Source organism: Hyperoodon ampullatus (assembly GCF_949752795.1).
Source record: "Hyperoodon ampullatus genome assembly, chromosome: 1".
Classification (NCBI taxonomy): domain Eukaryota; kingdom Metazoa; phylum Chordata; class Mammalia; order Artiodactyla; family Ziphiidae; genus Hyperoodon; species Hyperoodon ampullatus.
Window position 1 is genome coordinate 35,240,025 of NC_136914.1, and position 121,896 is coordinate 35,361,920.

Genomic DNA, 121,896 nt, shown 5'->3' on the forward strand with positions numbered 1-121,896 from the left:
CCTGGGCATATCTGACACAGTGATGGAGATGGAGATGGAGAGAGAGATACTTCCTGTGTCAGGAGCACAGAGCTGGACCCAGAGCACCATCTCCCAGTTTGTCACCAGCTGCAGCACGCAGTCTGTCACCTCCCTGCCTTGCCCTTTCCCTTCATTATAGCACCAGTTTTCACTGATTCCTCTCCCTCTAAAGCTGCTACACCAGACTCTGGGCTTCTTTACATCCCTGAGATCCCCTCTGTGAGGGGTGTGTGGTGGACGGAGTGTGTCTAAGGACTTGACTGCTTGTCTTTGCTCAGGAAGTCAACCTTACCGACACTTAGGAGCCATAACTTTTTTATGGCCAGATTTTATTGGCCCTTACAAAGCTATGTCTGAGCCGTTGTACATTTTAACCAAAACATAATACCACAACCTAAAGATTTTAGTGTGCCTTCCATTTTTACCTTCCCTTACAGTCTATAGAGAATTTCCTATCTGCAGGCTTATGGGATTATCAGGAAAAGAACTTTAATAAATATCTTAATAACAACTATACTGTCTTCTAGTTAATATGAGGAGACTGAGCTTCCGGAAAGTGCCAAGCCCACTCCAACTATCATTCAGTGAGGTCTCCTGAGCAGAGCCCAGGGCTCTCTCTCCCCACCACGATGCCTCATCTTTTGAGCTCATTTTTCCCAATGTTAAGTTAGTCAGGTTGCAATCTCTCATATTTGTCAATAGCGAAGGAAGCAACTTAATTCTCCACTAAATTTCTGTTTCACTCAGGGACCTGATTGCAGATAAGCCAGGCATATTCCAGAATTAGGATCTGGGCTCCCAGGGTCAGGGCTGGGGTTGCTGGGGTTAGAGGTTGTGAGAAGATCCATGGGGTCCTCTGGAGGGCGAGCTGCCAGAAAAAGGCTGAGACTGAGGATGGCCCCTCCCAGAGGGAGGGCCTCTGGGAAGGAGGAGGAAGGAGACACCTAGGCTGCTTGACCTCAGCCCTTTCTTGGCTAAATGCAGTCGTGACCCAGAGAGGTCCAGAGGGGCAGAGGGGGAGAGTGCAGGGGGGTAAGGATAGAGGCGGCAGAAGAGACAGAAAGACACGGGCGAAGGGACGTTATGGAGACTCATGACAGATGAAATGTGCCTGAGACACAAGATCAGGAAAACAGAAAAGAAGAAATGCGAAAGAAATGGGTGCATGTTTTATGTTGCAAAAACTCAAAAATAATTATACCAGGTTTGAAAGTGACTCCTAAGTGGGGAAAAAATAACTTTCTGCTTTTGCATTTCTTTGTTTAGGTATAATCCCAAAGAATCTGTCCATGTAGGCCACATACAGTTTTTGGAGGCTCACAGCTGCCCCAGATACGAAGGTAGAGTTTATGTTATCTCGAGCTCTGATTGCCAGGGGGTCGCTTTCTCATTTCTGTGTGGGTGAATAAAAGGAAGAAGAGATACCATGACCAAGTTTGTGCGGGCAGGAGCCTGCATGACCACTTACTTGATGAAGGACTCAGCCCAAACTCCAGCACCTAATCCCTTTTCCACATCTGCCTGTCAGCCCTGCCTGTCTGTCGGTCCCTCCTGCAGACTGAAAGAGCACATGTGGCCGGAACTTGAGGTGGACACACACAGCTGGCGCTTTCTTACTTTAATCACACACACACTTGGCTTTGAAATACCTCTGTGTATTTAGTGCACAGGGAAGTATATTGAGGTTTAAAGTGAAGAATGCTGCACCACCGCCGCTTTAATCTTCTCTGACCAGACTCCAAATCCCACAGCTGTGTTTCACGTGACCAGACGAGCCAGGGCTCCAATAACGGCACAGAGCCCTGGTCAGGCTCAATATGTTTTCCTCACCATCTTGCTCTTCAAACTTAAAGTTTAAAATAAACACAAAGGAAAATCTGCAGGGAAGTTTCTGGAGGGTAGCTGTGGGCAAATGACTGTGGCCAGCTGCTTGTAGACTGTTTCATTGCAAGGGCAGGGATGGAAGTGGGCCTGATGGTGTCAGAGCTGATTTTTCAGGAATTTCTAGAATAAATATTAGTGTAAAATGTGAGAAGAAACAGCAGTTTTAGCCAGAATGTTCACTGGAAAATCGTAAGTCATCTAATCAAGACAAGGAGAATGCATTATTATGATGTTCAAACTTGTGAAATTTGACTAACTCATCCACTGATTAAGCTATTCAAAAAGTCATTGTATCATTGTTTACATATTTTGTACATGTGTTATGCTTTGTTTTATTGTAATCGATTAGTGATTTCTTAGAAATTCATTATTCACTAGTCAGTTTTTTTAAGTCCATGAATAGGTTTTCAGCCAGATCAATTTTAAGACACAGAGCCAGTTACAGTTTAATTCTGAAAAATCATATAGGAAAGAAATATGAGAAAAAGACTGTATTTCTTCCAGTTCTACAGCAATTGCAGTAGGTACATCTTAAGTGTTTATATAGTAAAAAGGGCAGGTTTATTTGTGTCTATTATTTCATCAGTGTTTTCTTCCCCATAAGTTTTCTAAATGTGTCAGATGGGTTGCTTGCTGTTGATCAGGCTCTGATTGTATTTGTGGGTCAATGTTGGGACACCTTTGTTCAAGGGGAGGCTGCTCACCCGACACCATGCACCTTCCTCTCTCACATCATCATCCTGAGGATAGACACCCATGCCCAGTAACCCCGTGTCCCACCATCTTCTACCACTGTACTCGCCACATGGATGTTTAGCTGATGACATTTCAGAAACACCGAGTTTTCACAGTGGAGTTTGGACACTAACCTCACAAATCTTGAAGTATAAATTCATTATGGTTTTATTGCTCTTTTTCATTGTATCATTCTGGCCTTAATATTAAATGGTTGCTGATTAAACACAGAAATGAGTAGAAAAAATACGAATAATTATTTTAGATCATTTTAAGTTATTCAAATACTGCTATAGTTGACACTAAAAATATTACTAAAGAAGACCCTTTTGTTACAGACTGCGGCGGGGCGGCGGGGCCGGGGCCGGCAGGAGGCCCGGCGCCCGCGGTGTACGTGCCGCCGTGCTGAGGGGCGCCGCGCAGCCGGGGCCCGGGTCTGCTGCCGCTGCTGGCAGTTGTGCATCATGAAAGATGAGCCAGCAGAGGCAGAGCTAATTTTGCATGATGCTCTTCATCTTGCTTATAACAGTGATAACAAGAAGGCCATCACTTACACTTACGATTGGGCGGAAAAACTTTTTAAACCAATAATGAGTTACCTGCTTGGAAGGGCCATGGAACAGGAAAATGCAATAATAGAAATCTCTCTGAAGCTGGCCACTATTTATGCTGCTCAGAATAGACAGGAATTGACTTTTGCTGGTTATGAATTCTGCATTTCAACTCTAGAGGAAAAAATTGAAAGAGAAAAGTAATTATCAGAAGACACTTTGTCAGTGGAAGAGAAAGCCAACACCCACCTCCTCTTGGGCATGTGCCTAGACACCTATGCCCGCTACCTTCTGTTCTGCAAGCAGCCATCACAGGCACAAAGGATGTATGAAGAAGCTTTGCAGATTTCTGAAGAAATACGAGGAGAAAGACACCCACAGACCATCGTGCTGCTGAGTGACCTGGCCACCACCCTGGATGCGCAGGGCCGCTCCGACGAGGCCTGTGTTCACGTGCAGAGGGCATCAGACCTGGCGAGACAGGTGGAGCACCCTGAGCTCCACGTGCTGCTCAGTAATCTGTCTGCGATCCTGATGCACAGAGAACAATATGCACAAGCAGAAGTGATCCACCAGGAAGCACTGAAGCGAGCAAAGCTGAAAAGAGATGAGGTTCCTCTGCAACACATCAGGGAAGCACTGGCTGAGATGTCAAGAAAAAGCAGACCTTTGTCATAACCTTACCAAGCTCTAGACCCCTTTTTGTTGTAGGGAATTTATAGTAACACCTCTTATTCCAGTCCCAGTGGCACCCTGATCAATGGCTTAAATTCTTTGTCCTTGATACTCAGTCCCCTCAACTTAGCCTTGCTGGAGGATAAGCTGTATACACTGTATACACGGCCACGTTTGTTTTGCAAAGAAAACTTTCGCCCCCACCTGATTTTGCTTCTAAGGATGGGAGTCAGTTAATGCTTTCCATTGTAGCAGACGGTTGGTTAGGTGCTGTCCATGCTGGTCCGACAATAACTTTAGATTAAGAGGGGCCAGTTTCCCTCTGGGGTGGGGTCTGGCATTTCAGCCAGGCATCTCTCCCACAAGAGTTTTGTCCACCGATTTGCTGCCTTCTCTTATCAATACCTGGCAGACCAGAGCTACCGGTCTCATGGCAAAGGGGGATGACGGTGAGTTATTTTCTCTTATAGTCTATCTCCTGAAGCCCAGTGTGGGATTTAATGCATAAAAAAGTAGTATCTTGGCTTACCACCAGCATCCAGCATGAAGTTTTAAAGTGGGAATTAAGCACTTGAAAGCATAGCGCCCATTTGATTATAAATAAAAGTGAACTGTATGTTTTTGTATGTATCTGGTTATATACAACTGTGAAAAAAGGAGGGCAAGGAATGACGACCCCCTGCGTCCCTGCTCTCTGAGCATTCTCTCCTCTGCACCTGGTCACGGCGTCTCCAAACCCTCTGACTCCGAGTGGGGCCCTGTAGGTGTAGTGTTGAAAGCTTCCCAGTCGTTCTGATGTGTCCCGCTCGTGCTGTAGAAGAACCAGTGCCCTGGACCCTAGCTCTGGCTTTTGGAGTTTGGGTCTCAGTATCCTCGTGTGTAGTGAGAGTCTCTCTTAGCTCTGGAAGAATGCATCTGGTGGATGACCTTACCTGGATAGGCCGCTGTGTTGACAGCCTTATCACACTGCCTCAGAGTGTGTAAAGTATACAACACAGGGTACTTTAAAAACACTTTAAACATTGCATCTGTTTCACAGGTACTTTAAAACATCGATGATGTTTTCACCCCAGCAGTTCTGCGGTTCTTCTAGGTACCACGAAGGAACCCTGTTGTTGCTGGTATGCCGGTGGGGGTGGGGTGGGCAGGATAAACTGATAGTTGGGTTCCTGTGTACATACTGGGAGAACCCTTTCATAATAAACTAGACACTCTACAATAAAATAAAGCAAAAGGAAGAAGACCCTTTTGCATGAGGCCCCCACCTTTTTCCCTTTGCTGCCCACTGGTACCACCGTCAGGCTCAAGTCAACTTCAGCTTCCTGGACTGATCCTGATCTAACAGAGGGATATTTAAACAGCTCCAAGAGTCTTATCTCCGTCTCAATATTATACCATTGCAGTTCTGATAACTAGGTTTTCACCTCATTTCCAAGCACTGGTCCCACCTGTGGGTCTTTTACCCGGGTTTCTTCCATGGTCCCAGTGTTTCAATACCAAATCTCATAACCTACCTTGCAATAACAGCAGTAGTAATAAAAATAATAACACATCTTTGAGTAATAATAACACATTGTTGAATAATAATAGCAATAATTACATTCTTGAGCGCTTGCTACATGCCAGGCAGTTTTCAAAATACATTACACACATTAATTCATTTAATATGTGCATCGGAGGTGCCCCCCTTGCCAGCCTTCCTCCTAGATTGTAAACCGACTGGGCAGTTTGTCCACGAGCAGAAGCCTCTCTCTGCGTGGAGAGTAGCCTTAACACTAAGGGTCTTGATCCCGTCATCCCACTATTGAAGTGTTGTCTACATCAATTTCTACCAGATTTTAGGGCCCTTAGCATTTCATTTTATACCCTCCCATCCACTTCTGCTGTAGCTTGTCCTGACTACAACCTCAAGACAGACAACTTCTGCAACCAGAGCCTGCAGTTGGTCAGCTGCCCAGGAATCCCTGCCTCCCCAGAGGAAGGGGGCAATAGTGGTGCCGAGCTCTCCTTTCCTCACGGGCCCGGCTTTGCTGTCAGTTACTCACATGTCCTGGTAAATCCTGAAACGCATCTCTCTACGGCATTCATGTCAAGGCCAAACATCACCATGTCCACAGGGTACTTGATGGAACAAACTGATTCACACTAATTCCATGTAGAAAGAAACTATAAAACAGGAGCTTATTGTATTTATTTGCAAAATGTTTTAAAATTATCTTTAAAGGGTTTCTTTCAGAGTAGGTAATAAATACTCCCCAGAAACCCTAAGCATAGCAATCAGCATGTGTGAAGTAATCAAAAGAATAAAACAATATGTTTAATCAAGAAGAATACAACTCTTTCTGGGTCATGCTAGAGAAATGAGGTTAACAGGACAGGCTCAGGGTCAAGCAATTAGGAGTTTTAATGTTGGTCTGCCATTTACCAGCTGCACGAGGTAAGGAATTTAAGTTCTGCATCTGTTTCTTCATCTGTTAAATAGTAATGCTGTGACACTTCTTACAGTGCTGCAGTGGGGTTTCAAAATATGGCATTTCAAAGTGCCTGGCACAGAGTGTGGCACAAATACATGTGCAGTAGTGGTGAGGACGCTAGTGATGAAATGATGATGACTACGATGACCATGGTCATGGCCACGGACCATGGAGATGTGCTATTTGGCTCTCTGGGAGAGACCACAGGATGAGCATTTGGTAACTGATGAATGAAACATCAAAAGAGAAGAATGGAGGGGCTTCCCTGCTGGTGCAGTGGTTGAGAGTCCGCCTGCCGATGCAGGGGACACCGGTTCGTGCCCCGGTCCGGGAAGATCCCACATGCCACGGAGTGGCTGGGCCCATTAGACATGGCTGCTGAGCCTGCGCATCCGGAGCCTGTGCTCCGCAATAGAAGAGGCCCCAACAGTGAGAGGCCCGTGTACCGCAAAAAAAAAAAAAAAAGAGAAGAATGGAAAAAGGAAAAGGAAGGGAAAGGGGAGAAAGAGCTAAGATAATTTAAAAACTAGAAGAGGCAGAAAAAAGTAAAGCAATACAAAACCAGCCTTGTGGCCCCTGGCATCATAAACATTTCCTAGAAGCTTCATCAAGCTGATTTTTCTTTTCTCAGCCATTGCAGACTATTTCAATATCTGCCTGGGTTGCCCTGAGGACCCTTAACCCAACTAAGATTTACTCTGCTTTTAAAAACACTGATTCTCAGGGAACTTGCAATGATTTAAATTAATCACATGAAACTAAAGTTATGTACTACACTACGCTACAAACTCACGTTATAACTGAGTTGGCTTTCTAGTAGAAAGAAATAAAGGATAAAGAATCAGAACATTCATAAGTACCTAGAATGATATTTACCTAAGAACAGCAAAAGCAAGAAGTGGTGCAGACATAAAGTGAGACCTGAAAGTCAGCATTATTCTTTCGGACTTTCCTGAGGCAGACACCCCAAATGCCATCCAATCCCAACTACAGAAGACAATCCTCGTGAGAATTTTGAAAAGACAAGTTGAGTCGTATGTTGGAACAAATGATGGGTTTTTACTCTCCCACAACACCAAATTGTTGAAAGATTTCAGAGGTTGTATAAATAAAATATGAATATCGAAGTTCATAGTTCCCCTTCCACAAGTTTATCTTTGTTTATGTGAAGAACAGAAAATCAAAATGTGAGTTGAGATTAGCTATTCCTTCCATAGTAATGTCTGATTTTGTCAATGAGGGAAAAAAAAGTTCAAATATGTTCATTATTTCATTAAAATCAACTGCCCAGTCCTCTCCCTTTCTGACTTTCGTTACCTAAAAAAATTTGGTCTTGTTGTTCACAGTCCGATCTGCTTAACGCCCAGCTCTCATATCCCCCATGTTCTTGTCTGCTCTAACCTGTAGTTTCAAACCAAATCAAAAACTTTAGTTCAGAGTTTACATTTATGCTAAGTATGTGAGGCAACAATGTAACATGTCCTCCAAAAAACGTAAGTATCATCCTAGAGATAAGAGAAGTACAGTATTCAGAATGCAAGAGGTGCTGGTTCCATTCACTTTTGAAAAAAAAAAAAAGCACTACACCTAACATATTATTTATATCTCTTAAAGGTTTTAGGGATTCTTCCATTCCTGAGCTCAGAACCAGCCAAAAAATAAGACACAGGAGATCAACAGGTTAAACTGTCAGCTTTATTACTGATAAACTGATTGGAGAAAGTGACCTTAGATCTGTGGACAAAAGAGCCTATTAATACTGTACTACTACAAGCCATTCCTGCATCCCAGCACACACACACACAAAGCCTCCCTCAGTGCCTGGGGGAGAGTCTGGAGCTGCCTCTGCCTGGGGCAGGGAAGGGAGAGTAAGGAAAGATCACTGTCCTTTTATATTAATAGATTTGTTCCAGCCAATTAGCTCACCAGTCATCACCTAACAAGTGAGTGGCCGGCTTCTCTGTAGGAAGGAGTGAGTGAGGGATGGACTAGAGGCCAAGAGTCTCATTCCAGTAGGGGTCCTTCAACATAGAAACATTAACCAAATGAAAGGAGAGTCCTTCTCAACAACACTCAATTCTAGACTCCTCATCAGATAAAATCTGAGTATGTTGAGACCATGACCAGGATAGTTCATACCTTTGAAACCCTGTATCATAATCACAAATTGCTGTAAGGGTAGGACTATGTGAAATTAACACCTTCTTTCCACCTGCTAAATGAGTGGTGGATTTGTCTGCATGGCCCTGTGGCAGAGGCCAACATTCTACTTGCCCCCCAGTATTTCCTGCATCCTGTTCAGTTAGGCAAGGTCATGTGCCTAGTCCTGCCCAGTGAATTGTAAGCAGGGCTGACGTGTCACCTGCAGCCTAAGGCAAGTCTGTTCTTGGTTCTTGGGTCTCTCTTACCCTCTGCTGCAGTGACCTGGGGCCTCTGTCAACCTAGGTCTTGAGTGAATGAGAGAGACGATCAAGAAGGCAAGGCCGTGGCCACGGGGAACAATGAGGAAGGAAGTGCTTCCCAGAGCGTAGAATCAATTCTGAATCCAGGAACATTCTTCATCCCCTGAAGAGGAGGCCTATAAAATATCAGTTCAGCAAGATTTCAGAATTGCTGCAGATCAGTGAATGCTGGGCACCTCTTACTCCTTACCATTCTGAATGGAGTGTTGACTCTGTTCTGTCATTGTATGTTGGGTGTGAGGGATGCAAAGAACCTCTCTTTTTAGTTCACAAGTTTCTGGAGCAAGAGTGACCATATGCAGACCTCATACAGAGGCTATCAAGGGACTCCTCAAAAATCCCAAACCTGAAGCTCAAAGCCTTGATTTGCTGTGACTTTAAGCTGCCTCCCCTGTGGAGGAGCTAGGTGAAATCTATATTTGGAAAAAGAAGAGCAAAGGTATGTTGGTGGCCAGAAGGAAAGACTAAGGTGGTGACAGTGCTGCTCACCAAATGCTCTGGTTCAACGAGGCTAAGCGCCGAGGTCTTGTCAATAAGCTGTGGACGGAAGTGACTCCAGGTATCTGTCCCTGCATCCAAGACAAGAGACTAAGGAAACTTTATGTTGAGACAGCAGAGCCACAGCAGAGCCTGAAACATTCCTGTTGCGTCACTACATGCTGCAGGACAGCTTTCCTGGAGAGTTACAGGGACCTATAGGCATTTCATGAAATTACTAAGTTAAACCACTAAGATTTAGGGTTTTGCTTCTTACTGCAGCATAGCCTAGCTTATCCTGTCTGAGATGAACCACAGGGAGCAGAATTCTGAAGTTCCTCAGAGATCAATCCAGATCCTATTTTCCTTCTAACTCTATAGGCTCTTCCTAGAGGATCTTATACATTCTCATGACTTTAAATACCATCTATAGGTAGGTAAGCCTACTCCCAAGTTGCCCCGGCAGTTCTGAATTGTACTTGCCATCCTAGCAAAATTAGTTGTGCCCCTTTCATTCTCAAAACTGCCCTGGTTTGGATAATTAAATAATATAGCACCTTATTTATATGTCAGCTACTGCCAAATCTCTATTTCCAATCCCAGGCCTCTTTTAGAGCTTCACACATAGACTATGCAGCCATACACGCAACACCTCCATTTGTATATATCACAAGCATAGGCATCTCAAGCTTAACATTTCCTATACAGAAATTTTTTCTTCTCACCTTTGCAATCTGCTGCTTCTCCAATATGCCACATGCCATGTACCCATTTGGTCAAGTTAGAAACATGATGTCATCTGTGACACCTGCCTCCTCATCACCCACATCCAGTGTCTCACCAAGGCCTGTCAATTCCACCTCTGAAATACATCACAAACCACGCACATCTTCTCATCTCTACTGCCACAACCTGATCCAAGTCGCCACTATTCTGGGCCCTGCAATAGCTTCCTGACTAGTCTCTACTCTTGCTTCCACTCTGGACACAGCGGCAAGAACGACCTTTAAAACTTAAATTAGATCATGTCCTTTCCTAGCTTCAGACCATTCAGTGATTCTAAAAACAGAATCCTCAATTCTGGTGCATAAGGTCCTGCATGATTTTGTACCTGTCAACTTTCCTGGCCTTTACTTCCCACCTCCCACATTTCTGCTCCAGTCATTCTGTCCTTTTTCTAGTCCTCCAGCAAGCCATGTTCTTTCCTACCCTAATGCATCTTCACCTACTCTTCCTTCTATCTGGCAGAGGTGGTTAGATGCTCACCAAAGATCATATTCTCTTCACCTACCTAGGTGTGCTGCTAGACTACATTTCCCAGACTCCACTGCAGTCATTATAGCCAAAGGATACAATTCTAGACAATATGATGTGATCATAAGTCACATATACCTCTTCCAGGCCTGGCCCATACAGACATCCCCCACATGCTCCTCCATGCTCTTTCCCCTTTCCCATTGACTGCAATGGAGATGACCACCAGGCAACTCTGGCAGCCACATGTAGAAGATGGAAGATCATCTGTCAGAATGAGACCCAGAATGACTGGGTGGAGAAAAGCTATCTCATCTTTCTGTCTTCTGCCCAGTACAGGTACCTGAGTAAGAAAAACACTTCTATTGTGTTTAAGCCAGTATATATTTGGGGGTCTATTATTACAATGGTTAGCACTATTTAATCAAAAACCTGAACCTGGAGCATTGCTCAACCATACCACCACCACCATGCACACACACATGCACCCCTACACTCAGTAACTCTGCATTGCTCACGCCTACTCATAGCCTAGGTCTGGGCTTACATGCATTGAGAGGCCATCCCTGAATCCCCTCATCCACTCTAAATTAAGTTGTGCTGACATTCTCTTTCTCCACACACTAGTCGTTCCTGTCACTTTACTCATCACAGTGCTTAATTACATATTCATTTGTGTGTATATTTATTTAAAGTCTATGTCTACAACTGGTCCATAAGATCCATGGAATCAGAACCTTTTGTCCACCAAAATAGTATACACAGAGCTTGCACTGTGCTTGGCATACAACAGTCACTTAATAAATTTAAAAATTTACAGGATGAACAAATGAGAGGCCACTCTCAAGGGAATACATATGTTTTCTTATCACAAGACCACAACTCTAGACCAAAAATCATAGAGAATTAAAATATAGATCATAGGGATTTTTTAATCTTTATTCATTCAGAATGCAATTCTGGGACAATCAACAACCAAGAGAAACCCTACACTGTGAAGTAGTGTTAGCCAGCTGAAAAATATAACAGTATTGCCCCGATATGTACAAGCAAGAAGTCAATTTCCATTCCTGTCATAAAACCTCTTGCTAAAAGTTTACATTTTCTTCCCATCAAGAATGCATTAACAAGATCATGCTTATATAGCTAGTCAGCACAAGAGACAATGACAATTTACACAGGTCTGGTTTAAGTCTTGCAGTAGAGTGCTCACAACTCAAGCTATAGCTGTTGACCTTTCCGATGGCATTCATTATGTGACGTTGTCACCAATTACATTAAAAGGACTCACTAACTTTTAAAAGCTAGAATTACTCAAAAAGTTCTGTATTGCAAATAACACATGGACTATTGCATCTACACCTAAAATGGCAAAATCACTTAAATCTCTTCTATGGTCTTCCGTGTCTTATATGTAGGGAAATGAACATTATAGACCAAGTTCTTATATTTTTACTTGAGTCTATTTTAAGTAATGCCTATTAATATTTAAATGATTAAAAAATAAATCAATGTTAAATATTAACTGCACAAAATCTAAAAGAAAATAGCCGTATTATATCATACTATATTATATAGATTAAAAGCAATTAGAAGGCTTTTTAAAAATTTAAAGTTTCTGACATCATCTTCCACCATTCCATTAATTCTTCCTTCTCTTCTTCTTTCCTTTCAGAAAATGACTCCAGTTCAAAATCAACCTAAAGGAGAAAATAAGGATATACTGTTATCAAACTGATTACGTACTTTTAAAAACTGAGAAAAGAACAGCAGGTTTAGAGTTTATTAAAATAAGCTCAATCCAGCCACCTGAATTAAAGTATATCCTAAAAAAACTCTCATGATAAGCAACAAGATACTTTTAGGGAAAAAAAATACCAAAAGCCATTATGTTTCAAATGTGCTTTGATCTAATAGCTTTCTAGAATTATTGGAAAGCAGATTATTTAGAGGCAGATTGTTTAAAGGCAGTTTTTCCCCCATAAAAAGATGTAACTTATAATTAGTTTTCTGCCTTTGACTATTCAGTGAGCTTCTCCTGCCAACCTTGAATTTTCTCCTAAAAGCTGGGGGAATACGGAAGAATGCAGTTCGGTGTCCTGGTGTTCCAAACCACAGGGTTCTGCTTTCTAGAACCTTGAATCTGCTAAAGAAACTGATGGAAATACACACATCTCCAAACCACCACGAAGGTCAATAGTCCAGGAACTCAACTCTCCTATGAACTGGACATCCTCATCAGGTCTATGGAGAATTCATACACTTCTGCACAAAGGATTATTCAAAATATGCAGCTCCAAACCCCAGTCCTCCCCAGGCCCAGGAGATAGCCATGCCCCATTCCACATGGATCTAAGAGTTCTTTGATCTGGCCACTTGAGCCTGTGGTTATTTAAGAAAGTGACTACTCAATACCTCCTTGAACTCACATGGGCTAGAAAGGCTAAGGGTCAAAATAGTTGAACCTTTTACAACCTGGCTCTGGAGCTACTTTTTTCCAGGTTTTATTTGCCCAAATTTACCTCCTGATTTTAATACATATCCAGCCTAATACATACATACACACATTGAAACCAAAGCAACAGTTAAAAACTCAGGATATTTAGTTTGCAAAACCAAGCATTTATACTCCAAACTTGGGGACATAAACAAAAACACAATAAATTCTTTTCAAGCTTTTTAATTGGAAACTCTGTAAGCCATTCCATAGTAATGTAATACAAGGACAATAGTAAAATCCTTCTCTAAAAGAGTTTTGGTCTTATCACCACCACCTTCCTAGTAAAATAAATGGTATTTACTTAAATAGGAATCATTCTTGATAGTTCTTAGCATAGAGAGCCTTGCTCATAGTGTGTGCTTAATAAATGTTTAGTTAATGCCTAAATTTACCTTGCAGGCCTAATTTATTTTTCCAAATACTTATTGAGTAAGGTATACTAGGTGCTAGGGATAAAAAGATAAATTGAACAGAATATTATTGAGATTGAAATCAAGGTCAGCAAATAAAAGCTTCATTTTTTAAAGGTTTTATTTGATTTTCTGGTGGATCTCTTCAAAAACTGAGAAATGGTAAAAGAGCTTCACACTGAGTGGTATTAAATCAGTCACTGAGCCCTTGGGCAAGTCACTTAACTTTGCTAGGCCTCAGTTTTCTCATCTTTTTTTTTTTTTTTTTTTTTGCAGTATGCGGGCCTCTCACTGCTGTGGCCTCTCCCATTGCGGAGCACAGGCTCCAGACGCGCAGGCTCAGCGGCCATGGCTCACAGGCCCAGCTGCTCCGCGGCATGTGGGGTCTTCCCGGACCAGAGCACGAGCCCGTGTCCCCTGCATCGGCAGGCGGACTCTCAACCACTGCGCCACCAGGGAAGCCCAGGTTTCTCATCTTTTAACAGATGGATAACAGGATAATAATGGCTTCTATCTCACAGAATTATTATGAAAGCTAAATATAATCACTTAAGCATGCCTGACCCATGGTAAGTGCTTAACACAATTTAGCTATTATCACGATCACTTACCCTGACAGCGGGGCTATAAGGAACTGCCACTTTCTTTGTTATCGCCAGATAGCCTGGTGCTGAGGCTGTAACTTTATAGTTTCCAGGTACAAGCAATCTCCAGTAATCACCATCCTTTGCTGCAGGGCAACAAAATTTCAAGTCACAGGCACATATCATAGTTATGCCATCTAAGTTCAATTTTGATTCCCTGTTTTAAAAGTAGATGTTTATTGAATTTAATGAAATTCCATTGAAAAGAGCATGACACTCTCTAGAGGGCATCATTACTTACAGCAATTTTACAGACATTAATGTTAAATTGTCTAATAAATCTTCTAATATGATGAATCATCATAATCATGTCAGGAGTAACACAGGTTAACAGATATATCAAGTCCCCAAGCAGTGGGGTCCCACCATCTGGCACCATGTTTTGATTCTTGCCGAGCATCTGGCTGTGAAGACCCAGCGGTCTGAGTCTAGGTCAGTGTCTCAGAAAGTGTGGCTGAAGTTACCTCATCAGAAACCCTCAGGGACTTGTTAGAAATTTAGATTTCTAAAGACTCAGAATAGTTGGCCTGGCTGCTTTCTAGGAACTGCATTTTCAATCAGCCCTCCAGAGGATTTCTGTTCCCATTCCTCCCCTCACACCCCCGTCCTCTCCTTGAGCAGCTTAGGTTCCTGGGCACCCCAGTCAACGACACATATCCTTCAACCTATGTGCTGTTCCCCACCTGCTTATAGGCCTGGCAAACCACCAGCGCTGGGTAACACCCAACCCTTCTACTCTCTGCCTGCCCCTGTGGCTGCGAGGGGCTGGGAAAAACACACACCCAAGCTGAGCTGTCTCCTGTCCACAAACACCAGCCTTCCACAGGCCCTGGTCCTGCCCTGTCTTCCTCCCAAGCCCTTTCACTCTCCCATTTCCTAGATTAGTGTGCATCAATCACCTGGGAAACAGTAAAGTACAAATCCTAATTCACTAGCTCTGGGATGAGGCCTGAGCTCCCGCATTTCTGACCAGCTCCAGGTGATGCTGAATTCAGCTGCTGGTAGGGGTCATACTCTGAATACCAAGGACCTAGTGGACAGTCTCCCTTTTCCTAACACCTGTAAAGCATCCTTTTCATCCTCACTCTCTGTAGATGCTTCACATTGTATTTCATTGTGAATATGGAAACCATCAGAAAAAAATAAACCCCCATCACCATCTCTTCCATTCTACCTCTGGACTCTACAGCTCATTTCAGCTAGTGCCTCGTTTATCTTCTTCGCTTTACAGCAAAATCTCTGGAAAGACTTGTCTACTCTTCATTTCAAATGTGTCTCCTCCTCTGTCCTTAGACCCTCCCCAATCAGCCTCTGCTGGTCCACTGAAATAGACTCATCAAGACTCTCTACTCTGCCTTATCCACAAGATGCTCAACGCTGCCTCACTTTTCACTTTTTTTTTCACTTTTTTTCACTTTTCATGTGACACTTTTCACACTCTCTCCCTCCTGAAACATTCCAGCCTTCCTGAACAAGGCACTGGGTTTTCTCTCCACCTTAGACCCCGTTGCTCATCCCTCCCTACTACCTCACCCTGCCCCAGAAAAGCTGCAGTGTCCCAGAGCTCACTCCCCAGATTTCATTCCTTTCTACCTATAATTATTCCCAACGTCCAGATTTTTCTAAATTTTTCACATCTGGAATGCAGAGAAAATAATGTTTGTATGTTATGCTAGAGTTAACAGAAGCAGTTACTTGTGGCCACAGGGGACATGGCCTGGGTCCTTCAGGAGCCTCTCCCTGGAGGTGAAGGGAGCAATAACTTGACACAGGTTCTGGCATATTGGTCTGGAAGCTGGGCTGGCACTTCATGGGGTGTTGATAAGCATTGTTTAATGAATAAATAAATGGAGTTTTAGAGAACAAATATTCAGGATTAAAAAAATACACATTATAAATGTGGAGGTTAAGAAACAGGTAATGGTATAGGATGTTTGGGCACTAAAGGTTAATTAATGCTAAGGTCTACAAACATGTAGAGTTTATAGCTAAAAAGATATTGTTGTTGTTGAAAAGATCCCAACAAATGAGAGTTACACTAAAATGTAAATATCTAAAAATATCTAAACATCTAAAAATATCTAAAAAAAATATCTAAAAAGATATTTATTAACAGGAGTAGGTAGTTTTGCCAGTAAAATACATCATTTTCCCCAAAGTAGGAAAATGGAAATGGGGCTTTAAGCTTAGAAATAACTAACATCAACCTCAATCCTGTAATATCCTGTTCAGCCTTGAATACATCTGGATTTATGATACAGATTAAACGAAGAAATGGATGGGAAATCCTAGACACACAATACACTGGCAGTTACCGTCCTTCCTACTCTTCTGTTCCCTCCTGATGTTCACCAATTAACAGCTCATTAGTACTTCTTCTTAGGAGAGATCAGTATTTTAATTCCAGCTGGTTCATCTTCCTTTGCCTCCACAACTGCAAAGACTCCCACAGAGGGCCCCGCCTCACAGCTCTGGGGTGAGACAGCTGAGGGAAGGGCGCCACCTGCTGCACCCTAATTTCTAAGCGCAGCAGCCACCCTGAGTAATTGCCTGAGCTGCTCCCCAGAAAAAATTTAACTAGGTCAAAGCTGGGGGGAGAGACGGGGTAAAGAGACATGAGGCATTTAATTGCTTTGCTTAGAACAGTGTAAGAAGTATAACTATGCTAAGAAGTAACCACGCTCTCGTGTGCAATACTAGAGCCTCCGATCACAGCAGAGAACACCCACCAGATGTGACATCATGGTCTATTCCTTCCACGGAGATGGTTGCATTGGCAATTGGGTTACCCTGAAGGTCTCGGACAAATCCTTTAACTCCTCGGTGTATCTGTGATGGTCGAGAACAACCAAAAAATCTGTATTAGAAACGACCTAAAAACATGCTTCAATCAAACATCTCCGTATTTTCTAGCAAAATACTGCAGATCCCCACTGTTTAAGAATCAGAACAAGCTAAAAAAAGCCACTGAATTTTCTGTGTACTCTTTACTCTGCTTTTCCGCAAGTAGACAAATGAGAAATAACTCCCTGAAAACTGATATCTTGTTCTGAGTCAAAGAAGACTTTGAAGTACCTTCCAAACCACCAAAACAAAAACAAAACAAAAAGATCTGTCAATGTGTAAAACAGTTCTGGTCTTAGCACATTTCATTGCTTTCTCTCTATTTTAAATTTGGTCACTTGCTTATACTTTATATGGCAGCTGTCAGTTAAAAAGATAACCACATTACAGCCCTTCAATACTTTTTACTTCTAGATAAAAGGATATACACTGTGAATACTTTTGCATTAAACCCATTAATAATATCATTTTGGTTGATAATCAGTGCATGAAAGGTCAGTGAACTTACTAACTGAAAACTGGGTTTAGAAATAAAATGGAAGAGTTTTTATTGAAACAAGCCCGTGAATTAAGTTGCTGTCATCAACTAACTACTGCAATGCAAACTACAGAAACAGCTTTATTTATTTATTTATTTATTTATTTATTTATTTATTTATTTAGCGGTACACGGGCCTCTCACTGTCGTGGTCTCTCCCATCGTGGAGCACAGGCTCCGGACACACAGGCCCAGCGGCCATGGCTCACGGGCCCAGCTGCTCCGCGGCATGTGGGATCTTCCCGGACCGGGGCACGAACCCGCGTCCCCTGCATCGGCAGGCGGACTCTTAACCACTGCGCCACCAGGGAAGCCCCAGAAACAGCTTTATTTTTAAATGATAATTCAACTAAGTCAACATGTATTTGAAGTGACGGAGAGCCACTTAAGGTCTCTGAGAAGGTACTGCTTCTGAAATATCAAATGATAATCTATTAAGCTTGATTACCTAACAAAACGTCCCCCTCCCCAATGCTCCAGTTGCTCCTCACTCATCTGGCCCCAGAACATGAATTTTCTTTTGCTACTGATGATATTTGAATATTTCCCTACAGAAAGTAGAATAAGTCTCATGTGTCCCTTTGTCACTGGAGAATAAGTTTGGCAGTGGTACAGTGTTTTATCAAAGAGATAGCCCTGGATATCAGCAATTTCTTCTTTCATTTGCTATTTTTTTAAAAAAAGCAAAACCTCTGAAACTCTGTAAAAGTAACAAACAATTCTTTTCTCTAAAGGCAATTTACCAATGGTAAAAAGCTATACATGTTGTCAGTAATAATAAATAATATTTTAATGGCAACCAGTATAGTGAGAAGAGAGTAAACACTTTTTTAAAACAAAAAGACATTCTTAGACTTTTCCCCAAGACTTACCTATGGATTAGCTAACCAAAATTGTAAGAGACTGAAATTTAGCCACTGGAAACAAGAAAAGTTAGCTTTCTGAATGAGATTCACATGGTAGAAGTCATTGGGATCAGAAAAATTGTGGAGATGAATTTATTCATCTTGAGGCACTATAATCCTGATATATTATAAACCTTAAAGAAATGAAAGTTTGAAACTTCCTCATCTTTGGAAAATAAATCAATAATTTCAAAAACATATAATGCACCTACATTAGGCACAAATAGACCCAGTTAATATTCATAACTTTACTTTTTTCTGCCTCTGCAACCCAAGACTTAAATTACAGTATGTGATTAACAAGTAGTTAAATAAGTAAATGTCTATCTCTGATATGCCAATTGTGGAGCACAATATTTCTGTTTGAAATTTTCCACTGTAAATCTCAACTGAAGTATTATAGGCTGTCACGACTCCACAGGAATGCAGACTAGAAAATATTGTCACTTTATGACTTTTGCAAAAGAAATTCCAGAAGTTCAAATTTCACTCATACCTGGGGAAGCTATTTTACTACACTTGTCCTTCCTATAATTCTCTCTCCCCAGATTCCAAGACGTTTCAATCAACCAAGGCTTAAAAAAAAAATCCAGAATATTCTTCATTGTTACTAGAATTGTTTATGTCAATAGCCCTTAAATCCTCAAATACTTAAATGCCCCCCAGAGAGCTTGCTGAAATGGAGACTCTGGGGTCCTGCCATGCTAGGAGTGTGATTCAGTGTTGGGACAGGAAACTCGTTTTTAACAAGAATCTAGATGATTCTGATGCAGGTGCTCATGAACCATTCTTGAAAAATTCTTTGGAAATTTTGAGAACTAGATGGTTCCAAAGCTATTGTGTGGGAGCTCTTCTTAGCAAACTATTTACCCTAATTAACTTTGCAGTTCCAGTTCCTGCAAACATTCCTTTAAAACTCTGCAAGAGATTTCCTCTCAACCAATTACTGAATTGGATCTCCTAACCACCTACTTTCCATGAGTTGTAAAATTAGTCCACACTTAGATTTTAGGCCCAGGTGTTCAATCATTAATCACCACCAGATTGTTCCATTGTCGAAAAAATTTCAACACAGAACTTCTGGCAGTCTTCACTGATCTTCCGCCAGCCTTTGATTCCCTAGAGTGTCCTCCGAGGCAAGCTGTGTGAGCTCACTGCAAATACCACTCTTACTGCTTCTATATAGTCTGCATCATAACACTGATGTCATGCCAGGGTGGGTCACAGGTATCTGTGGACAGATCAAATTCTCATTCTAAGTGGCATAAAACGGGACTGTATGACCTGGTCCCTCTTCTTTTCAGCTTATTCTTATATAAATTGTAACAGCTTTTAGATGAATTAATGCACCTGCCACCATAAATATGACAAGCATTCTCCTCTTTCCAACGGCACACATTTGGGTTTTGTTTTATATTGCATTTTTTCTCAAGAACTAAGAGAGAACTTAAGTAGCAGCTGAACTAGTTTTTTAATTGTTGACAGGGTAATAATCTTATTGACATGGGCTATAGGGAATCCTATAGCATAGCTCCAAGAAGCCTTTTCTGAACTGGCAGGACTGGGTTAGGGACCCTTCTGTGTACTGCCATTGCTCTTTATTTTAGCATTTATCATCCTCTCTTGTAATTAGGTATTGATATCTGAACCTCACTAATACAAAGCCTTCTTGAGGGCAGTCACTCTCCCCAGTACCTCACAGGGTACCTAGGATATGAAAATAGCTTAATTTTTGTTGAAAAAATATGTACATAAAATGAAAAGCACTGTATTAAGGAGGCATTCTTTGATACCTAGGCAAAGAACACACCAAATCAGCCCATCTTACTTCCTCTGCCTAAAACTATATGTTTAAATTTTGCTCTTAAAATGTCCATCCAAATATAGCTCTCCTCATAGGACATTCTACAGGGGTACCCACTAAGGTTGTTCCAGGGTCTACATTGCTAATTATCCTTAGTTTTGTCGTTGAAAAATGCCTTTTTATGTTAACATGCAGCAGGATCCCACTGACTTAAAAAATCCTGTGTAATGGGTGTTTTTTAATCACTGTCTGTCATTAGTGGATCTATTCCATGATAATCCCTTTTGGTAAGGTATTATATGTATACTTGACATGTGTAAAAGAATTCTTAAGCTGATTTTACATTTTTTAATGCATTGGGTTCATGTGTATATGTTTATATGTACCTATATATGCAAACAGCATTTGTTTATGTTAAATTACCTTAAACATTAGTCTGGACTACCTGCTAGCATGTGAAACTAACATCACTCTCCCTGACTTTGGGTGTAAATGGCCGCATACAGAATGGAATGTGAAATTGTCAAGGCACTGCAGGCAAAGAACAGAGTCCTTAGGTCTTTCCCACCAGCACTGCCCCTGGTGCCAGTGTCTACCCGGTACAGAGGGCTAAGGCTATCAGGGCACTGGCCTGGGCTAAGTCGGAGTAGGTAGGTATTTTATTCTGACACATTGTGAGATTCGCCCAAATTCTGTACAGTGACTCTCTGGTAAAGGTCTAAGCTTATGTCATGAGAGGCAACATGGCATGGTGATTCTGGAACTAGACATCCTGGCTGTTTAACTTCTCTGTGCCTCTGATTCCTCATTTTTAATTCGGGGATGATGATGATGAGGGAGTAGATAATAATGGATCCAGCTGAGTCTAGGGTGAGACAAGTGATGCATGTGGGGCACAGAATTTAAGGAGATACTCACACCCTAAACCTGCATGACCCTGAGAGTGAACGGCTCCTTAAATTTGCATCCCAGGTACCTCACTTACCTCATTCTAGTTCTGGTCCTGCCTCAGATGCCTGAGAGACCCAAGGTGATAAGGGTGGAGGAGGATCCTAGGATTGCCCTTGCTTAGTGCAATATGAAAGAAAGTAGGGTGTCACCTCACTTCTCCACAACTCTCCAGTTTAATCAGTTCTCAGTGAATATTCATGAACCACAAAACCTATGACAAATGAAAGCCTATTTGAATCACTACTGACACATTTTCCAAACGCAGCATCCTCATTCTGGGTCAGATGGGAGTCCCGTAGGCTGGGATCCTCTTAGGAAACTATTGTACTCCAGGTTTAAATGTTCTTAAATCTCCCATTTTATGCTAGAGACTGTGTTTACCTGCTGAATGTAGCTAATGAGGGAGTTTTTGTTATCTTCCCAGTAGCTCTTCAAAGTCTCTTCAGGTGGAAACTTTTCACAGCTAAGCTCCACGGTAATCTCAAAGCAGTTGCTGCTGAGGTAATTGAAATCTTGCATTCCTGCCAAAGAAAACAAATGAAAAGTCAAAATATGCATGTGGTGACTAAGACCCTACACAGGCTGCTCTGCTGAGGGCCAAGTAAAAGATGTACCAACCAGTGCATCTTGGGGAGACTGTGGGAAATCGCAAGTGAAATCACCTACCATAAGTGATGGAACAACATACTTGGGAAATAGTTACCACCTCACAAGCACAAACTCTCTCAGGTTCTTAAGCAGTCATTTAGTGTAATGCATTGCTGTTTTACAGTGCTAAAGCAAGTATCAGCCACATTCCACAATGCTGGAGTTAGCTTTGAAGACTGAGAGTGACGTCATCAAAATGGTGAAACAGGAGTTTTCTACTGTCTTCCCTCCCCAAAGAACACCAATTTTGACAATTACCCATGAATAGAGTGCCTTTGTGGAAGTTCAGGAATCTAATGGAAAAGTTAAAGCGCATCGTTGGAGAAAAAAAAAATCCAAGCTTGGACACATTGAAGGGAGTAAGAGGAACAGTTTCACTTTACCTGCATCACCCCCTTCTCTAAGGTGGCACAGCTCAGTGCCAAAGAGACCTAATTTAGTGATATGAAAACATATAAAAATATACAACACACTGGTAAAGGTAAGTATATAGTCAGATTCAGAATATTCTGATACTTTAATATGGTAGTATATTAATCACTTAACTCTAGTATAAAGGTTTAAAAATATTAAAAATAACAATAGCTACAATAATTTGTTCATAGATACACAAAATGGTAGGATGTAAATTGTGACATCAAAACATAAAATGTGGTGGGAAGGAGGTAAAAGGGTAAAGTTTTTGTTTGCAATCAAAGTTAGGTTGTTGACAGCTTAAAATGGACTGTTATGCTATAAGATGTTTTATGTAAGCCTCATGGTAACCATAAAGCAAAAACCTATGGTAGATTCAAAAAAAGCTAAAGAGAAAGGAATCAAAGCATACCATTGCAGAAAATCATCAGTTCACAAAGGAAGAGAGCAAGAGGGGAAGAAAGGAACAAGGGAACAAGGGAACTGCAAAACAGAAAACAATAAAATGGGAAGTCCTCATCAATATTTTAAATGTAAATAGATTAAATTCTCCAACCAAAAGGTATAGAGTAGCTGAATAAATAAAAAAATAAGACCCAACTATATGGCACCTACAAGAAACTCACTTCAGCTTTAAGAACACATGTAGGCTCAAACTGAAGGGATGACAAAAAATATTCCATGCTTATGGAAACCAAAAGAGAGGAGAGGTAGCGATACTTATCTCAGACAAAATACAGTTTAAGCCAAAAACTGAAACAAGAGACAAAGAAGGTCATTATATTTTGATAAAGTGGTCAATTCGTCAAAGGATATAACTATCAAAAATATATAAACACTCAACATTGGAGCATCTAAATATATTAGGCAAATACTAACAGGTCTGAAGGGAGAAATGACAATAGTACAATAATAGTAGGGGACTTCAGTACCCCACTTCCAATAATGGATAAATAGATCATCCAGACAGAGTATCAGTAAGGAAACACTGGCCCTGAACTATAGTTTATACCATATGAACCTAACAGACATACAGAACATACCATCTAACAGCTGCAGAATAAACATTCTTCTCAAGCATACATGGAACATTCTCCAGGGTAGATCATATGATAGGTCACAAAACAAATCTCAGCAGACTTAAGTAGACTGAAATCATACCAAGTATCTTTTCCAACCACAGTGGTACAAAACTAGAAATCATAACAAGAGTAAAACTGAAAAATTCACAAACATGTAGAAAAGTAAACAACACACTCTTGAACAACCAGTGGATCAAATGGAAGCCAAAATATCTTGAACAAATGAAAACAGAAACACAACCTGCCAAAACTTATGAGATGCAGCAAAAACAGTCCTAAGAAAAAAGTTTATTATGAGAAATGCCTACATTTAAAAGAAAAAAGATATATGTAAAATAAATAATTTATTCCTACACTTCAAAAAACTAGAAAATGAACAAATCAAGCACAAAGTTGGCAGAAGGAAGGAAATAATAAGGATCAAAGCAGAAATAAATGAAATAGAGGCCAGGAAAACAATAGAAAAGATAAACAAATCTAAGGGCTGGTTTTTGAAAAGATAAACAAAATAGACAAACCTTTAGTTAGACTTAACAAGAAAAAAAAGAGAGGGGACTCAAAAAAATCCGAAAATAAAGAGGAGACATTTCAACTAATACCATAGAAATACAAAGGATCATAAAAGACTACTGTGAACAATTATAAGCTAACAACTGGATAATCTACAAGAAATGGATAAATTCACAGAAACATACAACCTACCCAGACTGAACCATGAAGAAATAGAAAATCAAAACAGACCAATTACTGGTAAGGAGATTGGATCAGTAATCAAAAACTTCCTAAAAAGAAAAGCCCAGGGTCAGATGGTTTCACTGGTGAATTCTACCAAACATTTAAAGAAGAATTAACACCAATCCTTATCAAACTCTTCCAAAAAACTGAAGAGGAGGGAACACTCCCAAACTCTTTTTTACAAGTCCAGCATTATGCTGATTCTAAAGCCAGATAAGGACACTACAGGAAAAGAAATTACAGGCTAATTATCATGATGAATACAGATGCAAAATTTCTCAACAAAACACTAGCAAACTGAATTCAACAGTACATAAAAAAAAGTCATATACCATGATCAAGTGAAATTTATCCCTAGGATGCAAGGATGGTTCAACATACACAAATCAACAAAGTAATATACTGCATTAACAGAATGAAAGATAAAAATGATATCATCATCTCAAAATATGCAGAAAAAGCATTTGAAAACATTAAGCATTTTTTCATGATAAAAACCCTCAACAGATTGGGTATAAAAGGAACATATCTTAACATAATAAAGTCCATATATGACAACACCACAGCTAACATCATACTCAATGGTGAAAGATTTAAAGCTTTTCCTCTAAGATCAAGAACAAGACAAGGGTGCCTACTCTCACCATTCCTATTCAACATAGTGTTAGAAGTTCTAGCCAGAGAAATGAGGCAAGAAAAATAAATAAAAGACATCTAAGTTGGAAAGGAAGAAGTAAAATTATCTGTCTGTAATGATATGATCTTATGTATAGAAAACCCTAGAGACTCAACAAACACACACACAAAAAGGAAAAAAAAAACTGTTGGGACTAATAAAATATTTCATAAAAGTTGAAGGATACCAGATCACCATACAAAGATAAGTTGCATTTCTATATGTTAATAACAAGCTATCCAAAAAACATATAAAGAAATCAATGTCATTTACAATAGCATCAAAAACAATAAAATACTTAGGAATAAATTGAAACAAGGAGATGAAAGAGCTGTACACTGAAAACTATAAGACATTGATAAAAGAAATTGAAGAAGATACAAAGATAATGGAAAGATAGCCAATGTTCATAAATTTAATATTGTTAAAACATCCATACCACTCAAAGCTATCTATAGATTCAATATAATCCCTATCAAAATTCCAATGGAATTTTTCACAGAGATGGGGGGAAAAAAACAATCCTAAGATTCATATAGAGCCACAAAAGACAATGACTAGCCAAAGCAATCTTGAAAAAGAACAAAGCTGGAGGCATCACACTTCCTGATTTCAAACTATACTACAAAGCTAAAATAATGAAAACAGTAATGGTACTGGCATAAAAACAGACACACAGACCACTGTAATAGAATCAAGAGCCCAGAAATAAACCCTGATATATACACTCAACTAATACTTGACAATAGAGCCAAGAATACTAAATGGGAATAAGACACAGTCTCTTTAATAAAAAGTTTTGGGAAAACTGGATACACATGTGCAAAAGAATGAAACTGGACTTTTATGCTATACACCAATATTAATTCAAAATGGATTAAAGGCTTAAATGCAAGACCTGAACTGTAAAGCTCCTAGAAGAAAACAGAGACAAAGCTCCCAATACTGGTCTTAGTAAAGTTTTTTGGGTATGACACCAAAAGCACAAGCAACAAAAGCAAAAATTAATAAATGGGACTGCATCAAACTGAAAGCTTCTGCACAGCAAAGGATATGGTCAACAAAGTGAAAAGGCAACTTAAGGAATGGGAGAAAGTATTTGTAAATCATATATTGCATAAGGAGTTGATATCCAAAATACATAAGGAACTTATACAACTCAACATGAAAAAAAAAAAAAAAAAAAACAACCTGATTAAATAATGGGCAGAAGACCTGAATAGACATTTTTCCAAAGAAGACACACAGGTGGCCTACAGGCACATGAAAAGATGCTCAACATCGTTAGTCATCAGAGAAATGCAAATCAAAACCAAACTTAGATATCACCTCACACCTGTCAGAATGGCTATCATCAAAAATAACACAAATAACAAAGGTTGACAACGATACAGAGAAAAAGGAACCCTCCAACACTGTTGTTGGGAATTTAAATTGGTGCAGCCACTGTGAAAAACAAGGTTTCTGAAAAAACTAAAAATAGAACTACCATACAGCCCAGCAATTCCACTCCTGAGTATATATCCGAAAAAAACAAAAACACTAATTCAAAAAGTTACATGCACCCCAATGTTCATAGCAGCATTATTTACAATTGACAAGATATGGAAGCAACCTAAGTGTCCATCAACAGATCAATGGATGAAGATGTGGTATATTTACACAATGGAATATGACTTAGCCATAAAACAGAATGAAATTTTGCCATTTATAGCAACATGGATGGAGTTGGAGGGTATTATGCCCAGTGAAATAAGACACACAGAGAGATAAATACTGTATGATATCACTTATATGTGGAATCCAACAAATAAAGCTGTGAATATAACAATAACAACAACAAAATAGACTCACAGACCTAGAGAACAAACTAGTGGTTACCAGTGGGGAGAGGGAAGCGGGGGACAAGATAGGGGTAGGTGATTAAGAGGTACAATTACTATATATAAAATAAGCTACAAGGATATATTGTACAGCACAGGGAATACAGCCAATACTTTATAATAACTATAAATAGAGTACAACCTTTAAAAATTGTGAATCACTATGTTGTACATCTGTAACTTATATAATATTGTACATCAGTTATACCTCAATTTTTTTAAAAAACAGAATAAACATATATCAGAAAGAAAAAATCTGGAAGAATATTTTTCTCAGGGCATAATTCAACCAAAAAAAAAAAAGCATAATGAAACAAACCAAAATCCTATAATTAGCCACTGCTGCTACTGTCCTAAATTCTCTTTTCACTTCCAGGTAGGCCACAGAAAATTGTTCTTAGGCAGAGGAAAAGAAAATCAGTATCTTTACATTTCACTCTTCATCCTTGGTAGAGGCAATATTACACAACTATGAGTGATCCACGTAGCCTGAAAAATGAGAGCTCTTCAAAGTCCATACTAGAACAGATTGCCACATGAGCTGCCTTGGTGTCTAGAGATGCTTCCTCCAGCTGTGCTGAGGTGGGCTTTTCCCTTTTCAGACCCAATAAAAGGTGAAGTGCTTCCTGATCTAATAATAGCGTTTACTGCAGCAGTAAATACAAAATAAACATTCCACATGAAGTGAAATTTTTTAAATAAAAACAAATGGTATGTGGACCAAGATATACTAAAGGCCAAAGCCAGCCTTCTAAAATATACATTTACCTACAATCGAAGCATGACTAACATATAACCGGGATGGTATCTTATTCCCTAAGGCCAGAATTTGAAAAGTAGGGTAATTAACAATATTCAATCTATATTTTCCCAGCGGATGTCTTCAGTTCGTTTACTACAGCTCTTCAATTAGCATCTTGATTCTTAAAAATCAACAAGAAACTATACATAGCAATCATTCATGCAGAAAGCGGACTAATTTTAATGGATGAACTATAGATTCAGTCTATTTCTTAACGATTGAAGATTGAAGTTTCCCTAAATGTAAACGGTAATTAGTTTTTAAAAGCCACTAATCACATAAAGAGCGAAAGGGAAACTCACCTCCAGGCACGCTGTACCACGCTGCGCCGTTGGTCGTTCCTTCTACGAAGCTGCTGTCGTCATCATTCTTGCGACACGGGGGCCGATCCGGGTCCGACATGGGAGGGTTGAAGGACGAGTACGCCCGAGCCAAGCTTTGGAAGATGTCATCATCTGGGCAGGAGCTGTATTCATGAGCACTACCTGGAAAATAAACCCACAAGACTAAAGAAACTGACACAGGCTGAGGAGCACTGCGTGTTTTCTGAAGAGTGATTTGTTGTTGATCTCTTACTGACGTACTTTTTAGCTACATCACTATGGGAAAGGACTGAAGGTTTACGTACTCAACAATTACACCTTAGTTTTTAGGTTGTATGACGTCCATTCCTAATACCACAAAGCAGAAACTGGGTAGAATGTACATTCTGCTTATGAATTGAAAGCTTCACAAGAAAAGGTGACAAGTTCATAGTAAATTGGACTTGGGAAGACAGCAAGGAGATTTCCATTGTTAACTCCACAGACACTATGAACCACTCTCACACATATTTTTAAGTATCTAAATTTACAGTTTTAAAAAATTTCCTATGTGTATTACTGAAATAAATAATATCTATTTTAGTACACAGTATTCTTATTCTGTATTATCAACTATGCCAGTCCTTTAAATTTCCAGCTATTGACAAACCACAAAATCTCCAAATTTTAAGGATGTTTTACCAAAGACTCTTCAAAACTCGGTTTCCAATACCTATAGTTATCCTGTGTTTACAAAGACCTAACTTTGCAAAGCCTCCTGAGAATCCATTCAAAGAAGGAAATTTCCTGGAACAACAAAAATTAAGCTGATAATATCTATCTGGCTAAAGTTTGCTGCGCTTAACTAAAACTAGTTAAAGCTTAACTAAAACTAGTTAAAGGAAACCAAAGCATCACTTCCCCTCCCTGACACCACCAAGAAACAGTTCCAAATGCAGAAGTGTGAGTGCACAAAAAGACACATGCAGAGATGTATATGGGCCCTGATGGAGCGCCAAAAGGCTGCCTCCATTTTTAAGCTATCTTGTACATAAACCTACATAAATTCCAATATTCCTCCATTTTACCAGAGTCCAAGAGTGACCCAAGTTCATGACTTCTGTTTTCTCCCTTTCTCTTCTCTAAGTATTCAGTCAAGATCATGTTTCTCTTCACCTAAACTTTTTTTTTTAATTTATAGTCTTTTTCTGCCAGATATATATGCCAATACCACATGAAATAGGGGATATTCCAGTTCAGTAGATGTATTTCTACAGGCAAAATCAATGAATGACCAGTCCCTTAAAAGAATATTACAGAAATCATCCAATACACTCTTGTAAATGAATTGTAAACCTTGAACCAATTAGAGAAGCAGGAAGGACACCTACCGCTCCGTGTCTCATCATATGGGTAATTAGCCACAAGGTCTCCTCCATGAAGATTGGCCGAAAGCACAAAAGGAATATCCATAATCCAATGAATGACAGCCTTGGTCTCAGGAGCAAGCTGTATTAAAGATTAGAGATTAAAAGTATTCTAAATGTGGCAGTCATTGGTGGGATCACTTGACAGAAAAGACATAGAAAATGTAAAAACAACAATAAAACCCAAAAACAACAACTGAAAGCTGGTCATATTCCAAGCACTCTGTGATCGTTTTCATAGAAAGAAAGAAAGGAGCAGCATTCCCCATCTCTATCTTTCTCAGACTTATAAAAAATATTTTGATTTCCTTGAAAGTTCTACTTAAAAGCTGCCAGCTTTTCTTTCTTTGTAACTTGAAAAACAGCATACAAATCACTTACAAATTTGGGCACAACTCCATCTGATCTTTGTTAATAATAACTAAGGATAAGACAAGGAGAAAAGAAAATAGCTGACCCGCAGAACAGGGTTCTTTCTCTGTGGTGGTGCAACTGAAGAAACATATGGTAGATTGTCCTTCCAATTTTTGCTTACTATTTTTCCAATTCCCTTCAACTACTTTATTTTTCATAAGAAAAAAATTAAATTGGGTCTGTTCCAGATTTCACCATCATATAGTTTACTTTGGGATGATCGTCTTAAATTTTAAAACAAAGGCAAAAGTTTCAGGAATTCATGTTGTCTTTTGAATGATTCACAGCCCCTCGTACCTTGGAAGCAAAACAAAGGAGGAAAGAAATGTATACCAAAGAATTAAACTGAGCCAAAAGCTTGATACTTTTATGTGATGAGTTTTTAATAGCAACTAGGAAGACTCTCAAACTACCAAGTACCTCTCTGATTTAAAAAAAAGAAAGCTTTTTACTGGAGATATGATTCATATTGTTCTTTGGGACAGAATAACTAAAAGCATCAGTAGGTTTTGATGGTTATAATTAGATCTTATATTTGTATGTCTCAGTTCAGTTTATGAATAGCTCTCACATACACTATTTTATTGAGCTTCACAACACCCCCATTTGATAGGGGATATACATGCCCATTTTGCAGGGGAGAATCTGAGAGTTGGGAGTGTTAATGACGTGTCCAAGTTCAGACATTTAAGATTCAAATCCAGTATATAAACTATAAATCCCACATTATTTTCAGTATGTCAGCTTTAATGTATCAAAACTATCCTATTTTTCATGTAGGCTACTCCTAATTGTGATTGTGATTTAGAATAGGATATTGTCTTTATTATTTGTTTGGTTTATCTTATTCTCACTATAAAAAATATGTTCATTGTAAAAAATGTAGAGGAGATAAACACAAAGGAAATTAATATCATTTATATACCATTTTGTATGCCACCTATTTTGCTCAACAGATAACACTTGTTCATGTCACTGAATATCCTGAATTATTATTTTAATGGCTGAGTAGTATCCAATGTATGGACATATTCTTAAACATGGAACAAATAACAACTAATACTTATTAAACACTTTTGTGTGACACACTGGATTTTCACATCCACCCTATTAGATAGGGACTGCACATACCCCATTTTACTGATGCGTAAAATGAGACACAGAGAAGTCGGGGAATAGCATGAGGCCACCTCATTGGGAGTGGTAGGACTGGACTCAAACCCAGCAGTCTGGCTCAGAGCTACTACACGAGCACTAGGGATCTCCACTTGGTGGAAGAGGAGGAGAAAATAGGAAGATGTTGGTCAAAGGGTACAAACTTTCAGTTACAGAACGAATTAGCTCTGGGAATCTAATGTATCCCCAGATGACTTAATAATACTGTATTGTGTACTTGAAATTTGCTAAGAGAGTAGGTCACAAGCGTTCTCACCACAAAAGAAAAAAGAAAGATAACTATGTGAGGTGATGGATGTGTTAATTAGCTTGGTTGTGGGGACCATTTCACAGCATATACATATATCAAATCATCACACTGTACATCTTAAATCTATACAATTTTTATGTGTCAATTATACTTCAATAAAGCTGTGGGGGGTGGATTGCCAATTGCTGGGTATTGACTTGTTTAATGTGAAAAAAATGCTGTGAACACACTTGTAGCTGCACTCTTTGTGCAGATCCATATTTTTTTAAGGGAAATTTCCCTAGAAATGGAAAGAATTGACCAAAAACTAAGCACATTTAGAAAAAATTTTTAAATGTATTCCAAACTGCACCCCTGAAAGATACAACAATGTACCCAGCAACAGTATAATAAACCTGTCATTTGTAATTACTCTTACCAACATGGGATATGTGATTTTTAAGTCTGTCACTTTGATACATGACAAATAGAATTTTTTAAATTTTCATTCTTTGATTAATAAAACTAGAGCAGTTTTTTATATGTTTAGTGACCGTTTAGGTTTATTCTTTGGTGACATGTTTATACATGGTTTAACTGATTTTTCTATTGAAATGTATATTTTCTTATTAATTTGCAAGAGTTGTTTATTTATTAAAAACATTAACCTTCTATCTACTACATATTATAGATATTTTCCAAGTTTCTTTGCCTTTCAAATTTAAGAATAATAATAATTAAACTATAAAACATTAAGATATTTATATTGTCAAATCTACTGATCTTTTTTTATGGTCTTGTCCTTTGCTATTATATTTCATTCCTTTAGTCAATAACTATTAAGTGGCCACCATACACCAGTTTTCTGTACTGGGATTTGGAAAGTTCTATCCCACTCCAAAAATGACAAATTTACCAAAGTTTTCTTTTACTAGGTTCATACTTTTTATATTTAAGTCATAATATATCTAGATTTTATTTTGATCTATGCTAATATTTGTGAGACGGATTCATCTCAATTCCATTTATTGAATAATCTATTCTTTCCATAATAATCTGAAACACTCCCTTATCATAAACTAAATTCTTATACACACTTAAATTTGTTTCTAAAGTTTAAATTAATTTAAATCAAATCCAGAAAAAATAAATAAATAAATAAATAAATAAAATCCAGTTTAAATTTTAATTTAAATCAACTTTAAAATAACTAATATAGGACAATTTAATCAAAAAATCTATAACGTTTATGCTTTTTTGCAACAAATTTACGGTTTATTAGGCTCGATTGCTCAAGAATGGCATTAATATTATATGATATGGGTTTATCACACATTCTTCTATAATATTCTGTTCAGAAGGTTTTCTTTTACTGCTGAATTTCTTGTCAGTCCTCTTGTTTGTACATCTGCCCCATCTTCCCTATTTATTCAAAACCCAGTGATTGGCTCTGACAAATATTTCACTGAGTTCAGACGAGACAGAAATCTCTGTGGTTTGGAGAATCACTGAGGATTTCAGGAAGGAGGTGGAACTTCCCAATGTCTCGGGGGAAAAATAAAGTAGATTTGGATAGGGAAGCAAGCAAATACTCCCTAGAGCGAAGGATAGGTTTGAATGTGAGCTCAGGAGGCAATGCCATTCTGCAGCAGACTGTACTCTTAGATTTATTATTCACCTGAAAGGGTTCAAAATGGCATGTTTCCATATATTTATATGTTGATTCATGTGTAAGATATAATTTTGAAGGACACATACCAAAATGTGAATGGTGGTCATTTAAGAATGTTAGGCAATGGGTTATTTTTCTGCTTATTTATATTTGCTTTTTTTGTTTATAATAAAATATTAATTTTTTAATAAAAAAGTTTTTAAAGAAAATGTTTTTTGAAACAAATTTAAAGAAACAGTCCTGAAATGAAACACTGACACAGACTACAACATAAATGATCCTTGAAAACATGCTCAGTGAAACAAGCCAGGCATAAAAGACCACATATTATACGATTCCACTCATATGAAGTGGCCAGAACAAGGAAAATCATAGAAACAGAAAGCAGAGTAGTGGTTTAAGGCTGGAGTGGGGGTGGAGGGATAGTGGGGTGATAGCTAAAGGGTATGGGGTTTCCTTCTGAGATGATAAAAATATTCCGAAACTGTGTGGTATTGGTTGCTCATTATCTGTGAATGTACTAAAAACCACTGAATTGTACACTTCACATGGGTGAGTTCTATGGTATGTAAATCATATCTCAACAAAGCTGTTTTTTTAAAAGAGAAAAAGAACAAAAAAGATACAGTCCTGAATACACAAAGTCGTATGTGGCTATTAGGTTTAGCCTATTGTTAGTTCCTATACATACACTATTGCTAATGTTCATGTTACTAGATGTTCAAAAGCAAGCAAGCAAACTCCACAATTTGATAAGTTGAACTCCATTTCTCTTTGACTATTAATAGAGTCTTTTAGGCTCACAAAATGCTGAAATCTCCTGTATTGTAATGTAATCACATATTTAACTAATCCATAGGGAAGGCTTTGGAGCACCTCTTAGATGGAGCCCTTAACAGAATCCAGAGCCAATTATGACCTATCTTTAAAATTTCCATTTAAAGACTGTAAATATAGCTCAAATGTTATGCTCTATAAGTAGATGGCTTTGGCTCTTAAAATATATCAAAGCTATATTTATTCCATTTTCTTCACCACTCTAGCCATTAAAGACAAGTATTTAATATAATTATTTGATTTAATCACTCTGTTTCCATGAAGTCCAAGCCAAGGCTTATGTACCGAGCCCAGATAATGGTGGAAGTGACCAGGCTGAAGAGCTTGAGAGCAGATGAGAAATGACTTAGCAGGAAGAACTCCAGGGAGCAGGAGAGACCTTGTATTCAGAGAGGTTTGGAAGAGCAAGGAGAGCCTCTGGAGGACTTGGTAAAAATGTAAATTCCTCTCTATCACTCATTCCCATAGCATATACACCCCAGACTTCTTGATTCAGCAATCACAGGAATCTACAGTTTTTAAAGTTGACTTATAGTTGATGTGCAATATTATATGTTTCAGTGTACAACATAGTGACTCACAATTTTTAAAGGTTATACTCCATTTTAGTTATTATAAAATATTGGCTATATTGCCTGTGCTGTACAATATATCCTTGTAGTTTACTTATTTATACATAGTAGTTTGTACCTCTTAATCCACGACCCTTATCTTGCCCCTCCCCCTTCCCTGTAACCACCAGTTTGTTCTCTATATCTGTGAGTCTGCTTTTTTGTTATATTCATTAGCCTGTTCTTTTTTTAGATTTCACCTATATGTGATATCATACAGTATTTATCTTTCTCTTGTCTGACTTATTTCACTTAGCCTAATGCCCTCCAAGTCTATCCATGTTGTTGCAAATGGCAAGCAAAATTTCATTCTCTTTTATGGCTGAGTAATATTCCATTGTATAGATGTACCACATCTTCTTTATCCATTCCTCTGTTGATGGACACTTAGGTTGCTTCCATATCTTGGCTGTTGTAAATAAGGAATCTGTATATTTAACCCCTGATTCCTACAACCATAGAGATTTTAAAACCACTCTAAGGAAACAGGGAACAGATTGGTGGGTGCCAGAGGCAGGAGGCTGGGGGTGGATGAAATAGGTGAAGGGAGTCAAAAGTACAGACTTCCAGTTAAACAATAAATAAGTCCTAGGCATGCCATGTACAGCATGGAGAAGATAGTTAATAATACCGTAATGTATATTTGAAAGTTGCTAAGAGAGAAGATCTTAAAAGTTCTCCTGGCAAGAAAAAAAATGTGTAACTGTGTATGGTGATGGATGTTAACTAGACTTATTATGGTGATAATTTCACAATATATAAAATATCAAATCATTATGTTGTATACCTCATATTAAATAATGCTATACATTAATTATATCTCAGTAAATACATACACACACACACACAAACACACACACACACACATAGCTACATACACACACACCACTACAAGGCCAAGAAGGGGAAGTGAGAAAGGGGTGATGTGTAATAACATTAATGAAATGCCTACTATGTATCTTGTACTGGGCTCGTCCAAACACTGTCTCTGTCTAATTGACAAAGATGGAAAAAGGAGATGAGCCAGACATGGGCGATATCATCCTGTGATTTAAGCAGGTTTACTGAAGATTTAGTAAAATGTAAACAAATCTTGCTTCTGTTCCAGAAAGGAGACTAAAATTTAATTTTTATGCATTTTTCTTTATTTTACCTTTACCCAGAAAAAGTATTGGCATTGAGACTTTTTAAAATAAATGCCCTAGTTTTTTTTAAAGTGCCTTGAACAAGCATCTTTTTAAAAAAGTATTGCTCAAACTAGAAATATGAAAACATCTAATATAAATATTATACAAGTCCCATTGAGGAAGAGGAAGGCAGTGCTGGCTGAAAATGAAGGCACTTACATGAAGACTGCTAATCTCATATCCTGTCACCATGAGTTTATTTCACAATTCTTCTATGATAGGTGAGAGGAATTCTTTCTCTCATTTCTTAGTTTTAACAGACAGCATGGGCAAAAGTTTGGGCTGATACACACACTGGGCTTCCAGAACAGTTTTTCATTTCTGTCTTAGGCCTCACAGGTCATCACACAAGACTACTCTCTTTTCCCCTCTAATTACCCCTGCCCTTTGTTTTTCTAGCTCTCCCTTCTCCAGGGAAAGATGGTTTAGGGGCTGAGAAACTGCAAATCTGTGACTCAGAAACAGGAGTGTTGGGGCTTCCCTGGTGGCACAGTGGTTGAGAATCTGCCTGCCAATGCAGGGGACACGGGTTCGAGCCCTGGTCTGGGAAGATTCCACATGCTGCAGAGCAACTAGGCCCGTGAGCCACAACTACTGAGCCTGCGCCCTGCAACAAGAGAGGCCGCGACAGTGAGAGGTCCGCGCACTGCGATGAAGAGTGGCCCCCGCTCGCCGCAACTAGAGAAAGCCCTCGCACAGAAACGAAGACCCAACACAGCCAAAAATAAATAAATAAATTTAAAAAAAAAAAAGAAAGAAACAGGAGTGTTTACGTGAGTCACTTATCAAGTTCTGCCAAAATCCTCAGCCCCTGGCAGCCCTTTTCACAGACCAGTCCCCACTTGTAGGCTCAGCCCAGGTTTCTGGGATGAACTCTAAATACAGGCAGGAGAATTTGAAGAATTTTAGACCAATAAGCTGAGACTCCCTCTCTCCTGGATCCTCTACCCAGTGTCCCAGCCACGTGCTGACTGCATGTCTGGAACTCCAGCAGCTGGTGTTGCGATCTGCTTGCCAGGCTGGACTGCACTCATTCATGATAGGCTTCAAGCCTACTATGAGTCAGACACAAATAGGAATTCTAATTCCTGTAATCAAGGGATTGAAATCCAGAATCACAAAGAAAAACAGCTGTGTAAACAAATAATAATATAACATCTATAAAGTTCTATATAACTATAAGCACCAGACTAGAAATATATATAAAGAACATAAAGGCAGGCTCAACAGGATCTGTCTGGAGGAGGAGAGGAAGGCTTCACAGAGGAGGTGACATGGAAGGAAAGGGAAGACAGTATGCTTAGGGAGTACATGGCATATCAAAGCCAGACTAAAGAGTGGCTGAGCTGGCAGCTGCCAGGGGCCAAGGGAAACTTGAATGGCCCTGGAGCTGTAATAAAATGGAGACACTGTCTTTTCCAAGCTCTCACTTAGGAAAGATACTAGAAGAAGCTGATAAGCCAGAGTTGAATTGCCTGGAAAGACACAAGACGCAGTGGGAGCTGCCCCCAGCTGTCCTTGCCGTTCCTCTGTGATGGGCTCGCCTCCCCTCTGTGGAACTGAAAATAGTGTTCAAACGTTATGAGCTTCAAACCCAGTGTTTAGTGGGTGTGTGCGTCCATCTGACCTTGTGGTCCGTAACAGAGCACTGAGCAATGACGCTGACACAGCAGTAACAATTCCAGGTCCTGGCCTCCAACACTTCACATGTACTGGTTCATCCAATCCTCATAACCTCACTATGGGCTGGACGCTACAGTCACGTCCACACTTCGGATGATGGGGAGGAAGCACACAGTGGCTACAGAACTTTGCAAAACTCACACAGCAAGGACGGAACCAGAATTTGAAGCAAGGTGGCTGCCTCCAGAGCCTCCACAATAAACCATCACACTATTCTGACATTTTGAGTCTTTTCCTTTATCCTCTAGGCGGTGGAGACCCAGCAAGGTTAGGGTTTTTCAGCAATAGAGCAATAATTTGTGTATGAAGATCACTCTGGACGAATTTGAGAAGACTGAATGGAGCTGGGAGAGGCTGAACCCAAAACAGGAATGGGGGCTCCCTTCCTCGTCAGAGCAAACCACAGGGCCTGAGTTGGCAGAGGAAGGAGAGGCTGAAGGGTGTCAGGAGGCCAAATCGCCAAGATCTGGTTACATGGGTGGTGAGTGGTGACAGAGATGGAAAAATCAAGGCTTTGATGATCAAGTAAATGAGAGAATAGTGTTTTCTTAGGGAATGATTTATTTCTGGTCATGCTGAGCTTGAGGCCCCAGGTGTCACCAGATAAAGGGACTCAGTGAGCAAGCAAAAGAGATCTGGGAGAATTTGTATAATGGACAACACTGAAGGTCCAGGAGAGGATGGAAACCCAAGGAGAGACAGGAGGGGAGCAGATGGGACCCTGAAGGCCAGCGTTTAGGCCAAGGCAGAAGAAGCAGGGAAAGAAACTGAGGAGTGGTTTGAAAGGTACTAGAAGAGGTAGGAGAAAGTGCAGTTGTGCAAGGCAGAAGAGGAGAAAGTTCTGGAAAATAAGAAAAAGGTCAACAAGTGTGGAATGCTGTAGGAGTTGCTAATCAGATGTGCTGATAAAGGGCCTCTGAAGAGGCCAAAAAGACTTTCTAGACAACTGGTTTCTCCCTCCTATCCCTGTCCCTACCTCCCACTCCCTAAACCCCTGACCACTTCTAGGGGCAGGACTAGTTTCCAGGCCCCAGGCGTCCCAGCCTTGACTTTCACAGCCATAGTGAACTATCCCATGCAAGCTTTCACAACACTCCTGCATCCCTCATTGTGATGAAGATAATAGACATCTTTCTTTAGGCTGGAGGACAGAACCCAGGAAAACCATACATGTTCTCTACCTTTGTGTTTTGATCCACAATTTTCTTCAGATTTTTCAACAGATGATTATTTGGACCACCTTCTTTCTCATTAACATAAACTATTCTGTCCAGGTCAGGAAAGTTCCGGTTCAGATCTATTCCCTGGGCATTGCTTCGACCCACAAACCAGTCCTTCAGCTCACCAGGCTGAAAAAACAAAAAAATCAGAGGAAAATCATCAGTTATTTATTATTATTGTTACCATCTATTTAAGGTCTTCATTAATGGTTTTTAAAATAATTTATTAAGATTATTCGGTTCAACAATATCCTCCTACAATGGCATTTTCACTATCTTACTGATATACACATGAAAGTATCAGGTTTAAAGTATATATTATGGATGTTTTGAAAATATTCTCAATGAACAATATTTTAAATGTCAATAATAATTTTATTTAAAAGATATTCAACATCAAACTGCAAAAAAAGGGCTTCCCTGGTGGCGCAGTGGTTGAGAGTCCGCCTACCAATGCAGGGGACGCGGGTTCGTGCCCCGGTCCGGGAGGATCCCGCATGCCACGGAGCGGCTCAGCCCGTGGGCCATGGCCGCTGGGCCTGCGCGTCTGGAGCCTGTGCTCTGCGACGGGAGAGGCCACAGCAGTGAGAGGCCCGCGTACCGCAAAAAAAAAAAAAAAAAAACTGCAAAAAAAGTCCATGTGTGTTAGTAGTAGATGGCATGTCTCACAGCATGCCACTCTGTACTTGGTTTAAGTAAAATGCTCACTGCCTCTGAAAACCACAGCAACTACTTTTAAATATTCAAAAGAATAAATTACTAAAGAAGGTTAGATGCTTAAAATGAATTTAACGTAAATTGTTTACATATTAATAATATACCTCTCTCTTACCGTCTTCATGAAAAAATATGAGCTCTAGAACTTTTGCTTCAACTTTGTAAGTTGAAAAATTTTTGTTCAATTTTAAACCTTTCATTTCACTAATGATATAATCTGGAAATTTAATAAATTTCCAGAATATTCAGTTATATTCCATAATGTAGATTTTCTTGTTTTACTGTTAAATTATACTAGATCTCTAATATAGAGATAATGCCCATATTCTTAAAGTCATGTAAACTCAGATACCTTAGACTGTGAGGAATAAAAACCTATAAGACAGAAAATAGCAATGACAGTTTTTTGTCTATCCTGTCTTACAGTTCTGAATATCACCTTAAAATAGTCAATAATTTAATTATCTATGTTACTAGAACTTTTCTCTCATAACTTTAGAAATTATATATTATACTTACAGAAATTCACTGTCTGGGTTTCTTACAAAGTCAAACTATCAGGTCACTTGATCTTTTATTTTTAAGGTACAAAACAACTTCTTCACTATAGATTAACATGCTAAATACATGCTTTAATATGTTCCCGTAAAATAAGAAAATTATTTCAAACTGTAGAAAATAAAATGTCCTCCACCCCTGTCTAAACAAAAAGGGAGCACACTTAACTGAGAAAACATAATTACTTCCCAGCTTCTCTAACAGTTAAAATGTATTAAATTAATTTTGATTTGTAGGTAGGAGGGTTTTGTTTTTATTTGTTTGTTTGTTTTTTACTTTACACATCACATATAGATAAGGATTAAACATCAGCGAAACACTGGCCAAAAAGCTTCATTCCTTGATTTCAATAGAGGGCGCTATGATATAGCCTCATTCAGAGACAGCAATGGCCTCACTCTTCAATACATGGCAGTAGATAGTTTTCAAACTTCTAGATTTTTAGGAAGAAATTTACCTAGTCACACACATGAATGAATAAATATGATTCATTTAACAACGAAAACAAAACATTAATTTAATATTGACTAACAAAATTTCTCATTCGCAATCTCTGCTGAAGAAACCCTCGCCCACCATCCCTTACCTTCTGCACTTTTTCCTTATCAGCAAATTAAACACCATATCACTTATACCCACCCCTGCACTATCTGTAAGCTTCATGTGAGCGTATATTCCTTATATATGAGCATATATGTACAAACCATAAAAAAAAAAAAAAAAAAGCAAGCATGCCCTGTTGTGAGCTGGCCCACACCCACCTGAGATGCTGCCTTCTCAAAGCCATCAGGGTTGAGGGAGGGCATGATGTGGATCCGGGTGTTGTGGATCAGCTGGACGATTGTCTCATTCCCCTTTTGGTATTCGTTGCACAGGTACTGGGCCAGGAAAACCAGCAGTTCCCGTCCAACAGCCTCATTGCCATGCATATTCCCAATGTATTTAAATTCAGGCTCACCTAAAAGCACAAAAATAGATAGTATGGAGACTTTTTCTATCGCACCAAAGAGAAGGCAAGTGACATATAGTGTAAAAAATATTGTATAGTTACTAATTTATTACACGCAGCTGATAACTTATTTGCCCTCCACAGTTGACGCCTAAGAAACCTGCCCTAAAAATATAATACTCCAAATGCCCCTCTGTCCTTCTAGTTCTCTCTCCCTAGCTTCCCATTTGTTATGTGGTGAATTGTACCCCCCAAAATCATAGGTTGAAGCCCTAAGTACCAATGTGACTGTATTTGGAGATAAGACCTTTAAGGAGGTAATTAAGGTTAAATGAGGTCATAATCCAGAAGGATTGTTTTCCTTATAAGAAGAGGAAGAGACACCAAAGATTCTCTCTCTCTCTCCACATGCATGAATAAAAGGCCATATGAGGACGCCTCAGGCAGGCAGCCGCCTGCAAGTCAGGAAGAGAGGCCTCATCAGAAACTAACACTGCAGGTGCCTTGACCTTGGACTTCCAGCTTCCAGAACTGTGAGAAAATAAGCGTCTGTTGTGGTATTTTGTTATGGCAGCCAGAGCAGACAAATATACACCCCCCCCATAACTAATAATAGTACATCGTGTGCGTCCTACCATTAAACAGTCAATTTTCATGTTTTCTTATTTAGTCCCCACCAAACAGCTAAAAATAGGTGTTATTACCCATCTCTATTTTAAGGTGAGCAAACTAAAGTTCAGACTGCTTGAGAGGCCTGACTTCAGTTACACAGCCCATGAACCCAGGATTCAAATGCTGGTCTTCTCATTTATTAAAAATCTACTTTTTAAAAAATTCTTTTTTAAACCATAGTGACTAAAAGCATTAACTTCTAGAGCCAGACTAGGTAGTTTCAAATCCTGGCACCAATTCTTACTGGCTGGCCTCAAGTAGTTACTTCAGCTCTCTGTGTCTCTGTTTCCCCATTTATAAATGAGATCCTAGATTCTACCTCATAAGGTTATTATAAAGTTAAATAATGAGTGTCAGTGCTTACAACAGTGCCTGGCAAAAAACAAGTACTATTTTTTTTAATATTGTTATTATTATATCACATTGTCTTGTCATTGTAAAGTGCTTTACCATACATAATCTCGTTTTCTCTTTATAACAGCCCACTAAAATACAGAAGACAGATAGTTTTATTATCATTATTGTAGAAATGCAGCCAAAGAGGATAAATTTTGCTGAAGGCCCCAGAATACAAACATAAATCATGCTGCCTATTCCATTGCATTTTAGGAGGAGTAATAAAATGGCAGAGCATGGCAGCAAAATAATCTTTTTTTTTAATTTACAGAGACGTTTAATTAGCTTTATTTACAGAGCAGAGACTATTTTGTCTCCAATGGTGCCTAGATAACATCATTAGGCAAGAATGCCAGTTTAAAAGAACTCTACACAGAATCCTAAAAATAGCAGATGTTGATGCTCCTCAAGAAGGAGCAAGCTTGACTATATCAGCAGCTCTATGTCTGTTACTCAGAAGCAATTCTGTTGCAGTCTCTACATCCCAAGATTTTGAAGACAACGCCACTATTACTGCATTCCTATGAAAGCCCATAGCACATAGGTTTTCTATTTTTTTGGTGTATTCTGGACTAGAAACTGGTACTCCAGCATACACATGTGCCCGAAGTCGAGCTGTCTGTTTGAACATTTCGGGATTTTGTTTGTACTGATTTGCTACTACTGCATCTTGTGGATCTTCTGGTTCTGCAGCTGCCAGTAGTGCTTGCAATGACAATAATACCGTGCGGAGAGTCATTGCTGTTGCCCATTGATCTTTCAGGATATCCAAACAAATAGCCCCTGTGACGGAACTAATATTAGGATGCCATATTTTAGTGATAAACCTGACCTTAGGGGGATTAAATGGATATGTTTCTGGTATTTTAATCTCTAGTTGATATCTTCCTCCTTCATATGGTGTGTCTGGAGGTCCTGCTATTTCTCCTCTTAATTCTGTAAAATTCTCATCTGCAGGATCTACTTTAATTTGATTTTTGCTCGTCTCCTCGCTCTTCAGCACCTCCTTGAACTCCGGCTTGATTCGCTGCACCGCGATGTTGGCCATGTCTCCGCCCGCAGCTGATTCGTGCCTGCCTCCTCCGCCACCATTACGACCGCAGCCACCTCCTCCTCTACCGCCTCCTCCCTCGGCGATTCACACCCGAGCACACGAACGCTGCCAACACCACCCCTGCCGCCGCGCTCTCCTGAGTGTGCAATCACCTCCGCACCCTGCCCCCAAAATCCAAAATAATCTTAATTAATCCTATTGTTCTGCTCCTTTCTGCTTCATCCATCCAAAAGGCCCAATTTCTGCAGTGAACAAGATCCTCCCATTTACAAAATCACTAGGACTGCCCACCCCTGGTTAAAAAAAAGAAGTTGGAATTATCCTTCTCTTAGAAACATGTTATCTAAATATTCTTTGCATGAGATTCCTGGGTGTGTGATTTGAGTGACCGCCAGCTACAGAAACCATGTCCTGTGTGACCTCTCAGCCTGAGCTGAAGCTAACCTTAATCTAAGGATCAAGTGGGAGAAGGGTCAGGGCTGTATTTATATGTCCCTCATTTTTCACTTGGAGGGAAAGAAAGCCTCACTTAAACCACCTCCAGGGACACGCGCTGAAGGTATGCATGTGGGAAGAGATGTTTTCTTTGCTTCTGATTTCAAGTCATAATAATCTCCTCCTTTCTGTCAAACTCACCCACTCAGTGTGTGTTAGTGGAATTGAGGCACAGGGGACACTGCACCAGTCCACTACGGAAGAAAGCAAGAGACCAGGAAGCCAGGGGGGTCTCAGAAGCCTGCCTCCCAAAGTTATTAGAGAAGATTGCAGTGTTGGAGGCTTTCTGGTCCTGCTGCTTTACCCCAACACAACTTTGGAGCTTTGGTCACTCAGAAGATCTTGGCCCACAACTCATAATGAGTACGTGAGCACATTGAAATTTTCTATTATTCCTCTGGATTAAAATACTAAAATTATTTAATCACTTGAAGGAGGAATGGCAAACTCATAGTCACTTAGCTAAACTTAGCATCCCAGTGTTTTGTTTGGCTATCACAGCATATCTTGTGTTTGAATTTGAATGCTTGGGATAGAGCGTGCTTTTTCCAGTCTGCCACAGGCCACACCACTCCATATCACTGCTTTATTTATTTATGTTTCCAGAGTCAGAAAATTTCCAGTGTGGTTTTGCTTCCTGCTCTGTAGGAAGTCTCAGGAACCAATCTCCCCAATATGTCTATTATATTTGTAAGGAGGTAGTAATGACACTAGCAATGCTTTAGGTTGACATAAAGATAGACTCTAAAGGTCATTTTATAGAAGATATTAACATATGGAAATAAAGTGCAAGGCATATATGAGTTAGCAAAAGAAAAGGAAAGTGTATTTTTATACACTTCCTCTGTCTTAAGGAACAAATTAGATCACTAGATAATACTGTCACCAGAATACAGAAGGGCTGTGATCTCTTAAGGCGACTGACATGTCTTGTGAGTTGGGGAAGAGCCACAGTTTAAATACAGCCTTTGTTGAATGTATTCAAAGTCCAGTGTCAGACACTACAGGGACCCCTAAAGCAAGTAAAGCAGCATTCCTGAACTCAAGGAACACAGGGTCTGGAGGAGGGCACTGACATGCGAACAGTGTTTAGGAGGGAGGCAACCATGCAGGAATTTTGGATCCACAACCAACCAGCTTCAAGGCTCCAAAATGAAATGTTACCACCATCTCTCTGGCCTCTCTCTGGCCCTTTTTCCTCCCAAATCCAGAGCTATCTTTTCAAAATACAGTCCTCATCCAGTTCCCTCTACGTGAAAATCCATCAGCTAACTTCCCACTGGCCTTCACCATAAACACCAAAGTTCTCCATAGTGTTAGAGCAGGCAGGTAGCTAGGTGTGAGCAGAGAAAGGGGGGCCAGGGGCCAGGTGGCAGGAAACCACGCCTCTTGTAAACAGTGGGGGTTCACGGGCAGATAAAGAAAAGCAGGAATTTCCAGACTGAAAGGAAACCACACATCTTGGGGTGATAAGTGTCCTGGAGACAGACAAAGAAAGGTGGGAAAAGGCAGGAATCTCCAGTGTCTGAATGTAACCTGTTGCTCGTTATGCTCTCATTACAATTAGCCTTGCAGATAAGAAATTCCCATCATGCACCAAAGCTATGACACTTCCAATCAAAGTTAAATAAGGACAGAAATCCCTCGTCCCCTCGGGAAGGTGGAGCTGGGATGAAAATCAGGGAATACGACCCCCAAACCTCTCCCTCCCCAGTGAAATTCCACTCCTTCATTTGAACGGCCCTTATAACTGGCTTGCGGAAGAAACCCAGGGCAGCTCCTCACCTGTCTGCCCACTCTCCCTCTGAGAGCGTATTCTTGCTTAAATAAATTCTCACTTTACTTTCTTAACCCCCCTGTCTCCTTTCTGAATTCTTTCTGCAAGGAGACAAGAACCTTACTTTCACAAGAACAACAGGATCTCTAACCCCCAAGGGGCCTGGTCTGAGGACCTCTCATCTCCTGAGGCACCATCTCCTTTCCCGTCTTCCAGCCACACCTCCTTCAGCACAGGGCTCTTCTGTGATGTTGTCTACTCCTCACATATATTTTGCCCTCTCATCCCTCTGATCATGGATAACTATGGTTTCCTTAGAGTATCTTTCATCCAAGTCCAGTTCCTTTGTTATTTTTAATACCTCCGTTGGAAAATGTACATTAATCAGTGTGATTATGTGTTTAATCCCCATCCCACGCTGTATGTAGTACGATGGTGTCTATGTCAGCTCATGCGTGTTTCACCCGTGCCTGGCATCTATGCAGTGAGAGCACAGATATATCAGTTAAATAAATTCATGACTAAATGAATAGAGGAATGGTCTTTTTCTAAGTCCCATGCTCACAGCAGCATGGCTGAGAGTAGAGCTTCCCCTTGAGATGTTCCTTTCTGGAACAGTGAAGGGAATAACTGAATAACTGAAGGGGGCCTGAGGCAGTGTCAGGGAGGCTGCGCCCTGAGTCCTCAATGCTTGTTGCCCCATCCCGCATTCTCAGACAGGAGTGGAAATTCTTCTTTGGGGAGGAAGGCAGCAGTGTTGTGGATAGCTGATTTCCCAAAGATTAATCTCCATGGTCACAGAGAACCATAAAGCTCTCCAGGCAAGCAGTTCCCTAAGGCTATTTTTGTTGTAAGGTCTAAACAAAGGGTTCTGAAAAGACTTTGCCTTCATAATCTTTAATCCAGAAATAGAGATAAAATGGAAGATTTTGGAATAAGCCTCTCCTGTCAATTTACTTTTAATTTGTTTAACAAAGGGGTGACAGCTTTTCCTCAGCACTTAATTTTCTTTTCTGTGGCTATAAAGATGGAGTTTACAACAGGATGACATATGCATTCCTGTTTATAGTGTCTGCGTGGACCACATGCCAGGTTTAACCGAGACGTCATTCCTTGTGTTTATAACTGGTGACGCACGTGTACCCAGGCGCTGGCTCATCTCTCTCCTGGCAACGGGAGGAAAAGGCAGCAGGCACTCTTCCCAGTACACTGGGGGACAGTTGTTTTTACCTTCACCTTACTTTCCTCACTATCTTTCTTACGAAGTAGTTACCCTGTTCCTGAGGAATCACACTTGCACAGCCTGCATCACATTGGCTCAGGAAGTACAGTTTCCCTGTTGCACCAATTTTTCCACAGTTTTGTGTAACTATCAGTTTTCCAGTCACTTCACATGGCACACAGTCATCAATCAAGCTAGCATTAAAAGACAATCAACTCACAAACCACATTCAGCCTGGCTGGGCTGCATTTCTATCTTCCTCATCTGTGTCATAGAACAATTAATGTACCTGAGTGGATCTGTATTTTCATCAGAACAAGATAAGAATAACTTATAAGACTTTTTTAACATAAGATCCAAACTTTTATTGAAGTCAGAAATAATAAATCCCCACCTGGAACAAGCAAATAATTTTAAATTCCATACTTGTTGTAACTCTTAATTTGCCCCAGTTGTGTATTGATGTAATTTGAAATAACTAAATCAGTAAGGAGGGAGATGGGGAGGGGGAGGAAGGGAGGGAGGGAGGGAGGAAGGGAGGGAGGAAGGAAGGGAGGAAGGAAGGGAGGGAGGGAGGGAGGGAGGGAGGGAGGGAGGGATGGAGGGAGGGAGGGAGGAAGGAAGGGAGGGAGGGAGGGATGGAGGGAGGGAGGGATGGAGGGAGGAAGGAAGGGAGGGAGGGAGGGATGGAGGGAGGGAGGGATGGAGGGAGGAAGGAAGGGAGGGAGGGAGGGATGGAGGGAGGGAGGAAGGAAGGAAGGGAGGGAGGGATGGAGGGAGGGAGGGATGGAGGGAGGAAGGAAGGGAGGGAGGGAGGGATGGAGGGAGGGAGGAAGGAAGGAAGGGAGGGAGGGATGGAGGGAGGGAGGGATGGAGGGAGGAAGGAAGGGAGGGAGGGAGGGATGGAGGGAGGGAGGGATGGAGGGAGGGAGGAAGGAAGGAAGGGAGGGAGGGATGGAGGGAGGGAGGGATGGAGGGAGGAAGGAAGGGAGGGAGGAGGGATGGAGGGAGGAAGGAAGGGAGGGAGGGAGGGATGGAGGAGGGAGGAAGGAAGGAAGGGAGGGAGGGATGGAGGGAGGGAGGAAGGAAGGAAGGAAGGGAGGGAGGGATGGAGGGAGGGAGGGATGGAGGGAGGGAGGAAGGAAGGGAGGGAGGGATGGAGGGAGGGAGGAAGGAAGGGAGGAAGGAAGGAAGGGAGGAGGGGATGGAGGGAGGGAGGAAGGAAGGAAGGGAGGAAGGAAGGAAGGGAGGGAGGGATGGAGGGAGGGAGGAAGGAAGGGAGGAAGGAAGGAAGGGAGGGAGGGATGGAGGGAGGGAGGAACGAAGGGAGGGAGGGAGGGATGGAGGGAGGGAGGAAGGAAGGGAGGAAGGAAGGGAGGGAGGGATGGAGGGAGGAATTTCTATTGCTTTAAAAATAAAACATAAGTATTTTACACCCCAGAACCCCACACCCTTAGGCTCAGCATTTGAGGCAAGTCTGCAGCTGACAGCAGACTGGCAAAGCCCCCAAATGGGAGAATTAATGGTCTCAAGTTGACCAGAGACTCTGAAGCAGAATCCATACTCAACAGGCTGATCCAGAAAAAAATGATCAAATAAAGGGGCAAAAGTAAAATAATAATAGTCTGCCTTTCCCACAAAAAGCAAAATTTACTTTCACCTCCTTATTTGACCCAATTAGTCTCTCTAATATTTTCTCCTCCTCGAAATAGCTAACAGACAGGCTGACTATTGGGTAGAGTAATTGATCAGATAAATTTAAGGTCCCTTTCGCATCTCAGAGTCAGTTATTCAATGACCTTATATGGGAAGAAAACTGCAGAGGGAAAATATCTAATGGAAAATGAGATAAATGTGAAAGTGGGTGGTAAATTGTGAAGTTCTATCTAAGAGGTGTAGCGTCATTATTTAGAAAATATAAGTAGATTAAGGGTATTTTAAGAAAGAACTTGATCATAGTAACAGAACCCTTCATCTTTCATCCTGTAAATAGAGATGAAACTCACACTGAGATGAATCCTCCAACATCAAATTATTGCCAAAATATAAGTTCACTAACTCATTCGAAGTGTATATACTTAACTCACTGATTACATAAGTCTTAGAGCTAGGGACAATTTCAAAATATATGTTCCTGGCACATGTAATACACTAAACACATTGCTGAACAACTATAGCATCCAAAAACAAAACCCTATTTCTCAAAGATATCATGGTAAAATGCTCTCATAACCAATGATTTTGAGAAACTGATAAGCAGTTACACAAGCAGCACAATCACTGAACTGACTTGATTCACAAAACACTGGGCAAGCAAGTCAGACACATCTTTGGAACAGATGGACCTTTTAATCGATGACCTTCCTCCCTCAGTTGTGAAACTGGGGTTAAGACATTAGTGCTGGTAATGGTTTCCACTTGTTTGACATTCTAACATATTATAGCCTGTAAATCATTCTTGCAGAATGAACCCTGCAAGTTTCCTAGAACTCGTAGACAAATACGTCATAAATTGGCTCCTGTTTTAGCACATCTTAGCAACCTAAAATGCTGAGCAAATTCCTAAAAGAAATGCAAATCTTCAGCGTCCAAAGAAACAATGGAAGAGGATGGGTATGCTTTTAAAAAATGATTCCTCGTCTATAGAAGAGATGAGGAGCAAATAAAGAAGGAAGGGAGGAGAAACCAAGGAAAGGCAAAAGTATAAAAAACAGCTGAAGAAGAAATTACAGAATTAGAGGATTATATTATCTCCCCTCACTCCCTCCTTCAGAGTAATCTTTTTAAATAATTAAATTAAATGACATCTTGAAAGGGAAACCTGATTTTTAATGGGCAGTAAAAATAGAATACATTACAGAATTATTCTGTAGAGATGCATTACAGAATTGTTTTTGAAAATATTATGTATTAGCCATTACACATAATTTTAAAGTTTTCTTACATATGACATCCAGAATGTTTCTAGTAATACTCTACTTGAAGAAAGAGGGTAAACAAAAGACCAGAAGATATTTCTAGCAATACAAGTCCATAAAACAATGTAAGAGTTCTAATATTAATGAATACGCTCAATTTTTTTTAATTAAAATGTCTGTTTTCACATGAGTATGCCAGATACAATGAGAAGCTGGTAAATGTTTAACAACCAGCTCTGATCTGTAGCATATGCCAATTTCCATGGTGTAAATACTCCTACCATAACCAATTTGAAGCTATCTATATGAGGTCAATTAGCTCACAAATTTACTGAATAGTAAAAATAGGTCTCCTAAGCCAGTACAAGCCTACTCCAGCACACCCCTGGACAGCAATTATTTGGGATGTATGGCTCCCAGTTTCCTCATAAGTTCTCCAGAAGGGGAATCTGAGGTCTAGGAAATTTGATGACTTTTCAAACACATGATAAGAAATATAATCAGATTAGCCTCTACTCTACTATTTTTCTTTATGTTTAATTTTATACAGGAAGAATTAAAAGAGGTTTGTTTGGGTTTTTTCTTGTATTGATATAGAGCTGTTTTCCAAAGCACTGAACCATCATCCATTCATTCTAGGAGGAAGGGAAGATAGAGAGAAGTGGGGAATATTTTTGGTTGAGTTAATTATCCCAGAAGGGACTAATGCACTGGATTATATCACCCTTTGCTCTAAATCTGCCCATAATAAATCAATGAAAAAAATTTAACCTAGTCAATAGTTTTTCTAAAATATTTATCAGCAGTTTCACATTTTCAAGTTTCCTCTGTTCTTCCTACAGTCTTGACCTATGAGGCTATCTTTACAGTGGAAAAGGCAATATAATTTCTGTGCCCACTCACAGAAATCAGTTATTTAAAATTAGTAACATGGGGCTTCCCTCGTGGCACAGTTGTGGCAAATTCAGGGGACACGGGCTTGAGCCCTGGTCCGGGACGGTCCCACATGCTGCGGAGCAACTAAGCCCGTGCGCCACAACTACTGAGCCCATGAGCCACAACTGCTGAGCCCATGTGCCACAACTACTGCAGCCCACGCACCCAGAGCCCGTGCTCCGAAACAAGATAAGCCACTGCAGTGAGAAGGCTGCGCACCACAACAAAGAGTAGCCCCCGCTCGCCGCAACTAGAGAAAGCCTGCGTGCAGCAATGAAGACCCAATGCAGCCAAAAATAATAAATAAAATAAATTTAAAAAATTTTTTAATTAAAATTAGTAACATGGAACACTTTATAATTACTGAGGAGAGACTGCCTATAAAAGCCTTTAGATTCAGAAAAATCTTTGATTTAAGAGCATCTTGAAGTGAACAGAGAACTTTTAATACAGAAATGAGATAAGGTAGAGATTATCTTAATGATGTAGTTTCATGATAGATTATCTTTCTGTAATACTAATCACAGAATTGCTTTAAAGCACTGCAATAGTTATGGATCTCCCCCAAATACTTGGCAGGATGCCTTTGTGCACTCATTTACTAAAGGTGGCTTTTGGACCTTAAAGCATCCTTCAGAAATATTAATTTCTAGTTATTTTAGATAACGCTCTTAGAAGATTCTGCTGTCTTTCACCAGTAAGATATTTGTCTTATCAAATAAAATAAAATGTAAAGTTAAATTTATCTAAGAGGCCAGGACAGAATTAAATGAACTGGCACTAGAAGAGAGGAAACAGGAAAGGTCCCAGTTTCAGACAAGTGATTATGATTCAGGTCTTTGCCAACTCTCTCACTAACATATTTGGTTGTGACTGGTATGTTTATTCTGGAAAACAATGCTTATGAGGAACTCATTTTGTAGCTTGAGAAGAGAAATTTAGGTGCAGTGTCAAGTTTCTGAAGGTTGAAGTTTAAGTTTCCTAAGGTTGTTATGTGGGGAAGGATTTGACTGATTCTGCAAAAGTCCAAGAACAAAACTAGAATTGAAACTATAAGGTTCAGAGAGAGAGCATTTAATACAGCTGAAGAATAAACCTTCTTTCAGCTAGAGCTCTTGGAAGACAGAATGGTTGCAATGAAGTCATTAATTCCCCGGGAAGGCACAAAGCTATCTCAGAGATACGGTATAGAGGTTGGACTGTATGGTCTCTTAAAACATCCTATGATTCCACTGAAACAGGATCTTCGACAAATTATTGGTACTCAAGCTTCTAAACTTGTCCTATACAAATCATAGCCCTCATTACATGATAGATGACAATTTTGATAGTTCTCTGAAACAGAGAAAATGGTGGATCATCATAGTGAACTAAGACATGATTACGAAATGTAATGGAAAAACACGAGTCCATTTCTACCAATCATCTCTCTTTATGCCCATGAATAAAGAGCTCATCTTAGTTCAAAGATGAATATTTGAGAGGATGAGTAAAGTGAAGTCATCAGAACCTGTATGGGTGGAAAATGACAAGCATTTCTAGCAGACAAGGATGAACGAAGAAGAAAAACTTCATTTGCTAATAAGCAGACAAAGTAGTAGCACAAGTAACTACCTAAAGCAAAATCAGCAATGTAAAAGCTTAGTTGAACAATCTCTCCCCAGAAACTCCTTGGAACTTTCTTTTTAACTCTCTCAGGAATAACTCAAAAGTTAAATTTATTTGTCAAAACATCTTCAAGATGTTATTTTTTGCAATATCATAACTAAAGACTTGCAGTGCTAAACATATACCAGTCTCAGCAGCAGTGGGTAACAAAGTAGAATCTTCAAAGATGAGTAAAGGGCCAAATAGAGTCTGGTCTCTGTGCTGCCTCAGTACCTAGCTGGTGATGACTCACCTGTGGGAGGGCTGAGTCTACTACATGTCTCCCTCCAGGAGATTACTCCATACAAGGGCATGCATGAAGTATCCTCTTATTTCAAAGATTTTAAAGAAAAGTGTGCTGACTTACAGCTCTGTAGGTCAGAATCATTTGTGGACTTCCTATACATACAGATTTCTGAGCTCCATTACCAAAGATCATACTTCAAAAGGTCTGAGAAGGGGCCTGAACACATGTATTTTTTAAAGGATCTAGAGGTGATCCTGATGCCCTTCCAGGATTGAGAAGGAGTGGTTAAGGAGGTAGGTGAGGGGAAAGTCTAAAGGTAGAGAGGAGGTCGATAACACCAGCAGACAGGTGGGAATTCCAACAGCCAATTCCATCAGGATACAGCCTGAGTAGGGTGATCGTTCTTAACAATTTGTGGGTCGTGGACTTTTTTTGAGAATTTGATTTAAACAAAACTATGAATTCTCTTCCCTCACATTTGCAAGGAAAAAATCCACATAATTATGCGAAGATCTTACAAACTTAAGGAATATTATACTAAACATTTATGTGTCAAGAAAGAGGGGAAATCATAGCCACCATAAATATCAATCTCTTACACAGGCTTCTTTTCTGTTCCAGACAAACAGGAGACTATTGCATGCACTTCCTTCCTGCACATGGAACACGGCAGCACAGCAGCAACTTGGCACTGTTTTAAAAAGTTGGGGAGATGCGGAGCATGGACTTTGGTGAGACCAACTTGGGTTTGAATTTCAGCTCTAACATATCTAAACTTCTGCAAGCAACCCCTTCCCTGAGCCCTAGTGTTCTTTTCTATAAATGGGCTTACTAAAACCTCTTTTGTAGAGTTGTTGAGGATTAAATGAGAAATTATAAACAAGACATTCTGCACCATGCCCAACAAATAGTAGGTAACCAATAAATGGAAATAATATTGCCTATGACCCACACTGTTATGATAATATGAACAATCTTCTCTACTCAAGGCATATAGAAGCTAGAAGCTTCCAACAGGAATATGAGGTACGTTGGGATCTTTCAAAGAGCTATGGAATGTAAATGGGTTTGGAAAACTAACCAGTCCTAGGAGTGTAGATAATAATTTCAACCTAGTGTCAACCTATCCCATATGGCAGGCTCCTCGAGCTTGGATGTGCATGTGAATCACCTGGATATCCTGTTAAAATGCAGATTCCAATTCAGTAGGTCTGCAGTGGGGCCTGAGAGCCTGAAGCTCTAATAATCTCCGCAGAGATACTGCTGCTGGTCTATGGACCACTCTTTCAGTGTAGAAAGACTATTTGAAACCTCTAAAATCAAGAGTAGGGGAGAGAAAGAGCAAGAGAGACTGACTTTTAAATAACAAAAAAAAACCTTTAGAAACTTGAGTGCTTCTTCTTATTGTTGGGTTACTCCAACCAACCTGAGTGCCTACCTCCCCAAAGGGACACAGCATAATTCTGGAGGCCATGACATGGCCTTAGGTCTAAGATTCACAATAAATGCTAAACTGCATGACCAAAAAAGTATCTGCTGGTGTACACTGAACCCAATGTTAGATGCGGGAAGATGGTAGACTATTACAGGGCTTACTGAAATAACCCTATAATGCTCCGGAACTATTCAGATCGTAGGAAAGTACACTGCTCTTCTCAATTTTAATATCAATGTTTACACTTTAAATATACATTAAATAAGTATACACAGGGTTACATTTTTATTATAGTTATGAATAAATTGAGTAGTCAGAGTCATATAGGATTATGTACTATCATATTTTTATTTTGTTTATAGTTCTCTCACTAAAGTACTTTCAAGATTTTCACTGATTGAAACTATTCTAATTTTACCTCCCACTCCATCTCACCCATTTTCTGCTATGCTTTTTATTTCTTCGGAGACTAAGATAAAACCTATAGAGAATTTGTGGAGGTTTTTTTGCAATGAAGAGAAGAGGTTAGTAAAATAAGGGACAAAATCTCATACGAGGTCGAGTAGACAACTAAACAGATACACATGGCCCCCAAAAGACTAGAGATTTCTGATTTTATAATATTTTATATTAGTTTGTATCGATTTTTTTTAACTTTTTTTTTACTTTTTTACTTTTCCTTCCCTTAGGGATTCTTTAATGTTAATTTAAATAAATGTTCTACAAGCATTCAAAAGTAAAAATAATATTGAAATGTTCTGCTAAATAAAATATAAGCCACCTGGCTTCAATGAAGAAATAAAGACAATGAAGAAATAATGTCCTAAATATTAACTAATCATCTTTAATTTCATGTGATCACAAATAAACCATATCTAGAATCCCAAAATGTCAACAAAAAGTTTTATATTGAACCTTATTATTGTTTTTGCTATCATTGTTTTTATTCACAATTCTTTTAAAGCTATTTAAGATTTTGTATTTGGATGGTTTGAGATATCTTGTCAAAAACAGTCTTACTGAAACATTTCTTGGTGAACAAAATAAAGTTCTCTGTTTTCAAGTTTAATGATACAAATCATCATGTGTATCAAAATTTTCCATTTAAAAAGCTTTTCCAATTGCTTAACAGCTCAGAAAAAGAAAAATAACTGTATCTCAAGCCCAACAAGAGAAAGAATTTCTTTTCTGGGGACATAATTAAATAAAAACAACAAAAACCAGAAAAATTGCACATGAAATTGCATGAAATCAAAACAAACAAAAACGTATACAGTTCTATCTACACAGATAGATAAGTATATTTCAATAGCTTCTTCCAAAAAGGTTATAGCAATTCACACGCCCATAAGCAATGTAAGACAGTATCTGTTTACCCATACCATGGCCAGCAATGGAGCTTATTGTCTGTTTTTAATTTTAATAATAATTTTAATTTAATTTTAACTTGTATTTCTTTTATTAAAGAAGTTGAACCTTTTTCCTATATTTCATTCATTTGTATTGGCCATCTGCATTCCACCATATGTATCTTACTTAATTGCAAGCTTTGCCTATTTTCTATCATGTTTCTGTTTCTCTTAATTTTTACAGAAGCTCATAGTACATTAAGTACAAGTTTCTAGTTTATCATGCAGTCTTGCAAATATTTTCTCAGTCTAGAATTTTATTTTTTTTACTTTTTGTCATATATTTTCCCACATGAAAATTCCTAATTTTGCTAGTCAATAACTATCCAACTCTTTTTTTAAATGGCATCTAGACTTTTCTTCTCTTTTAAGAAAAATTAAACAAATGTAATCCTAAATTTTCTTCTATTGCTGTATTATTTTAATTTTTGCATTTAGATCTTTATTCCACTTCCATATATGTATATGATGTGAGGTAGTGTTTAACTTTATCTTATTCCAGATGGAGGCCAATTACACCAACATCATTTTCCCCCTGAATTTAAATTATACATGTATCACAAATTAGATTTCCATATATACTTTAGTCTATTTCTGGATGTTTTTCTATACTACTAGTTATTGCTTTCTGGACTTTACACCATGCTGTTTTGATTAGATAATCTTAAAAGTATATCTTAACAGTTGGTAAGACAATATAATTTTCCTTTTCCAAGATCTTCTCTAGAATTCTGATACATTCATTCTTTCACGTAAAAGTGGAAATAATTTCCTTCATTTTAAAAACATAAGACTCTGGCTGGAATTTCATTATAAATGCACATTCATTTTGGGAGAATTACTATTTTAAGTTTTTCTGTGAATTCAGTTTCCACTTATTCAACTCCACTCAATAAAGCTGTACATCCTTCTTCACAAAGAAGCTGTGCCTTTCTTGTTAAATCTATTCATGGATATATAACTGTGAAAGGAATATTTTTCCAATACGATATGTAACTTATTATTGCTACTATTTTTAAAAAACTGTTAACTTTTTTGTTGTTTCTTTTATTTTTTCAAATGCAAAGAAAATATCAAAATCAACAAAAGAAGGTAGGGAATTTTCAAAGCTACAAGCAAAAATTAACCACTAAGATAGGAAATATTAATAAAATATAAATTCTGTTGAGTCTGAAAAGAAAAAAAAGATAAAAGAAATTTACATACTATTAGAAAAAAGGAAAAAGAACCATAAATGTAGACAAAGTTAAAATAACTTTTATTATTAGTAAAAAACCAAAGCAACAAAAGATAAATAAACAAGTGGGACTACATCTAACCTGTGACCTGTTTTCCCCGCTTGGTCATCATCACCCCCAGAGCTCCACCTCAATCAACAGTTATTTCTTTTTCTAATACATTTCAAATCCAAACGGGTTGCCAGCTTAAGAAGATGCAGTACCTCTCCAAGGGGTTAAAAATGCAAGCTCTGGAGGCAGACAGGCTAGATTTTTATCTGCATTCCATCATTTACCAGCTGGGAGACTTTGGACAAGGTATTTATCCTCTATACCTCAGTTTCCTCAACTCGGATGCAGGAATAACAATAATACTACTTCATAGGGTTACTGGGAGGATTAAATTAGAAAATCTATTAAAAGCACTTAGCATAATGGCTCACATGTAATAAATGCCCCAAAAGGTTAACTATTTGATAATGATGAAGATGACGAAGAGGAGGGAGGAGAGACGGGAGAAGGAAGAGAGGAAAAAGGAGGAAGCACTCAGAAAACTGTCTGCTAAATTCTTTGTTCTGACTTCTATATGGAAGACACTTCCAATGACTCTTACCTGCTCCTTCTCATAATTCCTAGAGAATCTTCAAAATGATCCAAACCCCAAGAGATGCTCACATCTTTGTACTTAAGGACCCTTTAATTGGTCTTTGCTGAGTTCTTTCATTTATTCACTCACAGAAGTGTTTATTGAGTGTCTGCTATGAACCAGGCCCTGGGATTACAATGGAAAACAAAGCAGACGTAGACCTTACGTTCATGAAATTTCAAGTCTCCTAGACCTTGGGTTCTGAGTTCTGGGACCACTTTTAGGTTTCATTGTTCTTCCTCAAACTAACACAAGGGTGTCTCCTAGAGCTCTGACTCACTGGTACAGACTCAGAACTGAAGACACACTGCAGGTTGATCAACTATATTTTCACCAGAGAATAAAAGGACTGTTTATACAAGCTCTGCCTATTCCTCTTTGTCATCGCCATCCAGTAGAACTTTCTGTACTGGTGGCAATCTTCTACATCTGTGCTGTCCAGTATAGTAACACAAGGGCACCCAAAATGTGGCTAGTGCAACTGAGAACTGGATTTTTAATTATACTTAATTTTAATTTAAATAGCTGTATGTGGCTACCATATTGAAGAACACAGGACTAAACTCCTTACAGATTTTTTTGTTTGTTTGTTTGTTAAAATCTGGAAACCGAATTTGGCACTTTTGTATGAATTTCCTGTATGCTGAGTTTATTTACATTACAAAAATAAAGGTTTGAGGAGTACTGGAAGGAAACTCAGAAGCACTACTGTGGACAAACAAGCAAAAGCTGCAGTTACATTTTGGAATAAAAAACTCGTTGTTTTGCTGTAGAAAGAAACTGTCCTTAGTGGGGAAATTTTAAAAGGTTCTGCCAAACCAGAAATTCTATTTGAATAATAAGAATTTACTCCCTTTTTTTAGCAGCAGAGATGACCAATGATTAGAACCATTTACAAAAGTCACCTTGACCACATCTGCATCCACAACCTAGGGCAGCAGCGAGAGAATGGAAGCAATAGAAGTCATTTTGGTGTGGTCAAAATATCCATAGGTCCTCAACCATAACCCACACCCTCCAGCTCGTGATGAAAGTCAAACCCAAGATTCTGAGTGGAGCCAAAGGAAAATAAAAAGGATCTGTAAAGAAAGCCCAAATATGATGTGTTAAATAGTTGAGAGTAACTGAAACCAGGACCTTATGGAAAATGCCCACCCTGAAAGTTACTATTATTGGTTCTAGACTGCTACTTGGAAAACAGAGTTAGTGTGTGTGTGGAGCTGGCTTGCGAGTGAGTGCCCTGAAGACTCAAAGGACCACGGTGGCCTACTCCAGAGGCAGGCCTTGACAGGACATTCAAATGATGGCATCGTTCTTTAGCAAAATGGAGCTGAGTCACCATGATGTCCTCTGTCACAGGAAAGCTGAGATCCACCAAGTGCTGATCAGCCTTCTCTATGAGTTCAGGATATACACGAGCCGCCTCTTCTCCAAGTTGCTTCAGTTCTCTGGATAAACAATACTTATGCATTTGAGCCATTAAAAACACTTCAACATTCAGTAGATAAGCAACCAAAATGGGACTCCTGAGAGTATAAGGGTTCTCAACGATTAATTACTCCAGGGAAACAGTCATAAACCAGTCCATCCTGAGCAAACCAGGATAGGTGGTTATGCTAGCAATGCTGGGCATCTGGTGCAAAGGCCCCAATTTGCGGTCAGGAGATGTTTCAGCACCTGTATCTCCCTCACTTTGTCTCCTTTGTACTGATGAAATTTTCCATCCAGTGACATCCTGCATTTCCTTTAAGGTAACAGCATTTTACATTCTTCTTTTACTGATGAGATTAGATTGTAGGGGCTGGACTTTTAAGATTTACCTCATACTGACACTTGCTAATGCTGTCCATGGGATAAGGAGCACGGGAGCCTCACTGGGAACCGAGAAGCCCCTACCTCAGAGAGGGCAGTCAGACACTCAGTAGCCAGTGCTTATCAAAAATTCACAGGTCCCTGAGGAAAGCCCCTCAAGGCAAGCATTTCCCCATTGGAGATACAGAGTACTTTCTTGCACACTCCTTGGAATTCCCCCAGCATTGATGCTTATATTTACTAAGGACTATAGGTCACAGTGACACTATAAAGGAGCTCAATTGGGAGGGTATGAAGAGGATATCCTGTAAAGTGGGTAAGGCTTAAAGTATATAAATTATTATAAAAATTTACTCTTCTTCATTCCCATGGTATTTACATGAATCATAAAATCAGTGACATTTCACAAAACCCTGAAAGTCATACCACTGCTCCAGAAGCCACAGCTTGGGAAGGGGTACGGCAGTAGCTGGGGGAATTCTGAAACTTATGCTTTGTTCATTTCTGCTGCAAATGAATACCTTGGTAATACTTCCATTTGCCAACATGTATGTTATAAGAGGGGCTTAGCTGATCTGACTTCTGAATAAGTAAAGAGACAAAGTTCTTTTCTGTGATGGTGAAGATTAACTCTAAAACCACCAATCTTCCTGCTGCCCAGTGATTCAGCACTGACAAAAACACTAGGAGCCTTTCTGGTTAAAGACATCACAGCATGAGAAGCATGTTGAAAACTTGGAGAGGATACACAGAAAATAAAAACAGAAAACACACATATACACACAGTGTTTTTAGTAGGAAAAACTAAACAAAGCAAGAAAGGCTGATGTGGAAGTCTTATGTGAAGCTACGTAACAGCATAATTATATTATGCAAATGATAGTCTTTGAGCTAAGATATCTAAAAATTTCTAGAAAAAAAATCTAAAAAATCTAAAAATTTCTAGAAAGCAGAGAAGTAAATCTTCAAACAAGCAAATTGCATTTTGTTCGTTCATCGGGTTATTGAGCTGACCTTGGGAATGGTTTAGCTCACTCATAACTCCATCAGTTCCCCATCACCTCAACATTCTTTTATCTAGAACACTGACATTCTCTCAATTTAAGAAATCTGCTCCCCTTTTCTAACCAGATGGCTGCCCCAATCTTCTGGAAAGTTCTAGCAGCAACTGCAGATTTACATTATTAGTAACAATATCCTTTTATTGTTAGTCTCTCTGAATTTTTTGAGTAGGAAATGCAGCATGAATTTTCTGTCACATGAGAAATACATTTAAAACTGATGTAAATCTTCAAAGTGACATAAAAAATTGCTTTAGCAGAATTCTGCCACAATACTTTGTTTTTCCTATGTGGATAAATTAGCAATAGAGAACACAGATGAATAATTTACTTCTAACAATTTAACTGCGAAATGAATTCCTCTGCCTTATTTTATCTCTGAATGCCTCGCATATATGCTTTATTTAATCTCCATAACAACCCTTTAAAGCAGACATAGAGAGGTTAAGTGACTTGCTCAAGGAAACACAGCTAGTCAGAGCTGTACCAATGTTCAAACCTAAGCAACCTGGCTCCAAACTCTGCTCTTAACCACTCCTCTGGAGTGAGGGTTTCCAGCAAAGGCTTTTTTTTTTTTAATTGAAGTATAATTGCTTTACAATGCTGTGTTACTTTATGCCGTACAGTGAAGCAAATCAGCCATATGTATACATATATCCCCTCCCATCCCATCCATCCAGGTCATCACAGAGCACTGAGCTGAACTCCCTGTGCTAAACAGCAGGTTCCCACTAGCTATCTATTTTACACACGGTAGTGTATTTTTGTCAAACCTAATCTCCCAATTCATCCCACCCTCCCCTTCTCCCCGTGTCCACACATCCATTCTCTACACCTGCCTTTCTATTCCTGCCCTACAAATAGGTTCATGTGTACCATTTTTCTAGATTCCACATATATGCGTTAATATACAATATTTGTTTTTCTCTTTCTGACTTACTTCACTCTGTATGACAGATTCTAGGTCCATCCACATCTCTACAAATGACCCGATTTCATTTCTTTTTATGGCTGAGTAATATTCCATTATATATATGTACCACCTCTTCTTTATCCATTCGTCTGTCGATGGACATTTAGGTTGTTTCCATGTAGTGCTGCAATAAATACTGGGGTATATGTGTCTTTTTGAATTATGGTTTTCTCAGGGTATATGCAGTAGTGGAACTGCTGGGTCATATGGTAGTTCTATTTTTAGTTTTTTAAGGAACCACCATACTATTCTCCACAGTGGCTGTATCAATTTACATTCCCACCAACAGTGCAAGAGGGTTCCCTTTTCTCTGCACCCTCTCCAGCATTTATTGTTTGTAGATTTTTTGATAATGGTCATTCTGACCAGTGTGAGGTGATACCTCATTGTAGTTTTGATTTGCGTTTCTCTAATAATTAGTGCTGTTGAGCATCTATTCATGTGACTCTTGGCCATCTGTATGTCTTCTTTGGAGAAATGTCTATTTAGGTCTTCCACCATTTTTTGATTGGGTTGTTTGTTTTTTTGATATTGAGCTGCATGAGCTGTTTGTGTGTGTGTGTGTGTGTGTGTATATATATATATTTGGTACGCAGGCCTCTCACTGTTGTGGCCTCTCCTGTTGCGGAGCACAGGCTCCAGACATGCACACTCCGGACGCACAGGCTCAGTGGCCATGGCTCAGCAGCCATGGCTCACGGGCCCAGCCGCTCCGTGGCATGTGGGATCTTCCCGGACCGGGGCACGAACCCGTGTCCCCTGCATCAGCAGGCGGACTCTCAACCACTGCGCCACCAGGGAAGCCCTGTTTGTATATTTTTGAGATTAATCCTTTGTCCATTGCTTCATTTGCAAATATTTTCTCCCATTCTGTGGGTGCTCTTTTCATCTTGTTTATGGGTTCCTTTGCTGTGCAAAAGCTTTTAAGTTTAATTAGGTCCCATTCGCTTATTTTTGTTTTTATTTTCATTACTCTAGGAGGTGGGTCAGGATAGAAAGCCCCAGAGATAAACCCACGAACCTATGGTCACCTAATCTATGACAAAGGAGACAAGAAGATACAATGGAGATAAGACAGCCTCTTCAATAAATGGTGCTGGGAAAACTGGACAAATACATGTAAAAGAACGAAATTAGAACACTACCTAACACCATACACAAAAATAAACTCAAAATGGATTAAAGACCTAAATGTAAGACCAGACACTATAAAACTCTTAAGAGGAAAACATAGGAAAAACACTCTTTGACATAAATCACAGCAAGATCTTTTATGACCCACCTCTTGACTTATAAATCAAAATGATAAACAGGGCTTCCCTGGTGGCACAGTGGTTAAGAATCAGCCTGCCAATGCAGGGGACATGGGTTCGAGTCCTTGTCTGGGAAGATCCCACATGCCGCGGAGCAACTAAGCCCATGCGCCACAACCACTGAGCCTGTGTTCTAGAGCCTGTGAGCCACAACTACTGAGCCTGCATGCCACAACTAATGAAGCCCGCATGCCTTGAGCCTGTGCTCCGCAACAAGGGAAGCCACCGCAATGAGAAGCCCGCGCACCGCAACGAAGAGTAGCCCCTGCTCGCTGCAACTAGAGAAAGTCCACGGGCAGCAACGAAGACCCAATGCAGCCAAAAACAAATAAATAAATAAATTTTTAAAAAATAAATAAAAAATTAAATAAAATAAACAACAAAGTCACGGTCTACTGTCCTCCCTAACCCTAACCCTCCACCAGTTGATTCTATGTTTTTCCCCCTCTTCTACCTTATCTATTTCCCTTTTCAGATGATCTTTTTTTTGCCTTGCCAAATTTTAAAGTTGGCTTAACCCGAGGCCACTTTTGGCAATTACCAGACAACTAGTTTTTATGTTTTTGCTATTTGGGAGTGGGGTTGTTTTGTGGTGGTTGTTAACTGAGTTGGTTGCTTGGTTCGTTTTTCTCAAACATGAAGCTGGACTATTTATCCAAAAAAATCTTTAGTAAACCAGGCAAATGAAGTGTTTCTCACTATTCCTTTTTTTCTGTGCCAATTATAAGAGCCAGATTCTCTGAAGGTTTAAGTCTCTTCCTGACTGCAAATCAGACACCTCTGAAAAATACTCTTACTCTTTAAAATACCAGTACACATATTAGACAGGAGTGTCTTGTGCCAGATTGCCCAGTGTGAAAGGGATCAGTCTTAGCACTGGAGTCAGTCCAAGCATCTCTGCCTCTTCCCAGTCTTCATGCTAAATAATAGCAAGCTTACTACTTTTTCATTTCCCTATATATTTCAGGAGTAAGAGTTTTTAATGTTTTAACAAAAAAGTTTTAAAGATTGTAAGTTTTCCCATTGATCATGAAGACTGCTCTGCATGACCAGTCATTTTTATGATCCTATGCTGCCACACAAAGTGAAAACTGCCTATATATTTACATATCATCAGCACAAAAGTGGCATCTAAAGCTATGAGACTGTGTGAGACCTACTCAGAAAAATGTTTTTTCAACAGCAAGTTGTGACTCATAAGTGGGTAGTGCAATCAATTTAGTGGATGTGAAGAGAATTTTTAATGAAATAGAAAAGAAAAAAGAATAAATCAAAGTGCATTGTTTTGTGAGGACTTTGACTCGGTGTGTATGTGTGTGTGCATGTGTGTACTCAGGAATGTCATAAAATGTATTTTTTTTTTAACTACCTAGGAATCGAAATAAGTTTGAAGGTCACTGAACTAGGACATGTATACAGACAGAGAAAAGGCTCAAGAACAAAGTCCCAGATACCCTAAGTATTTGAGTCTGGGGAGTTGAAGGGAACTATAAAGCAGAGAGAGAAGAATCAGCCAATGAGGAAAGAGGAGAACTAAGAAACCAAGTCCTGGAGGCCAAGTCAAAAAGTGTTTGTTTGAGCTTCCCTGGTGGCATAGTGGTTAAGAACCCACCTGCCAATGCAGGGGACATGGGTTCGAGCCCTGGTCCGGGAAGATCCCACATGCCATGGAACAACTAAGCCCGTGCACCACAACTACTGAGCCTGTGCTCTAGAGCCCACGAACCACAACTACTGAGCCCATGAGCCGCAACTACTGAGCCCACATGCTACAACTACTGAAGCCTGCGTGCCTAGAGCCCATGCTCTGCAACAAGAGAAGCCACCACAATGAAAAGCCCACGCACCACAACAAAGAGTAGCCCCCTCTTGCTGCAACCAGAGAAAGCCCGCACGTAGCAACGAAGACCCAATGCAGCCAAAAATAAATAAATAAATAAATAAATTTTTTTTTAAGTGTTTATTTGAAGAAGTAAGAAATGACCAGCAAGGTCAACTGCTAATCCAGTTACTACCGCATCAGCAATGTGGGCACTGACAGTCTTGACAGTGATGGAGATGGTAACTTTCACTGGGGTTGAGGGAGCAAAAGCTTAACTGGAATTTATTCAATAGGAAGGAAAACCAAGATTCCAACACAAATGTTTTGCAGTAGAATGGCAGAGATTGATATTTAAAATGTGTAAGGGACATGACACCAATGAAGTGAATAAATGTCAGTACACATGGTATCAATCATGGTATATAAAATATGTTCAAATGGGGCTTCCCTGGTGGCGCAGTGGTTGAGAGTCCGCCTGCCGATGCAGGGCACACGGGTTCGTGCCCCGGTCCGGGAGGATCCTACATGCCGCGGAGCAGCTGGGCCCGTGAGCCATGGCCGCTGAGCCTGCGCGTCCGGAGCCTGTGCTCCGCAGCGGGAGAGGCCACAACAGTGAGAGGCCCGCATACCACAAAAAAAAAAAAAAAAAAAATTGTTCAACTGTATGTGTCATATTATTTTTTGCTCCCTTTCTATACCTTTTATGAATCATAAAGCTAAGAGGGCACACAAGAGGTCATAGTCCTCATATTTCCAAAATTTTCAGGAATTGTTAACATTTCACATCATAGTTATAATTATTTGCTATAATTAAACAACCCATAACATATTCCACTAATGAGTTAATTATATATCTACTCTTTATAAAAACACAAACTTAAGCTTTCATCCTTTCTTCCTTTGCATCTCTGAATTATTTTTCAAGGTATGTTTTCTCCTATAGCCCAAAAACCATTAGCATTTCAATTCTCCCAGAAAGTCATGATGTGCAAAATCATGGTCCCTTTTCATTTCATGGAGGCTGTATACAGTATTTGAGGCTATAACTTTTCCATCGTTTTTCCTATAGTTTTGACCAACTAGCTCCAAGGATCTTTTGTTATCACATATCAATCACCAAGTGTTGCTACAGCTCTTGTACCTGCTCACAGGCAGTTTCCCTCACTCTTACTTCCAGGATTTCATCTCCATCAAGAGCTCATTAAACCCAGCGTTCAAGGCAACATGGTCCAGGTGGGCACTGTGATCCCTATGTTGTTGTTTGTTGGTTCCAATGAGTCCTTTAGGTGCTGGAAGTAAGAAGCTATAAGAAGGAGGGCACACAATATTTAGTATTAGATTGAAGCACATGAAATTGCCTTTTTTGTATGTCAAGGATAGTCAAATGTAAGCAGTTTCATATGGTTCAGCCTCTGCAGAAAAAGCTTTTCTTGCAAAATCTGTATGTCCTCCATAGCTGCTAGTCAAACACTACAACAATCTCCATTTCACCTTGATACTAGAAACTAGAAACAGTTTGTCTAATATCAATTTTCACATTACAGATAGCAATTATAGATTTATTTACTTAGCAAATATTTGCTAAGTGCCTACTATAAAGGCACAGGATTTGATGTTGAGAATTCATAGGTGAAACTCCAGACATGTTTCCTGACCCTCAGGCTTTACTGTCTAGTAAAGGGATAAATGTTAGACAAACAATGAGACAATTGGGACTTCCCTGCAGTCCGGTGGTTAAGACTCTGCTCTTCCAATGCAGGGGGTGATGGTTCGATCCCTGGTCACTGAACTAAGATCCCACATGCCACACAGTGAAACCAAAAATTAAAAACAAAAAACAAACAAACAAAAAACAATGACACATGGGCTTCCCTGGTGGCGCAGTGGTTGAGAGTCCTCCTGCCGATGCAGGGGACACGGGTTCGTGCCCCGGTCCGGGAGGATCCCACATGCTGCGGAGCGGCTGGGCCCGTGAGCCATGGCCGCTGAGCCTGCACGTCCGGAGCCTGTGCTCCGCAACAGGAGAGACCACAACAGGGAGAGGCCCGCGTACCACACACACACACACACAAAAACAATGACACAAGTATTTATTTAATTAAATTGAGTTTAAAACTATGAAAAAAGGGTATGGATATAGCAGAAAGAAACTAAATTAGTCTGGAAGGGGGTAGGGACGATTTCCCTGGGAAAGTGACATGTAAGCTGAGAGTTGAGTGAGAGATAGGAAAGCGAAGGTTTCCAGGGAAAGGAAAACAACTTGTATAAAGACCCCAAGTCAGGAAGGAACTTGGAGCTTTCAAGGACCTCAGTGAAATAAGGCCAAAGGACTGGCTCAAAATGATCAAGAAGGAAGGGAGTCATAAGCAGAACAAAGACGCGGGCATTTCCAATTTACTCCCGTGAGCTGCGAGAAGCAATTAAACAGCGTTAAGCAGGGGCCTGACACCATTCACTCTGCATTTAAGAAGCATCACTAGCCACAGTGTAAAGCAGGATTCTCAGCAAACCATGGCTAGGACACCAAACCCTGCGGATGTGTTTTGTTCTGTTTTCCTATCTACCATGTTCTTCTCTCTTGCCTTTGTTACCTATGTTCTCTATTAGTCTCTGCCATGGATGGGAATATCTACTTTATTCTGTGAAGCCCTAAATATACGCCCTTCCCTTCAGATCTTTTCTCATATATTTAACCGTTCTTATGACTCTCTGGGATCTTTATCACCTTTTACCACATTTTAATGCCTTCATGTTCAAACAGAAACCTAATCAGCTTTCACAAGTCTCTACCCCAAATTCCAAGTTCTTCAAGTACTTAATTTCAGTTATCACCATTGTACGTATACAGAAAAAGCAGAAGCTTTCCATTTCAAATGTTTCAAACTTGTAAGGCAGCAGTATGTTGTGGTGGAAAAAGAATGATTTTTGTCAGAAAAATTCCTCCTATTATAACTGTGTATCCTGACATAATGGGGTTATGAACACCTGCTTCATAGAGAGCTGAGGGAATTAAATACAGAGATTACATATGGAAAGTGCCCCCAAGTTATCTTCTTCCCTTCCCCTCCTCTCTCTTATACAGAAAGACAATCAGTTCTGCTAGCCCTTTACCCTTTGTGTAAGGGTGATTTTGTAGCTTTAACACGCCTAAAGCACAGCAAGACAGGTATGGAGCAGATGCAAAAACAAACGCTGACGCTAACCTGGGAGGCGTAATGTAGGCATGGACAGTGGGCAACAGAGGTGTCCCCTCAGGACGAGGGAGTCGTACCAGAGCAGGATCTGACAGGTATGAATGTCACTCAACACTACAGCTCCTGAGCTCAGAGGAAATATGGCTCATAGATCAATATAAGGAGATCTAAGGGAAAAAAGCCAGGAGGCTGGGAAAAGGCAGGGGACATGTGGGAAACTCAGTAGGAAATGGGGCTGGGGCTCCATCTTTCCAGAGTGAGCAGGGGGCTGAGGCCAGGTGCTGAAGGGCTATCTTTGGAGGCAAGTTTACTGGAAAAGGCCAGAGTGCAGGGTTGGTCAGGAGCAACCACCAAAGCCAGAGTTTCCTCTATTAGGGAAGGTGCTGCATCAGTAACAGGATGCAGGTGCTGCATCGGACTTGCCCAGAGTCCCATTCAGTCCTTACTTTCCTCTGGACTGTGTCAGCATCCTTCAACCTAAATCCAAATATTTAACTGAAACCATTTTCTGATTGTTCTTTTTGCTTTTTCTGAAATACAACTTCCTCACCCTAAATTTCATTCTCCCTTAGTAAGCCTGAAAAGTATATATCCTTAAATAACTTTCTGTTTACATTTCTTTTGTAAGGCATATAGCAGATATAAATAAAAATCACTTTCATATAGATCTATATTTTTTTCAAACTCCAACATGGAATGAAAACTATACATTTTACCAGCACACAGTTTCAACCATCAATCATATTGTGAATTTCAGAGCTCTTATCATCTTCCTTTTGGGATTTGTGCTAGAAATGATGAAGCTTAATATTAATTGACAACAGTTCTAGTCTGTTCAAAATGTCACTGAAATGGGATCTTGCAGAATATATCTATAAACATCATTCTGAGGCCCCACACAAGCACTTAGGTTTGGAATCAGGCCCCCCAAAAATATTTTTGTTAGTTTGTCACACGTTGTTTTGCACTGCTTTAAAAAAAATTTGTGCAAACTTCCCAAAGTGACATTTTCTTCAGGGACAAGAAGTCTTGTAGCAAGTATGACTAAGATTACTTCTTCCCAAAGTTGAGTCAGCACATGCAATCAATTTGGCCACATATGGTTACTTATATTAAATAAGTTAAATTTTTTAAATGAAAACTACCTCTAGGCTATGTGATTTCTGTATCTATTAAAAACTGATACAAAGATAAAAAGACTAAAATCAATCCATTGTAAAGAGCATGGTAGCAATAATAACATTATTTCTATTTTTCTTTGATATTTACACTCAGCTTTCAAACAGAATAATGAGTCCCAACACAATCCTGGCTGGACTCATGCCAGTTGAGGTTATGACTTCCCCAGGGATTAGAAGTTAAGCATAAAACCTTTTTTACCTAACCATTAGTCATATATACAGCATGAAAAATAATCCCAAAACACAAGCACAGCATAAACAAGAATTTATAATCCCTTATGGTTTGTCTTGGTGATTTATTGTTTTTACATTGTATGTATGTATATTTAATCTTTCTTATAAATTTAAACTGTTGGTAACATGACAGAAGCTTAATAACTTTTAAAGTGTGTGTAAAAGAACAAAGAATCTTCCAAATATACTTACTCTGGTAATGCTTTTGTACAAACTTGGATTTCCAAAAGTATTAAATATGGGAGATGCAGGGAATTGTTAGAAACTGTTAAATTAATGGCTCTCAAAGAATCACAACTCCCTGAGTCCACATCCTGTGCCATCCCCTCTGGCCTGCTGGTAACCCACAGCCTGAGCAGGCAGATATAAGTGCAGCCATGAACCCACCAGCTTCTATGCGAACTCAGGCAAATCCAGAAGAACTGCCCAGCTGAGCCCAGCTGAGCTCAGCCCAAACTGCTGACCTACAGATTTATGAAAAAAATCAAATGATTGTTTTTAAGTCACTGAGTTTTGAGGGTGGTTTGTTATGTAGCAATACATAACAAACTAATACAGGAGAGAAGAGTGACAGCACTGGTTAAGAGAAACAGTAAAGACTGATGTTGTTAAAAGATAAACTGAAGCATATTAAAATTTTGGAGGGTTTATTTGAGCAAAAATCAATTCAAGTCAGGCAGCATCCAATCTAGCAGAGAGAAAGGAGCTCCAAGAAGCTGTACAAAATGGAAAATTTTTACAGGCAGAAGGGAGCACAAACGAGGAAGTTATAATAGGCAAAAGAAGTAGGTTGCTTATTGCAAGGTTACTTTCCTTCAGTGGATAGCAGGGGTCTATCAGGCACGTTACTAGTGCTACTGGTGCTGATCAGGTGATGCCTAATTGACTGGGTTAAGATTCCACTTCTGGGAGAGCTGAAACTGTAAGTCTTGGTTTGGTGATGCGGGGCTCAGCAAAAGTGACTCCATATGCTATGAGGAGATTTCACATACAGAAGAGGAGAAAGCAGTGTGACTACAAAGGCAGAGACTGGAGTGAGGTGGCCACAAGCCAAGGAATGCTGGCAGCAACCACAACCTGGAACAGGAAAGGAAGGGGCTCTCCCCTAGAGCCTCTGGAGGGAGCAATGGCCCTGCCAACACCTTTACTTCAGCCCAGTGATGCTAATTTTGAAATTCTGGACTCCAAAACTGTAGAGAATAAATTTCTGTTGTTTTAAACCACCAAGTAATTTGTTACAGAACCCACAGGAAACTAATACAATGGGTAATGCATGTATATGGGAGACAGGCTGTCTTTATGTATGACGTCAAAGGAAGAATTATCTCCCATTACAGATAAATCTTTTTTCTTTGAGAAGCAGGTCATTCTTTGAGTGTTTTCACTTTGGAATACTTAAAACTTGCCAAGGAGTAAGAAAGTACAGCATAAAGTACATAATCTTAAGGAAAGAGTCCATTTCACTAATAAGTAATAAAAACATTATTTTGGGGCCTTCCCTGGTGGTGCAGCAGTTAAGAATCCGCCTGCCAATGCAGGGGACATGGGTTCGAGCCCTGGTCCGGGAAGATCCCACATGCCATGGAGCAACTAAGCCCGTGCGCCACAACTACTGAGCCCACGTGCCACAACTACAGAAGCCCACACACCTAGAGCCCGTGCACCACAACGAAGAGTAGCCCTCACTCGCCACAACTAGAGAAAGCCCACGCACAGCAACAGAGACCCAACACTGCCAAAAATAAAAATAAATAAAATAAACAAATTTTTAAAAACACATTATTTTTATGTTATAGAATGCAATACAAATTCATATGATTTTTTTCAAGATTCTATTGCTAGAGGATATTATTCAATGAAAACTACTGAGATGAGTTATATCCACTTGTATTCATGTAACAAGGATAATGGATACTGCTGACAGAGTCTTAGAGATGTAAAGCATCAGCAGCAGAGAGTTCTGTCCATTCTGTAGAAGACAGGGTCTCCTTTAGAGGATCTAATATTCAGAAAGAAAGAATCAAAAATTTTTGTAGGTTCTTACCCAATGTCCATATAAGTTTTTCTTTTTAATTCAGAAAGTATTCTCCACAAAACAAGTAAACTATGCTACATCCATAAAATGGAGTATTATGCAACCATTAATATGTCTTCCAAATCCCTGTAGGAAATGGTTGAGATGTTTCTGATAAAATGCTTTAAAGAGGCAAGACAAAACTATAACATCTGGGCTTCCCTGGTGGCGCAGTGGTTGAGAGTCCGCCTGCCGATGCAGGGGACACGGGTTTGTGCCCTGGTCCGGGAAGATCCCACATGCCGCAGAGCGGCTGGGCCCGTGAGCCATGGCCGCTGGGCCGGAGCGTCCGGAGCCTGTGCTCCACAACGGGAGAGGCCACAACAGTGAGAGGCCCGCGTACCGCAAAAAAAAAAAAAAAACTATAACATCTACATACACAAAACTATAATATCTACATACACATATGCATGGAAAGAGGACAAAAAAAGGAGTAATGCCAAAGTACTACTGTGGTTATTTATATTTTTAATTTTCCCAAATGTGTGTGCATGTCTTTCTTTTATAAACCAGAAATGGTCCACCTCAGATAAACACAGGAGATTTTTACTTCTTCCTACTTCTGAAAGAATTTGAGGCAGCTTACATAATTTAACATTACATAAACTAGACACTGAAATTGAAAAGTAAAACCAAGACCAATAAAAGGTGTCTCAAACTTTACTGTGCATAGAAATCACCTGGGACCTTGTTAACACGGAGACTTTGATCCAGTGAGTCTGTCTAGGGCCTGAGAGCCTGCACTTCTAAGGCAGGTGTTGCCAGTGCTGCTGGTAGAGGGGGCGGGGTGGGCACCACACTTTAGGTAGCAAGGAAAGAAACAGGGAGCAGGTGGCATGGAGCACCTGAGATGACTTACTCGCTATAACTGGATGCGGGATTTAGCACTTTTCCTACCTGTTTAAACAGAATGAATCACCATACGTAACAAAGGCTAACCTTGGAAACTGTAACTCAGTAAAAAGAATTTTTCCAATAACCTAGCCTTCAATTTTACTTTTTAAAAATACAGAAGTTTGCTTCACATCCTTCTTGAAGAAACAGTATTTATAGATTTACATAGGTTTTTGTTGAGCCACTAAAATAGAGCCTTAAATTTCTACTCTTGAAAGACATTCCCCAAGAGAATTTTTTTCAGTGTGGTAAAATTACCAGTTATTTTGACTTGGCTGAAAACTCTAGATCATAGCCAGTAAGAGTCCTGAAATCCAAAATACAGAGAATACAGAAAAGTTTATTGCTGACATCTTCAAGCAATTCATTCAGGCATGGATAGGTATTTGGATTTTTGCTTCTGTCTTGGAAAAGTTATACAATGCACATCAACATTATAAAAAAAACAACATTTACTACTGTACATAACCACTTAATCTAAGGTATCACCTAAGCTAAAGGAGGTATAACTGTGGCATTATTGCCCTTTGGGATCAGATTATTCATTGTGGGGCTGTCCTATGCACTGTAGGATGTTTAGCAGCACCTATGGCCTCGACCCAATAAATGCCAGTAACACCTCTCCATGAGTTGTAACAATGAAAAATGTCTCCAGACATTGCTAAATATTCCCTGGGGAGCAAAATCTCCCCTTGAAAACCACTAATCTAAAGCATCTACTTGAACTTACTGGTATTAAGTGGTTTTTAGAGGAATATTTTGCTTGTAAACATATCCGACTTTGAGCAATCTTTGCATGATTTTGAGTGCATTATCAACATCTTAGCAACTCTGACAGATTATCTTTCGTTTCTGGCTCATCTTTATCCAACTAAGAAACAGGCAGGTTGAATTTTCTATTTTCCTAAGCAAGAATCAGGCAAAGCTTTCACCCTATCTTCTATCTGTAGGCACATAAAGGGAATATTAAATCAAAATATTTCTTGAGCAGAGTTCTACAGATTCCTTATACTCAGGAGATTAATTCAACAACCAGAAGATGCAGTAAAAAAGGAACTGTAGCAGTTTTTTAACAAGACAAAAGTATAGAAGCTAAAGAATCAGAGTAAAAACTCCTAACTTAAATATACAGAACCAACAAATGTTGAAAGATTTATATTTTTATAATAATAAAAAGATTATAAATCTATATTATCTTTATGGTAAGCAACAGTGAAATTAAAAAGAGGCTTCTACTTTTTAAATCATTATAGAAGCTAAAAATAAAGATGATGGCCTTTGTTGTAAAATGCAAAATAGAAAGTAAATAGTAATGAAAAATAAAACCATAAGAATGATAAAATCAAACATAATAATTATGGCAATCAATATAAATCTTTTATATTTTACTTTTATAAATCTTTTATATTTTACTATCAAAATGATAAAGGCTTAAGCCTAATCCTACAACTTCTGATAAATATACCTAAAATAAAATAACATGGAAATATTTTTTAAAAAAGAATATGTATAATGCATATAAAGCAAACCCAAAAATAAAAGTGAACTAATTATGCAAAGTTGACTTTATCTTTTTCTAAGAAGTAATATTTTGAAGTTACAATACCTACTGAGTACATATAACTCTGAATAAGGCATCAAGAAAAGTATATACACAAAAACCTTTGGAGATATAAGTAGAAAATGGTCAAAGTACACTTACATAAGAGACCAACCGTCCTCCACCAGTTTTCAGTAGGTCAAGCAGACAAAAAGAAGGATGGGGAGATTTTAAAAAGAAAGATGAAAATTAATCAAAACATATCCAACTTGATAATCTAGAAATGGGAAATTCACCTTCTAACTTACAAATGAAACATAATGACTAATTACGTAATTGGTCATAAAGAAATTTTTGAGAAATTTCAAAAGGCAAAATTGTATAAATAAGACTGTAGATCACATTCTCTAATAACCACACAATAAAACTGGAAATTAATAAAAGTTTGAAAAGAGGCATATACTTAGAAATTTTAAAACGTTTTCCCAAAAAATGAGATTAAAGAAAAAATTAAAATCAAATAGCAATAATGAGTTTGTTTTATCAAAACCTTTAGGATTGGTCAAAATTATATGTACTCAGAGACACTGCCATTATATTTTTCATATTTAAATATTAAAATAAATGGACAAAACTATTTTTAAATTATAAAAAAATAGAAAAATTCCTTTAAAAATAATTAGAAGTAAAAAAAATTAGAGAGAAAAACTATGACTTGAATAAACAAATTCCAAAACTCCTTACTTGAAGAAATAATGATGTTGATGAAATTAGACTAACACTTGCCAAATTGGTGTTAAGAAAAAAGTCTTCCTCTACACAAATAAGTTCTTTATTTTTAAGTTCTTTAAAACATTAAATAGACTTCACAAGTTTTCCCTTTTACTTTGAAACTTCTCAGATCTTTTCTTATGTTAATATGTACTTTGAATCCTTAAGAAGTGTATTTACTACAATTTCCCAAGCTTATTTGCCCTCTTTTTTAGTATTCTGAGAATAGCTTGCAAAATGCTGAACTAGACAAACCCCTAGCAAAACTATTAATGAAAAAAGCAGAAATGATTAGATTAGAAACAATAAAATGGAAATAATATATAGAGAAAAATGTGTTAAAATGGGGTGCTATGCACACACATTAATTAAAATGGGAGAACACACTAAGAAAGCACTGCCTTCTCATTTTAACTTTTGTTTTAAATCAGGACATGATATTAATTAGGATTATAAGATGGAAGAAAATGTGAGCACAAAATATTTAGCCTAAATCCAATTTTAAGTGAGCATTCTATAATTGCAGTTCAACTTTTCCTTTCCCAGGTGAAAAGGTAGGCTATTTGAAGGGAGACAAAGAAGCTTCAAGTGTTCCTCTTTTAAAAGCAAGGATAGAGGATTTGTTAGGCAAATGTTAGGGGTACTTTGGTCAAACTTGGAGAAGAAAAGGGAATTCGCCCATTGGGAATAAGCCCTACCTCAGACAGTGAGACACAGGGACGAGAGCTTTAAACTGCCAAGTTCAGGGAATGGAATAGGGGCAGAGGTTATTTGCTGACCAGCCACACAAGGGACATAAAAATTAAGATTCAATCCCTTCTCTGCCCACTGGAGGAAAAGGAGCCAGGCATGCACATCCTGAAAGTAAATCTTTCAATATACCTGTTGTTTTCTGCCCTGAAGAAACCATCAGCCTACAGAGCATAGCAATGAAAAGTCTCCAAATCCTACTACAGGGAGAGTAGAAAAAAAACAGATTTAGATGATAAAATATTTTTTACTTTACTACTGCACTTAAATGTCTGCCTTTAAGATCATGCTTAATTTGACCAGTATTAGGAAATTAAGGCAGAGTATTAAGAACTGTAATACTTATGTAATTTTCCTGTATGATACAGACCTAAGTACATTTCCCATTACATTAATAAATATGTAGATCTCCATTAAATAATTTTCTGAAAATAAATTACAACTCTAATTCCAAATCTGACAAAAACTATATAAAATAGAAAAGTATAGGCTGTCAACTGAAAAAAAAAAAAAGCACAGCCTTAAAGTTGAGAATTATGTTTTATTTGGCAGACAAAACTGAGGACTTAAGCTGGGGAAACAGGTCTCAGCAGCTCTGAGGGATGGCTCTGAAGAAGTCAGGGAGGAGCCAGGTTACACAGGAGTTTTTGCAACAAAGACCAGGCAGTCGGATCATCAAAAGATTACTGTTAATTAAAGACAACCAGACATCTCAAGTTAATGAGTTTAGCACTTTTCTTTGTACGGGAAGATTCAAGAGTCTGGGCTCATTGAAATCATTCCTTTGATACACATCTTAGTATCTAGGGCCATATTCTGCTTTTCTCCATCCTGAATCCCCTCAGGTACACAAGGGGGGGGGGGGTGGCTGCACTGTCTGACTGCCAGATGGCAGGGCACCCTGTTTCTATCCTGAGTCCCCTCAGGGCACACTGTCAGGGTGGCTGTTATGGGATGGCTTGAAGGCTGCAACACCTTTTGTTTACTGATATGGCAGGCAACATTTTTTCATTGACAAGGCCAATCTCCTTTATGAAAATAGATATAAAAATCTAAATGAAATATCAGAAAACAGAATATATTAGAACAATCCGCCCCAATCAGGGTTTTTAGTATCTTTTAAATAAAAATTCATTTCAAGTCAAAACAACATTTGATAAAACTAATTAATTATTGTAAAGGCTTAACATATTGAATCTGCAAGTACAGAAGTGTAGGCATGTGGACCATCATGCAGTGACACAGAAGAGCCATTCTCTCAAAAGTCAGAGGAAAGAGATACCTAATGGCATTATTATGTAACAATGCACTAGAAATTCTTAACTTTTAATATACACATGTGAAGAAATTAAGATATATAAACTTTGACAAATAAAATGCAAACATTGTCTACAAATTATATCATATATTCAGGAAAACTGAAAGGAATCAACTGGACTACTATTAGACTTGAGAGTTCAGCAAAGTGGCCCAAAATAAGATACATATACAAAAAACCAATAATTCTTATACTTCAGCAATAACTTTAAAATATAATTGAAAGACAATTCATCCACAGTAGTAATAAAAATATTGTTTATATAGGAATGACTATAATGAAAAGTATATTACCAATATTAATAAACTGCTAGAATTTTCTGAGAAACAAAAGGTATAAAATATTTTCATTTTTTCCAGATTCATTCTCTGTTGCATTTTCAGTCAGTATAAAAGAGGATATTTTTGTTACATGATAAAATGATTCTGAAGTTCTCTTATAGAACAGAAATGGTGAGAATAACGAAACAAAGAAAATAATTAAAGAGATGAGACCTGAGAATGAGGGTGCGGAAAACACTAATCCTGAAAGATATTATGAGATACCCACACATATAAGCCATAAAAGTGAAAAAAATATGGGCACAAGAAGAAACAATTATGTGTATATGTACATATATCTCTCAGAAATAACCTATTATATTTCTTAATACCTGATAAAAAGACATTCTAAGTCTGTGGTTTAAAGATAGTATTCAATAAAGGAGGTTGGATCAATTGGCTAGCAACTTGTAGAAAATAATGTTTATGTCTGCACCTAACACCATACAATAAAGACTGAGTGGGTGGATGGGTGGGTTGGTCAGTTGGTTGGTTTGGAAACTGAACTTTAGCAGTTCCCAACTGAAGGTTGGAATCAGAACCTCCTCTGAAATTTTTCCATATACATATGCTTAGGCTCTACCCTGGAGAAGTGTAAAGGACAAGTAGTCTAGGGGACAATGGGATTTATTTGCAAAACCCCTCCCCCTATTAAGATGCACTACCAATGGAAAGAGCTGGGAGACAAACAAAACTGAATTCAAATCCTGACTCCGTCACTTATTAGGTGAAGACATTGACTTGGTTTTTATGATCCTTTGTTTCCCCAATTATAAAGTAGGGAAGATAATAACTGTTAAAATGTTATTTTGAGGATTAAATAACTTACATAAAGTGTCTAGATATCATGATCCTGGTTCATTTAAAAATATACCAATACACAAGTTTGTTTCTCTGTCTGGAAAACCGTGTTTTTAAAAAGTAAAATAAATTTTCATGATACAGTTGACCCTTGAACCATGCAGGGGTTAGGGGCACTAACCCTCCACACAGTCGAAAATACATGTACAACTTATAGTTGGCCCTCCATATGCGAAGTTCCTCCATATTCACAGTTCCTCTTGTCTGCAGTTCTGTATCTGCAGATTCAACCGAGGACCAAGAGGTATTGTAGTACTTACTGTTGAGAAAAAAACTGCCTATCAGTGAATCCATGCAGTCCAAATCCATGTTGTTCAAGGGTCAACTTTATATATGCTTTTTTGCCTTCAGTTCTCAAGCACTACTATACAATCCACCCCCCAGCCTTTCACTGTAGCCATTTAAACTTAAAACACAAAACTTACTGGTCAGTATGATTAAAAATCCAAGAGCAAATCAACAAAAATAGATAAGAATCCAATATATTAAATTATTAATAATTTCTTCTAAAGAAGGAGAGTGAAGCATCTAATATTTCTTACATATGAAATCAAAGACATGTTCAAGCACACAGCAGAAATGCTTAGGTGGTCTAGAAGAAGGCTATAAAAACTCAGGCTTCTTTGATTCCTTAAATTGGATACTGCCCTAAAAAAATGAAATAAGTAGATCTGAATTAAAATTTAAGCATAGAAGAAGGCATGGCCAAGATGGCAGAGTAGGAAGACCTGGTCTCACTTTCTCCCATGGACACACCAAAATTACAACTATTTACAGAGCAACTATCTATGAAATGACCTGAAGACTAGCAGAAAAGATTTTCCATAACTAGAGACATAAAGAAAGAACCGCAACAAGATGGAAAAGAGGGGCAGAGACATGGTATACTCAAGACCTACACCCCTGGGTAGGTGACTCACAGACAGGAAGATAATCACAATTGCAGAGTTTCTCCCCAAGAAGTGAGGCATCTGAGCCCCACATAAGGCTCCCCATCCCAGAGGTCCTGCATCAGGAAGATGAGACACCAGAATGTCTGGCTTTGAAGGGCAGCAGGGCTTCCGTACAGGAGAGCCAGAGGGCTGTAGGAAACAGAGACTCAGCTTTTCAAGTGCGTGTGCAAAATCTCACATGTGCTGAGACTCAGGGCAGAAGTAGCATTTTGAAAGGAGCCAGGGTCAGACCCACTTGCTGATCTTGGAGAACCTCTCAGAGAAGTGGGAGGTAACTGGGACTCTCCCTGGGGATACAGATGCTGGCAGCAGCCATTTTAAGGATCTCATTCTACCATGAGGACAATGGCACTGGCAAGTGCCATTTAAGAATCATCCCTGTAGCCTGTCAGCACTGGAGGCTTACCTACCCATAAGGAGGCAAGGATGGACCTCCAAGCCCATGCATCCAATCACTCCAAGACTGGGCCCCACCCACCAGTGAGCCAAAACCAGCATGGGACCCCCAGTCCTGGCAGGCAGCCACCCCAGGACCTGACCCTGCCCACCACTGGGCACCCAGCCCCACAGCCAGCTTCCCCTGGACCCAGCAGCATCCACCAGTGGGCCAGCAGCCACTGCATGAACCAGATCCTGGCAGCTAAGTATGCTAGTGGCCAGCCCTGCTTACTAGCATGCCCAGAGTAGTTAACCCTGCCACAATAAAAGGGTCTACTCAGCACACATAGGGGGCATGCCTAGATCATACAGCTCTGGTGACCAGAGGGGAGAGTGATGCTGGGCTCCAAAGTATGGCTCCTATATAAGGCCACATCTCCAAGAATCAGGAAACATAACCAACCTACCTAACACATAAAAATAAACACAGAGAATTAAAATGAGGAGACAGAGGAATATGTTTCAAATGAAGGAACAAGACAAAACCTCAGAAAAAGAACCAAATCAAGTGGAGGTAAGCAATCTATCCAATAAAGATTTCAAAGTAATGATCATAAAGATGCTCAATAAACTCAGGAGAAGAAAGGAAGTGAGAATTTTAAAATGAGTTAGAAAATGTAAAGGATAACCAAACAGCTGAAGAATATAATAACTGAAATAAAAAATAAACTAGAAGGAATCAACAGTAGATTAGATGATACATAGGAATGGATCAGTGAACTTGAAGATAAAGTAGTGGAAATCACCCAAGCTGAAAAGAAAAAAGAAAAGAGAATTTTTAAAAATGAGGGTAGGCTTCCCTGGAGGCGCAGTCGTTGAGAGTCCGCCTGCCGATGCAGGGGTCAGGGGTTCGTGCCCCGGTCTGGGAGGATCCCACATGCCATGGAGCGGATGGGCCCATGAGCCATGGCCGCTGAGCCTGCGCATCTGTCCAGAGCATCTGCTCCACAGCAGGAGAGGCCACAATGGTGAGAGGCCCACGTACCGCAAAAAAAAAAAAAAAAAAAAAAAAAAAAATGAGGATAGTTTAAGAGACCTCTAGGACACTATCAGTGTACTAACATTTGCATTACAGGGGTACCACAGGAGAAGAGAGAGAGAAAGGGGCAGAGAACTTGTTTGAATAATAATAGCAGAAAACTTCCCAAACCTGGGAAAGGAAACAGACATCCAGGTCCAGGAAGCACAGAGAGTCCCAAATGAGAGGATGTGAAAGAAGTCCACCCCAAGACACATTATAATTAAAACAGCAAAAATTAAACATAAAGAGAGAATCTTAAAAGTAGCAAGAGAAAACCTTATGAACTGCCATAAGGCTTTCAGATGACCTTTCGGCAGAAATTTTGTGGGTCAGAAGGAATGGCTTTATATGTTCCAAATGATGAAAGGACAAAACCTACAACCAAGAATACTCTACCTGGCAAAGCTTTCATTTAGATTTCATTCAGATTTGATGGACAGATCAAAAGTTTTACAGACAAGCAAAAGCTAAAAGTGTGCAGCACCACCACACCAGCTTTATAAGAAATGTTCAAGGGACTTCTCTAAGACCATAACTAGATACATGAAAATTACAAAATGAAAAATCTCATTGGTAAAGGCAAATATACATAAAGGTAGTAAATCAACCACATGTAAAGCTAGTAGGAAGGTTAAAAAGACAAAAGTAGTAAAATCATCTATATCCACATAAGTAGTCAAAGAATACAAAAAACACAAAGATGTAAAATAACATCAAAAATATTAAATGAAAATGGGGGAGTAAAAATTCAGGGTTGTTAATATGTGTTCAAACTTAAGAGAAGATCAATTAAAATACTCTCATATATGTATATATATGAACTTCATGGTAATCACAAAACAAAAACCTATAATAGACACACACACACAAAAGATAAAGGAAAACAAACATAACACTAAAGATACTCATCAAATCACATGTGAAGGGAACAAAAGAAGAAAAAGGAATAAAAAACTACTACTACAACAACAACCAGAAAACAGTTAACAAAATGGCAATAAGTACATACCTATCAATAATTACTTTAAAGGTAACAGGACTCCAATAAAAGACAGAGTGGGTAAATGGATTAAAAAAACAAGACCATTTTTATACTTCCTACAAGAGACACACTTCATATCTAAAGACAAGCACAGACTGAGTAAGAGGAAAAAGGTATTCCATGCAAATGGAAATGAAAAGAAAGCTGGGGAAGCAATACTTAATGTCAGACAAAACAGACTTTAAAACAAGACTATAACAGGAGACAAAGAAGGACATTATATAATCATAAAGGGATACATCCAACAAGAAGATATAAAACTGTAAACTATATGCACCTAACATAGGAGCACCTAAATACATAAGGCAAATATTAACAAACATAAAGGGATACATTGATAGAAGTACTAGAACAATAGGAGACTTTAACACCTCACTTACATCAAGAGACAGATACTTCAGACAGAAAATCAGTAAGGAAACCCTGGCTTTAAATGACACATTAGACCAGATAAACTTAATAAGTATATATATATAACATTCCATCCAAAAGCAGCAGAATACACATTCTTCTCAAGTTTTCATGAAACATTCTCCAGGATAGATCACATGCTAGGCCACAAAACAAGGCTCAACAAATTTAAGAAAACTGACATCATATTAAACATATTTTCTGACCAAAACAGAATGAGAATAGAAATTAACTACAAAAAAAAATTCTAAAAATACGAACATGTGGATGCTAAATAATATGTTACTAAACAACCAATGGGTCACTGAAGAAATCAAAGAGGAAAGCAAAAAATACCTGGAGACAAAGGAAAATGAAAGCATAATGATACAAAATCTATGGAATGCAGGAAAAGCAGTTCTAAGAGGAAATTTATAGCAATACAAGCTTACCTCAGGAAACAATAAAAATCTCAAATAAACATTCTAAGCTTAAACCTAAAGGAACACACTTCAATATAATAAAGGCCATATCATAGTCGATGGAAAAAAGCTGAAAGCATCTCCTCTAAGATCACAAACAAGATATGGATGCCCACTCTTGCCATTTCTATTTAGTATATTATTGCAAGTCCTAGCCACAGCAATCAGACAAGAAAAAGGAATAAAAGCAATCCAAATTGGAAAGAAGTAAAACTGTCACTGTTCGCACACAACTGATACTATATATAGGAAATCCTAAAGACATCATCAAAAAACTTAGAACTCATCAATAAGTTCAGTAAAGTTGCAGGATACAAAATTAGTATACAGAAGTCTGTTCAATTTTTACACACTAACAATGAACTATCAGAAAGAGAAATCAAGAAAACAATTTCATTTACAATTACATCAAAAAGAATAAAATACCTAGGAATAAATCTAACCAAGGAGGTAAAAGACTTGTGCTCAGAAAACTATAAGACGATGAAAGAAACTGAAGACAACACAAACAAATTGAAAGATATACTCTGCTTGTGGATTGGAAGAATTAATACTATTAAAATGACCAAACTAACCAATACAATCTACAGATTCAATGCAATCCCCATCTAAATACCAAAGTCATTTTTCACAGAACTAGAACAAATAATTCTAAAATTTGTATGGAAATACAAAAGACCCTGAATAGCCAAAGCAAACTTGAGAAATAAAAATACACTGAAGGTATCAAACTTCTGATTTCAAATTCTACTACAATGGTATTTTAATCAAGCCACTATGGTACTGGCACAAAAACAGACACATAGATCAACAGAACAGAATAGAGAGCCCAGAAATAAACCCATATGTATATGGTCAATTAATCTACAACAAAGCAAGCAAGAATGTACAATGTGGAAAAGAAACCTTCTTCAATAAACAGCATTGGGAAAACTGGACAGCTAAGTGTAAAGGAATCAAACTGGACTACTTCCTCACATCTTACACAAAATTAAACTCAATATAGATTAAAGACTTAAATGTAAGACCTGAAACCATAAATATCCTAGAAGAAAACATAGATAGTGCACCCTTTGATGTCAGTCTTACCAATATTTTTTTGGATCTTTCTCCTCAGGCAAGGGAAACAAAAGCAAAAATAAACAAATGGGACTACAACAAACTAAAAAGCTTCTGCACAGCAAAGGAAACTACCACAAAATGAAAAGTCAGCCTAGTGAATGGAAGAAGATACTTGCAAACTATATACTTGATAAAGGGTTAATATACAAAATACACAAAGAACTCACAACTCAACATCAAAAAGACAACAACCCGATTTTAAAATGGACAGAGGATCTGAATAGACATTTTTTCAAAGAAAGACATACAGATGGCCAACAGGCACATGAAAAGATGCTCAACATCACTAACCAAAAACGAAATGCAAATCAAAACCACAGAATACCACCTCACACCTATCAGGATGTCACCTGACACCTATCAACAAAGAAAACAAATAACAAGTGCTAGCGAAGATGTGAAGAAAAGGGAACCCTGATACACTCTTCGTGGGAATGTAAACTGGTTCAGCCACTATGGAAAACAGTATTGAGGTTCCTCAAAAAATTAAAAATAGAACTACCACACAATCCAGCAATTGCACTTCTAGGTATTTATATAAAGAAAACAAAAATATTAATTCAAAAAGATATATGCACCCCTATGTACACTGCAGTATTATTTACATTGGCGAAGATATGAAAGCAACCTAAGTGTCCATCAACTGATAAATAGATAAAGAAGATATGGGGTATATATACAATGGAATATTAATCAGTCATAAAAAATGAAATCTTGCCCTTTGTAACAACATGGATGGATCTAGAGAGTATTATGCTAAGGGAAATGAGTCAGACAGAGAAAGACAAATACTGCGTGATCCCACTTATGTGAAATCTAAAAAGCAAAAAAAAGAAAAAAAAATGAAAACAGGCTCACAGATCCGGAGAACAAATGTGGTTGCCAACAGTGAGGGCAGTGGGAATGGGTGGAGGAAACTGGTGAAGGGGATTAAGAGTATAAATCTCCAGTTATATAATAAATAAATCCTAAGATGTAACATACACTATAATGAATATAGTCAATAATATTGTAATAATGTTGTATGCGGACAGATGGTAAATAGACTTATCATGGTGATCATTTCATAAGGTACTGAGAAGTCAAGTCATTATGTAGTATACCTGAAACTAACATAATATTGTATGTCAACAAAATTTCAATTTAAAAAATTTAAGCATAGGGTGGAGTAGAAGGACGTGCATTCACTCCTTCTGGTGAGAGCACCGGAATCACAACTAACTGCCAAACAACCACTGAAAGGAAGACACTGGAACTCACCGAAAATGATACCCCACATCCAAAGACAAAAGAGAACTCACAATGAGACAGTAGGAGGGGCACAATCACAATAAAATCAAATCCCATAACCACTGGGTGGATGACTCACAAACTGGAGAAAAATTATACCACATAAATCCACCCACTGGAGTGAAGGTTCTGAGCCCCACATCAGGCTTCCCAATGTAGGGGTCTGGCAACAGGAGGAGGAATTCCCAGAGAATCAGACTTTGAAGGCTAGTGGGATTTGACTGCAGCACTTCAATAGGACTGGGGGAAACAGAGACTCCACTCCTAGAGGGCACCCGCCAAGTAGTTTGCTCATCATGAGGGCCCCGGGGGAAGGAGCAGGGACCCCGTAAGAGACTGAACCAGACCTACCTGCTAGTGTTGGAGGGTCTCCTGAAGAGGTTGGGGGCAGCTGTGGCTCACCACTGGAACAAGGACACTGGCAGCAGAAGTTCTGTGAAGTACTCCTTGGTGTGAGCCCTCCCAGAGTCTTCCATTAGCCCCACCAAAGAGCCTCTAGGCTCCAGTGCTGGGTCACCTCAGGCCAAACAACCAACAGGGAGGGAACTCAGCCCCACCCAACAGCAGACAAGTGAATTAAAGTTTTACTGAGCAATGCCCACCAGAGCAACACCCAGCTCTACCCACCACAAGTCCCTCCCATCAGGAAGCTTGCACAAGCCTCTTAGATAGACACCAGATGCCAGACAGCAGAAGCGAGAAGAACAACAATGTTGCAGCCTGTGGAACAAAAACCATTCTCAGAAAGATAGACAAAATGAAAAGGCAGAGGACTATGTAACAGATGAAGGAACAAGAAAAAACCACAGAAAAACAACTGAATGAAGCACAGATAGGCAACCTTCCAGAAAAAGAATTCAGAATAACAATAGTGAAGATGATCCAGGACCTCAGAAAAAGAATGGAAGCAAAGCGAGAAGAGGCAAGAAATGTTTAACAAACATGGAGAAGAATTAAAGAACAAACACCTAGAAGAATTAAAGAACAAACAACTAGAGATGAACAATACAATAACTGAAATGAAAACTACACTAGAAGGAATCAATAGCAGAATAACTGAGGCAGAAGAATGGATAAGTGACCTCGAAGACAGAATGGTGGAATTCACTGCCACAGAACAGGATAAAGAAAAAAGAATGAAAAGAAAATAAGACAGCATAAGAGACCTCTAGGACAACATTAAATGCATCAACATTCGCATTAGAGGGGTCCCAGAAGGAGAAGAGACAGAGAAAGGGCCCAAGAAAACATTTGAAGAGATTATAGTCGAAAACTTCCCTAACATGGGAAAGGAAATAGCCACCCAAGTCCAGGAAGGATAGAGAGTCCCAAGCAGGATAAACCCAAGGAGAAACATGCCAAGACACGCAGTAATCTAACTGACAAAAATTAAAGACAAAGAAAAATTATTAAAAGCAACAAGGGAAAAATGACAACATACAAGGAAACTCCCATAAGGTTAACAGCTGATTTTTCTGCAGAAACTCTACAAGCCAGAAGGGAGTGGCACGATATAGTTAAAGTGATGAAGGAGAAGAACCTACATCCAAGATTACTCAACCTGGCAAGGATCTCATTCAGATTTGACAGAGAAATCAAAAGCTTTACAGACAAGCAAAAGCTAAGAGAATTCAGCACCGCCAAACCAGCTCTACAGCAAACGCTAAAGGAACTTCTCTAGGTGGGAAACATAAGGGAAGAAAGGGACCTACAAAAACAATTAAGAAAATGGTCATAGGAACATACGTATCAATAATTACCTTAAACATGAATGGATTAAATGCTCCAACCAAAAGACACAAGCTCACCAAATGGATACAAAAACAAGACCCGTACATATGCTGTCTACAACAGACCCACTTCAGAGCTAGGGACACATACAGACTGAAAGTGAGGGGAGGGAGAAAGATATTTCATGCAAATGGAAATCAAAAGAAAGCTGTAGTTGCAATACTCACATCAGATAAAATAGACTTTAAAATAATGTTACGAGAGGCAAGGAAGGACACTACATAATGATCAACGTATCAATCCAAGAAGATATAACAATGATAAATACATATGCACCCAACATAGGAGCACCTCAATACATACAGCAAATGCTAACAGCTATAAAAGAGGAAATCAAAAGTTAACACAGTAATAGTGGGGGACTTTAATACCTCACTTACACCAATGGACAGATCATCCATAGAGAAAATTAATAGAGAAAATTAATAAGGAAACAAAAGATTTAAATGACACAATAGACCAGATCAGATAGATTTAATTGATATTTATGACATTCCATCTGAAAACAGCAGATTACACTTTCTTCTCAAGTGCATATGAACATTCTCCAGGAGAGATCACATCTTAGGTCACAAATCAACCCTCAGTAAATTTAAGAAAACTGAAATCATATCAAGCATGTTTTCCAACCACACGTTATGAGATCAGAAATCAATTACAGGGAAAAAAATGAAAAAAAACCACAGACACATGGAGGCTAAACAATACGTCACTAAATAAGCAAGAGAAGGAATCAAAGGAATCAAAGAGGAAATCAAAAAATATCTAGAGACAATTTACAACGAAAACACAATGATCCAAAACCTAGGAGATGCAGCAAAAGCAGTTCTAAGAGGGAAGTTTATACCAATACAATCCTACCTCAAGAAACAAGAAAAAACTCAAATAAACAATCTAAACTTACACCTAAAGGAACTAGAGAAAGAAGAACAAACAAAACCCAAAGTTAGTAGAACGAAAGAAATCATAAAGATCAGAGCGGAAATAAATGAAATAGAAACAAGAAAACAATAGCAAAGATCAATAAAACTAAAAGCTGGTTCTTTGAGAACATAAACAAAATTGATAAACCTTTAGGCAGACTCATCAAGAAAAAGAGGGAGAGGACTCAAATCAACAAAATTAGAAATGAAGGGCTTCCTTGGTGGCGCAGTGGTTGAGAGTCCGCCTGCCGATGCAGGGGACATGGGTTCGTGCCCCGGTCCGGGAGGATCCCACATGCCACGAAGCAGCTAGGCCCATGAGCCATGGCCACTGAGCCTGCCCGTATGGAGGCAGTGCTCCACAACGGGAGAGACCACAGCAGTGAGAGGCCCGCGTACTGCAAAAAAATAAATAAATAAAAATAAAAATAAAATTAGAAATGAAAAAGGAGAAGTTACAATGGACACCGCAGAAATACAAAGCATCATTAGAGACTACTACAAGCAACTCTATGCCAATAAAATGGACAACCTGCAAGAAATGGACAAATTCTTGGAAAGGTATAATCTTCTAAGACTTAACCAGGAAGAAATAGAAAATACGAACAGGGCAATCACAAGTAATGAAATTGAAACTGAGATTAAAAATCTTCCAACAAACAAAAGTCCAGGACCAGATGGCTTCACAGGTGAATTCTATCAAACATTTAGAGAAGGGCTAACACCAATCCTTCTCAAACTCTTCCAAAAAATTGCAGAGGAAGGAACATTCCCAAACTCATTCTCTGAGGCCACCATCACCCTGAAACCAAAACCAGACAAAGATACTAAAAAAATAAAATTACAGACCAATATCACTGATGAATATAGATGCAAAATCCTCAACAAAATACTAGCAAACAGAATCCAACAACACATTAAAAGGATCATACACCATGATCAAGTGGGATTTATCCCAGGGATGCAAGGATTCTTCAATATATGCAAATCAATCAATGTGATATACCATATTAACAAATTGAAGAATAAAACCATATGATCATCTCAATAGATGCAGAAAAAGCTTCTGACAAAATTCAACATCCATTTATGATAAAAACTCTCCAGAAAGTGGGCAGAGAGGGAACCTACCTCAACATAATAAAGACCATATACGAAAAACTCACAGCAAACATCATTCTCAATGGTGCAAAACTGAAAGCATTTCCTCTAAGATCAAGAACAAGACAAGGATGTCCACTCTCACCACTATTATTCAACATAGTTTTGGAAGTCCTAGCCACGGCAATCAGAGAAGAAAAAAAGAAATAAAAGGAATCCAAATAGGAAAAGAAAAAGTAAAACTATCAGTTTGCAGATGACATGATACTAAACACAGAGAATCCTAAAGATGCCACCAGAAAACTACTAGAGCCAATCACTGAATTTGGTAAAGTTGCAGGATACAAAATTAATACCCAGAAATCTCTTGCATTCCTATACACTAACAATGAAAGATCAGAAAGAGAAATTAAGGAAACAATCTCATTCACCACTGCACCAAAAAGAATAAAATACCTAGGAATAAACCTACCTAAGGAGGTAAAAAACCTGTACTCAGAAAACTATAAGACACTGAAGAAAGAAATCAAAGATGACACAAATAGATGGAGAGATATACCATGTTCTTGGATGGGAAAAATCAATATTGTGAAAATGACTATACTACCCAAAGCAATCTACAGATTCAATGAAATCCTTATCAAATTACCAATGGGGCTTCCCTGTTGGTGCAGTGGTTGAGAGTCCACCTGCCGATGCAGGGGACACGGGTTCGTGCCCCAGTCTGGGAAGATCCCACATGCCGCGGAGCGGCTGGGCTCGTGGGCCATGGCCGCTAAGCCTGCACATCCGGAGCCTGTGCTCCACAAAGGGAGGGGCCGCAGCAGTGAGAGGCCTGCGTACAGCAAAAAAATAAATAAAAAGATTTAAAAAAAATTACCAATGGCATTTTTTATAGAACTAGAACAAAAAATCTTACAATTTGTATGGACACACAAAAGACCCAGAATAGCCAAAGCAACCTTGAGGAAATAAAACAGAGGTGGAGGAATCAGACTCCCTGACTTCAGACTATACTACAAAGCTACAGTGATCAAGAAAACATGGTACTGGCACAAAAACAGAAATATAGATCAATGGAACAGGACAGAAAGACCAGAGATAGACCCACGTACCTATGGTCAAATAATCTATGACAAAGGAGGCAAGGATATACAATGGAGAAAAGACAGCCTCTTCAATAAGTGGTGCTAGGAAAACTGGACAGCTACATGTAAGAGAATGAAATTAAAACACTCACTAACACCATACACAAAAATAAACTCAAAAAGGATTAAAGACCTAAATGTAAGACTGGACACTATAAAACTCTTAAAGGAAAACATACGCAGGACACTCTTTGGCATAAATCACAGCAAGATCTTTTTGACCCATCTCCTAGAGTAATGGAAATAAAAACAAAACAAATGGGACCAAATGAAACTTAAATGCTTTTGCACAACAAAGGAATCTATAAACAAGATGAAAAAACAACCCTCAGAATGGAAGAAGATATTTGCAAACAAATCAACAGACAAAGGACTAGTCTCCAAAATATATAAACAGCTCATGCAGCTCAATATTAAAAAAACAAACAATCCAATTAAAAAATGGGTAGAATACCTAAATAGACATTTCTCCACAGAAGACATACAGATGGCCAACAGGCACATGAAAAGCTGCTCAACATCATTAATTATTAGAGACATGCAAATCAAAACTACAATGAGGTATCACCTCACACTGGTCATAATGGGCATCATCAGAAACTCTACAAACAACAAATGCTGGAGAGGGTGTGGAGAAAAGGGAACCCTCTTTCACTATTGGTGGGAATGTAAATTGATACAGCCACTATTGAGAACAGTATGGAGGTTCCTTAAAAAACTAAAAACAGAAATACCATATGACCCAGTAATCCCACTACTGGGCATTACCCTGAGAAAACCATAATTCAAAAAGACACATGCACCCCAGTGTTCATTGCAGCACTATTTACAATAGCCAGGTCATGGAAGCAACCTAAATGCCCATCGACAGATGAATTGATGAAGAAGATGTGGCACACATATACAATGGAATATTACTCAGCCATAAAAAGGAACGAAATTGGGTCCTTTGCAGAGACGTGGATGGATCTAGAGACTGTCATACAGAGTGAAGTAAGTCAGAAAGAGAAAAACAAATATCGTATATTAACGCATATATGTGGAATCTAGAAAAATGGTACAGATGAACCAGTTTGCAAGACAGAAATAGAGACACAGATGTAGAGAACAAACGTATGGACACCAAGGGGGTAAAATGGAGTGGGGGTTGGGGATGAATTGGGAGACTGGGCTTGACGTGTATACACTAATATATAGAAAACAGATAAGTAATAAGAACCTGCTGTATAAAATAAATAAATAAATAAAATTTTTAAAAAAAGAAGTCAAGAAAAGAGGGGGAAAGTCCACAGAAAAATCAAAAATAAGACAATAAAGCAATATAAATAAAAATAAATAAATAAAAATAAAAAATTGAAGCACTGACAATTAGGTCCTAATTTACTTAAAAACAAATCCCAATTCTAAATGTTTTTGAGTGCATCTGCCTTAAAATATTGACAATGAATTTTTTTCAAATTCTCCCAATAATGCGAAATGATCGGTTCTGTTATATTTTTTCCTCAACTTTTTACTTAAAATTCTGTACCTTAAGTCTCAACATTTTTATTTCTCCTTTTCTATATCCCACACCAAAGACCTTTCTAAGGGAAAAAAAAATCAAAAAATATTTTGTATATTCTTTCAGTTGGAAAATTATTATCGCCATCCTAGCAACTTATTACCATTCTTAGGAGAATTGTTTCTTACATCAAAAATGTGAAAGGGACAGATTTAATACAAATCAGGTCCTTCCTTTTATGAAAAACAAAACTTTTAAAATAATTTTCATCACAATCTCTAAGTAAACAAAACTTCTAATGGAATAATGCATCCTGACACAAATACACACTTACTTTTCTGCTTCTGTACTATCGCCCTTTCTTGTAATAAATACTAGCCAAGAGTTTTAACTTTTCCCCAAAACTTCAAAACACCGACGGAGGACTTCCCTGGTGGCGCAGTGGTTGAGAATCCGCCTGCCGATGCAGGGGACATGGGTTCGTGCCCCGGTCTGGGAAGATCCCACATGCCGCGGAGCGGCTAGGCCCGTGAGCCATGGCCGCTGAGCCTGCGCATCCGGAGCCTGTGCTCCGCAACGGGAGAGGCCACAACAGTGAGAGGCCCGCGTACCGCAAAAAAAAAAAAAAAAAAAAAAACACCGACGGATAATTTTATAGTCTGTGATTTTTAGCACAATCACTGCTCACTGAATACTTCCTGTCACCCTCTGCCTCTTCTAAGGCCAAATAGAACATTTCTTGGCTTGCTTCCTTTTCTGCACAGTCTGTTGTCTGGCATTTTTCTCACCACCTCCTGGCCTTCTGTATTTTTGGAGAGCTGCTGCAGTCTGATCAAGTCTCAGCTCTTCGTACTCATGTGTTCTGGTTTTTCCACTGGGTGTTGAATGTCAATCAATGGGCTAAGTTCTCATTCACACAAGATGTGTTTGCCTTGCTGCCAGCTGATGATGTTTGTGTTTTAAGCCAACACATTTATTAAATTCCTGTATCTATTATTCTAAACGACTGCTGCACTGGTATGCTCTGTCTTGTTATCTTTTTTATATTTATTTATTTATTTGGCTGAGTTGGGTCTTAGTTGAGGCATGCAGGATGTTCGTTGTCATGTGCAAGATCTCATTGCGGCATGTGGGATCTTTAGTTGATCCATGCAGGTCTTTTAGTTGCAGTATTTGGACGCTTAGTTGTGGCATGCAGGATTTTTAGTTGCAGCATGTGAACCCTTAGTTGCGGCATGTGGGATCCAGTTCCCTGACCAGGGATCGAACCCGGGTCCCCTGCATTGGGAGCATGGAGTCTTAGCCACTGGACCACCAGTGAAGTCCCGGAATCTTCCGTCTTAGAGTAAAGGTGTAGAGGACAAGAAACTCAGTTCTCCTCAGAATTTCATTCCAACAGTGAGTGTAACAGTAGCACTTGAATTTGATCCTTGAAGTCCTTCATAATTTACATTCAGTGAAATGCCCCTTACACAGAATCACGGGGGGAAAAAAAGTCAGACTTGGCTAATACTGAACAGAAAATGATTTATGATTCTGACTTTTCTCGTCCACCATAGATTATTTATTAAATGCCCACTGTGCATCAGGCACTGTTCTGGGTGCTGAGGATACAGTGCTGGAAAAGACAGACAAAGTGCCCACCTCTCCAAATGGAAGGCCTACTAGGATGTGTGACTGCAAACAAGAGTGATAAGCAGGCAGCTGTGGGTTTACTAGAGCTTACGGGATCAATCTAAGCCGGGCCTTGGGAATTGGGGGCATCTTACTTACTGTGAAATCTAAAGAGTGAGAAGAAGCTAGTCAGAAAATGGTGGGAAGAGTAGTCTAGGCAAAGGAAACAGCATGTGCAAAGCCTGGAATGGAACAGTGTTTTGGAGCTGTGGAGATGAAGCAAGTTACATGGAAGGGCTCAAATTGTCTATTGCATTTTCTCCCCTTTCTGGTTTCCAATCTGTTAACCCTACCTCCCCCTTGTGTAAGTGCTTCACCCTGCTATGAGCTGTGCTACTGGAAATTTGAAACAGTATTTTGTGTCCCCACCTGGGGGAGAGCATTAGGAGAGCAGCCCCTCGGAACCAGCCCAGTGGTGACAGCGTAACTGCTGAGAGCACAGAGGGGCAGATGAGTGGAGGAGAGTGGGCACAGTCAGGGCCAGGCTTGGTTACACCCTCCGTGGAAACATCTTCTCCCTCCATCACCCAGCATGGAAGATCAGGCTGACTAAAGAGGCCAGAGTCTCCTGGCACTGAACCAGAAGGCACTGATTTGGTCTCAGTTAAAGTTATGGTTGAGTTGGCACAGGAGTGTGGATGGTGACTGAGCTGGCAGGGAGCACAGGTGGGAACATGCCTCACCTGGACCAGCACCTAAGTCTCCAAAACAGCATAAGTGCCATGCCTAGAACTGGAGAACCCAAGCCAAGTTCGAATTCCCTATTTTACATTTACTGTTTAAACTAGTGGATCTAGATCCTAAAAAAAAAAAAAAAAAAAAAAAAAAACTAAACTAAACAAACAACCAAAAAGGCTGTCTCCTTTTGAGAGCTATATATAATAGGATAATGAAGTTTAGTCCAGTTCTCCCATATTACTTATAAAGCAGACAAAGGACTTATGCATGACAAAGATATACTTGAATTAATTTTGATCTATACATTTCTACATAATCAAGATTATGTACTTTCAAGTTATGAAATAATTAGGCGATGCTAGGGAAACAGAGACAGACACAGAATATAAATGTTCACCAAAAAGCTTGTACTTGTGGTGAAAATTTAAGTTATTAGTCATTGTTAATTATCCCAGAACATACCTTCAGGGAAAATAATATTGAGAAAGTATTAAAGTATTAAAGACTGTGGTGACAGCTACCCTAAATAATGACGCTTTCATTTTGCTGTATTTAATCCAAATGGCAAAATAACTTATTAAAATTACCCTCCAGGTAGTAGTAGCTCTAAAAGAAAATCCAAGTCTGTTCTTACACAATCGCTCCCTAGAGAACAACCGATTCTACAAGTGACATGGGAAGAAACACACTCCTGTGTGTTTTAGCTCACTGCCACAGAAACCTATAAAAACCTTTCTTTGAAGGTTTTCCCAACCAGAAGGTCAGTGCTGCAGAGAAACTTTCAGGTTGGCATTATTAACATTTTCACTAATTTTACCTGTTTAAGATTTGTGATCAGCAAGGCTAAGGATGAAATAAAGATTCTAGACCAATGTCTCTTTCAAACATATTAATTTGGAATTAATTTATAATAATGAGGTAATTACTGGAAAACTCATTCTTAGTGTTAATTTTGCTACAAACAAAAAAATTGGCTTCCTGCCCTCCCAATCCAGCACTTTGTAAAGTCACTAAAATTCACTTCAAAATGCAAATATTATTCTAAGCAAATGACCAGCTGTCACTGCGGTCATGTGAGGTGGTACTTTTCAAGCTCAATTTTATTTCTGGATGCATTTTTCTGAATTACTTTACTCCATATATATATTTATATATATATATACACACACATATATATATGTATATGTACATATATGTCATCCAGGTTATTTCTGTCAAACATTTCTTTGGACAAATAGTATAAACCAGTTGATTTTTAGCAAACTACTAAAACGATGGAGCCAGGCAGCCTTCAAGGGATCACTGTTCAGCCTGTTAGTACACACACACAATTTATACGAGAAAAATATTCTTAGCTTCCTGACTGCATCACTCTTTTTATTTTTCTTACATAAAAACTATTCTTAGAAGCATAACAAATTTTTTCAATAAGAACATCTGGCTTTAAGTTGTATACAAATATACTCATTATTTAAATTCACCTTTCTTTAAAGCAGGTCATCCTATTCATTATAAGATTCTTTAAAATTTATAGCTTTGCTTGTATTTGTCATAAAAAAGCTTCCTCTGCAATAAAATAAATTTTATCCAAAGAGGCAGAACTATTTTCAAAATATGTTCATCTGACCAATTTGATACATGAAGCCTCTTCAAGGAGTAATTCCTCAAGTTATTTTAGGAAAACTGATTAAAGAGTAAAAGCTTAAAATGTGAATTACATAGCTTTAAAAATTCTAAATCCTTCGTGGATTTTATTTTGCTATTCTATTCCAAGAAAAATAAACAAATCTTTTGAGAAAATAATGAAGCTAAGACTTTTTTTTTCCCAGTAAGCTATAAGCAAGCTCAGAAAATGTTTCAAACTGAACATTCTTCTTGTCCATATTAAAAACAGTAGTCTTCAAGTGCTATTAATAATTTAACCTAGAATAGAATCATAAATATGCATGAATGGAACATCACTTGCTCTATCCCAATACTCAGAAAGACCCTGGACTACACTTTTCCAGAGAGATAAACAGCTGGCCAATGTTCAGTATCTCTGGGCACATCTATGCCAGAAGCTCTAAGGAAGACGAAGACAAGCTTCAGTGTTGGCTTCCTGGACCCCTGGGCTGCTCTAGTTGCCGTCCTCTGTGTTCCCACAGCATTATCCCATAATATGCATCATGCGCCATAATTATGTTAAGTCAGTTTCCCACACAAAAGTTTCCAAGCCATTTTAGTCATCCCTTTTTTATTTGAGAAAACAAGCTCTGAAAGGTTAAGTAACTGGCTTAAAGTCTCAAAAGTGGTAAGTGATAAAGCCGTAATTCAATTAAGAGCTATCTGATTACGAAGTCCCTCAGACTCTCCATTATAAGTTGTATGTCAATTAAATTTCAATTTAAAAAAAGAGAGAGAGAGAGAGAGCATGCTAAGAAGTTTGAGTCCGACCTGAGTACAAGCGGATCATTGGAGGGTTTTGAGCAGAGAAGCAGTATAGATTTGTGTTTGGGGGAAACCACTCTGCTACAGTGGGGTGAATGGGGTTGGAGGGACGTGCTGATTGGAGGCTGGGAAGCCAGTGAGCAGCCTGGGGCATTAGCTAAGCTAGAGGTGGAGGAGCAGGCTCCAGAACTTCCCCGATGTACCTCTTCAAATAGGGCACTTTCTAAATTTTTTATTTTTTCATATTTTTTAAATGTGAAGAAAAATACTTGCCCTGCCTGCTTCATGGGCCATCATTAAGGCTAAGACACCGCACAGCCGGGGTGCTGACTGCATTGGACGGGGCCATGCGGCGTGTAGGAGCACAGACTCGAGGGTGAGAAAGTCTGGGTTCCAATCCTGTCTGCTCTGCCTTCTCTATGAAACTTTGGGCAAGTTATGTCACCTCTCTGTGCCTCTATTTCCTAATATGTACTGGTACCTAATAAATTGCGTTTGTTGACAGGATTTAATGGAATAATGCCTGTTTTATTTATTGCCTTATCTCCAGCATCTAGAATTATGCCTGGTATGTAGTAAGTGCTTATTAATGTTAATATTAAGTTGAAAATTATAAAGGATTATGTAACTGTAAGGAGTCACCATAACTATAAAATGTATTTAACATCTCCAATTTTCCCCGCCAACAAACTGTGCTAAAAAAATTCACAATCTTTGTTAACAGCACATCTGTTCTTTTAAACATAAAATGTAAGTTTACATCCTTTTCCTTTGCTTCTTCCTTAACTTTTCCATAATGTGCTTTATTCTTTCAAACAAAACCCCTTCTGTTGAATGCATTTGTTAACCGTAAGTTTCAGGCTGGCTGGGGTGCAAATGCCCTCTAACATCACCTAAACCTGCTCTGCACATGGACAGACGCTGTTCCACCAGAAAAGCTGTTCCATGGACAGACGCTGTTCCACCAGAAGAGCTGTTCCTTGGGTGATGGCAGCCACTTGCTGTGCCAAAAGTTATGAATGATTACAAAAAAGATGGTTCCGCGGTAGAAAGAAAGGGCTTTCATATCTGAAGAGAGGGATCATTCTCGTGGAGGAATTTAGAGATACTCAGACCCTACTGTTCCGCATACCCCTCTCCCCACTCTTTCGGGTAAAGAAAGGTTTTCTCCTCGAATCATCAGCAACAGGTGTAGTGCTTCATCCAGCAGGGCCAGAATCCACTGAACAATTCACCATATACTGTAATAAGAGCAAACTCTTCACTTTGAATAAAATTATTGAATTAATCACTTGATCATAAACAAAATGTGTTTGCCATGTACCCCTACCCCCTGACAGGCAGCTAGATGCACATGAGAAAACAGCTTCAATCACATCACAAGGTTTCCACTGTGTACCATAAAGAATTAGAATTCAAGCGGCCATAGCTAAAAAAGAGGAGAACCCTGGTTTCCCTCTTCATTCAATGGAGAATAAGGAGGGGAAGGTACATTCATTGATCAAGGCTGTTGTTGGCCATTTAGCAATTTCTATGGCACTGATTGACCAACTGTGTTCAGTGTCAAGTGGATTCTACCAGATGGTTGACTGTGAGCTCCAGAATGAGATAAACTCAATGAAACAAGGGATTATAGGAAGTTGAGGGGAAAGACCAGGAAGGAGTTAGGAGAAGGGGAGAGAGGGAAAGGAGGAAAGGGAGGGAGAAAGAGGAAAAGGAAGAGAAAATAGGAAAGATGGAGGAAAAAAGTTGACAAAGAAAGGCCATTCTTAAATAAACAAGTACTGACGGCACCTCTCTTATGTGACTAAATAAACTCCCTAATAATACTTCTTTGCTTTAATAATTTATCTTCACAGAGGAGAAAAAGGGCAGAAATATTTCCTCCAGTTAAGAAAAAGGCCAACTCCCAGAAACACTGAGCTAGATTATTATCTTAAGTAATAGTGTGGTCAAGATCCCCTATGGTAATGCTGAAATAATCACTTCCCTATTTCCTTCAGGTCTGAAAGACTGTAATGTCCTCCATTCATACTCTGTCTGGTCCTGGATTCATCTCCCCATGTAGTCTGGAAATCACCTTTGACATCCCCCAAACCAGGCTTCCTGCTGAACTATTGTCCTTTAGCCTCAATCCTGTAGCGCCCACAGAAAGGGAACCCCAACACACACACAGACACCATGTACCTAAGGGGCAAAAGGTGGCACCATAAGCGAAAAGAAATTTAGAGCAAAATTTTCTCATTATCTAAACTAATCCCAGGCTTTCAGTTAAGCCTTTAAAATATGTTAGTAAATTATTCCACCTTCCATTTTGGGAAAGGAACAAAAGTGAAGACAAATTTGGTCCACTTCCCTTAGCTATCTTTTCTTTTTTTTTTAATAGCGGCAAACTTATAAAACCTCTGTCTCAACACAAGTAGTACTCAGATTCTATTTCAGCACATTCTGGGATGACAAGAATCCATCCAAATGTATAATGAAAATAAATCTCCATTAATAGCTGGGTCTCTGGCAGCTGAGAGAGGTACTGGTCTCTTTCGTTTACTCACCCAGCGAGGGTGTGAGTTCTACTTTGGGCACAGCTGTGAATAGGACCATTAATAGGCTGCATCAAAAAGGGATCAGTTCATAGCTCTGGGCTTCAATGATTATTTTTTGATCCTTATAAACTGAATTGTTCTTCTGAAATGGATTGCTCATACAATTCAAGACTGATCCATTAAGATCTCTGATTTTTTTTTAATTCATTAATTTAAAAGCCTTGTATGGTTGATAGAAAGAGGGGCAACCAGTACACAATCCTGAGATTCTGTAAATCCCATTAACACTGCTTCTGCAATGAATTTACAGAACTCAGCAATATGAAGGTTACTAGGTGAGCATAAAGTCTAAATAAACTATAGTGTAAAACAATAAAGACTGGCCCATTCATGTCTGCTGCAGTATGAGATCACCACAGTATTTCACAGCTCCTTAGAAAAGCATTGATACACTGCTATTTTTATATTTTCTTTGTCGAGATTTCATTTGTACTTTGAAAGACCTAAAGCCAAAAAGAATCATCAAATTAAGTCCATTACTTATTTTTAGTCTCTCATACAAATGGCATCAATTCACTGAACCCGACTGTGGGATAGAAGATTATACCCAGCCTCACTCACATTACTTTCCTGATTCAGATTCACAGTCCAGCTGCTCTCTCTGCACTTCTCCCATTAACCACTCCCCAACCACCACCCCCTCCACAATAAGCTTGCCCATGCACTCAACAGCTCAGCTGCTCTAGGCATATTTGTGACAAAACAAACAGGATAGTTCTGCTCCGTGATTTCACCAGTTGGAGGCAAAGGCTTCTTTTTTAACTTTTTAAATTTTTATTGCAATATAGTTGATTTACAATGTTGCGTTAGTTTCAGGTGTACAGTGATTCAGTTATACATATATATGTAAATACATGCATTCTTTTTTTTTTTACATTCCCTTCCATTATACATTATTACAAGATATTTAGTACAGTTCCTTATGCTATACAGTAGGTCCTTGTTGGTTATCTAATTTATATATAGTAGTGTGTATATTTTAATCCCAAACTCTTAATTTATCCTGCTCACCCCCTTCCCTTTGGTAACCATAACTTTGTTTTCTATGTCTGTGAGTCTGTTTCTGTTTTATAAATAAGTTCAGGGCTTCCCTGGTGGCGCAGTGGTTGAGAGTCCGCCTGCCGATGCAGGGGACACAGGTTCGTGCCCTGGTCCGGGAAGATCCCACATGCCACGGAGTGGCTAGGCCCGTGAGCCATGGCCGCTGAGCCTGCGCATCTGAGCCTGTGCTCCGCAACAGGAGAGGCCACAACAGTGAGAGGCCTGCGTACCGCAAAAAATAATAATAATAATAATAAATAAATAAATAAATTCATTTGTATCCTTTTTTTAGATTCCACATATAAGCGATATCACATGATATTTGTCTTTGTCTGGCTTACCTCATTTAGTATGATGATCTCTAGGTCCATCCATATTGCTGCAAATGACATTATTTCATTCTTTTTTATGGCTGAGTAATATTCCATTGTATATATATACCACATCTTTTTATCTATTCATCTGTTGATGGACATTTAGGTTGCTTCCATGTCTTGGCTATTGAAAACAGTGCTACAATGAACATTATGGTGCATGTATATTTTCAAATTATGGTTGTCTCTGGATATATGCCTAGGAGTGGGATTGCAGGACCAAGGAGGCAAGAAAATACAATGGAAGAAAGACAGTCTCTTCAATAAGTGGTGCTGGAAAAACTGGACAGCTACATGTAAAAGAATGAAATTAGAACACTCCCTGATACCATATACAAAAATAAACTCAGAATGGATTAAAGACCTAAATGTAAGACTGGATACTATAAAACTCCTAGAGGAAAACATAGGCAGAACACTCTTTGACATAAATCGCAGCAATATCTTTTTGGATCTGTCTCCTAGGGTAACGAAAATAAAAACAAAAATAAACAAATGGGACCTAATTAAACTTAAAAGCATTTGCCCAGCAAAGGAAACCATAAACAAAACAAAAAGACAACCTATAGAATGGGAGAAAATATTTGCAAATGATGCTACTGACAAGGGATTAATCTCCAAAATATACAAACAGCTCATACAGCTCCGTATCAAAAAAATAATAAAATAAAAATAACCCAAGGAAAAAATGGGCAGAAGATCTTAAAAGACATTTCTCCAAAGAAGACATACAGATGGCCAAAAGACACATGAAAAGATGCTCAACATCACTAATTATTAGAGAAATGCAAATCAGTACTAGAGTGAGGTATCACCTCACTCTGGTCACAATGGCCATCACTGAAAAGTCTACAAATAATAAATACTGGAGAGGGTGTGAAGAAAAAGGAACCCTCCTAAACTCTTGGTGGGAATGTAAATTGGTACAGCCACTATGGAGAACAGTATAAAGGTTCGTTAAAAAACTAAAAATAGAGCTACCATATGATCCTGCTCTTCCCACTCTTGAGTTTACCCATAAATGAATCCATTCCTATGTCTCCTACAGAAACTTTTTCCAACTGTCTAACCAGAATTAATGTTTCCCTCCTCTGTGCCCTCTAAGCCCCTTGTATCTATTATTGAGTTTATATTATTTTCTCTCAAGTCTCCTTCCATCCCAACTGAAAGTTCTTTGAGTATCAGGAATCATACATAGGGGAATCATGACAGTGTCTTACAATGGCTCTCAAAGTGTAGTCCCTGGACTAGCAGCATCAGCATCCCTGGATACTTGTTACAAATGCAAAATGTCATGTCCCAAATCAGACCTACTGAATCAGAAACTCTAGAGGTAGGGCCCAGCAACCTATGTTTCAACAAGTTCTCTAAGTGCTTCTGATGCAGGGTCAAGTTTGAAAACCTCTGGTATTTTTGAACAAGTCTGGGTTTTGGAAGCAGGCAATCTAATTCCTACTGTACCACTGATGACATTAAGCAAGTCATTTGACATCTCTGAGTTGCCTCTCCTCATCTGTGAAATGGAGAGAATAGTAAACAATGCCTGACATTTAATAAGACCTCAGTAAATACTACTTACTGCCTTTATATTTTGTATCTTCAAAACTAGTGTCTAGTCAACACTGTGAAAATACTTTGCCCTCCATACTTATTTACTTAATTGAATGAAATGAACTGAATGGAATGAGAAGAACAGACACAACCCCTGGGAACCAAATGGTAATGTACCTGCAAGCAACACCACTGAAAGATACAGGTAATGGATAAGGAGGAAAGTCACATAAAACACCAATGAGGTAATATGCCAGGTCAGTAATCTTGACTGCTTTGTCTTAAAATGACCCTCCTATAATCTCAAATTCCTGCCATATCTTTGCCACAATAAGAATTCCATTCTCTGTTAGAGATAAATATCCCATCTATCTCCCAAATTCTGTAATACTCACTGGGAATAAGTTATGGTACCCACATAAACTTTATACTATGGCAGTTATTTGCTAAATAACTCTTTCAGTTGGAAATAGTTAACTTTCCTCCCATATTGTAGTCTGGGATTTAGAAAAGTTTAACCTCACAGAATTATCCCTGATATCTGGGGAAACCAATAAAACTCATTCATGACAGCTGAAAATACTGTGGGGGAAGGTTATTTTAAGAGAATAATTTTCAGTAACTGGTGCTGAGATAACTGGATATCCACATGCAGAAGAAGGAAGCTGGACCCCTATCTTACACCATATATAAGTTACCTCAAAATGAATCAAAGACCTAAGTAAAAGAGTGAAAACTATAAAATTCTTAGAAGAAAACATAGGTGTAAATCTTTGTGACCTTGGATTAGGCAACAGTTTATTAGATATAACACCAAGAATACAAGGAACAAAAGATAAAATAGATAAATTGGACTACATCAAAATTAAAAACATTTGTACTTCAAATACCATCAAGAAAGTGAACAGAGAATCCACAGAATAGGAGTAAAAGTTTCCAAATCATATGTCTGAGAACAGACTTGATTCCAAAATATATAAAGAACTCCTACTACTTAACACTAAAAAGACAAATAGCCTAATCAAAAATGGGCAGAAGATTTGAAAAGGAATTCTCCAAAGGAGATATACCTATGGCCTATAAGTACGTGAAAAGATGCTCAACATCCTTAGCCATTACAGAAATGCAAATCAAATAACAATGAGATACCACTACACACCTAGTAGAATGGCCATATCAAAATGACAGAAAATAACAGGTCAATAGGATGTGGAAAAATTGGAACCTTCATATACTGATGGTAAGAATGTAAAATGGTGCAGCCACTTTGGAAAACAGTCAGGCATTTCCTAAACATGTTAAGCTAAATGTTACAATATGACCTAGCAATTTCACTGCTAGGAACATACCTAAAAGAAATGAAAACATATGTCCACACAAAAACTTGTACATGAATGTTCATAGTGGCATTGTTCATAATCATCAAGAACTGGAAAACAATCCAAATGTCTATCAAGGTGAACGGACAAATAAATTGTGGAATATTCATATAAAGAAATATTATTTGGCAATAAAAATGAATTAGGTACTGATACATGCTACAACATGGATGAATCTTGAAAACATTATGCTAAATTAAAGCAGCCAGTTAGCAAAAGACCACATATTGTATGATTCCATGTATATGAAACACCTAGAACAGGCAAATCTAGAGACAAAAAGTAGATCAGTAATTGCCAAGGGCTGGAAGAAATAGGGAAATGGAGAATGATTGCTAATGGGTACAGGGTTCCTCGTTAGGGAGATGAAAATGCTCTCAAATTGACTGTGGTGATGGCTGCACAGCACTGTGAATACACTGAAACCAATGAATTTCATCCTTTCATGTGTGAATTGTTTGGTGTGTGATATCTATCTCAATAAATAAAATTTATTGTAATAAATATACTGTAATAAAATAATAACAGCAAGGCTTTTCGGCCATTAAAATAAAAGAAGCAAGGTTTAGTATACAGCTTGAGAACAGTATGACTGAAATCTCAGAGAAAAAAACTGTGACGTCAGTTCAATTATATTCTTGATTACAGTGTGTCAAAGGAAATTTTTTAAAAAGATGAAAATGAGATTAAAAATGTGAATTACAAGGGGCTAGTGACTTCATCTTTTTATGTCATTAGCAAACCAGAAAATACATCTCCCATGCCATATATTGTAATTTAAATCTTGTTCAAAAATTAAACCATTGTCACATTAACAGTAATGGCAAGATTTTGGAGCTGGGGCCCTAGTGATTGTCTATTTCAACTCCCAGTTTCTACAAAAATAAACTTCTCTAACATTTTTCATACCATTCCACACTACTTCCCCTCTAGTATGCAAACATTAGTTTTTACTTAATGCAATTCTAATAAGTTGTCTTCTGGAACATGTGTTTCATGGCCTCAAGTATGCAGATTTATTTTTATCTTAATTTTCTCACACTGTCTTCTTTTCAAGCTTTGCTCATTTGAACCTTTGTTGTTTTGGTAGGTGGTGATGGTTTTCTTCATGATATACATACATCATAACCATTCACCTTTCAGCTTTTTCCTTTTAATATATTGTCTAGATAGTTATACAGAACTACAAAAGAATCAAGTAGCAATCTAAAAACTCTTCATAATCACCATTCATTTTTAGTTCTTTCCCAGTGCTGGACTTCTTAAATCTGAGCTCAAATTTGGTGTGTCTACACTTCAGTTCAAGACCATCTCCCAGTATTTGTTTCAAATCTTGAAAAGAGGAGGAAGTCTGGCAATTTACATTCCAGATTTCAAAGCAATAATTATTCCAAAGAAAAAGAAAAAATTTTACAAGTACTTTAAAGACATAGGTAGTTTTCTCCTTTCCATTTTTCAACGTGCCAAATTTATTAGATTTCCATATCGAATTGTTCCTCCTCCTCAGTAGAGATAACTATTTCTGTGATATATTTGAAAGTCTATATCTTAACTCACATGGTAACATGTAACAGGCCAGAATCACTTGAGGTACAAATATCCTCCAAAAGTGAATTATGTATCAGGAGAAGTCTCTGTAACTGTAAGAATAATAAAGACATCACAACTGGAAACAGTCATTTACAAAAGTCATGCAAGATACGAAGAGGCAAATTAACACCTTAGTAAACAGTGGGTGAATCAGGCTGAAGACATTTTCCATCATTATTACACATTCTCCTTCTCTCAAACACATATAGTGGCTCAAAAAAATCATGATATCTTGATCTATAAGGAAGTTTTACTAAATCTTTAATAAATATATCTTATCAATGAAGTTATAGTCTTCTGAAAAACTGATATAAAAAAAAAGTAATCTACAGATTTATCATCTTCCCCTACCTATCTTTTCCTCTTTATCCCACTGTCACCACCCTCTTCTAAGTCCTCATCAAATTATGCCACTATTATTTCAACAGCCTCCTGGCCCTCTTCCCTGTCCCAACTTTTAATACATCTGGCTTGATAATAAAATAACTAAGTTTACTAAAACACCACTTTTCATAGAGTCACCCCTATACTTAAAAGCTTACAGATGCCCCTGTTATCCACCATCGTCTCTAAGCTTCTTTGTCCAGTTTTCAGGGTCTCATATATTGAGGTACCACTCGGTCTTTTCAAAAATATTTTGTGTTCCCGCAACCATGGACCCTCCTCCACTCAGATAGGTAGGTGTTCTACATTTCATCAAGATGGGATATATGGTAGGAGAATAAGGTTTGGGGAATAATAACAGTCCCCATTATTTACTAAAGATTATCATGTGCCATGAACGACATAAAGCACATTACATGTGCTATCTCATTCTCTCCCTACATAAATGTGTGTGTGAGAGGCTTCCTGATTTTACAGAATGAACATTGAGCCACATAGAGATTAAATATCTTCTTCAAGGTTTCTAAGCAACTAAATGGCACAGCTGGCAACCTATGTCTGTCTTACTCCGACACTCAAATTCTTGCCCACATGTTGAATTTCACTTACAGCGAAACTGTCCACTGGGCAGATGAATATGCAAACCTGAAGTTCAAGAAGAGAAACTAGAGTGATATTTTGCAGTTATTGTCTTATGGTTAGCTATACCTATCTCTAAGAATGAGCTTGTCCACAGAGAGGGAGTATAATAAAAAGAGAAAAAAACAGGAACAGAATTCTAAGCAAAAGGGGAGCTCGGAAAATACTGAGAAGATATGAGGAGAACCAGGAGAGTTACCCAGCACAAGTCAGAGAGGAGGAATTTCAAGTCACAGTAAAGGAGCATGATCAACTCATAAAGCAAAAAAAATTGAGGTCAAGTAAGATAAAGATTGAAAACAGCTCACTGGAATTGCTGGTTAAGAGCTAGGGTGACTCAGAACTTATCATCCAAACTTGAACAGTTTTCAGAGTGAAAGAGGGCTCTATTAGCAAATACCCCAGGACCATGGAATATTGTCCCGTGCAAACCAGGACACATGCAAACCCTGTAAAGAGGTCACCAGTGCCCTTCATACAAACAGTTTCAATAGAGAGATGCAGTGCAAGCCACACTGCTGTGCGTTCAGAATGAATGTGCGATGAAGAGGTAGAGAGAGAGAGACTAGTCTTTCAAGAACTTTGGTTTGATTGATGGGTAACAAAAAGGTTACTGTTGGAGGGGAATCCACCCCCCACTTCCTCCTTCTTCCTTTGTCTGGCTCCTTCCTCTCAACTCTACTGAAACTGCTTCCCCAAATGGCACCAGTGATTTCCAACCAGCTCAGGCAGAGAATAAGCGTCCTCTGCTTCATCCACTTCCACAGCATCTGCATTGTCCTATGCCACTAGCCCTTGAAACTCTCTCTTGCAGTGATTTTGAGGCACTGAATTTTACCAATTGTCCCTATCTCTCTGACTACTCTCTGCTCTCATGTACCTCTCCTAACCTTAAAATCATCAATATATCCTAAGTTTCTGCCCTGAGACACCTTCTCTCTTTTGTTTATTCTCTCTCCCTCGTGGTGTCATCCACTATCACCACTTTCACCTTCACCAGTCACACAAATGAGTCTGAAATCTTTTCCTCTGTCCTCAAAACTTTCTCCTAAAATGAAGATCCTCATTTCAAACGAAGGACCATACATCTCTCTCCAGTGGTTGGTCCACAACACGTCACCAAACCTGTCAAAAATGCACATTACCTTCTTTGTAAAACAGCGATCTGAACATTTTCTTTTCTACAAATTGCCACACAGATGACATCTAAACCCTCAGCCTGGTAGTCAACGTATGGTTAGAGCCTACCTGTTAAGATTTTGCTTCTACTACACATGCAGTAAGCTCTAGACACAAAGTGTTCTGTCAGTATTCACTGCACATTATGTGGGAACCCACTCTTAGAGAGGTGGGGGTTATAACTTTAATGAATGCTACTGCTTCTTCTAGAATTCTCTCTTCATCTTACACTGGCTAAGATTCTGGCCAATCGGGCCCCACTTCTTCCACAGGGACTTCTTGGTATCCTTACTGAATGTCCCACGCCATTCTTTAATCTCAAACTCAACTTTGTATTTCTATAGCACTGCAAGTCCTTAAGACATAGTCTGTCTTGATTATCATAACATGTACATAACATGTACATTATCCACCCTACTATATTGGAAGCTCCTTAAAATTAGGGTATGTCGTTTAATAGATACACAACAGCTATTTATTATTTAGAATGGATAGTTGTCATTTGTGTAATAGATGCACTTGACATCTTTTCATTCCTTACTTGAAAATCCATTATGTTTATCACCCTCAAATACAAAAGAAAAACTGACTATTCATGCTCTGACATATTAAGCATCCTCAGTAATCATTATTTTGAAAAATATATCTCTAACTATATAGTTTAAGGACATGCAATGTGAGAGAACATTTTATTGAATGGGTCCATTTTTAGGTACATCAAAAATAATGTGACCACGTAAGGTGTATATTTAAGCAATTAAATTTGTATAACATAAGCAAGCTCAAAAGTAAAGCCCTTTAAGTCCTAGTGTCATAGCCTAGAATTATGAATTACTAATTGGCTATAATAGGCAGTGATTTGAAGTAGAACTTCTTAGTCACTGATTAGTTAAAACAATGAACGCCAGCGAAACCTATTTTTAACACCTCAGTGTGTGTCACCCGGTATTCTTTGTCCAACAGAACTGTACCTTTAAATACGGTTAATGCCAGATGGTCTCCTCAATAACGAAACAGCAGGAGGCAACATATTAATGCTACTCAACAAGCAAGTCTGCAGACACTCAACCAATGAAATTAGTCTTCAGTTGCTAAGCCTTTCTGTCACCATGGCAACACCTAGTTCAGAAAAAATATTAGATTTTCAAGATAAATAGGCCACCCGTCTTAAAACTCCAGTATCCTCCAAGCTTATGATCAGATACTTCAGCTAAAAGAACTGCCTAGATCTTTTCACTCATCTCAAATCAGGTCTACCTATGAAAAGCCATTTGCCCTTCTATTTAAAAATATTTATGTACATTCAGTTTCTAACTTTATTGACTTCCTAGATAAACACACTCCATTTAAAGGGGTGTGTGTATGTGCATATACTTGCAGGCTAACAGTTCTAAATATAATGACAAATGCTACTGTCTTAGAAATTTTTCACTGGTACATACCCTTATCAGTCTGTTATTATATCTGATTCAAGAGAATAATCAAAAAAATAAATAATGTGGAAAGACCAGAATGACATTCGTATTGTTACCTAAGATATCTAATATGAATGTTCAAAGTAATAATTAATTCTTACTTTTAATACAGCTTCATTTTTAAGTTGAAATGATAATTTTCCCTAAGAGAGATGATCTTGTTTTACCTCATGAAAATGCAGGGTATCTGAAATAATGTTTGGAAATATATTGTAGAATCAAGATATGATGGCAGGGTGGAAAGGAGGCTTACTTTGGAAGCAAGGAGACAGGGTATCTTAGAACATGGCAGCAGCTCCCACTCAAATCACATGGTAAGAAGAATTCTCCAAAAAGGAAAGGGAGAAAGACAAGAAGAAAGGAGACAATTCAGCAGAAGGAAAGGGGATAAAGCAAATGGTATCTAATGCACTGACTTTCTGTATTTAATGTAGCTATATATAAATATATTTTTCGTATCTTGGTTTTGCCACTTATAAGCCCATGATCTCTCAGGTAAGGGAACAAATCACTTATCTCTCTGTGCTTCAGCTTCCTAATTTATAGAATGTGGTTAATAATAGTATCAACTCCATAGGGGTTGAGGATTAGATGAGTTAAACCTTTAAACAGTACTTGACATATATACTAAGCATTATTTAAGTACGAGGGAGAAAAAGTATACTCATTTTATTTTCACAACATTTAAATACACTTGTTTAGCCTTTCTATTTCATCGTTAAACTTTATTTTCTACCTTACTTATACTTTTGTGTGTGTGTGTGGTGGGTCTTCGTTTCTGTGCGAGGGCTTTCTCTAGTTGCGGCGAGCGGGGGCCACTCTTCATCGCGGTGCGCGGGCCTCTCACTATCGCGGCCTCTCTTGTTGCGGAGCACAGGCTCCAGATGCGCAGGCTCAGTAGTTGTGGCTCACAACTACTAGTAGCTCCACGACATGTGGGATCTTTCCAGACCAGGGCTCGAACCCGTGTCCCCTGCATTAGCAGGCAGATTCTCAACCACTGCGCCACCAGGGAAGCCCCTGAATAATTTAAAGAAGCACCTTATTCCAGGTATAGTTCCTATACATATTTATTCTTTTAATATAGGCTGTTTGTTAGATATGCAATATATCAATAATTCTTATACCACAGTAATGTTTTACAAAAGATTCACAAATATGGAAATAAAGTTAAGAAACTGTATGCTGATTGTTGGTTTGGAAAAATTCTGAACAAATACGTAATCCTCTTTAGCACAAATAACTTTTTTCACATTAAAATTTAATGCAGACGCATGAACAGGTCAACATGAGCACTATTTTCCTGAAAGGAAACCTCACCCAATTTAAGTTATTTATACTCCATGCCCCTAATCTCCAACATATAATTCATTCTGCTTGGTGCACACGAACCTCGAATTGGCTTACAAACCATAACCTAAAGGCTCTCTCCCAGTGTTCACATTCTCCTAGGATCAGGATTCCAATTTGGAATACGCAACTCAGGAATGTGGGATTTCACTGTAAATGGTCAGTGAGATGGGGGATGTCTGGCTGACATTCCAAAAAAATTGCCTTTATGTCTTCTAGGAAGCACTATGGTATATAGTATATATCTGATCTTTATTAATAAGGTTAATAAGTTCTTGTTTTGTAACTTCTGTGTCCTTCCTTGGACAACCTCTGGTTTTGCCAGTCTTGAAGCAAGATTAAGTACTTCATCCCATCTCCCAAAGCAATCACAGAGCATAGAAGATTCTGTGACGTCGCCATTCAACATGTCTGTTATCCGCAAAGTTCTCATAAGCCACCAGCCATTAAGTCTTTCTCTCCCTGACTCTCCACCCAGCCTCTGAAAATATGCCTCTTCCTTTTATTCAATATTTTTATGTATTTAAACTGAATAAGTTTAGCCCATTCCTGAGCCCTGAAGGCCCAGACCTCAAAAGAGTTTATCAGAACAGCCTTTCAACAAAAGCTTGTTTCTTCCTTGAGAGAGGATTCTACTGCCAAGAAACATAATATTTTCTATATATACTTACAGTATACTAACGTGATTTACTTCAATCCTTTCTGGATTTTTTTGCCACTCAACATACTCTCCCGCCACCCAGGCCCGGTCCCTCCACCTGGAAACACCCATACCCATTACAGCACATAGGTCAGGAAACTGCTTTAAGAAACTGAAAACACACTGGTAAGTTACATTCCTGTACACTCCCTCACAGACTTCAGTCCACATAAATAATTCATGACCCTCAATGGCCACAGAAGTTATGTTTATCCCCCATCTGTATACATTGCTGTGAGGAATATTCTGAAAAGAATGCCCAACTTCCTGTATCAGGAAATGGGTTCTAGCCTCCTCCGAGGCTACACAAGCTCGAGCAGGTTGTTTAAAATCTCTCTGAAACTCCATTTATTCATCTATAAGAGTGTTCCTTCCAGCTAGGAAAAAAAAACTATAATTCAATGTTTCACAGTTCTATGTAACATTAATGAAAACTGGGCTTAACACAAGGGGTGATTCAAAATAAATTTACCCTAATCAAAAACGTATACTTGGAAATTTTAAATAATAAACATTTCTGCATAGTGAATTTTTCTCCCAAAAGCATCCAACAAACTACACGGTCATATATAAGCGTTAGACAAGAGCAGCTAGATGAATGCTCTGGAGTTGCTGCAGGGCATGGATGCAGCTACGGGCTGCATCCTCCTTCAATAACTCAGACTATAGCACTTTCTTGCTGTGGTTCTTATTTTTGTTAAATACAGTTTTTGAAATGCATAATCAAAAGAGAACACGAATTGAGCAGTATATAACTGCTGGAAATTGGCCTAATAAAATCAAAATTACTTGACATCTTTTTACTCCATGCCTTCAAGAGAGTGTTCAATAACAGCTACCTAGAGGGGAAAAGGAATTGTAATCAATTATTGCCTATTACAATATAATATACATTATATGCTTCATATCATTATATTTATATGATATATATAGCCATATCATTATATATATATATATATTTTTTTATATATATTTATATATATATATATAATATATATATATATCATAATCTCCATCCCAAATAGTTTTACCCTCATGATGAGGGAAATCAACCCTGAGGGACAACACCCTAAAAACTATATTCTAACAAGGTGGAAATTTCACATGTTAATGGAATGTAATTATCTCTCACAATACTTACTGAATATTGGTATGTCACCGCTATGGGGGATAGTGGAGAAAAAGACACAAGAAGCGTGAATGATCTTACACTGGCATAGAATGAAGTCCTCTCTTCTACTTTCCAGATGTGGTTCATCCTTTAAGACCTGCTCAAGTCCCCGCCTCCTTCTAAAAGCCCTCCTTTGATGATCTCTCTCAACTTCCTGTGGAAACTGAATTAATATCTTCATCTTAAGTACTTTGTAAAATACTGTTGTTTGTTGCTCCTTTTGTAAGTATCTCTTCAATTTGCAGAATGTCACTAATATAGCAGGCACTTGGCAACTCTTGTGAAGTACATTCGAACTACAAATATAATAACAAAGTCATGAAAGATGTACTTCGTTCTGACCTGCAGTACTCAAAAGAGTTTGATTTCTAAACGTGAACTGATTTAAAAGCATTTCTATCTGGTGCTTCCAAATGTCTAGTGAATTAATGTCTTTAGTTTTCTTGGTGATTTGTCCAATTAGGGTGATTTATACCTGCAAGTTGTTAGTAGGGTCTAAAAATAATAAAGTGTTACTACCTTGGTCTGGGAACTGAGGACATCATGGAAAATGTGGTATGGGCTATAAAGGAGAGCCTTCTTGGCCTCTTGGAAATGCTGATAGGGGTATGAATGTTTTGCTTATGCTACTGTCTTTACAGAGGCTATAAACACTTTACCTTGATTCTCTAAGTTTGGGGAAAATACCAGCCAGTCTCACCCTCTGTACGTTCATTTCAGAAACACATTCTCATTCATTCCCTCTCCCTGTGCACACAGGTCATAGAATTACCGCTGCCAGCAATTCTGCTTCAATGTTAAAATAACAACAGCAACAATCCAAGTTTTAAAACTATTCAGGAAAAATGCTTGATGTTCCTAAAAGTTACATGTCACTTTTTAAATACAGTTTGTGCAAACTGAAGTAGAGTCCAAAGAGAAGGGGAAATGGTTTATTAGAACAATACCAGGTGCCCCCAACTCCCATCTATCCAGCAATTTGAATCAACTATGAAAAGCACACCAAAAAAATCTAGAAATAATGGAAAAGAGGTCTCAAAAATATTAAAAACACTTATCACATAGTTCATGGCTTTTACCACTCGTGCAAGGCCTAGCATTGTCCTCAACATACAGCCCCTCATGTAGACACTGAAGTGAAATTAATACACTCTGTCAACGAAGTTTCTCCAGGCCAGTCCACAGGTACCAGTGAAGAGCAAATTAGGCACTAACGTGGGTTTGAGAGATACAGTAAGATTGTGTATAACTCACACATATGAACCAATCCCCTGTAGATAATGAGGGATGACTACACAGACTTAACCAAAATGTGCATATTTAAGACTCACAAGATTCATAAATAACAGCATAATAACACCATAAATAGCAATTTATGAACCTTTTCAGAGGGAATTAAGATCATTGTGACAAGATCTTAAAAAAACAAGAAAATCTACATTTCTAATTTTTCTTTTAAATACTTTTCAACAATAGGCAGACTCTTCCTGCCTCTTTAAGTCCCCATAAAGGTAAATATTATCTAATTCCTCACCTGTGATAGGTATGAAAAAGCTGTTCATTTAGGACTAAACGAGGTTGTTTATGGGGAACCATCGAGTAAACGGCTGACAAACGAGCCAACACATGTCCCAGTGGGTTCATGACCCACATTTATCAGGTGAAAGCCTCCCAGCTGACACCCAGACAATGACCCTTTCTTATTCTAATACCCACAGAAGAGGGGGAAGCAGAGGGGTACGGGGAGAAGAACACGCAGGGCCACATCCATCTGTTAGGGTCTCCAAACCCACCTCAGTGGGTACCCAGTCAGAATCCTCGTGAAAGTAAAGGCATATTTGGCCAAATATTTAAAATCCTGGTGGAATATCTGACCATACTTAAAGAGGGCAACAAGAGCCCAAGAAAACTTTCTGAAAGAAAAAAACTTTTGAGAAATGATTTTTTCCATATAAGCCACTTAGATAAGAGAAAATTCTTCAATTTCTGATAAAAGCTATAGAAAGAAGTAAAAACAATTAAATTGAAGGGTATTTTATAGATGCAAGTGAAATTTAAAATACTGTAAAATGACAGCTCCACTCATGATTATCCTGCTGTCATCAAGACTTAGACAAAACCTACATGTCTATACAGTATTTCAGTCCATGTGTCAATATAGCATTAGTCACTATACATCTATAAAATATTCACATGAGAAATATCTACCTCTATATATATATATATATATATATATATATATATATATATATATATATATATATATATATATATATATATATATATATATATATATATATATATATATATATATATATATATATATATATGGTTTTTTTTTTTTTTTGCGGTACGCGGGCCTCTCACTGCCGTGGCCTCTCCCGTTGCGGAGCACAGGCTCCGGACGCGCAGGCTCAGCGGCCATGGCTCACGGGCCCAGCTGCTCCACGGCATGTGGGATCTTCCCGGACCGGGGCACGAATCTGTGTCCTCTGCATCGGCAGGCGGACTCTCAACCACTGCGCCACCAGGGAAGCCCCTATACCTATATTTTGTATTGCTTTAACATCTTCCAAAAACTGAATTTGACTCGAGGAAATACATTTAACAAGCTGATTTCTCTCTGTATATTTTGCTATATAGGTTCCGCTAATTTCGTAGAGTTAGTGCTGTTTCCGAAAGTACATTAACTTAATTCCCATGATGCTGATTATGTGCAGAATCTGGCCTAACATTTACTGAGTTCCCACAATGAATAACACTGGTTTTCTCCAATAAAATTTTAAAAAACTGTGCTGAACGACGTCACGACTTGAGACAAATGGAACTATTTCAATAGATCTGTTGTACTTTAAAATCAGATGTCCAACACCACACCTAAAACACAAAAAGGGCAAAAAACATTTTATTTTGCAAATGTCTAACATTCCCAGTAGTTTCACCTACAGATACTGTCTTTATATCCGCTACATCAAGAATAGTATAGGGAACTATTTGACCCTTGCATCTATATGCAGCATATATTTTGTAGAATCAAGGGATATGTCCACTGGTTATAAAACACGTCAGTTAAGCTCAACATGCGAAAGAGTGAATCCAAGATCAGTACCCAAATACACATTTCAATATGCAAAGGAACTGCTTAAAAGGGTGACTGGCAGATAGAGTAAAATAGCATATACAGAATGGGCATTCGTTAACTATTCCCTAAATTAAATTGACAGTATTAGCTATACTGACAAAAGCCTACAGCTTCTTTTCCTCTTGGAAAGTCAATTTTAGCTTAGAATGATACACAGCAATTTTTATAAAGGTTATGAGAAAAGGTTGTTTTAAAAATTACCCTTTGGCTAGGAAATGAAAAATAAGAGTATTCAGGACATTGGTCAGGGATGTGATGGTCCAACCTGTATATTCAAGTTTTCCTACCCTGAACTCATGGCCAAAGCTTATGATTTGTACAAGTTGCTGAACTGAGCTCTAGAAACAAGATATTTCTTGGGGAAAAATTACAGAATGGCAGCGAAGGAAGATTTTCTGGTTTTGAATACTTTAGGCTATGCAGGAAGGGAAACTGTGTAGGTCCATTCTGGTGGCATCACTTTGGGATCTGAACATCTGAGTAGCTGCCTGCATGTGCAAATACATGAGACAATTGTTGCTTTTCCCAATTACCTTGACATGAATCACCACAGCAAGGGACTCTTTTTAGAACCTGGATTTAAGTTAAAGGTCCCATTTAAAAAATAAGTAATCTGTATCTACTTTTTAAATAAACAGCTTCTGCTTGAAATCAAACATCTTTAAAGTGAGTGGCATTATTATTATTGAACTATGATGCTCAGAGTGATTTCACAGTAAACAGATTTCTATTAAAAAAACAAAATATTTACCGGTAGTAGAAAGTTGTTTCAGGGTTTATTATCATAATTAACTTATTTATTTTTGTTTAAGAATCAACTTTGTAATTCTCTACATGAGCCACCTTAAAAGTTACTACGTAGGGACAGTTAAAGTTGTAGGTAAAGCATTGGAACATAGTAAGAGGTACTGGCAACACAGTTTCTTCTCTGAGGCCACACTGTATTAGAAAGAGCTGGCTGCTGGAAGGCCTACAGAACACCACATCCTGAATTTCAAAAGAAAGAGAAACATTTGCAGAGCAATGGACTGGCAGCAATTCCTGTAATTAATGAGATGGGAAGGAAAGAGCAAATTTAAACATGTCTCAAATTTGAGCTCATTTGACCCATCAGCTAACTTTCAGATAAATCTCCTCCTCTTCAGCATTTTCAAGTGCATGATTTGAATGCCACTTTCATGAGGGAAGGAAAGTTAAAACCTGGAGATGTATGGCTTCTATGTGTAAAACAGCCATACTAAGGAATCAGAATCGATTTTTTAAAAGCCAAAAATTTTACTAAGTGAATTTTTACTAATTATCTTTAGAACTTTTAACACTTAAAAATCAGCTTAACTTTCTATCAATAAATTGTCTCAAGAGGAAAGAGGCCAAGAGGAAATGAGCCTCATACTACTTCACTTACAATAAACACACTCGAAAAGACGTGCAGTAGATGGATTTCTCCATTATGCAAAACCGGATGCATCACAACAAAATATAAGTGTTCACATAGGAAAACACCATTTCTATCCTTTCTTGGTATCATGCTTCTGGCATGCTAACATGTATTAATTCAACACTGAACTTCAACACAGCTTTGTTTTGTGATGCCCATTCTTGCCTGTTTGAGAAATTTCAATTATTCCACAAATATTCACTGAGTGGCTGCTATGTCCTAAGCACAGAACTAGACATTTGGGATAAAGAAATGCGCAAAATACAACTCCTGACCACAAGGATCTCACAGCTTACTGGGGGAACACGTATACCAACAACAGAAAATGTCATAATAGAGATAATAATAATTGTTGACATACTTATTTAAGAGCTTTAAATTTACTACTACATTTAATCATCACATTATTGTCATTTTGTAGGTGACGAATCTGGGGCTTTGGGAGAAGTTAAGTGACTTGCCCAAGAACATTTAGTTTAAAATAGGAAGCCCTGATCTGAACTCAGGTCCCCTGACATTGAAGCATATACTGTAAACCTTGATGCTACCTCTCTTCAAAGAACTGTGGAAACATAAAGAAAAGACCCCAGCAGGGGTAAGAAAATTAGGGAGGGGTGAGAAAGGAGGTTTCAAAGATCTTTCACTTACACTGAGTCAGTAAAAGAAAAAAGTAGTCAGGACCTGAGCAGTTTTATTATAAATTCTTCAGAAAAATAAGTTAGTTGGCCAAAGTAAATGCTGGAATTGCCCTAGATTTGTTTAGCTACCTGAAGATATAGTCCATCAAATAACGATGAACACTTACACTGTTTCCACTGAATGAAGCAAAATAAGATGTCAAGCTGAAGCAAAGCAGGAATGTCCTACATTTTAAAAATCGACAGTAGACAAACATTTGTGAACGAGGAAACATTGATGATGAGAGGGTAGAAGTCCATCAGGGCCGCCTGCCGGGCTTGTGCAGATGGGCTTCCACTGGAACAAGTAAGCATCCAAGGTCTCCTGTGATGACACACCAAGGAGGCCCCCTCCTAATGAAGAAAGCCGATGGAGCACACTCCAGACCAACTTCCAGTTGTGAAGAAACATTTTAACAAATTACCCCATGTTCTTAAAAACTAGATGAAAGCAACTCCATTAAATTATTTTCTATACTACTTTGGCCTCACAGCAGCCCTGTGAGGTTTGAGTTTTTAAAGTATTCCTGTTTTATAGACAAGAAAAGGAGGTACACAGAAGTTAAAAGCATGAAGCTACGTAACAATAAAAGAATGGTAATGCATTTGTCACTTTCATCTTTCCAATCGAAAGTATCTGTCCTATGCCTCGTTGCCTCAAAATCATGTTCTCAATTCAATAAGCATAACTTAAGAGCTTACTCTACATAAATCACTAAGTCAGCTGTTTATGGGCAAAAAAGTGGAAAACATATGCTCCCCACCCCTAAGGAACTCCCTATTTGAGTGTCTCTGCTAGAGAATTACCAAATCAATCCTTCAAAATATGATAATGAATAATAATGAGCTAGTGCTGTGCTTCTCTAACTAGTGCAATACCAGGTACAAAATAAGCTCCTTGGGGGATAAAAGGGAGTTCCATGGTGAAAAAGATTGGAAAATACTGTACAGCAAACATCTAAGTTGGAGGTTTGAAACATACATTAGCATATTAAAGGCTCTGATAAGTCTTGCAATATATAAACCTGTTTATCTTTGTTTACTTAATCCTTCTCAAACCAAGCTGAACTAATGTTCCATTGAATACACTTTGGGAAAAGCTGGCTTATGTATCACCGCTTCTTACTGGAACTGTTTTTGTATTTGTCAAAAATATCTTTCCCAAAGAACGGTAAAGGTGGGTATTGGAATATCCTCTGTGCTACACAATGAGGGAGATGCTGGCAGATGATTCCTTTGCCACCTCTCAAATCAGTTTCCATAGAAAGACACCTATTTTGTCTGAGTACAGGATATAATGTTAGGGGCCAGCTCAATTTCCTCTCTTCCTTTAGCCAATCACAAGTCAATCAAGTACATTATTTCTGGCAAGAGCTACATTGACTCACTTGGGTCTAAAAATAACTCTTGACCACATGTGGTATATCTAGATCCTTCTCCACAATCTAATGTCAATATTCACCAGTTGTAAGGTGCTACTCAGCTGTAATCATTGCCCACTAATTCACATTAATCTGGTATTAAAAGAGGCCATACAAAATAACCAAAACCCCACTTTTTTTTTGAGTTGTATAGAAATTTTGCCAGCATTTAATGTTGCCTCACGATATTTGGCAAATGCACATTGGCATTCATACACTTTAAATGTGAACATATTTGGGGAGGAACAAGTCCAAAATAATCATTCCAGCCTTTGAGAGAGGAAAATCTATGCCCTAAAGAATGTTTCTAAGATAACATTTTAGCTATAAATCAGATTTCCTCCCCAAGAGCAATCTTAAACTACACGTGAAAGAATTAGTGTTTTAAACAAACTAATCTTAACTCATGTTTAACCCTAGGATGAGTGGTCTGGGAATACAGATTCCATTGCTTAGACATAAATTAAGAAAGGCTTCTTTTATGAGTACTGCAATAATTTCTATGCATGCCTAGGGGAGCATATATTTGGGTTTGAGAACATGAGTCCCTATGTGTAGAAACATTTTAAATGTATAAAATATAAGCAAACAGAAAGAAAAATGGGAAACATGGTCAGGCTTGGCAGGTATCATACCTCATGGGAACATACCCAAGAGCAGAGACTCAATCTTAGCCAAGGCTACATCCCAGCCCCATGTCTGGCGTCCAGATTCATGATGTGTGAGGAGATGAGACTGGGGCCAAGACCACGCACAGTTCTTCTGAGAATGGCTGAGACCCACCACCCTCGTCCAGTAGATTTGTGCAGGCCTCCAAAGTGATCAAAATGAAAACTAAGACCCAGCGTCCAGCTGGTCAGGAATCAAGCGGACAGAATAGGTGTGGATATTCCTCCCTGACCAATTCCAAACAGAATTTTCTTTCCCTTTTTATGAATTCAAATGTGGAATATCTGAGAGAATTGATCACTTTCAGGAGATCAGTTCAAATTCAGCCCATGGCCTGGTACCAAACAAGTCCGATGATCACTTCTTTCCGCTCAGGAAGGGAGCTGGTGGGATCCAGGAACTCTCTCTGTCCATAACCTGCAAATCTAACCACATCAACTTCTACCACAGGGAAAGACCTGATGTATATAGGTTGTTTTGTTTGGGGAGAGTTTTTCTATTATGATAAATACTTAGATGTTAGCTATATTTTTTTAAAGTTCAGAAAAAGAATTTAGACTAAGAGGACTAACAAACCTGACACTTCTCTCTTGTTGGAGGATAAAATGAATATGGGCAACTTGATCAAAGTTTTAGTCAAGTAAATGAATTTGTTAAGCTAAATATTATTTCTGAATAGCATCATCAGAAACATTATTTTAACCTTCCCCAAAACACTTATAATGTGAAAACAGTGAAGACAGTTGCCCTCTTTCAAAAGCAGGGGCTCTGTTAAAACATACATCTATATGAGCTACACTGGAATTGGTAAATTTCACTAATCTGTACATTCCTGCCTTCTTGTCATCTATTCTTCAATAACCAAATGCCCTGACCTACCGTTCGCAGTCTCCTTTCTCTGGGCCCCCCACTCCCTTCTTGCAGCACTGACCACCTTTACACTGTCCTCCAACCTCCCAATTCTCAATCCCCCACAGGCCAAGGACCATCCTGTGTATCACTGCACAGCCCATACGACTTGCCTCATCTACAGTGTGTGGGTGGTTCAAAACACACTGATTGCATCCATTTCTATCTCAAAATAAGTACGGAAATGCCCTTCTCATTTCTTAAAATATTTTAATCTAAAAACGAATATGAAGGCCATTTAAGAATGGTGAATACTTTCCTTCATTCAAAACTTCCTAAAAAGTTAATTCCCACAAGTGCTATCAAACTCATATACTGATCAGACCTCTGCATTCATTAGTGTTAAAAACAAGACAATAGGCCCCAAATGGAGTCACTTATGCTAAGTCCCACATCACCAAACTGAAACTTAATTACAGTTTTGGCTCTCCCAGAAATGGAGTCTTAAACCAGTCAATCAGGAACCCTGTGATCAGAACAAGTGAGGTAATCAAGGACCCCTGCCATCCCCTAAAAGAAAGTAACCTTGTGATAACCAACCCATCTTTTGCCTAGTGTAACCTCCTTGTTCCTGCTCCCTTCTGCCTATAAAAGTCTTTCATTTTGTACAGATCTTAGAACACCTTTCTATCTGCTAGACCGAATGACGTTTAATTCATGAATCACTGAATAAAGTCAATAAGACCTTTAAAATTTACCCAGTTGAATTTTTTTTAACACTAGTTCCCTGAATATTTCCAACCTGCTCATCTCCTCTAAAAAGGTGGTGGAGGGGGAAATCACCCTGTGGTTTTTTAGTGTTTGCTCATAATAGTTTACTTCAACCTTTAAAAATACAGTGGGTAGACATTTTGTATTCTATTTATTAAGTAATACTATGAACTTAAGTTTCCCTCATTTAACAAGGACTTATAAAGCATGTAATGTAAACGCTTCTTTGTCCACCTTCTTAAAATGAATTTAATTGGTGTATTTTGTGTTTAAACGGAAGAAAACATTGAAGGCATTGTGTTATTCATCAAATGACTGATTCATTTTTTCCCTAATGTGACCTGAGTGTCCGCTATGTGCCAGACCCGGCCTGGGTGCTGGAGACACAGCCCTACCTCATGGAGCCTGCAGTCTGAGAGGGATCTGCAGATCTTGACAGACTATACATTCCAGATATTTAAGCAAAAAAATTATGGTTTTCATTTTCAAAAGCATATCATTCTAACAGTAATATCGCTTTACAATTTTGTTTCTAAACTTGAAGCAAGACAACAAAAAGTTAACATTCGCTTTCATATAATCTCTGAAGAAACAATTAACAAAATGTGAGAAGCAATCCACAACAGAATAACCAAAGGTTCTAATTAAGTAGGCAGGAGAATCACAAATATTTAGATTCTCTTTATCTAAGCCTAGGATGTCTTGACTTTGATTATCTGAAATAACTGAAAATGAGTTGTCACATTTAAAATTTTTCTTTATGTTTAGATACAAACAAGAAATTAATTTTCCAAATTTCCAATTCTACATGCTGAATCCTGCTAGAGAGCATTACCGAAAATGTTTTCTAGGATTTCTAGGATTTTAGGGTTTTGACTGCAAAAGTATACAAACTTTTCTGTTTACATTATTTGAAGATAAGAGATATTTCCCATTTGAAGATTTATTATTTATCAACCCATACTCTTTCCATTTCAAGATCAAAGTGTCTCCATGGATCACCTATTTTCATCCCTTCTCAGTTTATAAATATCATTATAAAACTATCCTGGCCCTACACTGAGAATTTTTACCTGTTTTCTTGCTTTGTCATTAAAAACAAACAAACAAACAAAAAAACAAGCATCCCATGCTAATGTCATTAGCCCAGATAACTTCAACAGTACCTTTACGATCATAAGACATAAGACCAGGCCTTAAGAGTTATATCATTTCAAAAAGCAATGAAAAAGAAGCACCAAGAACATTTTTTAAAATACCTCTTTATTAATACCAAATGCATAACATTTAACATAAGTTAAACCGTGCCCTAACACACTCAGGAGGAAGATGCATAAGATGGCCATACGGAAACATCTGTTGGAATAAAATCCTGGTCACAAACTACTCATCTCCAAGGGCTAGAGCAGAGAAAATGGAATATTCCTTTTTCCTTAGAAAAACTGTGTGCAGTTTCAAGATCGGAATGCCTGCCAGAGGCCACTTTCTCACCCTCTACCATCCAGTGTTGCCAAGATCCTTAACATTCCCTGAGTATCCCAGCAGCGCGTGTACCTAATGCGCACATACAGGTAGAGGCGGGTACGTAGAGCCATCAGGACCAATAAACTGGAAATTAGGAAACAAATGATAATTGACTTTTCCTCATTTCCTCCAAGTTCCTGCCTTCTGCACCTTATCGTTCTACTCCTGTCTGCAAGGAAGGGCGACCTCCTTGCAGAGGCCTCGAAGTTATTCCCTGCGGTCTTCGGTACAGCGAAGTGGGGGTGACAGCGGGTTTGCAGGCGCGCAGATTTGCTCGCTGCGCTCCTACCTCCATCCGCCGCAAACCCTCGGGCCTGTGCTCACCCAAGGTGGGAGGGGTCCTCGAGGCTGGGGAGGGCGGCTAGCCGAGACTAGGAGACGGCAATCTCCATCGCCATTCCTCTCTCCACGTCCCATCTTCCACCCCGGGTGCCCCTCTCCCTCCTCCCCCACCGCCAGCCCTCCCCGCGCGGCGCCCTTACCCGGCTCGTGGACGCCGGGGCTGTCGGACAGCTCGAGCACCAGCAGCTCGCGGCCCTCGAAGCTGCGCCCCACCGTGTAGATCCTGCTGACCGCGGCGCACTGCAGCCACACGGACACCAGCGCCTCGCGCAGCTCGGGATAGCGGTGGTACTCGAAGGGGATGCCGTCCTCCTGAGGCCGCCGGCGCCGCCTCGCGCCCGCCGGGGACCCTCCGGGCCCCCGGGCCTCGGCGCCCAGCAGCCACGCACAGGCCGCCAGCGCTCCGCACAGCGCCAGCAGCGCGCGGCCCCCTCGCCAGGCCATCGCGCCACGCGTCTCCCGTGCGGCCTCCTGTGTGCCCGGCGCCTCGGGGCGCACAGCCCGCGGGTCCCCTTGCCTCGCCTGCCGGCGGCCTGGAGCAGGCAGCGGAGGGAGGGAAGACCCGAGCAGCGAGCGCGGAGCCTGAGGGGAGCGCAAGACGCACCGCCGCCGAGCGCGGGACGCAGGGGGAGGTGGCGCGGAGTCGGGCGGGGCGCGCGGGCGCGCGGGCGGGGCGGGGAGGGGCGGCGCCGCGGGCCGGATTTGCGGATAACCGGGGGCAGCTGCGCGATTTGCGGGCTCGAAGCTACGTCAGAGCCAAATGGCGCCGGAACGATCCAGGTGGGATGACAGCTAAGGTTGGGTGTGGATATGTTACTGTCATTGAGAGACCCGTGACACTGCCTGTGGAAAAAACACTCTGGGATTGTTAGTGCAGCCTTTTAATGTGCCGTCAATTCCAAGCCGACCACGTTTCCATCTTGATGCTCCAAAAACTAGAGAATATTGCAGAAAAAATGAAACACAGAAGTATTGGCAGCCGCTTGCCTTCTCCCCGTGATGTGTCTTTAATAACTGTATTGATAGTACAAACACAAACCCACGGGTTGGATGTTCATTGATTGCAAGGTCTGGCTGGAAAACAGAACACAATGCACTGTGTT

General features: G+C 39.0%; 2 protein-coding genes and 1 pseudogene across 3 annotated transcripts; 1 reads left to right on the plus strand and 2 right to left on the minus strand.

Moving 5' to 3' along the window:
• The first annotated feature begins 3,004 nt into the window (after positions 1 to 3,004).
• On the plus strand, positions 3,005 to 3,869 carry LOC307055923 (tetratricopeptide repeat protein 19, mitochondrial-like; annotated as a pseudogene). Its single transcript has one exon. The product of its transcript is annotated as a tetratricopeptide repeat protein 19, mitochondrial-like (transcript).
• An 8,265-nt stretch (positions 3,870 to 12,134) lies between these two features.
• CPE (carboxypeptidase E) lies at positions 12,135 to 121,237 on the minus strand (the record flags this gene model as incomplete). Its single annotated transcript, XM_079718340.1, has 9 exons — positions 12,135 to 12,233; positions 14,055 to 14,173; positions 16,817 to 16,916; positions 21,511 to 21,650; positions 27,672 to 27,850; positions 29,059 to 29,180; positions 38,089 to 38,256; positions 40,164 to 40,360; positions 120,934 to 121,237. 9 exons carry the CDS (start codon positions 121,235 to 121,237, stop codon positions 12,135 to 12,137), a joined length of 1,428 nt encoding a protein of 475 aa, XP_079574466.1.
• Positions 41,826 to 42,467, minus strand: LOC307068058 (ubiquitin-conjugating enzyme E2 K-like; the record flags this gene model as incomplete). Its single annotated transcript, XM_079725706.1, has 1 exon — positions 41,826 to 42,467. One exon carries the CDS (start codon positions 42,465 to 42,467, stop codon positions 41,826 to 41,828), a length of 642 nt encoding a protein of 213 aa, XP_079581832.1.
• Positions 121,238 to 121,896: the final 659 nt, after the last annotated feature.